Source organism: Moschus berezovskii, chromosome 1 (assembly GCF_049115385.1).
Source record: "Moschus berezovskii isolate FMDL1 chromosome 1, NW_MosBer_1.0, whole genome shotgun sequence".
NCBI classification, from domain to species: domain Eukaryota; kingdom Metazoa; phylum Chordata; class Mammalia; order Artiodactyla; family Moschidae; genus Moschus; species Moschus berezovskii.
The window spans coordinates 28272231-28416409 of NC_142460.1; the positions used below are offsets into that span (position 1 = coordinate 28272231).

The window sequence follows — 144179 nt, forward strand, 5'->3', positions numbered from 1 at the left end:
AGCTGAGTGGGGATTTTGGTGTACAATCAGTGGTACCTGGTTGTAGATTGGTTATTGGGGCTGACAGAAAAGGAGGCATTGACCAGGTTTTTTGGTGAAACTGGTGGATGATTAACTCTGCAATGATGCATAAAACACAGCATATTTATTTTGGAGATGATGTATCCTTGCATCCTCTAATACCCAGGTAGCGGTATATTTATAAATTCCTAGAGAAGGACTGACTAAAGAGTGTGTGCATTTGAATTTTGATACATATGGCTACAGTGCTCTCTTTTAAAACTGATTTGGGGGTGGCTGCTGCTGCTGCTGCTAAGTCACTTCGGTCGTGTCCAACTCTGTGTGACCCCATAGACGGCAGCCCACCAGGCTCCCCCGTCCCTGGGATTCTCCAGGCAAGAACACTGGAGTGGGTTGCCATTTCCTTCTCCAATGTGTGAAAGTGAAGATTTGGGGGTGGGGGTTACCTAATACATGAAAAATGATGTCTTGCTATCAGTTTGATTTTTAACTTTTTAAAAAATTTTTTGAGACTAAGAATGAACCTCTTCTAAATGTTTGGAAGACTAGAAGACAGTTATCCATTAATCTCCCTGCTCAATTTTCTATTGGTGGTTTTCTTTTCCTTATAATTTTTAAAAGCTTTTTATCTAGTGAGGAAATCAGGTCTCTGTAGCCTAAGCATTGCAAATATTTTTATCAGTTAGATACCTGGCTTGTTACCTATAGAATGCTTTAATTCTTATGTAATCAAATTGCTCAGTTTTTTCTTCTATGATTTCTGAGTTTTTAAATAATGTTTAGAAAATCTTTCTGTATCCCATAGTTATTTAAATGTCAGCCTTTCATTCTTTTAGCTAGTATTTTCATAACTGTATCTTTAAGCTTACATATTTAATTCATATAGAACTGATTTTGATTAAAGGAGATGAGACGTCCCGGATGCCTACTCATGACTCTAAAGCATTCACTGAATAACCCACAATTTCCTCCTTTATTATTTTAAAATAATAATTTTTTAAAGCCATGAATTAAATTTCTGCATGTACATCTCTATTTTTGAAATCTCCATTCTGATCCATTGAACCTGTCTATTTTAGTGTTGATCACCACTGTTTCAGTTATTGCAATGTTATATTTGTTATCTATTGAGGCTTATTCCATTCACCACCCTTTTTTCTTAATTAATAGTCTTACTTGGTTATTTTCTAAATAGACTATAATTAGACTGCTTTGGAAAAAAAATTGATATTTTTATTAAGTGAAAGTTGCTCAGTCCTGTCCGATTCCTTGCCCGCTATGGACTATACAGTCCATGGAATTTTTCAGGCCAGAATACTGGCGTGGGTAGCCAGTTTCCTTCTCCAGGGGATCTTCCCAACCCAGGGATCCGATCCAGATCTCCCACATTGTAGCTAGATTCTTTACCAGCTGAACCGCCAGCTTAATTTCCAGATTTATAGATTAATTTGGGGGGAAATTCTTACCTTTATTATGTTTAATTTTCTTAGTCAAGAGAATCTCTATTCACTTATTTGTGTCTTTTCTTCTCCTTTGTGTATAAAATTGATAACTTTCTGATTTTTATTTACATGAGAGAAAACTATTGATTGTTTAGTCATCTCTAGTTAAGAGCTTTATAGGTGACTGACTGTCTTTGACTTCCAACATATAAAAGCATATCATTTGCAAATCATAATTTTCCTTCCAATTTTTATGATTTTTTTTTCCTCTTTCTCTTATCTAATTGCATAGGCCAGTAACTCCAGGACAGTATCAAATAACAGTGATGACAGTATGCAATCTTGTTTTGTTTTCTCTGACTTTACTGGAAATGTTTTAGGTGTTTCAGTTCAGTTCAGTCACTAAGTCGTGTCCGACTCTCTGCGACCCCATGAATCACAGCACGCCAGGCCTCCCTGTCCATCACCAACTCCCGGAGTTCACCCAAACTCACGTCCATAGAGTCGGTGATGCCATCCAGCCATCTCATTCTCTGTCGTCCCCTTCTCCTCCCGCCCCCAACCCTTCCCAGCATCAGAGTCTTTTCCAGTGAGTCAACTCGTCGCATGAGGTGGCCAAAGTATTGCAGTTTCAGCTTTAGCATCAGTCCCTCCAATGAACACCCAGGATTGATCTCCTCTAGAATGGACTGGTTGGATCTCCTTGCAGTACAAGGGACTCTCAAGAGTCTTCTCTAGCACCACAGTTCAAAAGCATCTTTTCTTCGGCAATCAGCCTTCTTCACAGTCTAACTCTCACATCCATACATGACCACGGGAAAAACCATAGCCTTGACTAGACGGACCTTGGTTGGCAAAGTAATGTACTATCTAGGTTGGTCATTGGAGAAGGAAATGGCAACCCACTCCAGTGTTCTTGCCTGGAGAATCCCAGGGATGGGGGAGCCTGGTGGGCTTCCATCTATGGGGTCAGACAGAGTCGGACACGACTGAAGTGACCTAGCAGCAGCAGCAGGTTGGTCATAACTTTAGGTGTTTAACAAATAACAAAAGCTTTACCAGCTTTCGGCATTAAAAAAACCATACACTGTTTCTGTACTTTCCAGTTCTCCTAGGTTTTCTTCGTTGGCTTTCTTCGTCTAACATCTTCAACGTTGGAAACTCCGTCCATTTGTGTAAAGATAAATTACAAAGTTTTGGAGGCATCCATTACTCCAAAGGAAAAACTATGGAGTGGAGGGCAGGGTGATAAAGTAGCTTGCTGATCTTCGTGCCGACAGTCGCAGTAAAAGGTTAGAAAAAATTCCTTTAGGACAGGGCCAAGCTCTGCGCGACTGAACTGAACTGAACTGAAGCTCTGAGAGTCACTCTATGGAAGGAAGAACTGGAGCGTGGGGAGGAGTCGGGGCCACCCCCGCCCCCAGCCTCGCATAGGTGCCAGCCGCGGAGATGAAACGTGAGCCCGGGTGGCCGAGGGCGCTGGATCCGCTGCTCAGTCTGCCGCCAGACCGCCCCGGGGACAGACAAAGAGACCTCGGCCACAGCGCAGCCCCGCGCGGCCGCCCGGGCTCCCCACGAAAGCTCGCAGCGCGATGGCCGGGTCACCGCGCCACCCCGCTTTCCAGAGCGCTACCCGCTCCGTCTGATCGCCCTCGGCGCCCCCATCCCCTCCCGGTGCGGGGCTCGCCCTTGGCTCCCATCCTCCTCTACAGACCGCTTCTGTTTGTCCCTCTGTCCTGGCGCGCCACCTCCGGCCACCGGCTTGGATGGACGCGCGGAGGGAGCCCGGGTGTCCAGGGGTCTTGCTTCCGAAGCTGGTCCTGCTCTTTGTCTGCGCAGGTCGGTGACCTAGGGCGGCGGGAGCGGGCGGCTGGGGCTCCGGCGGCGCTGGGGTCACAGTCCGGGCCGCGCGGGTTGAGCGGGGCGCGGTGGGAGGTCGGAGGCCGGGTGGTCCCCGCCCGCAGGAGCGAACCCCGCGCGCGCCTGCCCGGGGCTCGACCTCCACGCGGTTCTGTTTTTTCCCTTTCCTTCCACGTGTCGTTTTCTCTCTCTCTCTTTTTTCCTTTCTCTCCGCGGAACAACTATTAATAACCCCAACCCCACATTTAAGGGATTTTCTTTTTATTTTCTGGATAGGGTGAGAGTGGAGACTGAGCGGTGGAAGGAAAGCTTTTTTTCTTTTTCTTTAAGCACCTGGAGTTCAGAGACTTAGATTTTCAGGTAAACTAAGATTTTCAGGTAACTAAGATTTTCAGGTAAACTCGCGACTTTTCAGTAAAGGCTACCGCTGCCTTATTCCACCTTCACGTACTGAATATTCCAGATTTGTCTTTTCAGAAACCAACCCCCAAAAACCATAGACTGGTGTTTTCACTCTTTAGAAGATGATTCTCAAGTGTGGTGAACAAGGCAACTGGAAGCTTTGAGTTGAAATATACGGTTTTCAAGAGGCATAAATTCACCCAGCGTCTAAATTTGTTTTTGCTGAGCTTGTTAAGCCCTTGTTTATAGATGAAGAGTATCTCATTTCCCTCATCCTAATTTTTCTTGGCTAGAATTGCTAGCTAATATTTGATGTAGCGAAGCGGTTTTCTTGTTTTGTGACTGATGTGAAGCCCAAAATGGTCTTTCATTAGTTATTCAAGTATAAAGCTAATTGCACATGCAGTTTTCCATCTGCTTCATATTTTTTAAAAACAGGATAAAAGCAGAGTTTTTGTAAAAATTTTTCATGTTTCTGACTTCCTATAATAAAAGCCACAGGCTTACCTATATGACCTTGCAATACTAAATTTATATATAGTACTGTGATTTACCTTTTGATATTTGCCAAAATAATGGCACCTGAAATGAAGATGGTCTTCAGTAATTTTACCTGAACATAAGAATTGAATTTCTCATTCAGCCTTGGGAGAAATGAGTCACGATGATAACTCCTATAGAAATTTACACTCTATTTTTTTATGTAAATTAGTGGCCATCCGTGGGTTGTTTCAAAGATATTTTATTGTAGGGAAAATGCTGGCCTTCGAATACGAAATGTATAAAATAGGGAAAGTATTTTCTATTTAATATGTTTCCAGCACTTCTTTTACTTAAGTCCTACAAAGTTTGCAGAATTTGAGAGTCTAACAGAATCAATTGCATTAATATCCATTTTATATTAAAATCTTTTCATTAGGTGATTCGGAGTGGTGGCAATTCTTTTCACTTCCACTGTTTACCAAAAGAAAACAAAAATTAGAAAATAGAATACAGCAAGTGAAATTTTAATACCTTCACTCATCTTCAACATCATTGAGCAACTTTTTCTTGTTCTTTTGTCTATTTTATTCTCTTTGGTGAGCTGAAGCTTCTGATTTTCCTTCCCTTCTTCCTGTTCCCCCAATGTTAAGTGCACACCCCACCCTCCTAACCCCCAGGATTCAGGGAACCCAAGCAGCTGACCAGCAGGGAGCTTGATCAATGTAGAAGTTTTTACTCCATTCATTCCTTCTCTCCATCTGCATCTCTCCTCAGTACATTACAAAGTCATAACTCACCAGTGCAAGGTCAGCTTATCACCTTTGATAAGAAATTATTAGTTAATGTATTTCTGATATTAATTCCTGAGCTCTTTATTTCAGAGGCTTCTTTATGCTTGCAGCATTTACTCAACTACTGTTTATTGAGAGAGGTACGCTGAGTGATGCCTAGGACAGAGGTCATACTTTGAGTCTTGTCTGGAAGATAAACTGTGCCCATTACTTGACGTTATAAAAAGTTGTATTATGGAAGAGAGACAATGGTGTACTTTAGGTATTCAAAGGAGGAGACTTTACTGCTGACTTAGGAGTATGTGTTCCGTAAAAATGATGTCTGTTTTGTTTAGCATAATATTCTCAGAGACTAACAAAATTCCTGGCCCATAAGAGGAGAGCAATAAATATTTGCTCAGAGAATTTGAATTGAGGAGGGTTTCTAAGACCTAAACCTTTGAAGTATAGGGAAGCCGTGGACATAAGAAGATGAAGTGTGTGAACAAAGGCAGAAATCATGAGAAGTGTAAAAGCAGACAATACAGTTGGGTTAGAACTAACAGATAAGGCTGGAATTGAGGATTGGGATGAGATGGGGGAACACTATAAAAATATAATTAATCCGGAAGTGAAGTGAAGTTGCTCAGTCGTGTCCGACTCTTTGGGACCCCATGGACTATACCCTACCAGGCTCCTCCGTCCATGGCATTTCCCAAGCAAGAATACTTGCGTGGGTTGCTATTTCCTTCTCCAGGAGATCTTACCGACCCAGGGATTGAACCCGGGTCTCCCGTATTGCAGGCAGACTCTTTACCGTCTGAGCCACCAGGGAAGTCCAGAATTAACCCTGACACCCTGTTAAATGAATTGCCAGCTTTAACAGGACAAAAACCTGTTGATGCACTGTCCGTGTGTGTGTGTGTGTGTGTGCGTGTGTGCGTGTGTGCGCACATGCCTGCGTGCACATAGTCATGTCCACCTCTTTGCAACTCCATGGACTGTAGCCCGCCAGGCTCCACTGTCCACAGAGTTTTCCAGATAAGAAATGGTTGCCATTTCCTTCTCCAGGGGATCTTCCCAACCCAGGAATCAGACCAATGTCTCTTAAGTCTCTGACATTGGCATGTGGGTTCTTTACCATTGAGCCACCTGGGAAGCGGTCCATTACCAGAATTATTTTCCGCAAAGAAAATATATTAAATACAGGATCCTTTTGTTAGTGAAATAAAAGCAAGGTTTCTATACCTGAAGCATTGTGTTTGACTTTGGAGTCACTTTTGGAAAGAAATCCAACGGAGTGTTTATATTATTATCTAACTCCCACTGCAGGCTACAAAGACAGGATTTGGCCAAGGTTTTAACCTTCCTGGCCTGTGCCAGTGATTTCTGTCCCCTCCCTTTCCTTCCTTTCTGATCCTTAGCTGTAGATTACAAGAGCCAATTCTGAGCAAGTGCTTGGAGCCAGATGCTTTCCTGTTCTACACATTCCTTGAGAAGGGAGTGGGGAGGCTTCTTCCAGATCCTGCCTTAAAGTCACTGAAGAAAATTGGAGCTGGCTAATTTTCAAGAATATTAACTTGAGTATTAGTAGCAATATTATTTATCTTCTGAGGGTGATTGGGATGTTCCATGCTTTCCCAAGTGAGACGTTTACTCCATATTGTCCAAATTGTGATCTTTGTAGGATTATTTTCAAATAAACCGGAGAAAGCAACTAACCTCTCAAAAGAAGTTTGAGGTGTGATTGACATCCAGGTTTGGAAATGTTGTGATTGTGAGTGTATTTGGCATGCTAGTAAAACTTCCCTTTTCGGTTATTTCAGATCCCTGGGTCGGGAGAATCCCCTGGAGAAGGAAATGGCATCCCATTCCAGTATTCTTGCCTGGAGAATTCCATGGAGAGGGGGGAGCCTGGCGGGCTACAGTCTTTGGGGTCGCAAAGAGTCTGACACGACTGAGCGATTAACACACACTTTCAGTTGTTTAATTCTGGAAGGCAGACGGAAGTGCTGGAAAATGCCATAAAAATAATGAACAGTGTGTGACAGGATCTAGATATTTGCTGTAGGTATAATCCGGCTTCTTGGCGACAGGACTTGGGGCTTGGTTTCCTGAAACACTGGCTCAAAATATTTTGATAACACTGTGCCCTTATAATAATAGTAATTGAATCTTTGATAATCGTGGAGAGCTTAATAAGATGTCACTGTCTTGGGTGTTGTTCAGAAAGGATCCCGTGAAGCTACTGACACATTACTTGTCCTGCTCCACCAGAGTAAGGCGGGGTGTCAGCTCTCCCACTATCTGAATGGCTTTTAAGTGCACAAAGCAGAACTTCCCAGCTCAGTGCTTGAGATAACTGAGCAGTCTAAATATTTGAATTAAACAGTACTTAAAATGAGAGCTATGGAAGTTCCCTGGGAAAATGGTAAAATAAATTGCAAAAAGCATACACAGCATATTAATGTAAAAAACATTAATGTCAATTAGTCATTAGATCATGTTTCTGTCTTCAAAATTTTAAAGTGGATTTAAATAGAGTTACTGAATCTTACAAAGGTAATTATTTTTCCCTTTCATGCCTTCGTACCACATCCTTGAAGAAAACATTAAGGTTTTTTCATTTATGAAGTAGAAATAAAATTGAGGGAAAGAAAACATGAACTTTTCACTTGTTCCACAAAGGTCATGCATTACTGATAGAGGTGAATGAACCTTGCTAGTTTTTGATCACATCAATTTGTAAAGAATCATTTTGCCAGGGAGGTGATTTAAAAGCCAAATCTATATTTTCCTCTCTAGACAAATAAATTACATGGACCTGCAGGCATAAATATAACATTTGCACTTTTATATTATGACTTTGACAGGAAAACAAAAGTCTTATATAATTTTGATAAGAACTATTGCCTTCAGAGATTGAGTTGGAAATGACCTATTTTGTGATTCTTGAATGTGTAACTCAAATTATCAGACTATACTTACACATGTTTTCTTACATGTACCTGAAACTCACATATTCATTATAATTTATACCACTGATTATAACTGATTGTAACTAAAAGATAGGGCTTCCCAGGTGGTGTTAGTGGTAAAGAACCCCCTTGCCAATGCAGGAGACATAAGAGACTCAATTTTGATTCCTGGATCGGGAAATCCCCTGGAGAAGGAAATGGCAACCCAATCCAGTATTCTTGTCTGGAGAATCCCATCGGCAGAGAAGCCTGGTGGGCTACAGTCCATGTAGTTGCAGAGTTGGACATGACTGAAGTGACTTAGCACACACATAACTAAAAGATAGCCTTCACTTCTTAAACACAAATCATTTAGATGAAATAAAGAATTTTTTTTTACAGGTAGGGTAACTTTTATTCAACATTTGGTATAATTTTCCTTGCCAAAAACATGGAAAAAATACAATAATTTGGTTTTTTCAGATCCGGTATGTCCTTTTTAATCAGAAAATACTTTCTCCCTTCACATAGTGCTGTTTCATAGCTTATTGATTCTTAAATCTGACATTAAATAAACTCTTAATTATTCACCAGTTAATTATCTATAGGAACTTTTTCCCACAGCTGACTCCAAATGGACTGACAGGATATGCAGACTCATGTGTTACCTTATATATGCACGCTGTAATTATGAAGACTAAAATGGTAGAGAAAAGCATATAATGCACTGTCATGTAAAGCATTCATTACTTTAAAATGATTTCCAGTTGTTATTATTCATATTTAGGATTAACACTCTGAAGTCGAAAGACTATCATTTAACATTTATTATAAGAACTCTGCTGACAAATTGAATGTCTGACTCTTTGGATCACTCATTCCTCCCTTCACTGTCTCTTTCAACCCACTCTGACTACAGAGTGATGCAGGAGGTTCCAAGAATGGTCTTTGCCTTTTCTAGATTTATGTTTGATAAAGAGGAAGGGAGTTTCCCAGGTGACTCAGTGGTAAAAAATCTACCCGCCAGTACAGGAGACTTGGGTTCGATCCCTGAGTCAGGAAGATCCTCTGGAGAAGGAAATGGCAACCTCCTCCAGTATTCTTGCCTGGGGGATCCCATGAACAGAGGAGCCTGGCGGGCTACAGTCCATGGGGTCACAAAAGACTCAGACATGACTTAGGAACTAAAGAACAACAATAAGGAAGCAAGATTAGTTTAAATGTTTACAAATATTTTAGAATTCTGAGCACTTTGAAAATCTAAATGCACTAAAGAGTGGGTCATTGATCGATTAAGATGTAAAATAATTTTTTTATAAAGCTGCAATTTTAGAATAGTAACTATGTGGATGTGGTTTTTATTTTGTAGAGGATTGCCTTGCTCAGTGTGGCAAAGACTGCAAATCTTACTGCTGTGATGGAACCACACCTTACTGTTGCTCCTACTATGCCTATATTGGGAATATTCTTTCGTGAGTATTTAGCAACATTTGGCAATATTGATACTCTTTCCTTTGCCCAGTTATGTTTTCAAAAAGCGCTAAGTTATAGTTTTGAGTAGGAAATTTTAAGATTGGTTGTTGACATAAAATCCTTACTGCAGATTCTCAACACTCATGACAGTCTAATGTGTCATATTTTTTTCACTAAATGTGTAAATTAATATACAACATAAATTGTTTTTATTAGAGGTTTAAAAGATATTCTTTTATGGCTTAGTTTGTATTTATGATAATAGTAATAATAATGTCTTAAGTAGATCATATTCATAATATCGATCCATTTTTTAACATTGTTAATGACATGTTTTTGTCTGCTTTGTTAAAAGATTAGAATTTGTCATTTAATGATAGCCAGTTTATTTTGCCACCCATGCATTTGTCAGACTCATCCAGTAGATATCAGGGGAAAGAAACTTTATAAATAAAAAACAATTGAGACATGAAAGGTAAGTTTTTACCTAAGCAACTTCAGGCAATAGAGCCTAAGAAAAGCTAGGTGGTCACAGTGTAACCTGATAACCAACTACAAAAATCAGCGAAACATAACACAGAGAATATGTTAAGCATCTGTCTATAACTAATTAAGAATTTATTTTGGAGATGCTTCTGGGTAAGGGAAATGGACAAGCAGAAGCTGCCTGTATGTCTGAGAACTCTGCAACTCTGTCTTACACACACCTTCAGGTTGAGAAATAGAAGTCAGAGAATTAACATATGAATTTCACCCATGGGTGACCATCACTCAAGGCTTTCAGGAGCCTGCTTCTGTCCTCCATACTTTGTATTTTTCAAGTGACGGTCAGGATGATTTGAAAACTGTTCTGTTGTGACTTAGTCTGTGTTCTATGAAGGCTTAAGTAGAGCCAGAAAAGATCTCTCACTGAGTGATACATGCCTGACCATTTTAGGCATCTGTCCATTGAGAAGATCTGTAAATCATCCTCTGTTTCCTGAGAGCAGAAAACCTGGCGTAGCATACACTTTCTAGATGCAAAGTGGGGTTGATCTTAGAGGTTATGTCTCACTGAATAAGGCCAGAAAGAATCAGAGTTCAGGATATTTTTTGAAGATTGTCATGGCGATGGAAGAAATGTCAGGTTGTCATAAATACTAATGAATAGAATTTAAACATTCTTTGAGATACATATAAATTCTAAGTAAAATGTTTGAATTTTTCCTCATTGATGACTTGGTAGAAAAACGTTAAGTCCCCTTATATTTAAAGAATGGTAAAAATCAGTTCAGAATACCTTAAGTAAAGACAAATAATGATGTTTCACATTTGCATATCATTTAGTGCTTTTTAAGTAAATTAAAGTACTTGATTACTAAATTCAAATTTGATTTTTGGGTGGTCTTCACACTCCAGAGACTGCTTGTTCCAAGTAGATGTGTGAGTGGGCCTCATAGGTGGTATAGGTTTGAGCAACCTGGAGTCCGAATGCCTCTGTGACTCTTTGGTCCTCTGGCACCTGGCCCAGGTCTCTGCCCACTAACAGCATCATGGCATGTATTATACTCCTATTTCTCACCTCGTAGATACCTCCACCCTGATCAATATATATAGAAGACATAAATACTTATTAATCAAAGTACTTAAATATTTTTAAATTTACCATTGGGCTTTACATGTTTTATATCTACAATCAGATTGTTCTCATTTTTTTTTTAATGGTACCTGTCTTTTGAACTAATTTCATCACATGGTAAAGAATTCATTGAGTTATATATTTATCTAGGTTTTTAGGGCCATGTACTTGTTATGTTTTAAAAACAGAATTGTATTCTGTGGATGGCGGAAATAAACACAGATGGCATAATATTTCAGGCAGTTAAACTGAATTTTCTCTTCAAAATAGAAGCCTCCAAGTAATTCCCTTGCTAAACAATTCTTAGAGAAAAAAAGAGCTTTAAAGTGTTTTCCCCACTGGATAAAGAATACATTTTCAGGATTTCCAGTTATTGTTTAAGATTTGAAAAGAGTTAACTCCACCCAAAGCTTTCCTTTTTTTATTTTTTGAATTAGGGTGGGGGAATAGAAAAAGAGGAAATAATTCCAAGAATGCTTACAAAAGTTCTTTCATGCACATGTTTTCAAATATTGCTATTTTGGAACTCATAAACTCTGCTTCCTCTCTTGCAAGCATCTAGGCACACTCTTAGTTAAATCATTTTAATTATCCTAACAGAAAATTTAATCTTCGTGGTCATCAGTAAGGTAATAGGGAAGAAAGCAGTAAATACACTGGAATGTTATGTATCCTAAATGAATAATTTTATAAATTGGTTTTAATTTGATTTCTAGTCTTATTTATTTTTAAAATAGAAAATGTCTTGGCTTTGGTTAAAATGAGCTAAAGAGACCATAAACTAAAATTTGGGTCATTGCAGACTGTATAAATTGATAAGGTAAGGCACACTTGATCCTTCTTGCTGAGACCTCTCTCCAAAATAATCAGAATAGAGATATTTAGCCCTTAATTCTGCTTATTTCAGCTACCCTTTCTAAACTTTTTAAAACTAACCACTAAGAATTGTTTTCAAAGAGATCCCAAAAGCTGGCATTCAATTTACCTTTTAGTTTGAAAGTATTATTTGACTCAGATCTCTCCCTTTTACATATTTTATATTCTAAATATGAGTTAATTTTGACAAATAAATTCAGATCTACCCCCTTTTTCAGTTAGAAATTTTTAAATTCATATTTTGTGAAAACAATTTAAAAATTAAACTTTAAAAAATACTTTTAACAATCAAGATATAATTGATGTATAACATTATATTGATTTCAGATGTACAACATAATGATTTAATATTTGTATATACTGCAAAATGATCAATAAGTCTATTTGACATAAATCTATTTAAAATGGCATGCCTACTCTTGCTCATTATGGTCATGGATATTCACTTCCATATAGAAAAGTAACAAATTAGTTTTTAGAATTTAAGGATAATTTTTGCAAAAGTCAACACATACTATGCAATCAATTATTTACAGATATTACCATGACAGCATAGGATCCAAAGATGAATAAATGATGTTCCCTGACCTTTATGATCTCTCAATCTAATAAGAGAAAAAGATGTAGACAAATAATTCTAATTCAGTGAATTAATCTACAAAGTGTTACTGAAGGGCCGAGGAGACAGCAATTAAGTGTGTGTATGTGTGTGTGTGTCTAGAAAGAAATGTTTAGAAAAAGCCTCATAAATACGAAATTTGAACAGTTTTAAAGAAAGCAGATATTTATATAAGTGAACAGTGAAGAAAAGGAAGTGGATTCCAGACAGTCTCCACTAAAAACGCAGAGTTTTAATAAAGGAAATGGTCAACTTGGGAAAACCCATGTTGGTCAGTTTTGCTAGAAAAGGAAGGTTAAACTTTAGGTAAAACAAAAGGTAGATACTTACTTTTATAGACTTTTATTGGTAGATTACATAATCTTATCTGTCATGTCTAACAAAACTAAAATAAAATAATTCAGTATTTTTCTGGAAATAAGATAGCTGGTTTCATGTAGAAAGGACCCATTCTTAGATCCTTAGATCTCACTAAGTGAAAGTGTTAGTTGCTCAGTTGTGTCTGACACTTTGTGACACCATGGACTGTAGCCCACAGGGCTCCTCTGTCCACAGACTTTTCCAGGCAAGAATACCGGAGTGGGTTGCCATTGCCTTCTCCAGGGGATCTTCATGACCCAGGGATTGAACCCGGGTTTCCAGCATTGCAGGCAGATTCTTTACCGTCTGAGCCATCAGAGAAGCCCCTTAGATACCACTAAGATGAGGGATAAAGGTGCTGCTGCTGCTGCTGCTAAGTCACTTCAGTCGTGTCCGACTCTGTGTGACCCCATAGACGGCAGCCCACCAGGCTCCCCCGTCCCTGGGATTCTCCAGGCAAGAACACTGGAGTGGGTTGCCATTTCCTTCTCCAGTGTGTGAAAATGAAAAGTGAAAGTGAAGTCGCTCAGTCATGTCTGACTCGTAGCAACCCCATGGACTGCAGCCTACCAGGATCCTCCGTCCATGGGATTTTCTAGGCAAGAGTACTGGAGTGGCTTGCCATTGCCTTCTCCGGGGACAAAGGCGAGAAGCCACCAAATGAAGATTATTTTTATTTATTCCATAGAGAAAAGATTTAGAGTGAACACTGAGATATTACACTTTTTAGTACCATTTATGATGGAATGTATGGCTTGGGAACTATTGGTCCATTTTTGGCATTTTTTAAAATTTTATTTATTTTTTATTGAAGAATAATTGCTTTAAAGAATTTTGCTGTTTTCTGTCAAACCTCAACATGAATCAGCCATAGGTATACAGATATCCCCTCCCTTTTGAACCTCCCTCTAATCTCCCTCCCCACCCCACCCGTCCAGGTTGATACAGAGCCCCTGTTTGAGTTTCCTGAGCCATACAGGAAATTCCCGTTGGCTATATATTTTACATATGACAATGTAAGTTTCCATGTTACTCTTTCCATGCATCTCAGCCTCTCTTTCCCTCTCTCCATGTCCATAAGTCTGTCCTTTATGTCTGTTTCTCCATTGTTGCCCTGCAAATAAATTCTTCAGTACCATTTCTCTAGATTCTGTATATGTGTGTTATAATACAATATTTATCTTTCTCTTTCTAATTTACTTCACTCGTATAATAGGCTCTAGGTTCATCCACCTCATTAGAACTGACTCAAATGTGTTCCTTTTTATGGCTGAGTAATATTCCGTTGTGCATATGTACCACACCTTCTTTATCCATTCATTTGTCGAAGGACATCTAGGTTGCTTCCATGTTCGAGCTATTGTTAATAGTGGTGAAATGAACATTGGGATACATGTGTCTCTTTCAATTTTCGTTTCCTCGGGGGATATGCCTAGGAGTCGGATTCCTGGGTCATATGGTGGTTTTATTCCTAGTTTTTTAAGGAATCACCATACCGTCTTCCATAGTGGCTGTGTCAATTTACATTGCCACAAACAGTGCAAAAGCATTCCCTTTTCTCCACACCCTCTCCAGCATTTATTGTTTGTAGAGTTTTTGATGATGGCCATTCTGACCTGTGTGAGGTGATGTCCCATGGTATTTTTGATCTACATTTCTCTAATAATGAGTGATATTGAGCATCTTTTCATGTGTTTGTTAGCCATCTGTATGTCTTCTTTGGAGAAATGTCTGTTTAGGTCTTTTTCCTACTTTTTGATTGGGTTGTTTGTTTTTATGGTATTCAGTTGTATGAGCTGCTTGTATATTTTGGAAATTAATCTTTGGTCAGTTGTTTCATTTGCTATTATTTTCTCCCATTCTGAGGATTGTCTTTTCACCTTGTTTATAGTGTCCTTTGCTGTGCAAAAGCCTTTAAGTTTAATCACGTCCCACTTGTTTACTTTTGTTTTTATTTCCATTACTTTAGGAGGTATGTCATAGAGGATCTTTCTTTGATTTATGTCATTGAGTGTTCTGCCTATGTTTTCCTCTAAGAGTTTTATAGTTTCTGGCCTTAGGTTTAGATCTTTAATCTATTTTGAGTTTATCTTTGTGTATGGTGTTAGGAAGTGTTCTAATTTCATCCTTTTACGTGTATCTGTCCAGTTTTCCCAGCACCATTTATTGAAGAGGCTATCTTTGCCCCAGTGTATATTCTTTCCTCCTTTGTCAAAAATAAGGTACCTGTAGGTGCATGGGTTTATTTCTGGGATTTCTATCTTGTTCCATTGGTCTATATTTCTGTTTTTGTGCCACTACCATACTGTATTGATGACTGTAGCTTTGTAGTATAGTCTGAAGTCAGGAAGGTTGGTTCTTCCAGTTCCATTCTTCTTTCTGAAGACTGCTGTGGCTATTCAGGGTCTTTTGTGTTTCCATATGAATTGTGAATTTTTTGTTCTGGTTCTGTGAAAAATGCCAGTGGTAATTTGATAGGGATCGCATTGAACCTATACATTGTAATTTGGTAATATAGTCATTTTCACAATATTGATTCTTCCTACCCAGGAACATAGAATATCTCTCCATCTGTTTACGTCGTTTTTGATTTCTTTCATTAGTGTCTTATAATTTTTTGTGTACAGTTCTTTTGCCTTCTTAGGTAAGTTTATTCCTAGATATTTAATTCTTTTTGTTGCAATGCTAAATGGGATTGATTCCTTAATTTCTTTCTGATTTTTCATTGTTAGTACATAGAAATGCAAGTGATTACTGTGTATTGATTTCGTATGCTGCAACTTTGCTAAATTCACTGATTAGCTCTAGTGACTTTCTAATACTATCTTTAGGGTTTTCTATGTACAGTATCATGTCATCTGCAAACAGTGAGAGCTTTATTTCTTCTTTTCTGATCTGGATTCTTTTTTCTTTCTTTCTTTTCTCTTATTGCTGTAGCTAGGACTTCCAGAACTATGTTGAATAATAGTGGTAAGAGTGGACATCCTTGTCTTGTTCCTGATCTTAGGGGGAATGCTTTCAGTTTTTCACCATTGAGAGTAATGTTTGCTGTAGGCTTATCATAGATGGCCTTTACTATGTCGAGGCAGGTTCCTTTGATGCCCATTTTCTGAAGTTTTAATCATAAATGGGTGCTGAATTTTGTCAAAGGCTTTTTCTGCATCTATTGAGATTATCATATGGTTTTAATCTTTCAGTTTGCTAATATGGTGTATCACATTGATTGATTTGTGTATATTGGAGAATCCTTGCATCCCTGGAATAAACCCAACTTGATCATGGTGTATGAGCTTATTGATGTGTTGCTAAATTCTGTTAGCAAATATTTTGTTGAGGATTTTTGCATCCATGTTCATCAGTGACGTTGGCCTGTAGTTTTCTTTTTTGTGTGTTGTCTTTGTCTGGTTTTGGTATCAGGGTTATGGTGGCTTTTTAGAATGAGTTTGGAAGTGTTCCTTCATCTGCAACTTTTTGAAGGAGTTTTAGAAGGATAGGCATTACCTCTTCTCTAAATGTTCGATAGAATTCTCCTGTGACGCCATCTGGTCCTGGGTTTTTGTTTTTTGGGAGAATTTTGATCATAGCTTCAATTTCAATGCTTGTAATTGGGTTGTTCATTATTTCTAGTTCTTCCTGGTTCAGTCTTGGAAGATTTAACTTTCCTAAGAATCTGACCATTTCTTTCAGATTATCTATTTTATTGCCATATAGTTGTTCATAATAGTCTCTTATAATCCTTTGTATTTCTGCATTGTCTATTATAACGTCTCCTTTTTCATTTCTGATTTTGTTGATTTGTTTCTTCTGTCATTTTTTCTTGATGAGTCTGGCTAAATGTTTGTCAATTTTGTTTATCTTCTCAAAGAACCAGCTTTTATTTTTATTAATCTTTACTATTGTTTCTTTCTTTTCCATTTATTTCTGCTTAGATCTTTATAATTTATTTCCTTCTACTAATTTTGTGGGTTTTTTTTTCCTTTTTCCAGGTGTTTTAGGTGTAAAGTTAGGTTGTCCATTCGATGTTTTTCTTTTTCTTGTTTCTTGATATATGATTGTATTGCTATAAACTTCCCTCTTAGGAGTCCTTTTGCTGTATCCCGTAGGTTCTGAGTTGTTGTGTTTTCATTGTTATTTGTTTCTAGAATTTTTTTGATTTTCCTTTTGATTTCTTCAGTAACCTGTTGGCAATTTGGAAAGGTGTTGTTTAATCTCCATGTGTTTGTGTTTCTTACAGTTTTTTTCTTGTAATTGGTATCTAGTCTCATAACATTGTGATTGGAGAGGATGTTTGAAACAATTTCAATTTTCTTAAATTTACTGAGGTTTGATTTGTGACCCAAGATGTGGTTTATCCTGGAGAATGTTCCAAGTGCACTCTAGAAGAAGGTGTATTATTCTTCATTTCGATGGAATGTCCTGAAGATATCGATGAGATCCATCTCATCTAATGTACCATTTAAGACTTGTGTTTCCTTATTAATTTTCTGTTTTGATGATCTGTCCATTGGTGCGAGTGGGGTGTTAAAGTTTCCTACTATTACTGTGTTACTGTCAATTTCTCCTTTTATATCTGTTAGTGTTTGTCTTATGTATTGAGGTGCTCCTATGTTGGGTGTCTAGATATTTACAATTGTTATGTCTTCCTCTTGGATTAATCCATTGATCATTATGTAATATGCTTCTTTATCTCTTGCAGTCTTCTTTATTTTAAGGTCTATTTTGTTTGATACTAGGATTGCTGCTACAGCTTTTTTTTGCTTCCCATTTGCATGGAATATATTTTTCCATCCTCTCACTTTCAGTCTATTTGTGTCTTTAGGTCTGAAGTGGGTTTCTTGTAAACAACACATATATGGGTCTTCTTTTTGTATCCATTCAGCTAATCTGTGTCTTTTGGTTGGAGCATTTAATCCATTTACATTTAAAGTAATTATTGATATATATATGTTCCCTTTGCCATTTTCTTAATTGTTTGTAGATCCTTCTTTTCTTGTATTTCTTGACTATATAAGTCCCTTTAACATTTGTTGTAAAGCTGGTTTTGTGGTACTGAATTATCTTAACTTTTGTTTGTCTGAAAAGCTTTTTATTTCTCCATCAATTTTGAATGAGATCCTTTCTGGGTACAGTAATCTTGGTTGTAGATTCTTCCCTTTCAGTACTTTAAATATATCCTGCCATTCCCTTCTGACCTGCAGAGTTCCTGCAGAAAGATCAGCTGTTAAGCATATGGGATTTCCCTTGTATTTGTGTTTAGTCTTTGTTAGTTTGATTAGTATGTTTCTTGGTGTGTTTCTTCTTGTGTTTATCCTGTATGGGACTCTCTGTGCCTCTTGGACTTGACTGACTATTTCCTTTTCCATGTTGGGGAAATTTTCAACTATAATCTCTTCAAAATTTTTCATACCCTTTCTTCTTCTTTTCTTCTTCTGGGACCCCTATAATTCAAATGTTGGTGCATTTAATATTGTCCCAGAGGTCTCTGAGACTGTCCTCAGTTCTTTTCATTCTTTTTACTTTATTCTGCTCTTCAGAAGTTATTTCCACCATTTTATCTTCCAGCCCACTGATTTGTTCTTCTGCTTCAGATATTCTGCTATTGATTCCTTCTAGAGTATTTTTAATTTCAGTAATTGTGTTGTCTCTGTGTATTTATACTTTAATTCTTCTAAGTCTTTGTTAATTGATTATTGCATTTTCTCCATTTTGTTTTCAAGGTTTTTGATCATCTTTACTATCATTATTCTGAATTCTGTTTTAAATAGTTTGCCTATTTCCTCTTCATTTATTTGGACTTCTGTGTTTCTAGTTTGTTCCTTCATTGTGTAATATTTCTCTGCTGTTTTTTTTTTTTTGACTTACTGTGTTTGAGGTCTCCTTTTCCCAGGCTTCAAGGAAAGTTGAATTATTTCCTTGAAGAAGGTTGAATTCTTTCTTCCTTTTGATTTCTGCCCTCATAAGGTTGGTCCAGTGGTTTGTGTAAGCTTCTTATAGGGTGAGATTTATGCTGAGTTTTTGTTTGTTTGTTTGTTTTTCCTCTGATGGGCAAGACCAAGTGAGGTGGTGATCCTGTCTGCTGATGATTGGGTTTGTATTTTTGCTTTGTTTGTTGTTTAGATGAGGTGTCCTGCACAGGGTGTTACTGGTGGTTGGGTGATGCCAGGTCTTGTATTCAGGTGGTTTCCTTTGTGTGAGTTCTCACTATTTAATATTCCTTAAGGATAGTTCTCTGGTAGTCCAGGGTCTTGGAGTCAGTGCCCCCACTCCAAAGACTCAGGGCTTGATCTTCTGGACAGGAATGTTGGTCCACTGGAAGGCGCAGTGGCTGGGAGCTGGAATTTGAGGATTGTGGGGCAATCACAGGGCAAGGGCTGCTGTTGACGATTTTTGCATGGTTCTATATATTCTTTTCCACTGGTCAGGTACTCCTGTCCACTCTCAGCTGGTGTTCTGCATGCACTTCTGTACCTGAAGGTGTATTCCTGATGTATCCATGGGGAGAGATGTACTCCATATCCACCTACTCCTCCACCATCTTGTTCTCCCATTCCTACCTCCATTTTTGACATTTTTGATCAGGGAGTGAAGTACTTGACAATTAGAAACCTCACTGTGTTTCAAAATGAGAACTGGGCCAATTTACAAAGTTAACAATTTCTCATCATATTTGACTCTCTAACATTTCATCCAGCCACTTTTCTCCATGGGAAATAAACATTCTGTGATGAATATGGAAAGCAGTGTTTCAATTTTGCTGCTGATGAAATTGGACTGACATTTCCTGGAGATAGAATCTATCTCCTGGAGATAGAATCCAACATAAAAATGTGGTTTATTGAGTGTTCCTTAGAATTTGAAGGATCAGAGGATGCAAGTGAGTAGCTAATTACTGTTAATAATGAGGCAGACTAAAAGCAGGACTGTACTGAAAATAAAGGAAAACTGCTATGTGAGTAAGAAGATAATTGTGTGATATTGAAAATAAACCAAATGACTGGGTTAGACAATGGGTTGGACATAGTGAGCCAGGGATAGAAGATGGAGGAAGAACTAATAATGGAGATCCTGGTGGGATTCGGTTTCTTTTCTTCTCAATGAAATGTGAAAGTGTATTGCCCCAAGTTTTGCAAAGATAGATAATAAATATCAAAGCTGTGGTGTTAGAACCATGTTATGCATGAAAGCAAAACTGAGTTAAAAGATAGAGGTTTCACATTTCCAAATGGCATTTGAGGTCCTATACTCATGAAGTAGCTGAGCATTCAGAATAAAACACGTGAGGCTGTTCAAATAAGGACAGAAACATAATACAGCTTGAAACCCGTTTGTCATTGGCAAGATCATCATTTGAATTAAATGAATTAAAATGTTCTGAGTGCTTAGATATGAAAAAAAAAACCTATGAAAGGTACATACTGAGCAAATCAAAGTCCGTAGGAGTCTTGTTTTTGTTTAATAATGATAGAAAGCTAAATAACTAATAAAATGTTAAAATAAATATGAACTTGATTTTAATGTTAACGAGGTGACTTCTGGAAAGCACCTGAGGATGGGGGCTGGTTGTCAGGGAAACCAACCCTATGATTAGGGAGTTGGAACTTTCAGTCCCAACCCCTGAATCTGTGAGGAGGGAAGAGGGAATGGAGACTGAGCTCAGTATCAATGACCAGTGATTTACTCAGTCATGCCTTTCTAATGAAATTTCCATGAAAATGCAAAAGAACAGGTTTTGGATAGCTGCCAGGTCAGTGAACACGTGGAGATTTGCAGAGAATACCATGCTCAGAGAATGTTGTTTTTTAGTTTAAGTAATTGCTGATTGCAGCCATGAAATTAAAAGACGCTTACTCCTTGGAAGGAAAGTTATGACCAACCTGCTGCTAAGTCACTTCAGTCGTGTCCGACTCTGTGTGACCCCATAGACAGAAGCCCACCAGGCTCCCCCTTCCCTGAGATTCTCCAGGCAAGAACACTGGAGTGGGTTGCCATTTCCTTCTTCAGTGTGTGAAAGTGAAAAGTGAAAGTGAAGTCGCTCAGTCGTGTCCGACCCTTAGCGACCCCACGGACTGCAGCCTACCAGGCTCCTCCATCCATGGGATTTTCCAGGCAAGAGTACTGGAGTGGCTTGCCATTGCCTTCTCCGATAACCAACCTAGATAGTATATTAAAAAGCAAAGACATTACTTTGCCAACAAAGGTCCGTCTAGTCAAGGCTATGGTTTTTCCAGTGGTCATGTATGGATGTGAGAATTGGACTGTAAAGAAACCTGATTGCCGAAGAATTGATGCTTTTGAACTGTGGTGCTGGAGAAGACTCTTGAGAGTCCCTTGGACTGCAAGGAGATCCAACCAGTCCATTCTGAAGGAGATCAATCCTGGGTGTTCATTGGAAGGACTGATGCTAAAGCTGAAACTCCAATACTTTGGCCACCTCATGCGATGAATTGACTCACTGGAAAAGACTCTGATGCTGGGAAGGATCGGGGTCGGGAGGAGAAGGGGACGACAGAGAATGAGATGGCTGGATGGCATCACCGACTCGATGGACATGAGTTTGAGTGAACACCGGGAGTTGGTGATGGACAGGGAGGCCTGGTATGCTGTGATTCATGGGGTTGCAAAGAGTTGGACATGACTGAACGACTGAACTGAACTGAACTGAATTGGATATATATATATATTTTAAATGTAGTAACAAATTATGTTTGGCCTTTCCAGGTGACACAGTAGTAAGGAATCTGCCTGCCAATGCAGGAAAACCAGGTTCAGTCCCTTGGTCAGGAAGATCCCCTGGGGGAAGAAATGACAACCCGCTCCAGAGTTCTTGCCTGGAAAATCCCTTGGACAGAAGAGCCTGGCGACGAGCTACAGTCCACATATTCTCAAAGAGTCAGACAAGATTGAGTACACACACAGAAAATAATGTTTGCTATAAGAAAGTAGCCATTGTTTCTCAGAAGACATGTATTATATGGATTACATAAGCATATTTTATATATTATTAAGAGTAAATATAAATATGCAGGTATCTAAAACTTTTTGAGTCATCTCTATTCAATCATAATTGCCTAAGTAAATTAAGCTTCATTGTGAAAAACATTGTTTTTATTAAGGGCTACATGAAGTTTCTAGAATATGTTCCCAGCAATTTATTTTTATAATATGTACAGAGACATTCTGTGTTCTATACCAGGTACTAGAGGACATAGCTGTGAATCAAACATAGTTCCTACTCCTGAATGGCTTATAAGTTACTGGGAAAAATATTTTTTACGCATATGCATGCTCATGTCTGACTCTTTGTGACCCCATGGACTGTAGTCCATCAGGCTCCTCTGCGCATAGAATTCTCCAGGCAAGAATACTGGAGTGGGTTGCCATTTCCTCCTTCAGGAGATCTTCCCAATCCAGAGATCAAACCCATGTCTTCTGGGGCTCCTGCACTGGCAGGCAAATTCTTTACCACTGTGCCACCTGGGAAGACCCTTGGGGAACATAGTTTTCAATGTGATAGGCTGTGGAAAGGACTCAACACAGTAAAATCAGAGAGGACGAGTTTTTAGTCCAAATTTAGGGTGCTAAGAAGACTTCTTGAAGGAGAGTAATTATAAGATGATCCTTGAAGGAAACAGCAATCAATGACATCCATCACTCAGAATTAAAAAAAAAAAAAACAACCTTAGACTAGAAATAGGAAAATTTCCTAACCGAATAAAGATCTCAGGAAAAAAACAAACAAAAAACCCCACCTCACACACCATATTCGATTCTATGATGTTATAACCCTTGCCTTTAAAGGCAACTGTAAGACAAGCTAGCATCTTGGCAATCCCATGGACTGTAGCCTCCCAGGTTCTTCTGTCCATGGGACTTTCCAGGCAGGAATTCTGGAGTGGGTTGCCATTTCCTCCTCCAGGGGCTATTCCAACCGATCGATCAAACTCCTGTCTCCGGCAGCTCCTGCACTGGCAGGCAGATTCTTTATCTCTGAGCTACTGGGAAAGCCCACGCTAGCATCTAACACCTCTCTATTCAGCATCCTGCTGTCTTGGTCAACAAGACAAATGAAAAAGAGATGATACAAACTGGAAAGGAAGGAACTAAATTGTTATTATTTACAAGTAATATGATTACCTATATTCTTAGACTATAAAAGTGAATGAGAAAATTCATTAAGATGGCAGGACGTAAGATCAATGTATGAAAATTAGTGCATCCCTGTACATCAGCAACACTCAGAATATGTGCTAAGTGTATGCGTGTACACAAATCTCATTTACAACACCAAAGACTGAGTACCTAGTAAGAAATCCACTAATTTATGCATGGTGCTTATGGAGTAATATAAATCTTATATAAAGTTTCTTTTAAAGAAATTTTATATAACGTTTCAAGAAATGAAAGACCTATAGAAATTGAGATCTACCAAATTGCAGATGGGACTATAAGGATGTCAATATTCGGATATGTCAATTCTTCCTGAACTATGTATAAATTCAGTGAAATTCTAATCAAAACTCACAAGACCATTTTTTTGTTGAGTTTGACAGTTCACCGATAAACTATATATAAATTCAGTGAAATTTTAATCAAGACCCACATGACCATTTTTTGTTGTTGAGTTTGACAGTTCACAGATAAACTGATAGGATATAGAGCTTAGAAATTGACTCATGTATCTGTGATTTGTTAGGTGACAGAGATGGCATTACAAACTAGTAGAGGTGAATGTATTGTTTAATAAATAATGCTGAGAAAGTAGCTATGTGGATAAACATCAAACTAGTCCATCACACTACACCCAAAATGGACTAATTACATAAATACAAGAAGCAAACATTAACAACATTTAAAAAAGAAGTAGAATGTCATGATCATATCAGGACAGGAAAGATTTATAAAATAAAAGATGAAATGCACAAACAGTGAAAGAAGAGATATACTAAATCACTGAACTCTGTACTTTAAAATGATGAATTTTATGGTATGTAAATTATATTTCAGTCTTAAAAAATGTCCTTTTGAATATGTGTGTACATGCTCAATTGCTCAGTCATGTCCGACTCCTTGAACCCCATGAACTGTAGTCCACCAGATTCCTCTGCCTATGGAATTTTCCCAGTAAGAATACGAGAGTGAGTAGCCATTTCCTACTCCAGGGGATCTTCCTGACCCAGGGATCGAACCTGCATCCCTTGTGTCTTCTGCATTGGCAGATGGATTATTTACCACTAGTGCCACCTGGGAAGCTGTTTTTTAATTATGCAAGGCAATAATTCCATAGGCAAATTTCCCACTTGGGAGAATTACTATTCATATGATTCACAAAAGATTAGTGTCCAGAATGCCTCACAAGGAGAATGGATAATGTGTCACTCAAAAGGAATAATAAAGCAGAAAACTGAAGGGTGATACACATATGGGAGATGCTGCCCCTAGCTAGCCAAAGCAGGGAAGTACAGTTTAAAACAGCACAAGACTGTCCAGAGCTATTAGGCTCTCAACACTCTGTAACTCTGATAGCACCGAGCATAGTGGACAGCGTGCAAGGGAGCTCACACTGCTGGTGGGGAAACACAAACCATTATCAGCCCTTGAGGAACAATCTGACCACATGCAGAAAAGATGAAGGTGGGCATCCGTTGTGAGGCAGCAATACCCCTCCTACACACCTCCCCTAGGAAACTCCCAAATACACCCAAATACATGCCAGGAGACATCTTAATACTGGTTGGCATATTACTTAAAATAACAAAACATTGGGAGCAACATAAATTCCTTTCAGAGGAGAATGGAAAAGTAAACTGGAGTATATTCATACAGTAGAATGGGATATAGCAATTAAATCCATGCACGTTAGTGTATCATTATAGTAAATCTCAAAATGGTAATGCTGTGTGAAAACCAGCAACCAGAAAAAGAATGTGCCAAACATGGTTCTGTTTATGTAAAGTCAAATGCAGAGAATACTTCTGTTTATTAAGAAAAATGCTTATGTGGTAAATGTGTAAATATGGGGAAGCCCAATAACACTGGTGTAGTTAGCCTACCCCTTCTCCAGGGGATCTTCCCTATCCAGGAATCAAACCAGGGTCTCCTGCATTGCAGGCAGATTCTTCACCAACTGAGCTATCAGGGAAGCCCTTGCAGAGGGTGTTGAGAAAAGTATTAAAAGATGCTTGCTCCTTGGAAGAAAAGCTATGACCAACCTGCTGCTGCTGCTGCTGCTGCTGCTAAGTCACTTCAGTCGTGTCCGACTCTGTGTGACCCCATAGACAGAAGCCCACCAGGCTCCCCCGTCCCTGGGATTCTCCAGGCAAGAACACTGGAGTGGGTTGCCATTTCCTTCTCCAATGTGTGAAAGTGAAAAGTGAAAGTGAAAGTGAAGTCGCTCAGTCATGTCCGACCCTTAGCGACCCCACGGACTGCAGCCTACCAGGCTCCTCTGTCCATGGGATTTTCCTAGACAGCATATTAAAAAGCAGAGACATTACTTTTTGAACAAAGGTCTGTCTAGTCAGAGCTATGGTTTTTCCAGTGGTCATGTATGGATGTGAGAGTTGGACTATAAAAAAAGATGAGAGCCAAAGAAGTGATGCTTTTGAACTGTGGTGTTGGAGAAGACTCTTGAGAGTCCCTTGGACTGCAAGATCAAACCAGTCAATTCTAAAGGAGATCAGTCCTGAATATTCAATGGAAGGACTGATGCGAAGGCTGAAGCTCCAATCGTTCATTGGGAAAGACACTGATGCTGGGAAAGATTGAGGGCAGGAGGAAAAGGGGATGACAGAGGATGCGATGGCTGGATGGCATCACTGACTTGATGGACATGAGTTTGAGCAAGCTCCGGGCGTTGGTGATGGACCATGCCAAGGAAGCCTGGCATGCTATAGTCCATGGGGTCACAAAGAGTCAGACATGACTGAGCAGCTGAACTGAACTGAACTGAGAGAAGCACAGATGAATGTTGGGATCGCCCAGACTGAGGGTTTCCTGGGGTGTGAGACTTTCAGTGCTACAGTTGGGAAAGTCCTGCAACAAGTTGGTCACCTAAGGCAGAAGAGTAGGATGGCCTTCAATGCTAATATTTTATCACTCTAAGAAAGTATGCAATTTATTAAAAATTACAAATTTCAAATGCATTATAAATTATTAACATGTAATAAGTATATATAGTGAGTATGTGGTTTTTTATATTAGTATCTGTAATTCTTTTATTTTTAAAAATCCTTATGATTAAAGGAAGGAAAGCAAGGACAAAGTTTGATGAAAACAATAAGAGATTACCTGTCCTTAGTTGCCCAGTTGTGTCCAACTCTTTGCAATCCCATGGACTAACACACTAGCCTCCTCTGTCCATGGGAATTCTCCAGAATCCTGGAAGAAAACTGAGGGGGTTGCCATGCCCTCCTCCAGAGGATCTTCCCAACCCAAGGATCAAACCCAGTTTCCCACATTGCAGGCGGACTCTTTACCACTTGAGGCACCAGGGAAGCCCAAGGATACTGGAGTGAGTTCAGTTCAGTTCAGTTGCTCACTCGTGTCCAACTCTTTGCGACCCCATGAATCACAGCACGCCAGGCCTCCCTTTCCATCACCAGCTCCCGGAGTTCACTCAAACCCATGTCCATCGAGTCGGTGATGCCATCCAGCCATCTCATTCTCTGTCGTCCCCTTCTCCTCCTTTCCCCAATCCCTCCCAGCATCAGAGTCTTTTCCAGTGAGTCAACTCGTCGCATGAGGTGGCCAAAGTATTGGAGTTTCAGCTTTAGCATCGGTCCTTCCAATGAACACCCAGGACTGATCTCCTTCAGAATGGACTGGTTGGATCTCCTTGCAGTCCAAGGAACTCTCAGGAGTCTTCTCCAACACCACAGTTCAAAAGCATCAATTCTTCAGCGATCAGCTTTCTTCATAGTCCAACTCTCACATCCATACATGACCACTGGAAAAACCATAGCTTTGACTAGATGGACCTTGGTTGGCAAAGTAGCTGCCTGTAATTTCAAGACCAATTCCATGGTGTGGGTTTTCGAACACCACAAGCAGTTAACTCAGTTCTGACACTGTTGACTTTGGGACAGCATCAGATCCACAGGTTAAGTGTCCAGTCCTACATGATTGTTCCCCCATTCCCCAATTTTAACCACCAATTGCAAGTCCAGGTTGTCACCTGAAGTTCTGAATTGTAGATTAGAGGTTCAATGACCCCTGGGTTTGATTAATTTTCTGGAGTACTCAGGGAACTCAGAGAAACATTTTACTTACTGGAATTAAACAATGTAACTCAGAAATGGGCTTCCCAGGTGACTTAGTAGTAAAGAATCTACTGTAATGCAGGAGACTCTGGTGCGATCCCTGTGTTAGGAAGATCCCTTGGATAAGGAAATGGCAACACAACCCTCTCCAGTATTCTTGCCTGGAAAATCTCATGGGCATAGGAGCCTGAGGGCTACAGTTCATGGGCTTGAAAAGAGTTGGACGTGACAACGCAATGAACACACACAACACAACTCAGGAACAGTCAGATGACAGAGCTACATAGGACAAGGTGCAGAGAAAGGGACAGAAGCCTCCATACCCTCTTCCGGTATGTCCCTCTCCCCAAATCTTCAACCCACATATCTCTCCGAGCCCTATCCTTTTGGGGTTTTATGAAGGCTTCATTAGACAGACGTGACTGATTAAATCACTGACCATAGACGATTGAACTCAACCTCCAGCTCCTGTCCCCTCCCTAGAGAAACAGAACAGCAAACCAACCCATGAAAATTCAGGAATACACTGTATTTCTCTCCTTTACATTCCATTAGCCTCCTGAAAAGCATTCTACATCTATTTCAGCTTCCCTAAAAGTGTTCTTCATCCCTTCAAAACTCCTTCACTACCAGAACTCATCTGTCCTTCATCAACCTGAATTCACCTTCCATCGTGGTGGGACAGTGAATACCTTAATTTATGTTCTTTTTGTGTTTTACATTATGTAAAAGATCGGATTTGTGATATCTCAGTTCATCCTGAATTGAATATATTGCCATAACAAAGCAGTTTATGTGAGGATGCATCTTTATTTTTTCATCCATGGGACTGTGCCAAAAACAAATCACAGCTGGTCATATATTCCAAGTAGAGGCCACTTTCATTAGATAGAAATCAAAGTTGTATTTTATAAGAGAAAGAGTGTTTTGTGGTGGGAGAAATTACTAGAGTGAAAGGAACTGTCATTTATTTAATGCAATCTCTGTCCCAGAAGCTTAAAATATATTAGTTTACTAATCTTCAGAATACTCTCATGACCTGGGTTCTTGTCTATACAGATGAGGGCGTTGAGACTCAGAGTTAAGTAATTTGTCTAATTTCACACAGCTAGTACTCTTGCCTGGAAAATCCCGTGGACGGAGGAGCCTGTTAGGCTGCAGTCCATGGGGTCGCTAAGAGTCAGACACGACTGAGCGACTTCACTTTCACTTTTCCTTTCATGCATTGGAGAAGGAAATGGCAACCCACTCCAGTGTTCTTGCCTGGGGAATTCCAGGGACGGGGGAGCCTGGTGGGCTGCCATCTATGGGGTCGCACAGAGTCAGACATGACTGAGGCTACTTAGCAGTAGCAGCAGCAGCTGGCATTTAAAACTACCTGTGAGAGCATTTAAGTCTTTAATCCATTTTGAGTTTATTTTTGTGTATGATGTTAGGAAGTGTTCTAGTTTCATTCTTTTACATGTAGTTGTCCAGTTTTCCCAGCACCACCTGTTGAAGAGTCTCTCTTTTCTTCATTGTATATTCTTGCCTCCTCTAAGTTCCCATAGGTGTGTGTTTATAATTGGACTTTCCTTCTTGTTCCTTTGGTCTATATTTATGTTTTTGTACCAGTACCATCTTGTCTTGATAACTGTAGCTTTGTAGTATAGTCTGAAGTCCGGAAGGTTGATTCCTCCAGCTCCAATGATATATTAACACATAAATATGGAATCTAGAAAAATGGTACTGATGAACATATTTGCAGGGAAGGAATGGAGAAGAAAATGTAGAGAGCAGACTTGGGGATACAGTAGGGGAAAGAGAGGGTGCAATGCATGCAGAAAGTAGCACTGACATATATGCACTATCATGTGCAAAATAGAGAGCTGGTGGGAAGTTACTGTAACACAGGGAGCCCAGCCTGGCACTCTGTGGTGACCTAGAGGGGTGAAATGGGGACAGGGAAAGGAGACTCAAGATGGGGGAACTTGACTGATTCACAAACCCCTTACGATTATGCAGGGGAAGTAACAAATAGATTCAAGGGATTAGATCTGATAGAGTTCCTGAAGAACTATGGACAGAGGTTCATGACATTGTATAGGAGGCAGGAATCAAGACCATCCCCAAGAAAAAGAAATGCAAAATAGCAAAATGGCTGTCTGAGGAGGCCTTACAAATAGCTGTGAATAGAAGGGAGGCGAAAAGGAAAGGAGAAAAGGAAAGATATACCCATTTGAGTTCCAATGAATAGCAAGGAAAGCTAAGAAAGCCTTCCTTAGATCAATGCAAAGAAATAGAGGAAAACAATAGAATGGGAAAGACTAGAGATCTCTTCAAGAAAATGAGAGATACCAAGGGAACATTTCATGCAAAGATGACCACAATAAAGGACAGAAATGGTATGGACCTAACAGAAGCAGAAGATATTAAAAAGCGGTGGCAAGAATACACAGAAGAACTATACAAAAAAGATCTTCAAGACCCAGATAATCACGATGGTGTGATCACTCACCTAGAGGCAAACATCCTGGAGTGTGAAGTCAAGTGGGCTTTAGGAAGCATCACTGTGAACAAAGCTAGTGGAGGAGATGGAATTCCAGTGGAGCTATTTCAATTCCTGAAAGTTGATGCTGTGAAAGTGCTGCACTCAATATGCTGGCAAATTTGGAAAACTCAGAAGTGGCCACAGGACTGGAAAAGGTCAGTTTTCATTCCAATCCCAAAGAAAGGCAATGCTAAAGAATGTTCAGACTACCACACAATTGACTCATCTCACACGCTAGCAAAGTAATGCTCAAAATTCTCCAAGCCAGGCTTCAGCAATACATGAACTGTGAACTTCCAGACGTTCGAGCTGGATTTAGAAAAGGCAGAGGAACCAGAGATCAAATTGCCAACATCCATTGCGTCATAGAAAAAGCAAGAGAGTTCCAGAAAAACATCTATTTCTGCTTTATTGACTATGCCAAAGCCTTTGACTTTGGGATCACAACAGACTGTGGAAAATTTCTTCAAGAGATGGCAATACCAGACCACCTGACCTGACTCCTGAGAAATCTGTGTGCAGGTCAAGAAGGAACAGTTAGAATCAGACGTGGAACAATGGACTGGTTCCAAATTGGGAAAGGAGTACATCAAAGCTGTATATTGTCACCCTGCTTATTTAACTAATATGCAGAGTACATCATGCAAAATGCTGGGCTGGATGAAGCACAAGCTGGAATCAAAATTTCCAGGAGAGATATCAATAACCTTGGATACACAGATGAGACCACCTTCATGGCAGAAAGCAAAGAGAAACTGAAGAGCTTCTTGATGAAATTGAAAGAGGAGAGTGAAAAAGCTGGCTTAAAACTCAACATTCAAGAAAACGAAGATCATGGCATCCAGTCCCATCACTTCATGGCAAATAGATGGGGAAACAATGGATACAGTGAGAGACTTTATTTCCTTGGGATCCAAAACTACTGCAGATGGTGACCGCAGCCATGAAATTAAAAGATGCTTGCTCCTTGTAAGAAAAGCTATGACAAACCTTGGGAGCAAATTAAAAAGCCAGAGACATTATTTTACCGACAAAGGTCCATCTAGTTAAAGCTATGGCTTTTCCAGTAGTCATGTATGGATGTGAGAGTTGGACCATAAAGAAAGCTGAGCACTGAAGAATTGGTGCTTTTGAACTGTGGTGTTGGAGAAGACTCTTGAGAGTCCCTTGGACTGCAAGGACATCAAGCCAGTCAAAGCTGAAGGAAATCAATCCTGAATATTCACTGAAAGGACTGATGCTGAAGCTGAAACTCCAATACTTTGGCCGCCTGATGCAAAGAACTGACTCATTAGAAAAGACTGTGATGCTGGGAAAGATTCAAGACAGGATGAGAAGGGGACGACAGAACATGAGTGGTTGGATGGTATCACAACTCAGTGGACTCCAGGAGTTAGTAATGGACAGGGAAGCCTGGCATGCTGAAGTCCACAGGGTCGCAAAGAGTCAGACTAGACTGAGCAACTGAACTGAACTGACGGAAGAAACCATCACAGCATTGTAAAGCAATTTTCCTCCAATTAAAAATATAGAAAAAGAACTACCTGTACCAGATATTTTTCAACTACTTCCCATTGGTTGGTGCAGAATTGAGGATTTCAAGATGGAATAAATTACTTATTACTAATAAATTACTTATTACTATGAGACCTAATGAAAATCTAAATATCAAATTTGGTGGGAGCCTTTTCCTACCCTCAATCTGGATTAAATTCCCTCCTATATGCTGCCATAATTGTATCCTTTCTTTACCCTGCTGTTATTTATCACTGCATTCAAGTTCCTAAATGAACTGTTTGCTCTTTCACACTTTAGACTCCAAGAGGACAGAAAGTTGGATAATTAATCACTGAAGGTACAGGGCCTGACCAACTGAATGATCTGGAGTGGATCATGTAGACACAAGTAATCCTCCACTGAAGCATGAAAAAGCTGATATTATGTGAATTCTAAATTAATACGTTTAGATAAATATTTTCTTAGAAAATCAGATCATAATTCAAATATGTTATTGATTTTAGAGAATTTCTTTCATGGAGAACAAATCAGCTATCATTACAAAATAAAAGGAGTGATTTCTAGGGAGTTGCCCATCACTCTCTTATCACATTGTTTATGATAAATTATAATCAGATGATAGGAATTAGAACTCAAAAGCCAATTTGATTAGAGTGATTTAACTTCTTGTCATGTTTCATTAGTCAGTTCAGTCAGTTCAGTTCAGTTGCTCAGCCATGTCCGACTCTTTGTGACGCCATGAACCGCAGCACGCCAGGGCTCCCTGTCCATCACCAACTCCCGGAGTCCACCCAAACCCATGTCCATTGAGTCAATGATGCCATCCAACCACCCCATCCTCTGTCATCCCCTTCTCCTCCTACCCTCAATCTTTCTCAGCATCACGGTCTTTTCCAAGGAGTCAGTTCTTTGCATGAGGTGGCCAAAGTATTGGAGTTTCAGCTTCATCATCAGTCCTTCCAATGAACACCCAGGACTGATCTCCTTTAGAATGGACTGTTTGGATCGCCTTGCAGTCCAAGGGACTCTCAAGAGTCTTCTCCAGCACCACAGCTCAAAAGCATCAGTTCTTCGGCGCTCAGCTTTCTTTATAGTCCACCTCTCATACCCATACATGACCACTGGTTTTCACTGTAGAGTGCATATTTTAATGTGCTCTATCAATGCTCAGTGCTTCGGTGGAAAAAAATTGAAAAATGGCTCCACTGCAGAATGTCTGGAACCCAAAGGTAGAAGGTGCTTTGCTCTAAATGCTGACTCGAGCATATAGTAGGAGGTCTATCTTTGGTGCTACCTACCTCCCGTCCAGATCTGCTTTTGCACAATTCACGTATTTGAATGTGTTCTATCTATCCATGAGATAGTATGATCTGTCAGTCTGTGACTTTAAAGGCGACAGACTCCTGTACAACTCTTCCCTTGCATAATTGTTGGAGACAGAATGTTTAATGATAAAATTGAGGAGGTAAGAATTATGCATACACAGTGATTTTTAGTCCCTTATATTGGAAGAATTCCAGCGGGAAGCTGCTGGCCTGAGCACACTATCTTTCAGCTGTCTCTCCACTGCCAAATGTTAGGATGAACACACCCATAACTAATGAAAATTTCAGAGGCAGATGATAACCTCATAAAGTGTAATAGAATTCCAGCAGAAAGTGCCATGGGTGAAAGCCTTGGCTATTTAACCTCCAGTAACTCAGGGATGAATAGAATTTGTAGTTTAGATATTCATTCTTAAGGAAAGAGAAAAAAGAAAGTCTTACAGGTAACAAGAAGAATGCTTTTCTATGCCTTTGCACAAATCTGACCGAAATAGAGAAAAACATGACAAATTACTTCAAATATACTCAGTAGGAATTCACACTGTCAAAAAGGTAAACAGACTTTTTGTGTTTCATTTTGCAAAAAATAAGTTCTACCCATGGTTGCAAATGACCAACCATACATGTGATACAACACTTTTCCTTTAAAAACACCAGGAATAATACAAGGTCAACTTCCAACACATTGCATGTAGGGAAATATTTGAATTTATATTATAAAATACATGGTGAAGACTCTTCTTTCCAGTTTCAATCTCAAGCTGTACCTAGCCTATATTAAGTAAATAGACTTTCTTGCCCCCTGTCAGGTGAAATTAAACAGGAAACAACTCTCTATGATTCTGTTCTTAATTAATAGTAGTTTTAAAAATAAGGGGTGTAGAAGAACAGCTGAGAAAGTTTGGATTCACCAAATTGGGTTTGAGCTCCTCTTGTTTCATGCTGTGTAAATTTTATTCTTCTAATATCATTGAACCTCTGTTAATTTGTAAAGAGGGAATAATAGTAACAACTTGCCTATCTCACAGAATTAGATGGGAGGATATATTTGCACATAAAAGTACTTAGAAGAGCTTTGAAATATGCTCCTGTCGTTAATGAAAACACTGTGCTTTGAAAACATTTGGTGTGTGGGAAAAGAGGGAGAAGATGGGAAACAAAATGACTTCTCCAAGGTCATTCAGTAAGGCCGTGGCTGAGTTGCAGAGGGACCCCTTAGGTGTGAGGCTGTCTTCCTGGTCCTCTCAGCTGAAACATGGGCATCTCTCCTCAGGAGAGCTTTCTCAGCCTTGAGTGAAATAAACAGCCTTCTTAATCAAATGTGATTGCAGTCTGATAACTGCAAAGGCAGCTAATTGAGTACTCTCTCCTGCTGCCCAGCAGTTGCTATAAGCAACAGATAGCCCCAAAGTCATGTGCGTTAAGTAGCGAATCTGCCATGTTGCCCTAGGCTGACCTGAGAACTAGAGAAGCTGACCCAAAACAGGGTAATCAGGTAAAAATAAAAATATATACATCAGGTTTATGAAAATGCCATATATGTAATGTCAAAATCAGAGGGCAATGATTTTGCTCTACAAAAGGATTCATTACAGAGTTCCAGTTAATTTCCTTTTCATAATTTATTTTATTGGGGTGGGTGAAAGTGTTAGTGCTCAGTCCTGTCCGACTCTTCACGACCCCATGGACTGTAGCCCACCAGACTCCTTTGCCCATGGGATTTCTCAGGTAAGACTACTAGAGTGGGTAGCCATTTCCTCCTCCAGGGGATCTTCCTGACCCAGGGCTTGAACCTGAGTCTCCTGCATTGCAGGAGGATTCTTTATTATCTGAACCACCAGGGAAGCCCCATTTTATTCATAACTTTTCAGAAGTATATATTGCACATGTGGCTGTCTCATCTCTGTTGTTGTTCAGTCTAAGTCACGTTCAACTCTGCAACCCATGCACTGCAGCACGCCACGATTCCGTGTCCTCCACTGTCTCCCTGAGTTTGCCCAAACTCATGTCCATTGAGTCAGTGATGCCACCCAACCATCTCATCCTCTGTCATCCCCTTCTCTTTCCCTCAGTCTTTCTCAACATCAGGGTCTTTCCCCATGATCTCTATTGATAACATGCCAATAATTAATGCACAAAACAGTATCCTAACAGCCATTTCAGTGGACTGATAACAGTAGTCTCTAGATTTGAGCATGCCTTTGCATGCTCGGAGAAGGCAATGGCAAGCCAATCCAGTACTCTTGCCTAGAAAATCCCATGGATGGAGGAGCCTGGTAGGCTGCAGTCCATGGGGTCGCTGAGGGTCGGACACGACTGAGCGACTTCACTTTTCACTTTTTCATGTAAAATGGAGAAGGAAATGGCAATCTGCTCCAGTAATCTTGCCTGGAAAATTTCATAGACAGGCAAGCCTGGTGGGCTACAGACCATAGCGTCACAAAGAGTCGAACATGACTGAGCGACTAACAACAATATTGCATGCAAAAGTTTATACTTCTCTGATTAGATATGTTTTTTTTGTTAATCAGCAACTCTGTCAATATGTCAGTGCTTATATAAGAATGAAAAGGGCAATAACTTACCTCTGATGGTATTGTACATAACCTACATTTTGCAAAAATTGCCAGACTGAAAGTATTTTCAGTGCTAGCAAATAAATGCCAGATGGCATGCTGAATACAAAGTCATTGATCATAGCAAGGATCAGCTGAGGTCTATGAGTTCTAAAATGAGTTCCCTTTTATTCAACTTGTTGGCTTTAAACAACTTAAGCTTATTATACATTTGCTCTGTGTTCATGGTAAAATTGTTTTTGTCTCATTACCTTTAACTGGGAACAATGGTTCCAGTTCTAGTCCACACAGAGAGCACACTCCACTCTCTGCCTCCCACTGAATGCAGCTTTAGAACTTGGATATAATGTATGGAAAAGGTCTTTCAGGTAGATGAAGAACCATAGCATATGCAGATTAAGGAACAAAACCGAAATTCAAAGTGATGCCAAACTAGCTATGAGTTTACCAGGTTGTTCCCCCGCACCCCCCATTTAGTCTGGCTTCCCTGGTGGCTCAGCAGTGAAGAATCCACCTGCCAATGCAGGCGACACAGGTTCATCCCCTGGGTCAGGAAGATCCCCTGGAGAAGGAAATGGTAACCCACTCCAATATTCTTGCCTGGGAAATCCCATAGACAGAGGGGCCTGGAGGGCTACAGTCTATGGGGTTGCAAAGAGCTGGACACGACTGAACAACTAAAGAACAGCGACAAACATAGCCCAGAGTACATAAGTAGGCTTCAAGACATGGACCGAGAGAGATACAAGGAGTCTCTCTAGTTCTAGCAAAAGAAGCTAGGTCTCTTTATGGTCACAGATGGTGGTGGAAGTCTCCCAGTGTTTTTCTTTTTCTCTTGAGCAGTTTCTAAGTGATCTTCTGGTTGCTGCAGGAATAGGCAGCAGCAGGACCTGACAGGAGCCTGCAACTCTAAGAATAGAAGGCTTCCTTCCTGATCAGAGTGATGTGATACCAGGAGGATAAGGTGAACCCCACTGGTTTTTTTTTTTCTTTCCCTTCCTACTGTTCAACCCTGGAAATGAGCCTATTTGTGTAAGTATGCCAAAAAGCAGAGTAAATAAAGTCCCTCTTTCTGACCAGAGAACCACAAAATATGGCCCCAGGGAACCAGATAGTACTAGGGAGCTCATCAAGATAGAAGAACTCAAGGACATGACCCCTAAAGTTGCTTGTGAACCCCTGGGCTCATCTCAGATTGCACATGAATGGAGCTGATCCTAAACAGTACACCACTGACCTTAAGAATCAAATACAGGATATACAGCCACCCAAGACCTAGATTGACAGTTGAATGGTATACACATGGGACAGGTCCAGACATGCCCACAGAGGCTTTGAAAATGAAATTTGCATTGAAACCACAACACACAGAAGGCATAAAAATCAAAAGGAGAGATTAAAAATTTTGATATTTGATTTTTATAAGTAGCAATAAAAAAATAACCTAATTTTCTTTGTTGAAACTAACCTCCAAAGGGAAAAATAACAATATGTGTACATTGATTTACATGGATGGTTAAGTGAAATTATTTACATTTTCTTTTTCTTCATTTTTCATTATGAGTCATGTCAGTGAATTACAGACAATAGCTTGGCAGCTTATATTTACTCTATACTAATTTTAAACCAATCTGGAACTTGACAGTTTGTGGCATTTTTATGTGTAAACACCTCAACTAGGAAATGAGATCTTTAAGGAAATGGCCCACACAAATGGCACCAAAAAGCCACTGCAGTGATGGTAGAAATATTAATTTACCTTGCAGGAAGGAAAGTGTGCCCTGTAGGTGACAGAAAATAAAGACAAAGTCAGGAGCAACAGAAAATTTGTAGATAATTAAATTTTGTGATGAAAATTACTAAAATAATTAATCTCAGCTATTAAAGCAAATATATTGTCTCATGAAATGTGGAAAAGAATTTGGAAAGGGAAAGGAATGTAATATTAAACTTGAGACCCTTTAATCACTGGCAGGCTTTCCCAACTATGTTCATACATTTTTAAAAATTCATTAAGGTTTTTAAAAGAATGATCCTGGCTTTTTTCTTCTAATCTAAATATTTATGAGAAGGGAGAGCTTATTCAGAATGCAAGACCCCAAAATTCGCTCCTTTCTGGGTGCAGACAGGAAGTCGTTCACAAGGGAAAAGAGCTTACCCTGAAATGATTAATCCAAAGCCAGTAAAATCTGTTCTGCTTTTCAGATTATGTTATTAAGAAGACTAACATCCCAGGTGTTTCAATTAATCGATAATCTGATTTAAAGATCTGCCAAATCTTGTGGTGTTTTTTTTCTTCCTGTACTGCATCATTTGTTTCAAATACCACTTTTAAGCCTATATTAGCATACAAGAAACAAAAACATATTTATTCATTTCTTAAATCACATTCAAACTTTTAAATATCTTGTGATTATAAATATCAGACATTAGTTATGTTTGTTCACTGGAAAGTAGAGATTTCACAGCATTTAAATTACTTTAAATTAGGGGTTTCCAAACTTTATATGCAGTGTAATCACCCAGGAGTGCTTGCCAAAAATCCATTTTCTCAGAATATAATGTATAAATTCAGGTACAGTTGGTCCAGATAGGGGAGTAAACATATTTTTTTAACCACCTCCCACTATGAAATTCTACAACTAATGGCCCATGGACCACACTAGTCTAAATAAACTATGCCAAAAAAAAATTTCATTTTTGAACTCTTATAATTCTATTTTTGTGTGTGCTAAGTGCTTCAGTCATGTCCAACACTTTGCAACGCTATGGACTGTAGCCCGCCAGGCTCCTCTGTCCATGAGATTCTCCGGGCAAGAATACTGGAGTGGGTTGCCATGCCCTCCTCCAGGGAATTTTTCTGACCCACAGATCGAACCCACCTCTGTTATGTCTCCTGCATTGGCAGGTGGGTTCTTTACAGCTAGCGCCACCTGGAAATCCTCACCTATTATCCTGTTTAGTAATCAAATTAAGAGATATAACTGTAATTTCATAAACTATAAATTTTTCACACCTGCATAGACATATAAAGGGTTATTTCATATGACTATGGTGAATATATTCAGGAGTCTTAAAGTCCTATAAAATTTATGTTTGATCAAAGTAATTGCATATGGGGGGAGATCAATGAGTTCTCAGTGATCCATGGATGGTCAAATTTACAAAGCTTTTAGCACAACCAAAAATAGAGTGGTAAAAGGATGAGACCATTAGAATCCGTTCCATAAGTGGCTGCTGCTGCTGCTGCTGCTGCGTCACTTCAGTCGTGTCCGACTCTGTGTGACCCCATAGACAGAAGCCCACCAGGCTCCCCCGTCCCCGGGATTCTCCAGGCAAGAACACTGGAGTGGGTTGCCATTTCCTTCTCCAATGTGTGAAAGTGGAAAGTGAAAAGTGAAAGTGAAGTCGCTCAGTCGCGTCCGACCCTTAGCGACCCCACGGACTGCAGCCTACCAGGCTCCTCGATCCATGGGATTTTCCAGGCAAGAGTACTGGAGTGGCTTGCCATTGCCTTCTCCCCATAAGTGGCTACAGAAAATAAATTAGTTCATACTTAGGAACTGCTTTAGAACAGTACCTGGTGCTCAGTAGTTACTGCACGTGTGTGTGTGCACACGAGCTCCTTCACTAAATTGTATCTGACTCTTTGCGGCCTTATGTAGCCCACCAGGCTCCTCTGGCCATGGGATTTTCCAGGCAAGAATACTGGAGTGGGTTGCCATGCCGTCCTCCAGGGGATCTTCCCCACCCACGGATCAAAATGGCATCTCCTGCGAGAAGGGCAGATTCTTTTCCACTGAGCCACCAGGGAAGCCCCAGTAGTTATTAGCTACCATCTACTCTTCTCCTTGTGTGCTTCCATTACATCAGTTATCTCATATGTGATGGGCAAATCAGGCATGGTGTTAGTGCAGCAGGAAAGCTACGTTGGTTGACACATGATTTTTTCACTGGCAGACGAAGTCCAAGAAAAGTCAGAATAGAATTACAGTCTTCAGCCAGAAAGGATAAGATCCTTAGTTTAAATGCGGCACAGGCTGGATCCTTTCTTGTGCTATTTTAAGAAAAATAAAAATGAGTGCTCACACTTGAGGCTCCTTAACCCCCAAAATTGCACCCTCAGCCTTAGCTTTGGACGCCTGACAGATTATCCTGCTCTCTGCCTTGTCTCCAAGCTGGGAAGCTGGCATTTCCACTAGACTGTGTTTGTGCCTTTTTAATATCCTCTGAGGCAGCCTCAGGCCACAATGAGCTTCTTCCTGGAGCTGAACAAGTTATTTCCTGAGTACTCATCCATAACTGTTGCAAGAATCTATTGTGATGTTAATGAAGCTTTTTCCTCTGGACTCTTATCTTGCAGGGGCTCCTACATTGTATCTAAGAGGTGCACTGACATGGTCCTGCATTTTTGTAACACAAAGTATGGTATTTTGACTGCCTCTTTTAAAACCACAATCTCTTCCCACTTCAGTTTCTTTACCCTTAGGGGCTTTGGAATAGCTGTACCATTTGGGGGGTTCCAGATTGGAGAAATGGAACTGAGGATGAATTTAGTCTAAGTTTAGTATGTATTTTAGGTGATTCTTAGTCATGTCCATGTGTAGCTAAATTATTGCAAACCGATGTCTTTCTCTCACTTATTTCTCTAAGCAGAATACCCTCTAAGTCCATCCATGTTGTTGCAAATGGCAAAATTCTTTTTTATGGCTGAATAATATTCCAGGATTTATAGTAGAGAAATTCTGTTATTTAACATGTTCTGGGACATTTAACCTGTTCCAAAATGGTTTTGGTGTTTAAATTATTTTTTATGTTATTTTAAAAGTAAAGTTTATCTTATTCTCTTAAGTATTCAAACTCAAAAGCATTCACATCTCTGTAAAAATGTAGATAGAATTTTGTTTTAATTATAAAAGTTTCCGTCAAATTTAATTAAATAAAAATTGTATTTAAATACTGTTAACAATTTTAATAAAAGTATCTTTCTGATATTATCATTAATCAGTGTGTCCTAAGCATCACCAGCGTACCTCACAATGTTTACTCACCAAAACTGTCACTAGAGAAGGACCATGGGCTTCCCTGGTGGCTCAGATGGTAAAGAATCTGCCTGCAAGGCAGGGAACCTAGGTTCGATCCCTGGCTTGGGAAGATTCCCTGGAGAAGGGAACGGCTACCCACTCCAGGATTCTGGCAGGCTGTAGTCCAGGAAATCGCAAAGAGTCAGACACAGCTGAGCAACTTTCACTTTGATGGCAAAAAAAGAGTTTATAAAATTCAGTTTTGTAAGTCAGGAAATAGATTTATAAACATGGCCTACTAACGATAGACATTTGCTAATAAATCCTAAATAAGTCTTGATTTATAAATTCTTTTATTGCCGTTAGGATTCAAGTGGCTGATTTATGAGTCAGTATGCTAAAATCTACTGTTTGATTAGGCACAAATCTTATTTCTGTTTTGACATGTAATTCATAAATCCTAGTCAGTGTAGGTTTTTAGTTTTCTAAGTGCTCTGCATTTAGCAATGGGTCTTGTAAGCATATATTTTTGGATTAATGATTGATAGTTTGTACATAACTCAGTTAAAAACTGCAGCTAAGGAGAACTTTCTCTGAACTCTAGTGGGTGCATTGGTAGAAGTGAGCTCTACACTTATTGGTGATTTCAAACTTTCCGTTCAGTTCAGTTCAGTCGCTCAGTCGTGTCCGACTCTCCGCGACCCCATGAATCACAGCACGCCAGGCCTCCCTGTCCATCACCAACTCCCGGAGTTCACTCAAACTCATGTCCATTGAGTCGGTGATGCCAAAACTTTAAGAACAGTAAAAAGAAGTTTTCCTCTGGTTTCTTGGACAAAAAGCAGCTTCTGAAGGAGGACTCACTCTTTTCTCAATTTGAAGCAACATCAGCTGTATAAAAAAGTGTGCTCACTGGCCAGATCAAGAGGGCACCTCCCAAGCTGGTTCTATGAACATCAGGAACTTTCAAACACGATACAGGTACCTCTGCTGACTGGGAGACTATACCAGCTGTGGGAAAACAGAAGCAGTGGATGGCAGCTTGACTAGCTGGGGCTAGTGGTAAGAGGAGATTTGAGTGGATGTGCTTTCATCAGGAAAGAAAAGAGGGAACAGAGATAGTTCAGAAGTTGAGCAAAGGGAACTTAATATGCCTCTTAAGACACCCTGGGTGGGGAGGTGGTGGCTTCCCTGGTGGCCCAGTGGTAAAGAATCCACCTGCCGATGCAGGGGACGTAGATTCAATCCCTGGCGGGGGAAGACCCCCCCATACCCCCGGCAGCTAATCCAGTGCAGCACAGCTTTGGTGCCTGTGTTCAGAGCCCTGGGAACCCCGGGAACCACAACCACGTGCTCTATAGCCTGCACTCCGCAACAAGAGACGTCACGGCAGTGGGGAGCCCACGTACCACAGGGAAGGGGAGCCCCCACTCCCCGCAAGTGGAGAAAGCCAGTGCCCAGCAACGAAGACCAAGTGTGACCAAATAAATACATAAATAAATAATTTTTAAAAAAAGAAAAAGACATCCTGTGAACCAACGAATGAGCTGGTTATAAATCTAATGCAGAGTGAAGCAAGTCAGAGAAAAACAAATATCGCGTATTAACACGTACGTGTGGAATCTGAAAAAAAATTGGCATGGATGATCTTATTTAGAACGCAGAAAGAGAGACACGGACTTAGAGAACAAATGTATGGATACCAAGGTGGAAAGGGGGTGATGATGGGATGAATGGGGAGACGGGGTTGACTTTATACACTACTGATACGGCGTGTAAAACAGGTTTCAGATAGGTAACTAGTGAGAACTGACTGCATAGCACAGGGAGCCCTATTCAATGCTCTGTGGTGACCTAAATGGGAAGGCAGTCCAAAGGAGAGAATATATATGTGTGTCTGTACAGCTGATCCACTGTGCTGTACAGTAGAAACTGACACAACATTGTAAAGCAACTCTCCTCCAATAAAAATCTTTTAAAAATACGAATGCTTCTCTTTTTAATAAAAGTTCAATCTGTCTTGAAAAAAAAGGAGTAAAATATTGTAATTGCAGTGATTCTTGACTGTTGCTGCCAGCTTGGGACTGGGCACATCAAAACCCACTAACTGTCTTCTAATATCCAGTCTGTCTTTTGCTATAATACTAAAAATTATCATTTAATTTTCATGGAGCACCGTGTCTGCCCAAGATAAACAGTACATTTGGCAGCCTCCCTTGCAGCTGTGTGACCATGTGACTAACACAACTCATGGTGTGTGAGCGCAGGCTAGAAGCATGACCTCAGTACATATGCTCTGGCTGCGATGCATAAGCAGCTTAGTTCCAGAGGGGGAAGGAAGGAGTGTGGCCTTTGACATGAGGGTACCATCTTTTGATCTCTGATGAACTTATACCACGACAAATAGATGAGGGAGAAAACAACTTCTCATATTTAAGATGTCAATTTAAATCTCTGTTATAGCAGACAAACGTTCTCTCACTTTTCAACAAATTTTATTAAATGTGTTCCTTGGCAGGAACTCTGCTAGTTGCTGAGGAAACAGAGGTAAAGGTGATTCAGTTCTTGCCTTTGTTAAATGTATTCTTAAGTAGTCATTTGTTTCTTAACGCTTGAATACATAAGAATTGTTTTTAATTTTGTTTTCTGTTTGCACCTAGTATATAAATATAATTGGTATTGTGTATAAATCCTTGTGCAATCTTGCTAATTCACTTAGTACACCCATTAATTATTTCATACATTAGTTAGTATTATTTCATACATTAGTTAGTATTTTCTGGGTAAAAAATTGCCATATTCAAATAAAGTTATACTTCTTCCTTTCTGATCTGTATGCCTTTTATTTCTTTTTCTTTATTTCCCTGTAAATATTGAATATGAGTAATTAAAGTAGACATCTTTGCCTCATTCTGGAACTTAAGAGTAAAAATATTCCATTAAGTTATCATAAACGTGATTTTTTTGTTGTTGATCCTCTTTGTCAGAATGAGAAAGTTCTGCACCATTCCTAATGATTGGGGATTGAATTTCATCAAACACCTTTTTTTTTACATCTATTAAAATGATCATATGTTTAATTCTCTTGTAACATTAATTACATTGACAGATTTTTAAATTTTATGCTACCCTTGAAGTCCTGGAAGAATTCCTACTTAGTAAATGATGTTTTAATTTCTAAAATATATTTCTGAATTTAATTTGGTAAGATTTTATTATGGATTTTTATATTTATGTTCATGAAGGATCTTGGTCTGTAATTTTACTTCTTTGTAAATAAATGTTTTTAATTTTCTTCTCAGTTAACTAATTTCGTACAACAGCCAATGAAGTGCTCTTTTTTCCTCTCTTTTCTGAAAGAAAATGTGAAACTCATTTATTTCTTCCTTAAATGCTGATTGGAATTCATCAATGAAGTCTTCTGGGTTTGGAGTCCTTTTGAAGGAAATATGTTTGATAATGATTTTAATTTTAAATAGGTATGAAACTTTAGATTTTCTGTTCCCACTTCTATATTTTTCAAAAAAATTTTTCATTCCACCTATGTCTTCAAACTTAATTTTACTAAGTTCATAATATTCCCTTATTATTCTTTAATATCCTAGGACCTATAGTGATGAATCCTCTTTTAGTCCCAATATTGCTAATTTGTATTCTTGTTCATTCATCCTCTCTTTCTTTTTTAATGTCTCCCTTATCTGGAGGTTTCTTGATTTTATTAATAGTTTCAAAGAAGCAACTTCAGGCTTTGTTGATGTTATCTATTGTTTGTTTTCTAAGTCACTGATACCTATCTGTTCTTTGTTATTTCCTCCTATTTATTTTATATTTGCACTGTTCTTCTTTTCCTCTTCTTAAAATAGAAGCTTAGATCATTTAAAGTCAGATCTTCTCTAATGTAATCATTTAAAGGTGTAAGTTTTCCTGTAAGCCGTGTATAGTTACATCCCACAAATACTGCTGTGAACTTTCATAATCATTGATGTGAAAATCTGCTCTGATTTCCTTTATGATTCCTTTTTTGATCCATCATTTCATTTATTTAGAAATATATTTCTTAAATTTCAACTATTTGGAGTTTTACTCAGTATCTTATTATTATTGATTTCTAATTTAGTTATGTTTTGGTAGAAGAACATACTCCAGAATATTTCAAATTTTGGACTTTAATGAGATTCGTGTTTGGCCTAACCTATGGCCTGTTCAGTGAATATATGGGTGCACTTGAAAAGAATGTGCCTCCTGTGTTCCTTCAGTGTAGTGTTCGATATATGTCAGGTGGTCAAGGTGGTTGACAGTGTTGTTCAGATGGTCTTTATCCTGACTTTATATGTAGTTGCTATATTAATTGCCAAGAGAGGTTGTTAAAATTCCAACCATAACTGTGGATTTGTTTCTTCATCTCTTTAATTCTACCAATTTTTGTCTCATGGATTTTGAAACTTTTTTTGTTCCTAAATACAGACGCACTTGTGACTGTTAAGTCTTCCTGTCGAATTGATCTTTAACATTATGGAAATACTTACGTATTTTCTTTACAACCTTTCAGTGAGTCTTTGAATTCAGAATGAATCTACCTGAATTTTTGTATTTAAAGTATCTCCCATGTAGACAGCATATATTTCATGCCTTTTAAGCTCTCTGACTGTCCCTGCGTTTTTATTGGAGTGTTTACTCTCCATTTGAGTTTAAGTATTGATGTAGTTGAATTTAGGTTTATCAGCTTTCTCTTTGTTTTCTATTTGTCCATCTTTTTTGTGTGTGAAAAAATTCTGAAAGAGATGGGAATACCAGACCACCTGACCTGCCTCTTGAGAAACCTGTATGCAGGTCAGGAAGCAACAGTCAGAACTGGACATGGAACAACAGACTGGTTCCAAATAGGAAAAGGAGTACCTCAAGGCTGTATATTGTCACCCTGATTATTTAACTTATATGCAGAGTACATCATGAGGAACGCTGGACTGGAAGAAGCACAAGCTGGAATCAAGATTGCCGGGAGAAATATCAATAACCTCAGATATGCAGATGACATCACCCTTATGGCAGAAAGTGAAGAGGAACTAAAAAGACTCTTGATGAAGGTGAAAGAGGAGAGTGAAAAGGTTGGCTTGAAGCTCAACATTCAGAAAACAAAGATCATGGCATCTGGTCCCATCACTTCATGGGAAATAGATGGAAAAACAGTGGAAACAGTGTTAGACTTTATTTTTTGGGCTCCAAAATCACTGTGGATGCTGATTGCAGCCATGAAATTAAAAGATGCTTGCTCCTTGGAAGGAAAGTTATGACCAACCTAGATAGCATATTAAAAAGCAGAGACATTACTTTGCCAACAAAGGTCCGTCTAGTCAGGGCTATGGTTTTCCCATGGTCATGTATGGATGTGAGAATTTGACTGTGAAGAAAGCTGATTGCCGAAGAATTGATGCTTTTGAACTGTGGTGCTGGAGAAAACTCTTGAGAGTCCCTTGGACTGCAAGGAGATCCACCCAGTCCATTATAAAGGAGATCAATCCTGGGTGTTCATTGGAAGGACTGATGCTAAAGCTGAAACTCCAATACTTTGGCCATCTCATGTGACGAGCTGACTCACTGGAAAATAGTCTGATGCTGGGAGGGATTGGGGGCAGGAGGAGATGGGGACAACAGAGAATGAGATGGCTGGATGGGATCACGACTCAATGAGTTTGAGTGAACTCCGGGAGTTGGTGATGGACAGGGAGGCCTGGTGTGCTGTGATTCATGGGGTCGCAAAGAGTTGGACATGACTGAGCGACTGAACTGAACTGAACTATAGGTTTTTCACTGTCTATAATTTGTGCTATAGATTTCATATTTGTTACATAAGATGCAATGCATGCATCATTTCACTTTAAAAGATCATAAATAGTTTAGAGAAGTTAAAATCTGAATTTTTACGTGAAATCATTTCCCTTTGACTTAATGAACTTCCTTTAGTTTTCCTTTAAGGAAGGTCTGCTGGAGAATTATCTTTGTTTTATTCATTTGAAAATGCCTTTATTTCACCTTCATCCCTCAGAGTTATTTTTGCTACAGAGAGAATTCTGGGTTGACAATTTGTTTTCATTTGGCACTTTAAAGATGCTATATCATTTTATTCTGGCCTCCAACCTTTCTGCTGAGATGTCACCGGTAACTTGTATTTTGTTTTTGTGTATATAGTGTGTTTTTTTTTTTCTCTGTATGCTTTTAAGATTGTTTTTCACATTTCCAAGGTGGATTTTTTTTTCTAGTTATACTATGCAGAATTCCCTGAATTTTTTTAATCTGTAAAATTTTGCCCATTCTCTCTTCAGATGTTGGGTTTACTCTGTTCTGTCTCTCATTTTCTAAAACTCTGTCTATATTTGACCTTTTGATATAGCCTTGCAGATCACTGAGAATCTATTTTTTCCCTGACTTTCTTTTTCTCTGTTCCCCACATTGTATAGTTTCGACTGGGTTATCTTCAAGTCACTGACTTTTCTTTCACTTGCAATACACTATTAAGCTCATCCAGTGAATTTTTTGTTTTGGATATTGTAGTTTTTTGTTTGTTTGTTTCTAGAATTTCTATTTGGTTCTTTTTTTATAAAAAGATCTCTCTCTGATGAGATTTTCTGTTTATCCATTCATTACAAATATATTTTCCATTGTATCCTCCTTGGTCATAGTTAACATTAAAATCCTTGTTAGCTGATTCTAGCATCTGGGTCATCTGAGGATTATTGTCTTTAATTGTCTTTCTTCTTGATTTATGTAATCTGAGATGTATCTGGAACATTGTGAAAAATACATGGTGGAAACTGGATAAATACATGGTGGAAATTGGATTATGTTATTTCCTTGTGTTGATTTTTGTTTGTTTTGTTTATTTGTTTTATCAGATAGTTAATGTGGCAAGATTTAAGTCTCAGTCTTTGCCACCAATGCACTGGGTAGCTGCTATCATCTCTGCTTAGTTCTTTTAGCTGTGGCTGGACTGCTGTTAGTTTGAACCATGCATGCGTGATTCAGGTATGATCCTGAGATCTTCTCACAACTTATGTGCAAAATTCAATGTCTTTGTTACCCCCGTAGTTTCCCCTTTCCCTGATTTCTCCCTCACGTTCCATCTACTTTGATAGTACCAAACTCTTGTCTTCCGGTTCTTCAAATCAGTACACTACAAGGGTTTATATCTAAAAATTAGCTAATTTTCTTAATCTGATTGGGGCATGTCCTTGAACAAAAGGTCTTATCCACAGGAAACACCCAACCCCATTTCCTTCTTGCAAGTTTTGACTGTCTTCCAACTTATGCCTGTGTTTGGTTTCTCTCTAGTGACTTCAGGAAGTTGCTTTTTGTATTTTGTTAAGAATTCATAGCTGTTATCTGTGGTAAGGTTGGAGCCATAGAAACTATCCACTCCCTGGTTGTTGACTTTGAGGAACTCATATTCTAGTGTCCTAAACAGAAAGGCTAAGAGCATCTGGAGAGAGTCTAAGAAAATGTCTTTAAAGAAATTATTTTCTTAAAACACACAGGAGATATCTTCTTAAAGTGGCATTGCATATCAACCTTGTTTTCTCACTTTCTTTTATATTAAATCAGAAAGAAGGAGATACGTTCTTATGAGAGGAAAAAAAAAAAAAAAAAAAAGATGTGGATCCCAGACATAATAAAATGCTATTTATGAATGCATCAAAGGTTCTGATAATACAGCATTGAATGCAAATGTCTCTTTTCTCCTGAAGCCTCACAAAGCAATGACAGTAAAGAAATTAAGAAGGAAAAAAAAAACCTCACAAGGACAAAAAAAGGCAGCAGACAACAAAGTAACATGTCTGAAATCTGGGGACTTGTCTAACCACTGATAACTGCTGATACTAGAGAAAGCAGTGATCTGCATCTGTTGAGGCAGAAAGCCCAAAGCCAGTCATTTCCACACAAAACTACAGAAATCCTCAGGGGTTGGAAACAACTGGTGCTTGAAAGGCAGGTGCTAAAAAGAGAGAGAGACAGAAGACTGGAGAGTGGGCTGAATATCTTTAAAAGAGAAGGTTGATCCCCATATCCCCTCTCCACCCCTGCTTCAACAGGAGAAAACCTGGAGTCAGTTTTTGGAGAGGTTTCATCTACTGCCTCTGCATTTGGAGACAGCCAGTATAGTTGAGATTGGAGGGTGAGTTACTGTGCTGCAGCAGAGGGATTATGGGAAAATCTTCCCACTGCAGAGAGATTTGCTCTTCACCTGGCTCGTGAAAAGCATACAACCAGGTCTACATACTCGAGGTTGGAGATTGGTGAACTGTCTTCTTCTTCTTCTTAAAAAAAAAAAAAAAAGATACCAAAATAAAAGCCTCCTGTAAGAATTTTTAACCAGAGGGTCTATGAACATGAATGAGAACAGTAATTTATTTTTGCTTTCCAGAGCCTCTGAGAGTTAGCATTTCTGTCATTTCTGAGTGTGGCCAAGAAACCCTTGGAGTATTAGCAGCACCTGTGACGTCATCACAAACAGGAATCACAGTTATTTTCTTATCACATAATTCACTGCATACATCTTGAAAGAGTATTTACACCCATCATTATTTCAACAGTTACTAGACATAACTCTAAAGCGTTTTGCATGATGCATTAATAAAGAAGCACATAGTACTGTATCAAGTACATGCCATTCTTTCTATCTGATGAACTCTCCCTAGACCTTTTCCTGTACTCCTCACTTAACTAATTAACTGTGTTCACCCATCCCAATTCTCTCCAACATCATTTCCCATGAAAGCATGTCCAAATCCAGATACCACGTAAGATCCCCAAGCTTTATGCTCCTACACTTGTATTTTTCCCTCACAATATTTACAATGAATCTGAGCTTATACTTACAATTTTTTTCTTTTTTGTAGTTTTGCCACGCTGGGTGTTAATTGCAGCATGTGGGATCTTCATTGCACCCTGTGGGATCTTTGGTTGCATCATGTGGAATCTAGTTCCCTTCCTAGGAATCGAACCCAGGCCCCCTGCATTGGGAATGCACAATCTTAACCATTGGACCCTCAGGGAAGTCCCTGCTGTTGCAAATTCTTGGCTTTTTTGCTTGACTTCAGGAACGCAGTGTCTCTGTCTGGGTCTAGCACATAATAGGTGCTTAGTAGAATGAGGAAGCACATTTAAGTAGCATCCAGAAATCTGGGAATAAGTCTGCAGAATACAGAGATTGTGTGGTGTGGGGAAAATGCAGAAATAAAGATCAAGGCGCAGATGAAAATAGAACCAATTCAAGGCCTGCAATTTAGTGGTGCCCTGGTGACATCAAGAAGAAGATCCATTTCCATTCTGGTGTCTCAGGGCTGCTGGTGTTATAAAAATAGTGGCAAAAAATCAAAGGGAAAAAGTTATCATTTTCTTTCTACCTAAGTATTGAATTTTAAAAGCAAAGCTTCAGGCCCTTTCTAGTCACATTAGAGTGACTCCTGCCATGCTTTTCTGAAATGAAAACCTCTGAAGTATGGAGAAAATGGTGCTTAAAATGTACTAAGGTGACTTAACACTTCCCAAGAAACGTCTTAAGTTCCTGTAATACCTGATTTTGAAATGTTATAATTTGACATTGCCTTCCTTTGATAATGTACATGATTTCTTAATTCACAAAGACCCATTTGTTAAAAGCATAATAGCCAAGCAAGGCTAAATACCCACAGTGCTTTCAGGAATATATCACTTCTGCCTGTTTCTTCATGTTTCTCTGGTAACTGAAGTCTTGTGTGGCAAAGGAGATATACCAAGCCACCAGTGGTCTATTGGGTAAGCAAGTTACAAATATCCTCCAGTGAAGGTGCCTCAGAGTTCACTCGACTCTTGAGCCTGATGGAAAAACTGAGGCAGCCCTTGGAGAGCAGGATCTGAGAGTGGCTACTGACTCACCATGGCAGCACATGCAGAGAAAAGAACGCTCACAAGACAGCCATTGTGAACAAAACAAATGAAATTATTAGAGTCTCCTGGATTTTAGAGACAGCTGTAATGAAACCTAGTTGGAAACTCACTGACCTCACTCCACAGCCATCGAGCGAGGTAATAGTGGGAGTTTCACAAGTCTGTCCCCTCTCCATCCAAATGAATAGAAGGAACAAAACTTCAACAGGACTGATCCTTATTATAGCAAAATTATTCCGACCTGAAATACCTCCTTTCCTCTCAGCTTCCCTCCTCCCTCTTTTTGTCCCCACTCAGCAAAGAGCCCCTTTCAACTGTCTTACTCTTTTATCCAGCAGAGACACCCACTCTGGGCCAGGCTGTCTCTGGGCTCCCCTGCTCTGACAGGCGCTACACCTCAGCCTTGTCAGCAGACAAACTTCCCATAATTTATTGGGAACCTAAAAAGGAATGGATGAAAGTAATAAAAGTTACAGGTAGGATGTGTTTCTATTACAGCTATTTTGTAAAATGGGAATAGTCTCAGTTTCTTTGCAAGTGTGTGGAATAAAATTAATTACATAAGACCTATATGGTTTTTCCAGTAATCATGTATGGATGTGAGAGTTGGACTATATAAAGAAAGCTGAGCGTCGAAGAATTTCTGCTTTTGAACTGTGGTGTTGGAAAAGACTCTTGAGAGTCCCTTGGACTGCAAGGAGATCCAACCAGTCCATCCTAAAGGAGATCAGTCCTGGGTTATCATTGGAAGGACTGATGCTAAAGCTGAAACTCCAATACTTTGGCCACCTTATGCGAAGAGCTGACTTATTTGAAAAGACCCTGATGCTGGGAAAGATTGAGGGCAGGAGGAGAAGGGGACAACAGAGGATGAGATGGTTGGATGGCATCACCGACTCAATGGACATGAGTTTGGGTAGACTCCGGGAGTTGGTGATAGACAGGGAGGCCTGGCATGCTACAGTCCTTGGGGTCGCAAAGAGTTGGACACAACTGAGTGACTGAACTGAACTGAACTGATGCAAGCAGCTGGTACCAGACAAGTTCCCAGAAGAAGACAAACAGCACATTCAAACTGGAAACTGAAGAGAGTTTAATAGAAATATCTTCTATAAAGGTGCAGGCAAGGACTGGAGAAGCCAAGAAAATTTGGTTCAGGATTCTGGACTGTCAACAGCAGACAGCCTGTACCATCCCTAAGCAGAAAGGGGCAGAGGAGGGAGCAGTTACCAAAATCCAGAGAGGGTAGCTCCCACCAGAACTATGGCTGTCTATGGAAGGCAACCAACTGGTAACTGACTGGATGAGAAGCCAGAACATCGTGGCTCTTATCCTCACTCTCCTCTCAGCCTCCAGGCTCCTGCATCCGGCTTCCATTGGCCAAACCCAAACAGAATGCAGAGGGCATGTTGATCGCCTATGCAGTCACTGTGGGTTCACCTTCCTGGCTACTGAGCAGGGTGGGGGGATGGCTCAGAGGCACACGAAGATAGTATCTGGCACATTGACACATGGTAAAGACTCATCAGCCACTGATGCTGAGGCTGAGAAGTGAGAGTCGATTCACGCATATAACATTATCCTTTTATGAAGACCTTATGTAAAGGAATGCCTCTAATTCCTGTGAATACAAAGAAATAAGATAGCGCTTCCGCCTTGAACGAGTGTAATGGAGAGATCAGATACGTAAATGGGCAAATGACAGTATATCATGGTGATATTGGTGAAACTATTGGCAAAGTCTTCTTCAAATGTCATTATTTTGAGATTCTGGTTGACTAGTTGGTTAAACTGATTTGAAATAAACACTGACACAGTGCCAGAAATACTGGTGAAGGGCATGCCATGTGTGTTTGTATTGATCCTGAGATTGAGATTGATCCTGAATTTTATATGGGTTGTTTCTTTCTGTGTGTGGTTCTCCATTAATTAATTTATTTTAGAATGAAACAAAGATGAATATTTTTAATGATAAAATGTATAATTCACAAAGAAGATAGACATTGTAAACGATTTAGATACCTAACAAAAAAGATATAAAGATACATAAAGCAAAACTCAGAAGAAATATAAGGGAAAAGAAAAAAACATATAATCATAGTGAGACATAGTAACATTTCTCTGAGAATATTTTATCAAGTGCAGAAACTAAGAATAGGAGCATCTTGAATGATGTCATTAATAATTTATTTATATTAATTTATATTTATCCTTATACAAATATATTTAAAAGTTTGTATCTGTTATTAGGTTTCCATAGGACATTTAGAGAAACTGGCAAAAAGATAAACATTACTACATTTCAAAAAGAATTCTTTTTTTTGTGATCCAGTTATACATATACACCAGAGAAGGCAATGGCAAGCCACTCCAGTACTCTTGCCTAGAAAATCCCATGGATGGAGGAGCCTGGTAGGCTGCAGTCCGTGGGGTCCCTAAGGGTTGGACACGACTGAGTGACTTCACTTTCACTTTTCACTTTCCACTTTCACACATTGGAGAAGGAAATGGCAACCCACTCCAGTGTTCTTGCCTGGAGAATCTCAGGGACGGGGGAGCCTGGTGGGCTTCCGTCTATGGGGTCACACAGAGTCAGACACGACTGAAGTGACTTAGCGGCAGCAGCAGAATCGACCTTAAAGCACATACATCTTAACAAAAACTTCTAGGCCGTTTGCCATGAAAGAATAAGTGGTCTTGGCTGGCTATGTTATGTACACCAGGGTTTGCTGACATTCACTTTTACAAGCCTTTTCACTCTCAGAACCACAACCAAGCACTGAACACAAACACACACACACACACACAGCCCACCACCACGAACAACAACAATGGTAATAGCAACAGTCTAGTCAATACTTTGTGATGAATGTGCTGCCTACAGTGTGGCCAAAATAAGAGGCTTTTGTGTGCCCAGTGCATGTTCAATCACTCAGTTGTATCTGACTCTTTGTGATCCCATGGACTTCAGTCTGCCAGGAATATAATAGTGTGTTATTGTATATGTAGCATATATATATAATATGTATATTATATATCTATTTTATAGCATTATTTTATAATGTTTTATTATGTATGTATTTCTATTATCCATTTTAAGCTATTCTGTAAAATGAGACTAGCCTTATTTTCTTTGCGAGTGTGTGGAATAAAATTAATTACGTAAGATCTATGCAAGCAGCTGGTACCTGACAAGTTCCCAGAAGGAGACAGACACACTTTCAAATTGGAAATTGAAGAGAGTTTACTAGAAGGACCTCCTTCTGTCCATGGAATTTTCCGGGCAAGAATACCGGAGTGGGTAACCATTCCATTCTCCAGGGGATCTTCTCAATCTAGGGGTCAAACCAATGTTTCTTGCATTGGCAGCTGGATTCTTTACCACTGTGCAACCTGGGAAGCCCACTCAACTTTTAGACACCAGTAAAATTTCTCCATTAAGAAAACATAATTTTATTATTATGAAATAAGCATGCAGACTGCTGTGACCTGCTGGATTCCAAAAGCAGTTTTCCAACTACAGTGACTTCCATAACACACATATAGAGGCAAACTGACTAACACATCTGAGCATCACAGCCCATCCCAAATCCTAGAGTTTGGGTTTGCTCTAGTCTCTGATGGAAGAACTGATTATTTACTTACCACAGCTATGGCCTTGCTCACTGACATTAACAGATCAGCATTCCTATTGATAAATATTAGTGTTGCATGAAAATGTGAACACAATAATATAAAATTGTTAGCAAGCTTTCAAAGATCCTTTGTTTCCCTCATTTTAATGATCTGCGGTTAGCAAATGTCTAACAGCTAACTCCTTAGCTACTCCAGATACAACTTTGCCCCTCAATCATTTGAGCAAACATTTAAATGCTTAGTAAGATAAAATCCAATACTGTTGAACCACAGTGATCTCTATCAAAAACAAGCTACCTACAGCTGAGAATTTTAAATTCAGTGAAACAGAGACTAATGATATTGTTTATGACTGTGCAACCCACATTCCCCTGTGCCGTCAGGATCTGTGTATGGATGTGCGGTACTATTGATCTTTCCATCCTCCAAGTCTGCAATACTGTGCCCTTATTCCAAAATCATGCTAACAGCTGCTGTTAGCTCTAGCAAAACTATGTTGTATATAAATTTAGTCCATTTTAGGCAAAGCCAAGAGAGACTATGTGTATTTAAAATATATGTTTTGCTGTGATTTTGTTCAGTCGCACACTTGTGTCATGTCCATCTGCGATCCAAGGGACTGAAGCATGCCAGGCTTCCCTGTCCTTTACTATCTCCCAGAGCTTGCTCAAACTCATGTCCATTGAGTCAGTGATGCCATACAACCATTTCATCCTCTGTCGTCCCCTTCTCCTCCTATCTTTCTCTTCTCCTCCTATCTTCAATATTTCCCAACATCAGGGTCTCTTCCAATGAGTCAGCTCGTCACAGCAGGTGGCCAAAGGATTGGAGCTTCAGCTTCAGTCTCAGTCCTTCCAATGAATATTCAGGACTGATTTCCTTTAGTTTGATCTCCTTGCAGTCCAAGGGACGCTCAGGCATCTTTTCCAATGCCACAGTTCAAAAGCATCAATTCTTCGGCACTCAGCTTTCTTCTCAGTCCAACTCTCACATCCATACATGACCATGGGAAAAACCATAGCCTTAACTAGATGGATCTTTGTTGGCAAAGTAACATCTCTGCTTTTTAATATGCTGTCTAGGTTGGTCATAACTTTCCTTCCAAGGAGCAAGTGTCTTTTAATTTCGTGGCTGCAATCACCATCTGCAGTGATTTTGGAGCCCCCAAAAATAAAGTCAGCCACTGTTTCCACTGTTTCCCCATCTATTTACCATGAAGTGATGAGACCAGATGCCATGATCTTAGTTTTCTGAATGTGGAGCTTTAAGCCAACTTTTTCACTCTTCTCTTTCACTTTCATCAAGAGGCTCTTTAGTTCTTCTTCACTTTCTGCCATAAGGGTGGTGTCATCTGCATATCTGAGGTTATTGATATTTCTCCCAGCAATCTTGATTCCAGCTTGTGCTTCATCCAGCCCAGCATTTTGCATGTTGTATTCTGCATATAAGTTAAATAAGCTGAGTGGCAATATACACAGCCTTGTTGTACTCCTTTCCCAATTTGGAACCAGTCCATTGTTCCATGTCCGGTTCTAACTTTTGCTTCTTGACCTGCAGACAGATTTTTCAGGACGCAGGTAAAGTGGTCTGGTACTCCCATCCTTTGAAGAAATTTTCCACAATTTGTTGTGATCCTCAGAGTCAAAGGCTTTGGCATAGTCAATGAAGCAGAAGTAGATGTTTTTTTTGGAATTCTCTTGCTTTTTTCGATGATCCAGTGGATGTTGGCAGTTTGATCTCTGCCTTTTCTAAATACAGCTGGAACATCTGGGAGTTCTCAGTGCATGTACTGTTGAAGCCTAACTTGGAGAATTGTTAAATACATATTTTAAACACAAATAATATTTAACCTATATAAGTTTCATCAAACTTATATATATTATATATAATTATATATATAACTTATTATATATAATTAATATATATAATTATATATATGTTTCATGAATTATATAATTCATCAAACTTATATATTTCATCAAACTCAGTATATAATATATGGGTTACCCCAGTGACTCAGCAGGTAAAGAGTCCACCTCTAATGTAAGAGACACAGGACATGCAGGTTCAGCCCTGGGGTCAAAAAGATACCCTGGAGAAGGAAATGGCAACCCACTCCTGTTTTCTTACCTGGGAAATTCCATAACAGAGGAGCCTGGTTGGCCACAGTCCATGGGATCACAAAAGAGTAGGACATGACTGAGCACACACACACACTTGTTAACATATGGCTCAATCTGTATAAGGTAATTAATATTCAGTTTACTAGAAACTCAATTATTTCATCAAACTCAGTGTATCTTGTTAAAAATATGCAAAGGTAAGCATGTGTAAGAAAATTTCATATGATAAACACATGATCAGTTTTGGATTTCAGTTCAGTTCAGTCGCTCAGTCGTGTCCGACTCTCCGCGACCCCATGAATCACAGCACGCCAGGCCTCCCTGTCCATCACCAACTCCCAGAGTTCACTCAAACTCATGTCCATAGAGTCGGTGATGCCATCCAGCCATCTCATTCTCTGTCGTCCCCTTCTCTCCACCCCCCTCCAATCCTTCCCAGCATCAGAGTCTTTTCCAGTGAGTCAACTCTTCGCATGAGGTGGCCAAAGTATTGGAGTTTCAGCTTTAGCATCAGTCCTTCCAATGAACACCCAGGACTGATCTCCTTTAGAATGGACTGACTGGATCTCCTTGCAGTCCAAGGGACTCTCAAGAGTCTTCTCCAGCACCACAGTTTTGGATTAAGCCAATATAATTTGAATATTTCCATTCAAATTGGCAGAAATATTATTGCCACCTCTGCCACTTATTAGCTGGATGACTTTGGGCAAGTTAATAAGCCCCTCTGAGCCTTACTTTTAGGTTAAGTGACAATTACAATACACATCTATTGGATTTTTGTGAGAAATATGTAGTATACATGAATGTCTTTGTAAAGTGTCTTTGAGAAAGACTTAATAATTGATCATTATACCTATGCTCCTGTGTTTGCTCTTAATGACAAAGAAGGTGTGTGTGAAATAGATACTAAACCAGTGAAACTCTAGAGTGTTATCCTGCCTGCTCCAGAAATCCTTTGCTGAAAAAGCTCATCAGAGACTCATTTGAATGTTCCTTTTTCTCTTGCACATTTCCTCCTCCGATGGCCACATGTAATCAGTAACCAAGCGCCTCAATTACCGTAGGTCAAATTGTTTTCCTATCAGGAAATTACTTTTCTCTGAGTATATAAATAATGATTCCATCCCAACAGATTGAACTGAATCTTAAGATTTTACTTTCACTTTTTCCATCATTTTAAGTTCTTTGCAAAATTGCATCAATAAACTTTTGGAAAATATTATTTGACAAGAACGTCTGAAAAAAAAAAAGGTTTTTAAATGTCAGCCTTTTACTCTAAAAGCAGAAATTTAGCTATTAATCACAATGATAGTATTTTGGCATAAAATATTCCTATTTCTATTATATCAAAATGTTTTTTCTGTAATGATATTTTTCTTTTTGATAGTTAACTGTATTTCTAACACAGCATTTCTAGATTTTTACTCACTTTATAAGTGTTGCTGAATTTTTTCCTTTATCCTTTCTTTATAGAATTGCTAGAGTTTATTTCTTGAACATTCTATGTGCTGTTTTTATAAAACAGTTCAGTCTTTAATTTGAGCTTTATTTAAAAAAAAAAAAGATAATAATGCCTTAACCTTCATTACTTCTGGTTTTGTTGAGTATCATATTTCTGGAGGCCCAGCAGGTGAACAGAACTTCTGATCACTGGGCTATTATATTATTTGACCAAAATATTCTCCTGGGACCTATAAAAGATTCTGATACCTCAAACCTGAATTTAGCTTTGAAGTTGACAGCAGAACTCTTTGTAAAATAGCAGTGTTCTGAAGGAGCTGAACTTTCTTTGTATATGATTCATCTGGCCATATTCATGCAAAATAAAAGAAATGTACAGAATCAGTAATCAAACAGAGTATACTCATTCCACCATTTTTACTGGATGATGAAAACATCTATTCAACAATCCAGCAATTATTATAGAATGAAAGATTTCTAAATTTAGGGAGAATATAAAAAGCTACTTATTAGATCTTCTTTTGCAGTTGGCTTTCTAAACTTCGAGGTTTATACACCACTGAGAAAAGGTAAAAATGATTTGACTTTAACCAGTCCATTCTAAAGGAGATCAATCCTGGATGTTCATTGGAGGGACTGATGCTAAAGCTGAAACTGCAATACTTTGGCCACCTCATGCGACGAGTTGACTCACTGGAAAAGACTCTGATGCTGGGAAAGGTTGGGGGAGGGAGGAGAAGGGGACGACGGAGAATGAGATGGCTGGATGGCATCACCGACTCTGTGGACATGAGTTTGAGTGTACTCCGGGAGTTGGTGATGGACAGGGAGGCCTGGCGTGCTGTGATTCATGGGGTCGCGGAGAGTCGGACACGACTGAGCGACTGAACTGAACTGAACTGAACTGAAGTTGGATTATTTTACATAATTAAAATATGCTGAGTTTATGCAATTTCATGCCTGCAAAATCAAAGCAAAAGAGAAAGCCATAATATTTCAGAAATTTGGTTAATTCTAAATTCTAAACCCTGGTTTGATGACAGGACTAGCATGGTAGCATTTTGGCCTATGCAGAAGGAAAAGAGAAAAACCAGCAGTGTTTCTTGCCTTTACTCTGGTTCTAATTTGCTCCACATATCCACATGTCCTATGGTACGTTTCCTAGACAGAAGATAGTTGAGAGCAGCCATGCCCTGACATTGATCTTTCATGTTATGAACACCCTAGTATATTTGCAAGGAAAAAACTAGAAGAGTCCAAAGCCTCTTCACCATTAGGATCCATTTAGTTTATTGTCTAATTCATTATGAGTGATTGACCTGAACCCTTGGTTTCTTTTATATACGTCTAAGTTCTTGCCTGGAGAATCCCAGGGAGAGGGGAGCCTGGTGGGCTGCCGTCTATGGGGTCACACAGAGTCAGACATGACTTAGCAGCAGCAGCAGCAAGAATGCTTTATCTCAAGCAGATTTTGAGAATTAGTAAAGCTATAGTGTTTGGAGAACATATGATATATTCTTAAGTGGGGTTCCTGGATTTTAAAATGTGTTCACCTTTCTTATTTCCTTTAATACCTAGAACTCTGAAGTAAGAACTGGAAGTATTCTACTACATCAAATATAAAAACAAATAAAAACCAAAAATTGAAGAGGTAAAGAGCCTCACATAGGATTTACATAGTCCCTTAGCTAATAGAAAGTTATGAAAGTGAAAGTCGCTCAGTCATGACCGACTTTTTGTGACGCCATGGAATATACAATCCAAGGGATTCTCCAGGCCAGAATACTGGAGTGGGTAGCTGTTTCTTTCTCTAGGGGAATCTTCCCAACCCAGGGATCGAACTCAGGTCTCCTGCATTGAAGGCGGATTCTTTACCAGCTGAGCCACAAGGGAAGCCCAAGAATATTGGAGTGAGTAACCTATCCCTTCTCTAGCAGATCTTCCTGACCCAGGAATCGAACTCGGATCTCCTGCATTTCTGGCAGATTCTTTACTAGCTGAGCTACATGGGAAGCCCAGTAGGAGGTTATAGTAGTGTTCAAAAATAAAATAAATATCTCTGTGGACAAAAAAAGGGGTACATGCTTATAGGTATTAGTCAGGGCTGAAGCCACTGGAAAGGGAGGAGACAAGGATAGCTAGATTGCTGATCTCAGATGGAAACTTAGTTTTCTGAACCTTACACTAGGAATCCAAGGTGGAATATATGTTTATGGAATTCTGAAGTTGGAACTGGAATTTTTTTTAAATTTGATATATTTGTAAATTATTTCAAATATAATCAGAATTATCATATTCATCAAATAAATTATAAATTAAAAATGGCTGTCCTAATCTTAACGTGGAGGTAGCTTCTACATTACAATAACAGATTCAAATGTAACTTTTGTAAAACAGTTTACCAATAAACTAGATACTGCCTATACTTAACTTTCAGCAAGCTAAAAAATACCTATAAAGTTAGCAGAGTAAAGTGGTTTTAAACTTTAGGCAACGATTATAGAGATTAATGGGCGTCAGACCGCCTAGAATAGCTTTAATGAATAAGTAGATCTCTTTAAGAAAAAATGTTTCCATTTAATATATTGCTATAAACTCACTCATTAAATGGTTCATATACACATTAGAATAATATTTTTTTAATTTAAATGTTATAGGGCTCAGAAACAGAATAAATAGCTCCATGGATAAAAAATGAATAAAAACACACAGATGTTAGTCAGGGCTGGAAACTTTCAGAAGAGAAGCAGGCAAGGATGTCTGGGAATTTCTTTTCTCCAAATTCTGCACTCATTGTGGAGGTTACAGGACTGGGGCCTGAAACCACTCACTGCTTAAACCTGCAGGCGCTTATGGGGTTGAAATAAGCTTACCCACCTTTCAGAGAGGCTAAAATAGTTGCAATAAAATAACATGACAGAGCCATTGAAAATAGTTCAGAGTAAATGTTTCTTAGAGTCTCAGTAATATAAAGGAAGAAGGCCATTAAAAATTTTGGAAGAGGAACAAAGAAAAACAAACAAAGAGAAAAAAAAATATGAGGAGGGTGAAAAAGGAGGAGAAAGAGGAAGAGAGCCTGGTGGGTAGGCGAAAGAAGAGATAACAGAAATCCTGCAAGTGAACAATGTGGCATTGAGATAAAGGAAAAATTTCACAGAGTAAGATCTGTGCGTGGTTGAAGAGAGATTTAGTTAACTGGAAGATTGTTTTGAGAAAGTTATAAGGGACACCAGAAAGGAGATGACAGATGGAATATTCTAAAATGTTCCCATGTCAGTTATCAATTTATTGCCTCTCAACTGCAGATTCACCCTTCAGCATATTCTCTGAGAAGACAGATGGAATTCCATTAAACTTTGCTCTTATATAATGAGAACGATGCTAAGCTTTCTCAGTAGAGGGCACTGAAGTACAAGGAAGTACAAGGGAGTGGGAGAAGGTCAGCAGTGTGGATGTGAAGACATCAGGTGGAGCTCTGCTCCAGCCACCCACCGAGAACACAAGATCTCAATAACTTTGCAGCTTTGGCCTGACAATAACCTTTCTCTGGGACACTTTAACCATGGAATCCAGAGCCCTGAGAGCTTTCTGCCTCACCAAGGGAAACCCCAACTTGAAAATGGAGTACAAATGTGTGTGCTTTTACTTGTCTTCCTGTCAAATCTGGACCTTAGACCTAAGATCAGTTCAGTTCAGTTCAGTTCAGTCGCTCAGTCGTGTCCAACTCTCCGCGACCCCATGAATCACAGCACGCCAGGCCTCCCTGTCCATCACCAACTCCCAGAGTTCACTCAAACTCATGTCCACAGAGTCGGTGACGCCATCCAGCCATCTCATTCTCCGTTGTCCCCTTCTCCTCCCGCCCCCAATCCTTCCCAGCATCAGAGTCTTTTCCAGTGAGTCAACTCATCGCATGAGGTGGCCAAAGTATTGCAGTTTCAGCTTTAGCATCTGTCCCTCCAATGAACACCCAGGATTGATCTCCTTCAGAATGGACTGGTTGGATCTCCTTGCAGTATAAGGGACTCTCAAGAGTCTTCTCCAACACCACAGTTCAAAAGCATCGATTCTTCGGTGATCAGCTTTCTTCACAGTCCAACTCTCACATCCATACATGACCACGGGAAAAACCATTGCCTTGACTAGACGGACCTTGGTTGGCAAAGTAATGTCTCTGCTTTTCAATATACTATCAAGGTTGGTCATAACTTTCCTTCCAAGGAGCAAGCGTCTTTTAATTTCATGGCTGCAATCAGCATCTGCAGTGATTTTGGAGCCCAAAATAATAAAGTCTGACACTGTTTCCACTGTTTTTCCATCTATTTCCCATGAAGTGATGGGACCAGATGCCATGATCTTTGTTTTCTGAATGTTGAGCTTCAAGCCAACCTTTTCACTCTCCTCTTTCACTTTCATCAAGAGGCTTTTGAGTTCCTCTTCACTTTCTGCCATAAGGGTGGTGTCATCTGCATATCTGAGGTTATTGATATTTCTCCCAGCAATCTTGATTCCAGGTTGTGCTTCTTCCAGCCCAGCGTTCCTCATGATGTACTCTGTATATAAGTTAAATTAGCAAGGTGACAATATACAACCTTGATGTACACCTTTTCCTATTTGGAACCAGTCTGTTGTTCCATGTCCAGTTCTAACTGTTGCTTCCTGACCTGCATACAGGTTTCTCAAGAGGCAGGTCAGGTGGTCTGGGATTCCCATCTCTTTCAGAATGTTCCACAGTTTATTGTGATCCACACAGTCAAAGGCTTTGGCATAGTCAATGAAGCAGAAATAGATGTTTTTCTGAAACTCTCTTGCTTTCTCCATGATCCAGCGGATGCTGGCAATTTGATCTCTGGTGCCTCTGCCTTTTCTAAAACCTGCTTGAACATCTGGGAGTTCACGGTTTACATACTGCTGAAGCCTGGCTTGGAGAATTTTGAGCATGACTTTACTAGCGTGTGAGATGAGTGCAATTGTGCGGTAGTTTGAGCATTCTTTGGCATTGCCAAAGATCTCAGGTGGTTGCAGTCACTTAGGTGCTGATTTCTGCTTTCATGACCCAGAGCCTGTCTTGGCATTGCCCTCCCAACATTTGAACTCAACCCTTCCTTTTTAAGGATCAGTGTCTTCATCACGGCTGTGCAGGTACTGAGACACAAAGATTCAGTGATATTGTTGGCCAAAACCTCAAAGCCATGTGAGAGGAGCACTGATGCACCTTCAGGTCACGGTCTGTTCAGGCTAGAGCAGCCGTAGACTGGGTGGCTAAAGCAACCATTTATTTCACACATTTCTAGAAACTGGGAACTCAAAGACCAGTCAGCATGGTTGGGCACTTAGTGAGGACGCTTCCCGGCTTACAGACAGCTGCTTTCTTGCTGGCATGATGAAGGGGGAGGCAGAGAGCAAACCAGTGCTCTGGTCTCTTTTTGAAAAGGGTACTAATCCCATCTTCACCCTCCTGACCTCATCTAAACCTGATTACTTACCAAAGGGCCCAACTCCACATAGCATCACACTGGGATTAGGGGTTCAACATCTGAATCTTAAGGGGACACAAATATTTGTCCACACGCAGTCCCCAAGGAATACCTGTGTGTACTGTTTGGAAATCTTCTGTGGCCTCTTAGATGTTTAATGAAGAATTGCCTGGACTCCCCCTGCCCCAGACCCCTGACCTTCTACCTCTGCCAATATACCCTATTCCTCATCTGGATCTTCTCATTTTAGACAAAAAGAATAAAGAGAAAAATATTTTATATAAACTAAATATACTTTATGGATGAATACATTTTCTGCTGCAGTTTTCTTCCAGTTGCAAGCCACTTCTGGAGAATAATTAAGTTTATCTGACAGCAGTACTTGAAAGATTAGAACTAATACCCTATTAAAGCTGCATATAATAACATGAAAAGTTAAAAAAAAAGATTCTAGAAGAAATAGGTTCAGATAATCCTAGTACAGGGTATTCTATTTCTTCCTTATAATTCGCTTTATTGATAGGTACATATTTTTAGCCTTGATCATAGTCAAAATTATAATTAGATGGATTTTCCTAGTGAATTCTTAAATCTTGGCTAAACATTTCTTTTATTATTCCCTAAAATCCTTTCATTACTTACTTGTTGAATAATTTTAACAATAAGTTAAGCAAAAAATTTTGAAGCAAATATTCCCTTGAATATATAACATATTCTAGAGGCCAGTAAGTGGCTTTATAGTTAACCATTATCATACATAATATACATAGCTTCTATTGTCTATTTGCAGAGATAATTAAAACTAATTATACTTAAGGAAGCCTCTGTAAACCTACCAAAGACTAGAGAACTTATCATCCAGCAGTATATTAGTTTGGTATTCAGTATTTTTAAGGTGCAGTTTTCAGAAGAATGTATTACATGCTCTTGGCCTCAATAATGGTGAATTTTCTTGTAGTCAGTGTAAATTCAAGATTATTTCTTCATGACTGAGCACCCTTTGGTTATCCATTAATAAATGCACTGTGCGTGCTTAGTCGCTCAGTCGTCTCTGACTCTTTGCAACCCCTTGGACTATAGCCTGCCGGGCTCCTCGGTCCATGGGCCTGTTTCAGCAAGAATGCTGGAGTGGGTTGCCATTTCATCCTCCAGGGGATCTTCCCGACCCAAGGATCGAAGTCAGAGTCTTTTACATTGCAGGCAGTTTCTTTACTACTGAGTCATTGGAGAAGCCCTAAAATAAATGCACCAATATTTATCAAATGAGATGAATATGTCCTAAGTATAAGTTTTGCCCTCTAATCCAACTGGCTGTCAAAAGGCCCTTGTGAGCTATCAGTATGTCACAATGATGTAAATTATGTAATAAAAGAAATTATGCATTTATGTAGAATTTCTTGGAAGAATATGTGATTGTAAGATACAAATCAATCTATTTCATTAAAGACTTTGAAAAACAGATTATATACCAATAAGCCTGCACATACTACTGGTAGTAGAAAGTATTTTTAGACTCATATCCTCATGCTGACTTTGCAAGTGGTATAAAACAAAGTCTACTATAAAGCCATAGCTTACTTTCAATACTAACTTTTATGTCCATTTCATACAACTGCTCATTGTACAGAATTCCAGTGACCAGAAAGATTGTATTAGCTGGAAAGAACCAAGTCACAAGTAAGAGGGCAAAGGAAAGTTCTGAGAGGAATATCACTGACACAGAGGAGCCTAAGAATGTGAAGTTTCATTTCCACATTATTCTTTAGTACTTATATATTTTTAAACACCTCTTTTGTATAACTGACACTATCAGGCAATGCGGGGGATAAAGATTTTATCAACTCTGAAGTGCATAGAATTTATAGTAGGCACCCAAGTATTATTTCAGATCAAATATAGAACGATGCAAATAGTATAGATGGAAGTGCTGAAGAGTAGGGGAGAGAGTGTGAGAGACCATTTCTAAATAAAGAGATCAAGGCAGGTTTTATTGGGGAGATAACATTTAACACAGAGGGCACAAGGTGTGCAGTGGTTGACTGGAAGACAGCAGGTAGCCCAGGAGGATTGAGCAAAATATAATAATCTTGGAAAGGAAATTTATACTAGTCTGTGAAAGGCTTGGAAGGCCAGAAATCCAGAGCAACCAGAAACCTTGAACAATCAATATGTTCTTAAATTCGTTTATGTGCCTCTTGGTACATGGGACACAGAATCCATGAGTTGTGAGTTCAATGAGCTAGCAATAAAAGAGACAAAAGCTGCCTAAGTTACCAGGAAAAAAAAACTAGAGAAAACATGGGGAAAAAGATTAGTACTATCACACTTACTTACTACAGCAAATTGTAAAAAAGACTGTCCTTTCATAATTTTTCTTTCTTCATTGTACATTTAGTAAATATTTATTTGAGAGGCATGATGTAGTGGTGGGGACCAAGGGGAACTGATTTGGTTTCATTTAGACCTGCCTTCAAATCTCAGGAGCACTAATTACTTATTGTCTTTCTGAACCACAGTTTCCTCATCTGTAAAATGGGGATAATACTGCTTCCTTGCAGAGCTCCTGTGTATGTCAAATGAGGTATTATAAGTAAAAGACTTATTGTCACAGGATCAGGGGTGTACTTAATGCTCAAGAGAAGTTCTCTTCAACTGGGTCTTTTCCAGGGCTCTGTTCCTTCTCTTTCTCTGTTTCTTGTCTTCCCCCATAGCTAGGGCCACTTAATCTTTCTGTATAGGCTTTTCTGCCCTCTAAACCTAAGCAAGAATCATGGAAAGAACCCCAACCAAATATCTGGGACTCCTGCCATCCTCTTGGTAGGAGTCCAGCTCTGATCTTGAGTGTTATGTCTTTGACTTTTGGCCCAGTCCCCTCTTCAGAACCTCAGTCTTTCTAAGACCTGATCTCTATTTTCTTGCCAAATTCCACAGCCCCCACTGTATCTCCTTTTCTCTTGGCTCTCTTGTCCTGGGCCCTGTTCTGGTTAATTGAATCTTGTTACTTACAACGTTTACCACCCATGTTTAGGGCCTGACTGGTCTTCAGCTTGAGATCATCTGGTTCTGCATTGAGTCCTAGGCTTGTGCCCTTCAAAGCGCTTGTTTGTTTTTTATGGAGCTGAGCAGCCCCTCCCTACAGAAGCTTTATTAGAGCACTGATCTGGGTGTTTTGCCACACCACTGGAATTTCCCTGGGACCCTGCCATCGTGAGGAAGCATGTGATTGCTTGTGTACTCAGTCCTGGTGTGGTTCCTGGCACTAGTCCCTCGGTCTACAGGGATCTGTACCAGGCCTGTTAACTTCCGCGCTGTTCTTCAGGGTACAAGGATGAGTACAACAAGTCCTATACTTAAGGTTAACATAACAGAGTAGAGGAAATGAGGCAAGTGCATGACTAAGCACATGGTACTTAGAACAGGGTAAGTGTGTCAGAGAAGCAAGAACTCTTAGAAGAAATCACACTAGACCACATTTCTGAACTGCCTTGTTGAAAATTACATTTGAGGTGGGCTCTGAGTGTTGGGCTTCCCAAGTGGCTCAGCAGTAAAGAACCTGCCTGCCAATGCAGGGGATATGGGTTTGAAGGCTGGGTCAGGAAGATCCCCTGGAGAAGGAAATGGCAACCTACTCCAATATTCTTTCTTGGGAAATCCCATGAACAGAGGAGTCTGGTGGGCTAAAGTCCATGAGGTCGCAAAGAGTCAGACCAGACTTAGTGACGGAAAAGCAGAACAAAACAAAAAAATTGAGTGTTAGATATCAATTGACAGACAAAGAGGAACACACAGCCAGAACAAAGAAGTCACATAGACAGAAACAGGTACCAAGGAAAGAGTAATTAATGATGTAAATGTGAGAGGGAGTCTAGCTTAGGCAACATTATGGAAACTCTTGAGTGCCTGGTCAGGGGAAAAGCACTTAATATGAGGAGTAATAGAAATCAGGGCTGTAGTATACAGTCACATCAGCTATTCACTGCTCAACTCCAGGAGATCCAATTCTTAAATGTGGCGGGTTGACAAAGATTTTAGCCTTTGCAGGCCATGGAGTCTTTGTTGTAACTGCTCAACTCTGCCTTCATAACTCAAGAAGTCACAGACGGTATGTAAACAAATGAGCATGGATGTGTCTTTATAAACATTCATTTATAGACATTGAAATTTGAGTTTCACAAGATTATTCTTTTGATTTTTTTAAACCATTTCAAAATGTAAAAAAAAAAGAAGTTCTTAGTTAATAGTCTATACAGACAGCAGACCAGATTTGGCCCTCAGCATATAGTTTGCCAACTCTGAGATTCAATGTGAAAGATACTCCTGGGACTGTAAGACACAGTGACCATGGTGGTAAACCATTGCTGGTGTTTGTTAAAGACAAATGTTTTTCTGGATTCCATGTATATGTGTTAATATACCATATTTATTTTTCTTTTTCTGACTTACTTTGCTCTGTACCAGGGTTTCCCTGGTGGCTCAGATGGCAAAGCATCTGCCTGCAATGTGGGAGACCCGGGTTCAATCCCTGGGTTGGAAAGATCCCCTGGAGAAGGAAATGGCAACCCACTCCGGTACTCTTGCCTGGAAAATTCCATGGATGGAGAACCCTGGTAGGCTACAGTCCAGGGGGTCGCAAAGAGTCGGACACAACTGAACGACTTCACTTCACTTTGCTCTGTATGACCGACTCTAGGTCCATCTACATCACTACAGATGATCCAATTTTGTTTCTTTTTATGGCTGAGTAATTAATATTCTATTATATATATATACACACACACACACACACAAATATATATTCGTATCTCTATCCATTCGTCTAACAACGGACATTTAGATTGCTTCTATTTGCAGATAGTTGTCAATAGTTCTAGAAAAGTGGTACAGAAAACCTATTTGCAGGTCAAGAATAGAGACCCACATTTAGAGAACAGACATGTGAACCCAGAGGGGAAGAGGGAGTGAGATGAATTGGGAGGGTAGGACTGACATATATACACTGCCATGTGTAAAATAGATAACTGGTGGGAAGCTGCCGTAGAGCACAGGGCGCTTAGCCTGGTGCTCTGTGACAACTGAGAGGGCTGGAATGTAGAGTGGGAGGGACTCTCTAGGGGCAGGGGATATATGTATACATTCAGAAAATAGGGGAAAGCAGTGACAGACTTTATTTTCTTGGGCTCCAAAATCATTGCAGGCAGTGACTGCAGCCATGAAATTAAAAGATGCTTGTTCCTTGGAAGGAAAGCTATGACAAATCTAGAGAGCATCACTAGAAGAGACATCACTTTGCAACATAGCTATAGTCAAAGCTATGGTTTTTCCAACAGTAGTGTACAAATGTGAGAACTGGACCATAAAGAAGGCTGAGCACCAAAGAATGGAGGCTTTTGAACTGCGGTGCTGGAGAAGACTCTTGAGAGTCACTTGAACTTCAAGGTGATCAAGTCAGTCCCTCCTAAAGGAAATCAACCCTGAATATTCAGTGGAAGGACTGATGCTGAAGCCCCAATACTTTGGCCACCTGATGTGAAGAGCCAGTTCATTGGAAAAGACCCTGATGCTGGGAAAGACTGAAGGCAAGAGGAACAGGGGACGACAGAGGATGAGGTGGTTAGATAGCATCACTGACCCAATGGACGTGAATTTGAGCAAACTCCAGGAGGTAGTGGAAGATAGAGGAGCCTTGTGTGCTATAGTCCATGGGGTCTCAAAGAGTCAGACGTGACATAGTGACTGAACAGCAACAACAATAGCTGATTCACTTCGTTGTACAGCAGAAACTAACACAACACGGTAAAGCAATTATGCTCCACCCCTAAAAAAGACACGGGTGATATTGTCAAAGCTAGATAAGAAATAGAATCGTGGCAAAGAGATGCGAGACTGGAGGCCAATTCTTTCTTTTCTTCTTTTCTTTTTTTTTTTTTTGAGAAGGCCAGTTCTGAGGCTCCTGTCATAATTCCAGCCGTGTGTATGTGTGTGTGTATGCACGGACTATTTTTGACACATTTTTGAACTGCCATGTAGAAATTGACATTTGACCTAGACTTTCTTTTTCTGCACTCTCTATTCCAAAACGACTATACGGTGTGTGACCATCAACCTGACACTGCGATGAACTCTCTGAATGTCTTTTATAAAAGAGAATAGCAGAAGTGTCTAAAGAAAATAAGAAAAGCAGTCATTCTCAAGGTTGTAACAGTAGGGGAGGAGGGCACCCAAACCCTTGAGTCAAAACTGTCAGCCAGAAGAAACAAAGGAGCATTCAGCTTTAACGATAACCTGGTTCTGTTTTATCATGACATCACAAAAAGCATGTTACAAAATTCACTGCTTTCTGTTGCTCTCCATTTGAAAAGCCGATACTTGGGCAGATGTCGGAAATCTTGGTTCAGTGACCTTCTGCTTCAGAAAGCTTTATCTCATTGTGGATGTGCTGTCGGCATTCTAGCACGTAGCTGTTGATATCTATTTGTGGCCGGCCTTATTGGATCCATCTTCTGTTGTTTATCACAGCAGAGTTATGTGGGCCAGTCACTAGGGCAGGAAAGCTCCATGACGAGGTTGAATTAGGAAATTGTCCTAGGGATGGTTTTTAATGTTAGTTACAAAAATCACTGCAGATAGTGATTGCAGCCATGAAATTAAAAGACACTCCTTGGAAGGAAAGTTATGACCAATCTAGGTAGCATATTAAAAAGCAGAGACATTACTTTGTCAACAAAGGTCTGTCTAGTCAAGGCTATGGTTTTTCCAGTAGTCATGTATAGATGTGAGAGTTGGACTATAAAGAAAGCTGAGTGCAGAAGAACTGATGCTTCTGAACTGTGCTGTTAGAAAAGACTCTTGAGAGTCCCTTGGACTGCAAGGAGATCCAACCAGTCCATCCTAAAGGAGATCAGTCCTAGGTGTTCTTTGGAAGGACTGATGTTGAAGCTGAAAATCCAATACTTTGGCCACCTGATGAGAAGAGCTGACTCATTTGAAAAGACCCTAGTGCTAGGAAAGATTGGGGGCTGAAGGAAAAGGGGACAACAGAAGATGACATGGTTGAATGGCATCACTGACTCAATGGACATGAGTTTGGGTGGCCTCTGGGAGTTGGTGATGGACAGGGAGGCCTGGTGTGCTGCAGTTCATTGGGTCACAAAGAGTCAGACATAATTGAACGACTGAATTGAATTGAACCCTAATACTGACTGGATTATGGTCCTTAATATTTCAGACTAGCAGTCTATGATAATCAAAAACTAGTAAAGATGTTCCTAATGTTTAGCATCTGTGTGTACACTCCTGTTACTAACAGCAGTAATGGATGGAGGTCAAACCTAAGCAAATATTTGATTAATATGGGACATACTTTTCTATCAGAGATATATACAAACGGAATGAACCTTCTTGTAGAAAGTGAATAAGATGCTAAGTTAGTAAGAAGTTCTCCTTACAGACAATTTGGTAGGATACTGAAATACTTGACTTAGACTCCTCCTATCCTAATGTTGTAGGATTCCTCTATGTTTTCCAGAGAACCCAAAGCATATTTTAATAGTAGAACCCACATCTTTGAGTATTTTGCATTTAATGTGTTTAAAAGATGACAGTTATTATTTACAACATTTCTTTGAATATAAGAAATGGACAAATAGAATATCATGATTAACATTACGAACATTTTATCATCATCAACAATCTTGAGGTACTAGCAAAATAATTGTGTATAAATTCAGTATCATTTTCAAGTCTGAGAATACATGTACTCATTAAGTGCCCAAATCTATAAAAATCTGCTAAAAGATTTTGATAAATCCTTAAATACATTCCAGGGAGATTTGTCAACTAGCTAATAGTCAGTCAGTATTTCACCTTCTCCTAAATATGCATCAACCCTTAGAGCCTAGACTTGATGTTGTCACCCTGTAACTGAACCAGGAGAATACCCTCTGGGAACAGAGCATAAGATACCACACAAGCTGCCAATTTGGATTAATTCACTCTTGATGACACAAAGGTGATAACACAAAGGCATCTTCAGGCTCCAATAACTCATGCTTTTGTAGTCTTTAATATTTGGTATATATCTGAATTTCCTTGGCATTTTCTTCATACCCCTTCAATGCTAATATATAAACAGCTCCTTACTTCACTGCTTAGATGTCACAGCTGTTAAACCAGAAGGTCTGGAAATGATACCATTCTCTATGGCTTTAACAGTGGGATAACTTTATCAATGTTGATGTGAAATAGGAGCATAATTCATTTTATCTCACCCAGGCAGGTTTTCTGTGTTTCATACTGCATTATTTATGCACACTACTTGCATTTGAATGGTAACCTAAATTTGGCAAGTCTCTTTGCAGACGTTTATGTCAGTGACTCACAAACCCCTCTGAAATAAGCAGAATATGTATTATTTACCTCACTTTGCGGATCTGAAAACAGGTGATGATATCGGACTTAGTCCAAATGGTTGAACCACGTCTTCTGCTCAGCCCTGATGAATCCTACTCCTATGTTCTCTCCATCACATCACCCTGCATCTTACATATATTCCAAAGTCAGCTACTGTGGTAACTCTAAGGAGTGCCCACCAATATCCTGGTTATCTGTCCTTGCAGAGCCCTTAGAAGACTACGCTCCCCTGCCAGCCCTCTTGTAGTCAGTGGACTTTGGAATGGCTCTGATCACTGGACCATGAATAGAAATGTGTGTCGCTTTTGTATGGTTTTATTAAAGCTTCGATAGGACCTTCCAGCTGTCTCTCTTCCCCTTTGGCAGCAAGTATGGAGGCCACACGTGGAGCCAGTGGTGCCATAAGATACTGAGAGCCTGAATTACTTAGTCACTGCATAGAGGAGAGCTCTCCTGCTGAGTCATCTGACTTAAGCAGACTTCCACTGAGGAACAGATAAACTTTGCCATTTAAGCCACTGAAATTGGGGGCTTGTTTGTCACAATAGCATAAGCTCAGCATATCCTAACATAAGTCATCTAGATCTTTTCTGCAGCTACTAGCAACACTTTACCATTCCATCCTAATATGCCATGATCTCCAATTAAGATGTTTAAAGAAGGTACAAAAACTCCTCTTGGTTGCTATGGAGACAATAAGGCAAGAGAAGGGGACAGGGATTGTTTCAGGCCCTGGTGCCTTTAGATGTTACAATGAGTTGGTCAAGGAAGGACTCACTTAAGGGATAAAATTTGACCAATGATTTGAAGCCATGTAGAAATCGTCTGAAAATTGCACTCTCAGCAAAAAGAGAATATTCAGTCATCTGATGTTTTAAGACAATAGTCCCCAACCTTTCTGGCATCAGGGACTGGTTTCATGGACTACAGTTTTTCCCTAGGCTGGGCAAGGATGGGGGTTTGTAATGGTGCAGATGGTAATGCAAGCAGTGGGAAGTGATGTGAGGCAGCCGAGAAGCTTCACTCACTCACCCTCTGCTCATCTCCTGCTGATCTGCAGCCCCAGGGATTGAGGACCCCTGTTCTAGGAGAAGCAAAGAGACCAATGTAGCTGAAATACAGTGACCAGAGGAGGAGAGTAATAAGAAGTGAAATTAGAGGGGGAAAGAGAGAAAAACACATTATACAGGACATAGTGGGCTGTTATAAAGACTTTGGTTCTTCCTCTTAGTGAAACTGGAAGCTATTGGAAACTGTGGTGCAGTGTAGTGACATGATTTGGTTTATATTTATCAAGAATTGTCTTCTAAAAGCGTGTTTATGACGCTAAAAAGTTTTTTACAATGGATGCTATTGTTGCAATATAATCCTGGCTTCACTCATGGGTCGTTATGATCCTGGAGTAATTCTCACCAATCCAATAATGACTGTGTTCACATACAGTGCAAACTACATCAATGACGATCAGACTTCCATCTTAGGTTCCCAATAATACACTAGGCTGCAGCACCCCGATTTGAATCACTGCCATAAAACTATCAAAGAAATCTTTGCAAGAGTCTTTACTCTCCTGAATCTTCACTGTAACTTGTCAAAAAGAGTTGGAAACCAGCACAGGAAGATCCTAGATAGTGAATATGTTGACCCACAAACTATTTTGTCAGTTCCACCTGGATCTCCAAAAGAAATCTTTGGCTCGGTATATATGAAACAAACAACCCCAAAAAACAAAAACCTATTGCCACATAGCTCAAGTTAGAAACTCTAAAGATTGATAACTGTTTCTAAAGTGCTTTCTCCCACACACCTTTCAAATCCACCCTTTTACCTTTCTTCCTCAGTTCAGTTCAGTTCAGTCCCTCAGTCATGTCCGACTCTTTGTGACCCCATGGACTGCAGCACGCCAGGCTTCCCTGTCCATCTCCAGCTCCTGGAGCTTGCTCAAACTCTTGTCCATCGAGTCAGTGATGCCATCCAACCATCTTCTTCTTCGTTGTTCCCTTCTCCCGCCTTCGATCTTTCCCAGCGTCAGGGTCTTTTCCAGTGAGTCGGTTCTTGGCATCAAGTGGCCAGAGGATTCTTCCTCAGACACACCTTCACATCCAGCCCTCAGTCCTTCTCATGTGAACTGCTGGATCAGCCCCTAATGCAGCTCTCAGGCTCCATTCTCTCATCACACATTGCTAAGCATCTTTCTAAAACAGAAATCCGCTTGTGGCACCGTTCTCCATGTAAAGAATGAGCTAAACTGGGATTTCCCTGGCAGTCCAGTGGTTGGGATTTTACCTTCCAATTCAGGAGGTGCAGGTTTGATCCCTGGTTAGGGAGCTGAGATTCCACATGCTTTGAGGCCAAAAAGCAAAACATAAAATAGAAGCAATATTCTAACAAATTCAATTAAAGAGTTAAAATTGTCCACATCAAAAAAAAAAAAGAATGAGCTAAACCCTTTGGACTTAAAACATTCCTGACCATCAAGTTTCTGCCTGCATTTTTAGCTACATCTCTTGTCATATCTAGATTGCAGTTTTTTCAGCAGCCACACAAACCTGCTTGTTGTTTTCCAAACATCTGTGGCTTAGCATATGCCCTCTGTTGGAATATTTCTTCACCTTGTCTAACTGCAAAATTGCTCCTGCTTTCAGCCTCTGCTTATATGCTATACCGTTTGTGAAATCTTCCCTGATCTCCCCTCCAGGGCCCCTCATATGTAACTTTATCTCAGTGGTGACTTTGAGCTTACATCTGTCATGCCCACAAGACAACTCTGTGCCTGCCAAGTCCCTAAGACAGAGGCCGAGTAGATACACAGTAGGTGCTCAGTGCAAACTGAGTGAATTAATACTCCAAAGTGCCAGTCCAACTCTACTGCCTGGCATCAGCATAATGAAGAGGATGTCATGTCTTTATCCCAATATCCTATGATGTTCAGTGGGTAGAAGGGCTTCCCTGGTGGCTCAGATGGTAAAGAATCCACCTGCAATGCAAGAGACCCAGATTCCATCCCTGCGTCAGGAAGATCCCCTGGAGAAAGAAATGGGCTACCCACTCCAAAATTCTTGCCTGGAGAATTCCATGGACCGAGGAGCCTGGTGGGCTGCAGTGCATGGGTCACAGAGTCAGACACTTCAATGGGTAGAAAGTGACGTTATATTGTCACATTCTTTGAGGAAAATATGGCAATTTCTTTCAGCAGTTTGTTGGGCAAGTTGAACACAAATGACATTTTAAAATTGAGCCTGCCCTTACTTAGGGTTTTTTTTTTTCCCCTTGGCATTTTATTGTTTCAGACTGATTTGTCTTTGTAAATTTCTGGCTTATAGCCGCTGTTATTAAATGATTACCATTCTTCTTAGGGCTGACCTCATTTTCTTGTTCACTGGATACTTTGAAAGGGAAACCTGTTGAGAAAAATCAGCCTCTGGTTTCTTGCAGATCTGAATTCTGAAATTTGTGTTAAAATAGATTTTATTTAAGAGCAACTATTCTAAAATTAATCAAATAATGGAAAATTTAAAGATGCCTGATTTTTTAAGAAAGTACATTTCAGTGACACGGTATTGTTTAGTATTTGTATTTGGCTCTTATTTTTTCTTATTACAGAGCAGCATATGTTCTGAGTTGGGACATTGCTGCTTTTCCCTCTTCAACTTGAAACCCCTCTCTAGTCAGCATAAGGCATGTTTGGTTGAATACCGCAATAATATGCCATTATAACTGGTGGCTGAGTCATCGGTTTTTATCGGATTGGTACTGTAAAGAGCTGAGTCATATGTCTTGTGTCAAAATTGAGTGTGAGTTTTAAAGCTTAAAGTAAAATGAACCCTTGAACATACTCAAGTGAAAAATCACAGCAACCTGTGGGCTGAAGGCTTTCATAGCTACCATTTGATTTTTTTTTCCCAAGCTGAATTGTTATACTCTGTATTTTCATGCAGCAAGTGGAAAAATCCAAGCTCAGAGCTCACTATTCCTGTTAAGAAAAGGATGATATTGGAAATGACGCTAGTTTCTCTGTGATCAGCTCTAAATCTTGACCATCGGCTTATCACGAGCTTCATTTGCTTGAAGTTTCCAGTGGCCAAGTGCTCAGATGAGGAACCAGGGTCATTTCAGCACGCAGGCAACCACTGAGTTTGGGTAGTGAGCCCTAGAGGTCTCAGAACTTTTTTTTTTTTTTCACATAAATATCCAGAAGTGGAATTGCTGGATCAATGGTAGTTCTAGGGCTTCCCAGGTGATCTTGTGATAAAAAACCCATCTGCCAGTGCAGGAGACATAAGAGATGTGGATTCAATCCCTAGGTTGGGAAAATACCCTGGAGGAGGGCATGGCAACCTACTCCAGTATTCTTGCCTGGAGAATCCCATGGACAGAGGAGCCTGGCTACAGTCCATAGAGATCACAGAGAGTCGGACATGACTGAAGTGACTTAACACACACACACACAGTAGTTCTATTTTTAATTTTTTGAGATGCTTCATACTATTTTCTATAGTGGCTGCACCAATTTATAATCCTACCAATCACACACAAGTGTTCCCCTTCCTCTATATTTTCATCAGCTTTTGTTATCTCCACTTTTTGATGCCAGCCATTCTAACAGGCATGAGGTGATATGTCATTATATTTTTGATTTGTGTTTCCTTGATGATTTGGGGTGTTGCACACCTTTTCTTGTGGTGGTGATGGTGGTGGTTTAGTCATTAAGTCCTGTTCAACTCTTGTGACTCCATGGACTATAGCCCACCAGGCTTTTGTGTCCACGGGCTTTGGAGAAGCCTATATATATATATGCTGTGCTATGCTTAGCCGCTCAGTTGTGTTTGATTTTTTGTGACCCCATGGACTGCAGCCTGCCAAGCTCCTCGGTCCGTGGGGATTCTCCAGACAAGAATACTGGAGTGGGTTGCCATGCCCTTCTCCAAGGTATCTTCCCAACCCAGGTATCAAACCCAGGTCTCCCGCATTGCAGGTGGATTCTTTATAAACAGCCACCAGGGAAGCCCAAGAATACTGCAGAGGGTGGCCTATCCCTTCTCCAAGGGATCTTCCCAACCCAGGAATCGAACCGGGGTCTCCTGCATTGCAGGTGGATTCTTTACCAGCTGAGTTCCCAGGGAAGGCCATATATATATATACATATATATAGCTATTAAGTTGTTTGAGTACTTTATATATTTTGGACATTAACCTGTTATCAGATAGATGATTTGCAGATATTTTGGTCTGATTCCATAGGTTTCCTTTTCATTTTGTTGATATGGAATTCTTACAGCTACATTTAGTGTTTCCATTATTGTTAACTTTTTCTGCAGTTGTCCTTATGCCATTTCATTGAACTTGCCATTTAAAAGACCTTTGGGCTAAAGAGAATATTACTAGACAAACAAAGCTTAAAATACAAATATTAGAGCCTTTTAGAATAATTTTGAAAATTAAAATGGATAAGCAATGATGAGGGGCCCTGAAACGCTCTCTTTAAAAAAAAAAATTGAAGATTTATTTTTTTGTCCCACCTGCCTTTGGCATGGATTTGTAAAATTTAGAATTTTCCCAAGTATTTTTTTTCCCCTACTTTACACCCTATACTTTTTTATGACCGCGTGAATGGGTAATACCCAGACAAATGTTTATTGTGACCTTAAAAAAAATGTCAGTTGATGGGGAGCAAGCTAAAGACTTCTGTCAGCTCCTCATTAAAAGTCTTAAATCTCCAAGAGGCCACAGCAGTGACTATTCTTCAAGAGCGGTCTCCAGGCAACAGGATTCCAGGCAGATTCTTCAGAGGACACAAAAGTGAACGGAAGTAAGAGGAGACACTTAGTTTGGAAAGAGGAAGAATTCACAAAAAAATGCAGATGCATTTGAGAGACACATGTCAGAGCATTCTAGTGTCTTGGAGAGAGGAGTTAAAAGGTGGCATTTTAACCCATAATTAATTTCTTAGAATATGGGATTTTTAAATTATTTATTCAGGACTTTAATAACATTTGAATTTTTGTCAACAGAATGGAAATCTTATTGCTGTTGTTGTTCAGTTGCTCAGTTGTGTCTGACTTTTTGTGACCCCATGGACCGCAGCACGCCAGGCTTCCCCATCCTTCACTATCTCTCAGAATTTGCTCAAACTCATGTTCATTGAGGTGGTGATGCCATCCAACCATCTCATCCTCTGTCACCTCCTTCTCCTCCTGCCCCCAGTCTTTGCCAGCGTCAGGGCCTATTCCAAAGTCAGCTCTTTGCATCAGGTGGCCAAAGTGAAAGCTTATTAACATACTCTTAAATAATTTTGGCTCAGTTTTGATCACAGACCTCAAATTACTGTTTTCTTTTTTAAAGAATGAAATCAGTGTTTAGGAAAGCAGGACTTAAATATTTAAAGTGTATCTCACCACTCAGGAAGAACTCTAAATTATCTCACTAACATCCTAAATAAATGAGGCCCCTGAATATTCTTTTCATTATAATAGTACCTCTCAGTACTTTCAATGGTGATGAAATTACCCTACTGAAATTAGAATTAATATCATAGAAACTGTTTTTTGTGGACTCCAGTCTAGCTCTAAAATTGAACTTTGTGAAAAAAAGAAAAAGTAAAGTCTATTATGTGTTCCACCTACTCTCATTTTCCTTGTTCCACCTGCCTCCAGAATCAAGTATAAAATAGACACTGTTGACTACGGCATATACACTCAGACCATATCACTAGGGAAGAGTATCAACATTTGGGAGAAAATAAACAAGCCCGTGGGAATAAGGAATAAAAAGAAAAAAGTCGTCATCAGGAATATTCATCTACAGGAACAGAGCACCACCTGTTTCACACATGTTTTTAAAGACAAGAAATTAAATAAAATTTCTTAGCTTTAACATTAACAACAGCTCACTGGTGTATTACAAAATAACAATATGAAATAGAAAATTAATTTGGAGTTAAATATATTATAAATAGGCTTCAGTTCAGTTCAGTTCAGTCGCTCAGTCGTGTCCAACTCTTTGCCACCTCATGAATCACAGCACGCCAGGCCTCCCTGTCTATCACCAACTCCCGGAGTTCACCTGTTTTATGTATACAGGGAATCAAAAGAGCCTTCTAAAAAGAAAAAACAGACACTAATATAATACCTTGTCCTATAATACTTACAAAGACCAAGAGAAAGTGAAAGGGCCAAGATAATGTAACTATTCTCTATATGCTGGAAGACTTACAGCCTGAAATAATTAGTATACAGGAAGGAAACAGCGACTTTAACTTTCTTTTAAAATGTCTAAATTCATAAATAACTTGTTCTCTTATTGCTTTACAAATGTTTCTTACCTTTCTTGTCAAACTTGCTATGCATTTTCATCGGCTCCCTGAATATCCTCCAAAGCAAGCCACATTCATATATCCTTTTCATCTCTTTTTGCAAGACCGGAAAAAAATGCAGTTATCAAATTTATACACAGCAAATGAATTCTGCCCATGCTGCATTTTGAATTGGGGAGGAACGTGTTCTTGATCGCATTGCCTTGGCTTGATTTCTGAACATTTCTGTCCTTTGTCCTTTGACTCTCTGTACAGATTATTCTGAATTTCCAAGACATGTTGCTTGATTTCATTATATCCTGGATGCATTCATCATTGCTTTATTTTAAAAACCCAGCTGGACTTCTTAGGATGCAAAGCACATGTTATTGTGAATGGGTTTATGGTCTTGGAATGTCAGGTTTTGTTATTGCTTTTATTTTTCTACTCAGAAGTTATGCATATTCCTTTCCACCCTAAGGCATTGAAGTATTAGGGCAGGTAAGCCAAGATCCTTTGATGGGTGTTTTTTTTTTTCACATTCATTAAAATATACTTATCGGTTGACACTTTTAATAGTACTCATCAGCCTTCTCTCAGGATGTGCTGTTCGTCTTCAATACATTTTCCCAGCCATCATTAATTCTTACAGCACTTCAGAGAGGCACATAGGTGAGCATCACTCGTGGGATTTTCATTCAGTCTAACTGTGGGAAACCTTCCATCAAGATAACAAAATGACATTGGGACCCATTATCTCCACTGTGCAGATGAAGAAAATGAGCACAGAAGATGAAGTGGTGGAACAAGGAAACAGAGGCTGTGTGAAAAGTGCAAACACTTTTCCAATCCCAGCTCTCAAACCCTGGCTCGTTTGCATTTGATCTTGTTACAGATCTCTTTCTCGACTGCAGAAAAAGAGACAGAACTGGATGGCATGCTTTAGAAACTCCTATATAAAACTTTCCCTAAGAATTATTAAGTGATACCATTAAAGAAAGGCTTTCCAGGTGGCACTAACAGTAAAGAACCCGCCTGCCAATGCAGTTAGATGGAAGAGATACAGGTTCGATCCCTGGGTAGGGAAGATCCCCTGCAAGAGGGCATGGCAACCCACTCCAGTATTCTTGCCTGGAGAATCGCTTAGACAGAGGAACCTGGCCGGCTGCATTCCATAAGGTCACAAAGATTCAGACACAACTGAAGCGACTTAGCATGCACTCATGCAGCACATAGTTAAAGAAAAAACAATAATCACAGCATGGTTTGTGATCCTCAGTTGAGCACCAGGCAATTGGGTAGCATCTATTCACAATGGGGCTTTGCCACCTGACTGATTTGGTTCTGAGGGAAAAATCATTTACTAGGATTTCTCTGGAGAAGGCAATGGCAACCCACTCCAGTACTCTTGCCTGGAAAATCCCATGGACGGAGGAGCCTGGTAGGCTGCAGTCCGTGGGGTCACTAAGAGTCAGACACGACTGAAGCGACTTAGCAGCAGCAGCAGCAGCAGGATTTCTCTGGGGCTTCCCAGGTGGCTCTGTGGTAAAGGATCCACCTGCCTAGCAGGAGACTTGGGTTTAATCCCTTGGTCAGAAAGATCCCCTGGAGGAGGGCGTGGTGGCCCACTCCAGTATTCTTGCCTGGGAAATCCCATGGACAGAGGACTTGGTGGGCTACAGTCCATCGGGTTGCAAAGAGTCAGACACGACTTAGCGACAAAAACTAGAGGTATAGTCAATACAGCTTTCTCTCTCTGCCATGTGAAAAGGTAGTCATCTGGAAGACAGGAAGAGGGCACCTTGGTCTTGGACTTCCCAGCCTCCAGAGTTGTTTGCTGTGTTAAGTCATCCAGTCTATGGTATTTCTTACAGCAGCCTGAGCTGACTAAGACACTGCCTTATGTTTGGCTGGGGTATAAGTTCCCCAGACCCATCCCTTTAACGTTCCTTCCCTGTATTGCCATAGACCTCTCCTCTGGCCAGAAAATATTGCTTTCTGTTCATTTTTCCTCTCTTTCCAATTTTCCTTCAAATTACTCAAAACCATAATTCTTCCCCTTCAGCCACGCTGGTACATTTACTGATATTTGGCATTCTGAGTGCATCCAGACCCAGCAGTTTATCACTAATACAACCTCCTGCCTGTCTGCCCAACTTCATTTCCAGTTTCACTCATGATTGCCCTTAGTTCCTGCTCCCAAATGCCCTGTGTTCTCTCCCTCCTCCCGTATCTGTTTCTTGCTTTGCTATATTCGTTTTTAGTAGCTGCCATAACAAATTACCAAAAACTGTAGTTTAAACAACAGAAATTTGTTCCATAGTTCTGGTGGTCAGAAGTCCCAAATCAAGGTGTCAGCAGGGCTATGTTCCCTCTGGAGGCCCTAGAGAAGAAATTTTTCTCACCTTGTCCAGTGCCCAGTGTTTGCTGACATTCTTTGGCTTGTGCTCAAACTTCTGCCTCCGTTTCATTGCATTCTGCTCTTCTGTCAAACTCTCCAGTGTGACTTTCATAAGATACTTAACACTGGAGTTAGAGTCTACCCAGGTAATCTAACCCAGTTAGAGTCCACCAGGGGCTTCCTTGGTGGCTCAGATGGTAATGAGCACTCCTGGAATGCAGAAGACCCAAGTTCGATCCCTGGGTCAGGAACATCCCCTGGAGAAAAGAATGGCAACCCACTCCAATATTCTTGCCTGGAGAATCCCCTGGACAGACAAAGCTAGCAGGCTACAGTCCATGGGGTTGCAAAGATTCAGACATGACTGAGCAACTAATACTTTCACTTTCACACTTTCCTGGGTAATCTAGGATGACCTCTTGATCTCAAGATCAAAGAGATCTTTTTGAGATCATTTACAAATGAAATGTAAATTTCATTACATTACATATGCAAAGGTCCTTTCCAAATAAGGTAATGTCCACAGGATCCAGGAATTAGAACATACACATGTCTGTTGGAGGAATGCCACTGAACCCACTATGCTTGGCAGTGCCTTTTCTTACCTCCCAGTTGGTATCCCTGTCTACACTCTTGGCTTGGGCAATCTCTTTTGTCATTATATCCACATCTGCCTGAAACACAAATTTCTCCTTGTTACTTACACCCTTACTTTATGCTTTCCCTTTTACCAGGGTTTTCAGGGCATGAAAACCTTTCATTTATTTCATTCATTTCAACCTTATTGCTAGTTAGCTCCTCAAGCCCATCTGCAACTATTAGTCAAACACCTTCCTGCCATCAAAGCTGTATACAGTACTTGCTTTACTGATCTTTCTCTTTTAAAATATTCCTTCTCTCTTCCGATTTCCCATAGGTTGTTTTCTCTTCCTGAATCCTTTTTTTCCTTCCTTGACTAATTCACCTTTCAAATCTCATTTTAATCACCACTTTTTAATATTTCTAAATATTATCTATTATGTTCTAACTTATCATCTGTCTTTCATCCATGGTAGAGGTCAAGGCAGATGCTTTCTGGATCGCTGTTGTGTCCTTATCTCCTAAGCAAACACCTGAATAGGTATTTCATCACAACTGATCAATATATGGAGACATGTGTTCTTCACTCTCTTTTCAATATCTTATTAAGTACAAGAAATGGAAATCTTCTCAAACTGATGCCAAATTTAGCTGCTTGGAGCTTAAAGCCAAATGAAAATATACGATATGGATGAAATGGGAGCTCAACTTGAGATCCAGTTTTTGTGTGTGTGCGCTTATTCGCTTGGTTGTGTCTGACTCTTTGGGACCCCATGGACTGTAGACCACTAGGCTTCTCTGTCCGTGGGGATTCTCCAGGCAAGAAAGCTGGAGTGGGTTGCCATGCCCTCCTCCACGGGATCTTCCCAACCCAGGGATAGAACCCAGGTCTCCCGCATTGCAGGTGGGTTCTTTACCAATTGAGCCAACCAAGGAAGCCCAAGATCCAGTTTAGATATTTTAATTCAGGGTGTGTGTGCTCCGTCGCTCAGTCGTGTCTGACTCTTTGTGACCCTTTGGATTGAGCCTGACAGGCTTTTCTGTCAATGGGATTTTTCAGGCAAGAATACTGGAGTGGGTTGCCATTTCCTCCTCCCAGGGATCTTCCTGACCCAAGAATCTAACCCACGTCTCTTATATCTCCTGAATTACAGGTGGATTCTTTACCACTGAGCTACCAGAGAAGCCCTTTTAATTCAGTGGATAACATAAAATCCGTATTTACATGTGGGTTTCCTAAAAGACTCATGTGTTGATTGTCTTTCAGTGTAGAAAAAAAAAAAAAGTGTGTTTCTAAGGTATTTTGAAGCATAACATTTAGGAGCCTTGATTTTAAATTGATTTCCCCCAAAGCAATTAGTTTCATGTTATCACAGTATTGTCAGAGTCAGGATATATGATGCTTTCTGAGGTTGGACACTTCACTGAGTTCATGGCATTTTAATAACTTGAGCTTAAAATAGTAAAAGACCAAATTGTATTTCTTAGCCCCATGTGATGCTAGAACTTCCTTTAGGGAATATTATAAGAAGCAAATCAGTAGCCAAAGGGAAAAATAAAAGTCAAGATTTATAGAATAGAACCCAAAGGTTCTGTGACCATTTTCTTTATAGGTATGCTTCTCATAGCCCTGTTGCTAGCTGATTTTCTTTTAAAAAATGACCTTGTCTTTCCTATAAAATCAAATCTGAATTCTTGTTAAAGGGTCTATTTTATGTTCTTTGACCTGAGTAATACAAGATTGATGAAGCAATCTTTGAAATCATGAACTGCTGAATTGATGGACATAATCCCAAACTGTGTACATAAAATGTTATTGGTGTTATTCACTGGAATTTTTATGATTTAGATTTCCTGATAAGGGTAGATTGGTGGCAAAGGGCTCATTTGCAAAGTGTGGTTGATATTGTTCAGTCCCTAAGTCACATCTGACTCTTTTCGACCCCATGGACACCAGGCTCCCCTGTCCTCCACTGTCTCCCAGATTGATGCTCAAATTCATGTTCACTGAGTCAATGATGCTATCTAACCATCTAATCTTCTGCCACCCCTTCTCCTTTTGCCTTCAATCTTTCATGATTTTCAAATTAAATCTGAGCAAATGTGAGAATGTTTTAAGGACCAGTCAAAATTATTAAGATTGTTTGCTTTGATTTTAAGTAAAGAAGAAAAAAAAAAAAAAAACCTTGATGCCAGTGACACTTAGTGGACCTAAATTGAGTACTTTTAGTAACCTTCTTATATCATCAAAACCAAGTAATTAATATGTTAGTGTCCAATAAATGCCTTTCATTACTAGTATAGATGCTTTCAAGTTTGTCATTCCACTGGACCTTAACAGTCGAAAATCAGTTAAGAGAAATTTGAAGAATATTTTTAAATGACTAAAGGAGATTAACGTGCACATTTCCATTAAGAGTCACTCACATCCACTAGGTAATTGATCTATCTTGCTGAATGTTGGTTTGGTCAGCAATAGAATAGTACATCGGATGAATAGGGATCTGTACAAATTGGCAATTTCTGAACGAATAGTTGTTGAACTAAATTTCCTCCCTATTTCGGAAACACTGATATGCCTATTTTCATGGAACCAAACATATCAATTATTCAGTTTCTTTATGTCTCTAACATTTTGTTAATGTTTGCTAGTTTTTATATTACGCCTCAGAAATATTTTTCTATGTTGAATATTCACTGTGTACACCATGGTATCTTCCCATATCTTAAATGCATTTAGTAGTTTAAGAATATGAAATAGGATGAGGACTGAACAGAAAATAGCAGTAATATTCATAATGATATATATCCATGTAATTTCTGTAAATGGAAATGTTTTGACTTAAATCGTTATCTCTTTTTTGTTGAGCAATTGCTTCCATATATCTGAGTCCACTTGGTGTTTCCTTTCTCCAAGCCCCATCCTTCACCTCCTGAACCAATTTCAACTGAGACTGAAAGCTTTCGAGCAGCTTTCGATCTCTTTGTTACTCCAACTCATTGATTTCTAACTCTCACTCTGTATTAGTACCATCAGGGTAATTTTAAAAATATAATAATATCTGCATATCATCCCCAGAGGTTCTAGTTTCACTGAGCTGTATTTTGGACCCAGGTATCAATATTTGTAACCACAGTTAGTGCAACTTGAGTGAAATGCCTGTCCTCAGATCTGTTCCATGTAACCAAAGCAGAAACACATGGGGGAAATATCACTTTTCTTATTTAGTTGCTTAGTCATGTCCGACTCTGCAACCCCATGGACTGTATCCTGCCAGGCTCCTGGGTCCATTGGATTCTCTGGGCAAGAATACTGGAGTGGGTTGCCATTTCCTTCTTCATGTAATCTTTCCAACCCAGAGATCAACTTGAGTCTCCTGCATTGGCAGGTGGATTCTTTACCACTGCGCCACCTGGGTGTGACTGAATTTAAATCTAAGATGAAGACAGATCTGAAGACCAGTCTTCACTCTGAGGCAAAATGGGATTGGGTCTCATATTCTTTACCAAATCAGGCACCCTATGGGGCCCATTCAGCTCTGTACCTCGAGAAGTCTGAGATCCACACCTGATTCCTTAGAAGTTTTCTTGGAAGCTTTCTCAAGTTTTAGGATGTAATATTTCCAGGGGCCCACTCCACTGCTGGATTTAAATTGTTTCCTGAGTTGAAACCACTTATGACATCTCATCCTGATAACAGAATTCTTGCCCCAAACTGAAGCTCAGAGACATGAAGTCACAGAGCTCATTAGTGGTGCAAACCAGATTTACACACTGGTGTGTTTAATCCACATCCTGTGCTCTGAGTCATAGCACTGATGCATTAGACAAGACAGCTAGGCTGTGCTGCAGAAACAGATAAACCCTGAAATCTCAGTGGCTCAACCCAATGCCATGTTACTTCTTGATCATATCAGCAGCTCACTTGTGTGGCTCTCCTTGAAGCCATGATCAGGGACTTCGCCTCCTTCCATATTGTGGGCTCACCATTCCAGAATCCTTTGCTTCCATCCACCTAGGCTGGGCTAGTGTTATGAAGTTCATGTTCCTGGGCACAGGGAGGCCAAACAAACTGAAACTTCAAGGAGTTTGGAGCAGAGGAAGGTTTATGACAAGGCCTTGCAAGGAAACAATGTGACTAAAGCCTTAAAATGCCTCGAGCTCCCTTAAGTTTCAGCATTTTTAAAATCCATGTGAGGGAGGGGGATGTCGTAGGGCACCTAATCAGACCTGCACAATTTTTATATTGATAGGAGGGAACAGGGTGGTGTCCAAGAGGTTAACATTATCTGTCCTTTGGCTCCAAGATGCCCAGGGCTATGTGCTTATTGTCATCAAGTACTTATATTTCATGCATTGGAGAAGGAAATGGCAACCCACTCCAGTATTCTTGCCTGAAGAATCCCAGGGACAGAGCAGCCTGGTGGGCTTTCATCTATGGGGTCGCACAGAGTCGGACACGACTGACGCGACTTAGCAGCAGCAGCAGCACTTACATTGCATTTGGTAGGGGATTTTCACGTCTGGAAAACAATGCAGGCGGTTTGCATCCAATACTGTTATTGGTCCATCTAGTCAATATGGTTTTTCCAGTAGACATGTACGGATGTGAGAATTGGACTATAAAGAAAGCTGAGCACCAAAGAATTGATGCTTTTGAAATGTGGCATTGGAGACTCTTGAGAGTCCCTTGGACTGCAAGGAGAACTAACCAGTCCATCCTAAAGGAAATCAGTCCTGAATAATCACTGGAAAGACTGATGCTGAAGCTGAAACTCCAGTACTTTAGCCACCTGATGCAAAGAACTGACTCATTTGAGAAGACCCTGATGCTGGGAAAGATTGAAGGCGGGAGGAGAAAGGGACGACAGAGGATGAAATGGTTGGATGGCATCACCGACTCGATGGACATGAGAGTGAGCTCCAGGAGTTGGTGATGGACAGGGAGGCCTGGCATGCTGCTGGTCATGAGGTTGCAAAGAGTCGGACACGACTGAGCAACTAAACTGACCAACTGACTGTTATCTAGGTGCTTCAGTTCAGTTCAGTTCAGTCGCTCAGTCGTGTCTGACTCTTTGCGACCCCATGAATCACAGCACGCCAGGCCTCCCTGTCCATCACCAACTCCCGGAGTTCACTCAAACTCTAGGTGCTTCAGAGAGGCACTAAAGCAGAGGATATGGGGGAAGGCCTGACCCCAGATGGCCCAATAGGGTCCAGCTTGGTTACAGTAGTGAAAGGTGGTAAGGAAAGAACACCAGCTATCAGCTGATCTTGACAAGAAGCAACACCTCTTTTCCTTTAATATTCTGTTGGGGAGAATCAGCCACACAGCCCCTCCCCTCCCAGATGCAAGGAAAGCTGGGAAATCTAGAGGAGGAGCAAGGAAAGCTGGGAAATCTAGAGGAGGAGCAAGGAAAGCTGGGAAATCTAGAGGAGGAGCAAGGAAAGCTGGGAAATCTAGAGGAGGAGCAGGTGACTCTTACTGTTGCCATAGCACCCTGCCACCAGCATTCATCTGCCCTAGATGGAGCTGCAGGACTAAAGACTGGTGTGGTGGGTTAGTCGCTAAGTCGTGTCTGGCTCTTAGACCCCCATGGACTGTAGCCCTCTAGGCTTCTCTGTCCATGGAATTTTCCAGGCAAGAATTCTGGAGCAGGTTGCTGTCTCCTCCTCCAGAGGATCCTCCCAACCCAGGGGGAGCCCACGCCTCCTGCACTGCAGGCAGCCTCTGCATTGGCAGGCGGATTCTTTACTGCTGAGCCACCAGGGCCTCTCTGTGCTGTGTTTCTTCTTGTTGAACCCACCCCTCTGCTCACCCTGCACTGAACTGATCAGAAGAATCTTGGTGTTTTGTTGATGACTCATGACTTACTTAAATAACCTACTGTTTGCCTCATCTTGCTAGACTACATAGCTTCTGTTGGCAGACTGTTTTCTCCCCAGTAAAAGAGCTGTCATTTTGGGGGGCCACTCTTCCATTTTGACTGTGCTGCTAGGTGGAAAAGGGTGAAATCTGCCTGGTTTAAGAGACATACAAATAAGAGACAAAGCTGATGTTATACCACTCTGGTGGTTCAAATCAGACAAAATGCCCTCCCTGTATGTTGTGTGGCTGTCAGAGTAGAACCCTAGCCCATTGGAATGTCAAAGAATACAGTGAGACATCCAAGCACTTTATAATAGCTGCTCCTAAAATTGCACTGAATCCATCTGATTTTTAAATCTTTTATTCTATTTTAAAAAGCATGTAAAATATCTTCCACACCAACTGTTGTATTATAGTATGGCTATTTTTGACAAGATCTTTGAGGCAAAACTATGACTTTCCAAAGCAGAAATAATAAAAAGCTGCCTTGATACTATGCATGAGTACATACAGTTATAATTACTTATGTAAAATATTGAATACTACCTTGATGATTTTTACATCTTCACAGACTTTGAGACTGTTGCTCATATTGACAATAAATAAGATTACTGAGAAGAGATGTTCTCTTTCCATCTTAGAAATGGAGGTGGTGTTGTGGAAGAGATTTGTGTGCCTAAATAGAGCTTAAATGACAATAAGCCAATATTCATTTTCTTGGACTGTGATTAACTATCACACTGAAGTTCAACTCTCTCCTCCTCTTTCTTCCGTGCTCATTAGGTTGCGATTTCCACCTCTGTTCTGCTTTCCTTTCTTGACCTGCAGCAGCTGTATAATTAAAGTGGAATTTCTGCTAATTAGTTGTGGTACTGGGGAGCTAGAGGGGACCTGGGGCATCATCTGATCCAATTAGATTCTAACTGCACAAAGACTTGGATCAGAAGATTAGACTGCAGAAACAATCTAAGAAGAACTCAAAGACTACTATTTTTAATTTACATTTTACAGAGCTTTAAAGACATTGGTTTCAGAGAAGGGCAATTAAGAGTTCACTGATTATAAAAATAAAGTAATCTTCCTATCTATGCATGCTCATTATGCTAAAAGTGTACGTAATACAATATTAAAGGGTACATATGCTTTTTCATAAACATACACATCTCTGGAAAACACACTTGGTTGAAATGAGACCAGTGGGCAACAAGGGTGAGCAAAGTTTATCTCCTGCTCTCTGACATCTTCTGATCCTGACACTTCTCTTCTTTCCTATGAAAACTCCGAGCTTTCTCTCTGCAGAGGTCCCTTCTGTGAGAGAGATAAGAGATCCAGTGAACTAAATCTACTGAAGTGTCACATACTTACAAGGAATGAAAAAGATGCCTCTGGATATTGTGGCTTTTAAGTGCTGGGAGTGTCCAAAGGCTTTGTGTGCCTAGGGATAACACAGAGTTATAACAATCCTTTAGGAGTTAGAATTTGATGACCTGAAGACGCTATTAACTTCACTTTCTACGTTCTGTGCTCTGTGTTTTTGAGCTCCCTCCTCCCCACCTTCTTCTCTGCCCCATTTTCATGGTCTAGTTCAGTCTTTCCCCATGTTTTGCCCAGAGAATGACAATGGCCTTTCATTAGGACTGCTTGGGTCCAGCCTGGTCAAATCCACTCTTCACATTACTCTTAGATTGATCCATGCTGTAGCTTTTCACTTGTTTTTCCGTTATCCTCAATACAAAAGGTCAAGTTCTTTACAGTGTCATTGAAGACCCTTTAATATCCCCCCCAAACCCCTGCTTATTCTTCTGTCTCATCTCCCTCTTTCTTGTTTCAGCAGCTCTCAACTTTTCATGGTCCCTTAACCACATCGCAGCATCCTACATCCCTATGACATTTATATTTTGCTCTTCTGATCTCAAATGTGCTTCTGCTCAATCCCCTCAATCCTCTTTCAGTAATTCCTCATCTTCCTTTAAGATTCAGGAGGGGTTACCTCCTTCAGGAATCTATCCATCCACAAGGACCGCCCTCCGAAAACATGCATATGCACCTCCATCGTCCTTCAGTGATAAAGCTGCTCTCACACACCCCATCTCCACTCACCCACACACACTCACACATTTGCTGTCCTCTGCTGTCAGAAAACTTCTCCATGCTTATCCTGTTTGCAGTCAGTGCTGTGGGCTGTAATTTCATGCGTGCGAATGTGTCTTCCTTAGGTTCTGTCTTCCTTGAAATTCCCAACATATGTTGGGAATGCACAAATATGATTAGAGTTATATAATTTAAGATTCTTTAGGGACCTCCCTGGTGACCCAGTGGCTAAGACTCCATGCTCCCAATGCAGGACGCCTGGGTTTGATCCCTGATTGGGGAACTAGTCCCACATGCCACAAAAAAAAGAAAAAAATCCCATGTGCTGCAAGTAAGACCCAATCCAGACAAATAAATAAATAAATAACTTTAAAAATATTCTTTGAAATATGGTCAAAACAGATGGCCACTAGAAAGCCTTGTAGTCTCACACCTCTGTATTTGTCTGAAGTTATCTTTCTCATTTTGTGGTACCACATATATATTTAGATGAAGGATGAACAGAACTGAGATTTGGAGGCATTTGCCTCTGTCTGTCCTTCAATTTTTTAATAATCCTAGCTTACATCCATGAACTTGGGCTTGGAATCATAATGTCAACTATGTAAAGTTTTTGTGCCTGTGAATTGTCTCTGTTATTGTTTGCCAAACTCTTGTCACTGCTTCGGAATTAATCACCTCTGTAAAGAATCTGCCTGCAATGCATTCATTCCCTGGGTCGGAAAGATCCCCTGGAGAAGGAAATGGCAACCGACTCTAGTATTCTCGTCTGGAGAATCCCATGGACAGAGAAGCCTGGTGGGCTACAGTCCATGGGGTTACAAAGAGTTGGACGCGACTGACAGACTAAACAAGAACAGTGATGTTTCCCCAGTGTGTTTCTGCACTGGTTACATGGAATAGATCTGAGGACAGGCAGTTCCCTCAAGTAGGCCTAACTGTGGTATTCCAGGCCTTGGACCACCTGAGCCAATCACATTCCTCCTCTGGGACTGAATCTACTATACAGTAAGTCCCCCACCTATGAATGAGTTCCATTCTGAGAGTAAGTCCAGTTTGTTCGTAAGTCCAACAAAGTTAGCCTGGGTATCCAATTAACACAACCGGCTATGAAGTACTATACTAAGCTTATAATACTTTTCACACAAATAATATGTAAAAACAAACACACAAAATAAAGAAAACCTTGCACTACAGTTCCTTGAAAATTACAGTAGAACAGTACAACAGGGCTTCCAATGCGGGAGATGCAGGTTCAATCCCTGTGTAGGGAAGATTCCCCTGGAGAAGGGAATGGCAACCGACTCCAGTATTCTTGCCTGGAAAGTCCCATGGACAGAGGAGCCTGGTGGGCTACAGACCATGGGGTTGCAAAGAGTCAGACACGAGTGAGCAACTAACACAACACAACAGCTCACATACAGGGCTGGCATCGAATGAACAAGGCAGGAAGCGTCACACGTCTAGTCATCTCATCGGCCATCCGCATCTTTGAAAGCTCACAACTTGAAGGTTCTTATGTACTGGATTTACCGTGATGAGATATGGTTGAAATCAGTTTTCCTCTCATGGCATAAGACTCAGAAACTGTATGGAGCAGTGTAGAAACAGCCGTCTACATGGAGAGAGAATGACACTGGTGCTGTGACGCAGATGTATTGTTTGTGCATGATCTTAAGAATCATTTAAGTGAGTATGAGGCTAGATCCTATAAAGAAGCTAGTATGAGGCTAGATTGGAGAAGGCACCGGCTACCCACTCCAGTACTCTTGCTGGAAAATCCCATGGGCAGAGGAGCCTGGTGGGCTGCAGTCCATGGGGTTGCTAAGAGTCGGCCACGACTGAGCGACTTCACTTTCACTTTTCACTTTCATGCATTGGAGAAGGAAATGGCAACCCACTCCAGTGTTCTTGCCTGGAGAATCCCAGGGACAGGGGAGCCTGGTGGGCTGCCATCTATGGGGTCGCACAGAGTCGGACACGACTGACGTGACTTAGCAGCAGCAGCAGCATGAGGCTAGATCTTATAAAGTGGGACAGCTCTGATCTACCACATTGGCTGGTGCAGTTGAGATTGTGAACGAGACTTCCAGAGAGGTGAGAGCAGGCAGCCTGTCTTGGGGCCTGGGCAGCTCTGAGCTGCGGGAGCTGTGTGCAGATGATAAATGTCAGAACAGAGTAAATCCCTGACAGGAGTAGAACGGAGACCACCCCAGCAGATGGTGCGCAGTCACAAGTTTGTCTCAGCCGAGGATGGGGACTTGTTAGGGTCCTCAAAGAGGACCGCAGGTGTTTGAGTGGGCTGGGTGCCTTGTAATGTGTATAGTCTAGCAGTTGACAGAACCACCTGTGAAAATACTGCATTTGGTGGTACATGGGCTCATGGCCCAGTGGTCCATTGCATCATCAAGGTCTGTTAGGTTTAGAAGGCAGAAGGCAAGGAAACCTGTGTGCAGTGGCTGTGTCTACTTAAATCTGGTTTATGACTGCATGTCATATTATTCATTTCAAGACATCTTTATGAACTGTATATGGTACAGCAAGGGGCAGTCATCTGCATGGGAAGTGCTCCACACTCTTGTCTCTCATGTACTACCCAATTCAGTCCGTCATTGGGCTTCCCTGGTGGCTCAGACAGTAAAGAATCTGCCTGCAATGCAAGAGACCCAGGTTCGATCCCCGGGTCAGGAAGATCTCCTGGAAAAGGAAATGGCAACCCACTCCAGTATTCTTGCCTGGGGACAGAGGAGCCTGGCGGGTCCCCAAGGGTCACAAAGAGTCAGACATGACTGAGCGACTAGTGCTCAATCAGTCATCAGGTCTCAGGGCTTCCATTTCCCAGATAGTCCATGAATCTCTTCTCCCCGTTTCTTTGCTTCCAAAGGAGACTTTGCTCCTCTTTATCTGTCCATTGTTCATGCGAGTATCTGGCACAACAGAGAGACTCCATAAACGTGTGGGGAGTGGTTGAAAGAATAAGAGCAAGGCAGTCCAGTACCATATAAACAGCTCTGGGATGAAAATTAGGACTGGTTAGCTTTGTTCCTTACAGCAAAACTAGCTAGAAGGTAGTTACTTTGACTCTTAAGGATTTGATTTTTTCATCTGCAAAAAGTGAGTTGGCTTTTATTCCACAAAAGCATCCTCTGGGTCAAAAAAACTCTTACATGCAACTAAGAAGTAGTAAGAAATCATTACTATTCTCTTGAGTTGATTGTAGTCATTTAAAAAAAAAACCAAAATGGTTCTCTTTTGCTGAGTGTGATCAAATTCTTTGATTATTTTATTGTCTTTAGTCTTCTATGCCCAGAGATAGTTGACCTTCAAAATCTCTCTTTTTTAAATTAATTTTGATTGGAGTATCATTGATTTACAATTTTGTGTGAGTTTCTGCTGTATAGCAAGGTGAACCAGCTATATGTGTACACACATCCCCTCATTTTTTGGATTTCCTTCTCATTTAGATCACCGCAGAGCACTGAGTTGAGTTCCCTTAGCTGTACAGCAGGTTTCCATCGAAATCTCACTTTTTGTTTACTAGCCCACAGTGCTTCTAAAATCCCTGGAGGCCGATACCACGTATCACTCGATTTTGCATCCTGGCACTCAGAATAGTGCCCAGCACGTGGTGATAGCCTCTCTATATATTTCATGAATAAAGCAATGACTGTTCATTATGTAGCAATTGCACTTTAAAATCACATAGGGACTTCACCTGGTGCCAGAGTGGATAATAATCGCTTGCCAGTACAGGGGACAGGGGTTTGATCCCTAGTCTGGGAAGATTCCACATGCCAGGGAAGCAACTAAGCCCTCGTGCCACAGCTACTGAGCTCCAGAGCCTAAAAGCCGCAAGTACTAAAACCTGTGCACCTAGAGCCTGTGAGCGCAGCAAGAGAAGCCACCGAAACGAGAAACCTGCACAGTGCCACGAGGAGTAGCCCACCCACTGCAACTAGAGGAAGCCCAGGCAAACCAATTAAGAGCCAGTGCAGCCAGAATAAATGAATAAACATTCAAAAGTAATGCATTAGTTGATTTGAGAGAACAGCATCGAAACATGTATATTACCACAGGTTAAACAGATGACCAGTCCGAGTTCGGTGCATGAAACAGGGCACTCAAAGCTGGTGCACTGGGATGACCCTGAGGGATGGGCTGAGCTGGGGAGGGAGGTGGGTGGGGATTTCAGGATGGGGAACACATGTACACCCATGGCTGATTCATGTCAATGAATGGCAAAAACCACTACAGTATTGTAAAGTAATTAGCCTCCAATTAAAATAAATTAATCAATTTTTTTAAAGTAATACATTAAAGAAAACATTTCTTATCTATAAATAAAATAAAATTGCAGGCATAATGACTGAGAAGCAAATCAAACATTTCAAGTTTGGGAATTTAAAGCAACTTGAGTGTGGGTCAGTTATATTTTTCCAAGTATTACTGCTAAATAAACAATGAAATGAATCACATTTGTGGATACTGCACAAAAATGTTCTGGAAATGCCTGTAATTATGAATGACTGTGTTTAAATTTTGACTTACAGTGTGTTATGCTGTGCTGTCTCAGGGCTAGACTGGCAATGAGTCAGAGTATGGCATTTGGAATGCACACGGTATACAGAATTTGTCAAGTAATGTAGTTCTTCGCTCAGATTCCTATTTTTCTAAATTAAAGTTAAATATGTTCATGTGTTCATATGCTCAGTCATGTCTGACTCTTTTGCAATCCCATGGACTCTAGTCCACCAGGCTCCTCTGTCCTTGGGATTCTCCTGGCGAGAATACTGAAGAGGCTTGCCATTTCCTCCTCCGGGAATCTTTCCAACCTAGGGATCGAACCTCAGTCTCCTGCATTGGCAGGCAGATTCTTTACCACTAGCGCCACCTGGGAAGCCCAATATGTTCATATATAATCATATATATGCGGTCAAACAATTAATTGATATTATTAATATTATTTTATTATATGGATTTGGTCTTCACTGAACTCACTTTACAAATCTAACATAGGAATTGGGCACTTGTTCAGAAAATTTGATCAGTGGAGATAAATGCAAACCAAACAATTCTCAAAGGGTACTTTTTGACTTGAGTTATTCTTGCTTTGCTCATCAATCAAGTCAGTTAGTACTGATTTCTAGTGATAAAGAGATCATGCAGGTCACCCTACCATTCACAACACATCCAAGACCATTTTTTATTCTCATTTTGTATATATCTTTGATGTGTAGTCAGTGAAGAGATTCTTTCAAACGTCTCTCACTGAATCATAAAAGTTTAATTCTACACAAGAAGGAAGATGAATAATCTCACTTTAGTAGAAGGGAATGCAGGCTCATGTGTTCTTGGTTCTGGCATGGTTTTATGGAACATTTTCTCAGCGATCTCAGAGTACCTGTGTACTCCTAGGAACTGCTATTTGCACTTTAGGTATTTCTTTTTGTTTACCCAGTGAGCTTATTGTGGCAGAGGAGCAGTATGAGGTAAGATTAGGTCAAGTAGTATCTCTCTCTCTCTCTCTCACACACACACACACACTTTAAAATAAGAGAGGTTTTAATAATTTTTTAAAAATAGTTTGTTTCTGTCTCATGTAAAGGAAATCTAGAGATAGGCAATTAGGAGTGATATAACATCTTCATGTAATTATTAGAGATGCCTACTTCATCAAATTCATACCTCCCCCATCTCTAGGTGAACTAGCCTCATGGTCCTACCTGGAGACTAGAACTCAGCCATCACACCCACATTACAGAAAGCAAGATGGTGGGAAAGATAAGGAAGAAGGGGCAAAAAACACAACCTAGCCATCTTTAAGGAGGTCTCTTGTGTGATTTCACAAAACATTTTACTTACGTTTTTCCAGAACTTTACCACATAAAAAGACTATTTTTAAGAGTATATAGGGGAAAAAAAGTATTTATTTCAGCATGTACCCAGTTAACTTACATCAAGAGTTCTTTTATCAAGGAAAATGTAGAGAATAGATGCTGAAGTAGACAGTTGTCTGCCATAGGGGCTGAGACAGTAAATGAAGCAAATTTAAACATTTAGGGGAAAAAATTAGTTTCTAATCTTATTATTCTGAGGACAACAGAGAAGTTACCTGTAAAACCCCAAGAAAGAGGATAAGTTGAATGATGTTATTAGAGAGAGGGATTAAAATGAAAACAAAAAAGCGCAACATAAACATCTTTCAGTTCAGTTTAGTTCAGTCGCTCAGTCGTGTCTGACTCTTTGCGACTCCATGAATCACAGCACGCCAGGCCTCCCTGTCCATCACCAACGCCCGGAGTTCACTCAAACTCATGTCCATCAAGTCGGTGATGCCATCCAGCCATCTCATTCTCTGTTGTCCCCTTCTCCTCCCGCCCCCAATCCTTCCCAGCATCAGACTCTTTTCCAGTGAGTCAGCTCGTCACATGAGGTGGCCAAAGTATTGGAGTTTCAGCTTTAGCATCAGTCCTTCCAATGAACACCCAGGATTGATCTCCTTTAGAATGGACTGGTTGGATCTCCTTGCAGTCCAAAGGACTCTCAAGAGTCTTCTCTAGCACCACAGTTCAAAAGCATCAATTCTTCGGCGATCATCTTTCTTCACAGTCCAACTCTCACATTCATGACCACTGGAAAAACCATAGCCTTGACTAGACGGACCTTTGTTGGCAAAGTAATGTCTCTGCTTTTCAGTATACTATCAAGGTTGGTCATAACTTTCCTTCCAAGGAGTAAGTGTCTTTTAATTTCATGGCTGCAATCAGCATCCGCAGTGATTTTGGAGCCCAAAAAAATATGGCATATCTGAATTTTACAAGGCTTTTATTTTTGCAAGTAATATGGACTTGTTGGGAAAATCATATGAACTGGTGTTTCTACTCTTCATAAACATTTTATACATGGAATTGTAACAATATTTAGCAATAACTTACTGGAAAGTATAGTCATCTTATTTTACATGTATATGTAGATAAATAGATACAGATATAGATATATTTAGTTTGGAGACCTATTGCTTTTAATAAAAGGGGCAAAACTAAATACTCTTCATATTGAAAACCATACTCCATCGAGCTCGTTTCTCTATTCTTACTCTTCTATATTGATTTATCAAAGTATCAAGGAGGAAATGTACATTTTTAAGTTAAGCAAGTTTTGTTGAAGTTATATGCCTTACAAACTACAGATAGGTGTAAAATAAAACTTGAGTTTTGAAGATTTTGAGCATGAAACTGTTGTATTACATATTTTAATGCACTGGCCAAAAGAGTCATTATCAAGCAAATAAATGAGTCAGAGGAAAAATTTCACCAAGGTTTATCCTTCTCGTGTGTGCTCTTTACTTTCAGCCCGGGAGTTGGAATGATATTTTTTTCATAATTTAATTAATCACTTTGTGCTTTAGTTCCCTGGTGGCTCAGTGGTAAAGAATTCACCTGCCAATGCAGGAGATGCTGGTTTGACCCTTGGGTCAAGAAGATCTCCCAGAGAAGGGAATGGCAACCTGCTCCAATATTCTTGCCTGGGAAATCCCATGGACAGAGAAGCCTTGTGGGCTACAGTCTATATGGTTGCAAAGAGTCAGACATGACTTAGTAGCTAAAAAAAAGCAAAATTAATCACTTATGGATTATTATAAGTAAATAGGATTATTTAATATTTCCTTCTTTAATAGAAAGATAAAATGCTTTTGCTGCATTTATGACTTATTTTTCATTATAATAGGAAATTAACTCATCTTGTTTATTCTTTTGAAGTTGTAATTATTCCAGAAAAGTCTCTTCTAAAAGTTTTCTCTCACTTAATGTACTTCTTAAAATCTCTTATGTTCATTTGAAAAGTTTCTTAAAGTTTCTCCTAATAGAAATATTCTATAATTCTACCTGCATCTTTTATAGGTATCAAATATCTCTGTGGCCTTGTTTTCTTTTTTTTTCTATTTAATAGGATGTGGCACAAGTTAGTTGGTTTCCCTGGTGGCTCAGACAATGAAGAATCTGCCTGCAATGCAAGAGACCTGGATTTGATCCCTTGTTTGGAAAAACCTGTGGAGACGGGAATGGCAACCCACGCCAATATTCTTGCCTGGAGAATTCCATGGTCAGGGGAGTCTGGTGGGCTACAGTCAATAGGATCGCAAAGAGTGGACACGACTGAGCAACCACTCAGTCCTATAGCCCGCATTGCATCAAACCCAGGTCTCCTGCACTGCACTGCAGGCAGATTCTTTACTGTCTGAGCCACCAGCAAAAGTGAGAGTCGCTCAGTACTGTCCGACTCTTTGCAACCCTATGAACCATACAGTCCATGGAATTCTCCAGGCCAGAATACTGGAGTGGGTAGCCTTTCCCTTCTCCAGGGGATCTTCCCAACCCAGGGATTGAATCTAGGTTTCCTGCATTGCAGGCAGATTCTTTATCAGCTGAGCCACCAGGGAAACCCAAGAATACTGGAGTGGGTAGCCTATCCCTTCTCCAGTGGATCTTCCCGACCCAGGAATCAAACCAGGGTCTCCTGCATTTCAGGCCGATTCTTTACCAACTGAGCTATCAGGAAAGCCCTGAGTAACCAGAGAAGTCCCTATTTAATAGGGACTGATGTAATTAAATTATTGTGTGGAATATTCATAAGTCTTTTATATTATGCTATTTTATGAAATGAATTTGTAAATTGGTCATGTCAGAGAAAGAAGAGAAATAATCTAATGGCATTATTTTCATATTTACTATTTATCTTAAACATTAATTAATAGTAAAGTCACGTCAAGGTGTATGTATTTTTAAGTTGCTTATAGCAGTACTGAGGTTAAAATGTGTTGTAAATATTATTCTAACAATCGCAACATTATCAGTATCCTTTTTACTTATGAAAAGCTATTTGTGGAATAAAATATATTAACTCTGAGCCCTGTTATAAACCCCCATCTCCCAGTACATTAGAGCCACTACAAGTACACTTAATATCTTGATTATAAAGTCTCATTTTGGTACACATTTCAATCAATAATTTTCTTCAAAAATTTTTCATTATCAGCAAAGGGTCAAAAATCATCCCTGGAGCTAAACAATACAAACTGATATGTATATGCATCTGCAAAGATTTTTGGAGAACAAAAAAGAAAGCTTGTGGGATGTCTTTCCTCCAGACACCAACCAATTCTCATATTAACTGGGGGGTCCCACAATTCTGTTTAATTCTGACACAGACAACCCAGCAGTCTCATCAGATTGCCCTCCTTGAAGATGTCAGTCGCAAGTGTTGAGTCCCCCAGGTTACTCACACTTCTACCCAACTTGACTACAAAGTCAGGGATCGCCACAGCCCTCTCCTTCAGGTTTGACTGTTAGAACAACTCATAGGACTTAGGAAGATGCTTTACTTGCCATTTATTACCAGTTGATTATAAAGGATGCAACTCATGAACAGTCAAAGGAGAGGGATGTGATGCGTAGAGCAAAGCATTGGGGAGGGGAAGTGGACTTGCAGAGCTGCTGTGTCCTCTCCAGGCCCACCACCATCCCAGCACCATGATGTGTTTACCAACCTGGAAGCTCTCTGAACCCCCATAAAAAGGGGGATTTTAATGGAGGTTTCCTTTGTGGGCAAAATTGATGAAATTATTATTGTTCAGTCATTCAGTCATGTCGGACTCTTTGTAATCCCATGGACTGTATGCAGCATGCCAAGCTTCCCTGTCCTTCAGTATCTCCTGGAGTTTGCTCAAACTCATTTCCACTGAGTCGATGATGCCATCCAACCATCTCATCCTCTGTCGTCCCCTTCTCCTCTTGCCCTCAGTCTTTCCCAGCATCAGGGTCTTTTCCAATGAGTCAGCTCTTCGAATCAGGTGGCCAAAGTATTGGAGCTTCAGCTTGAGCATCAGTCCTTCCAATGAATATTCAGGGTTGCTTTCCTTTAGGATGGACTGGTTTGATCTCCTTGCAGTCCAAGGGACTCTCAAGGGTCTTCTCCAGTCATTTGTAGAGACATGGATGGACCTAGAGACTATCATACAGAGTGAAATAAGTCAGAAAAACAAATGTTGGGTACTAATGCATATATGTGGAATGGTATAGATGATCCTATTTGCAAAGGAGAAATAGAGACACAAACGTGGAGAACAAGCATATAGGTACCAAGAGGGAAAGGGAGGGTGGGAGGAGTTGAGAGACTGGGATCAACACATACACACTATTGATACTATTTTTCAAATAGATAACTGATGAGAACATGCCGTATAGCACAGGGAACTCAACTTAGTTCACTGTGGTGACCTGGACTGTAAGTCCAAAGGGGAGGGCATATATGTATATGTGTTTCGTTTCGTTCCGTCGCTTAGTCGTGTCCGACTCTTTGCGACCCCATGGACTGTAGCCTACCAGGCTTCTCCGTCCATGGGATTCTCCAGGTAAGAATACAGGAGTGGGTTACCGTTTCCTTCTCCAGGGGATCTTCCTGACCCAGGGACCCAACCCGGGTCTCCCGCATTGGAGGCAGACGCTTTAACCTCTGAGCCACCGTAGCTGACTAATTTTGCTTTATAGAAGAAATTAACACAACATTGTAAAGCAACTATTCTCCAATAAAAATTAATTCAAAAAGAAAAAAAAAAAAACATTATTTGCCACTGGTGATTAACTCAATCTCTTTCTCATCCCTTCTCTGGAAGTCAGAAGTGGGACTGAAAGTTCCAACCCTCTAATTATGCTTTGGTCTTTCTGGAGACCAGACCCCCTGTTTAACATATCTAGGGGCCACCAGGAATCTCTTTAGCATACAAAAGACACTTTAGTCACTTCGGAGATTTAAAGGTTTTAAAACTGTGTGTCAAGAGCCTAGGACAAAGAACAAATGTTTATTTTTTATTTATTACACCACAGTGTTAGTCGATACCACTCATGCTCTGTGCGTATCGAGGCTTCCCTGGTGGCTCAGACAGTAAAGAATCCGCCTGTAATGGGAAAGACTCGGGTTAAATCCCTGAGTTGGCAAGCTCCCCTGGAGAAAGGAATGATGACCCACTCCAATGTTCTTGCCTGGAGAATGCCATGGACAGAGGAGCCTGGTAGGACCAGTACATGGGGTCGCAAAGAGTCCAACACTTTCACTTTTCAGTACTAATTGTCTTGCCTATGCTAGTGCTTGCTTTGCTACCATTTTGTTACTGGCGTGTTTCAGAAAACATCATCTAGGGAAAGGCAGCATTAATTTATTCACAAGTGAATTAAATCAGAGCTCAGTACTCTTATTCTATAAAGCACAAGATGGTAAATATTTTAGGCTTTGTGACCATGTGGTCACAGCTGCTCTGCTTTGCCATTCTAGCATCAAAACAGTCAAACAAAAGGTCAGCAAATGATTTGGCTTTGTTCCAATCAAACTTTATTTACTGAAACAACTAGTGGGCCCCATTTGGTCCATGGCCATAGTTCACCTTCCCTTAGACTAAATTGAGCAAAAAAAGTCATTCACTATAATAAATAACTATAATGGATAGTTTAAAAGAAGAATTTGTTTACAAACCTTTGATTTTTTTGCCTGGTGATTCTTATAACCAATTAACTAAATGCTTTTGTTTAGTACCAAGCTCGTGTGAAATTATGAAAAGCATGAAAGCATAATTACTTATGAAATTGTAGAATTCATAAAAGGTGTTGCAGTAGTCCCCTGAAAATAGAAATTTCTCTTTGTATATATAAATATTTACATGAATTATCCTTTATAATCCAAAAAGTCATCAATTAAAATTAAAAAGAACTACACCAAAAAGAAGTTATCTTTCTTTTCCCAAGAAAAAAATGCCCTTTCAGGTTTGATCTGAATAAGGGATTAACAGGTGTCTTTAAGAAATACTTTCATTACAGAGAAAGAATTTTGTGGATTAGTCCCTAATAGTTTAATAAATGTGGGTAAGGTTAGGGGCTCCCCTTATGGCTTAGTGGGTAAAGAATCTGCCTCAATACAAGACACACAGGAGACAAGGGTTTGATCCCTGCGTCAGGAAGATCCCCTGGAGGAGGAAATGGCAACCCATTCCAGTATTCTTGCGTGGAGAATCCCATGGACAGAGGAGACTTGGAATGCTACAATCAAAGGGTCGAAAAGAGTCAAACACAACTGAGTGACCAAGCGCAAAAGTTTAGCTTAATTTGTGTATTAAAGATTTTGGAACAGTTTTAATATATATAGGAAAAGCTCAAAATCATAGGATATATATTATATATAAATTGCACAGTTTTTTCCCTAAAAACCCAAGTAATATTAAAAACTATGTTTTTAAGGATATTCATCCATTTTTAATCTCTTCCATAAGGATGTTTTTATATTGTAATTTAAAAAAATCACTATACAGTTTTAAACAATACCATATATTGCAGTATTTTGGGTTTTTTAGAGTAGATGCACATTTCCTTATTTCTCCCTCTGAGTACTTTAAAACCCTTGATATCACATATAAAACAAAAAGAAAATCCTGAAAGGTGAAGAAAAGAAGGCAGAGCAGCCAGGAACCCCATGGGCTGAAGACCAACACAATAGTGAGCTCTCTGGGTTTTCTTTTCACCTCATTTCTCCCAGGTTTATAGGTAAAGAAACTGACAGCCCATAGATACCAATGGAAGCAGATAATAAAAAAACCCAAACAAAAACTTGATCTCTTCAGTCAAAGGACCCAGAAAGAAACAGTCTAGCAAAACAAAATTCTTAGACAGTAACAACTGGACTAATTTAACTAGAGCCAAACACCATAAGGGAAAAAAAAAAAAACTCCACCCAAGTGCCTATCAGGAAAGGTCAAGTGTGAGTGAAGTCTAGACAGAACAGAGAAGCTGCAAAATGTATGGAGCAAAACACAGAAACCTAAAATTATAGTTGGAAGCTTCAACATCCTTCACCAACAATTAGTAGAACTAGACAGAAACAAGGGTATAGAATTGATTAACAAGGATACAGAAGAACTGAACAATATCATCAACCAACAAAATCTAATCAGCATTTATAAAACACCCTATCCAGCAATAAGAAAATATCCAGAGGCCCAGAACACTCCCAAAGAACAAGGCCAACTGATTTACATCAAACATAAAACTATAATGAAACATAAGAGAAAATCTTCAGAAACTAGGGCTTGGCAAAGAGTTCTTAGACATGACAATAAAAGCACAATTCATAAAAGAAAATAAATGATAAATTGGACTTCATTAAAATAAAAAACTTTCACTTTTGCCAAAGACTCTAAAGAGGTTGAAAAGGCAAGCTGAAATCTGGGAGAAAATACTTATAATTTACTTTTATGAGAAGGGACTCATATCCAAAATTTACAAAGAACCCTCAAAAATTCAACAGTAAAAACACAAACAATCCAATAAGAACATGAGCAAAAGATAGGAAACATTTCACTGAAGAAGATATAGAAAGGGCAAATCTATTCATCAAAAAATGTTCAGCTTCACTAACTAAAGGGAAATGTAAATTAAGGTCACAATGAGATATCACTGCACACCTGTTAAAATAGCTAAAATAAAAAATAATGGCAATGTCAAATGCTGGCAAGGATGTATAGAAACTGGATCTCTCCTCCACTGCTAGTGGGAATGTAAAATAATACTGTCACTCTGGAAAAGAGTTTGGCAGTTTCTTTTAAAATAGCAGTCCACTTGTGAACATTTATTCTGGAGAAATGAATACTTGTGTCCACATAAAAACCAGTACATAATTGTTCTAGCAGTTTTATAAATGGAAAAGGCAAAGCTAGAAAATAACCAAAATGTCATATAATAAGTAATGGCTTAATAAACTGGGTTATAGCCATACTATGGAATATTACACAGTAATAAAAAGGAATGTATTGCTATACATGAAAGTCAAGATGGCTTCCAAGTACATCATGCTGAGTGAAGAAAAGACCATTTTAGAAAGTCACATGCTATGTGATTCCATTTGTATAACACTCTGAAATGGCAAAATTATTGAAATAGAGAACAGATTAGTGGTAGAGGTTATTGATGGTGGTAGGTGTGTGTATGACTATAAAGAAGGAGCACAAGGAAATATTTTGTGGTAATGGAAGAGTACCTTGCTTACTGAATTGGTTGCATAAATCTATGCATGTGTTAAAATGACAACCAACCATGAAAGTGAAAGTCACTCAGTCGTATTCAACTCTTTGTGACCCCATGGATTATACAGTCCATAGAATTCTCCAGGCCAGAATTCTGGAGTGGGTAGCTGTTCCCTTCCCCAGGGGATCTTTCCAACCCAGGGATCTAATCCAGGTCTCCCACATTGCAGGCAGCTTCTTTTCCAGCTGAGCCACCAGGGAAGCCCAAGAGTACTGGAGTGGGTATCCTATCCCTTCTCCAGGGGATATTCCCGAACCAGAAATTGAACCGGGATCTCCTGTATTGCAGGTGGATTCTTTGCCCGCTGAGCTACCAGGGAAGCCCTACACACACTTTATACCAATTGCAATTTTCTAGTTTTAATGTTGTACTTTGGCTATCCAGGGCTTCCCTGGTGGCTCAGGGGGGAAAGAATCCACCTGCAATGCCAGAGACTTGGGTTCGATCCCTGGGTTGGGAAGATCCCCTGGAGAGGGGAATGGCTACCCACTCCAGTATTCTGTCCTGGAGAATTCCATGGATAGAAAAGCCTGGCGGGCTATAGTCCACGGGGTCAGAGAGTTGGACACGACTAAGCAACTTGCACTTTTCACTTTGACTACCTAAGATGTAACCTTTGGGGAAAACTAGGTAAAGGATACACATGACTTCTCTGCGTGACTTTTGCAACTTCCTGGGAATCTATAATTATTTCAAATTAGAAGTTTAGAAAAGAGAAAATATGCAAACCTTGTAATGCTTTCTTTCAAAAAAATACATTCCCTAAATTTTTTCAAGAATTTTATGGTGTCAAATTTCTCAACTTAGTAGATTCTCTCTTTCCAACAGATGACTAAACCAAATATTTTATATACTGGAAGGTTACTGCTTACTTTTTAAATTAATAACTGAGTAAATAATTCTATAAATTTTATACTTTCCATGTTTTAAATAACTAATTTATAATTGCTAATGGGTATCAAAGTATCAAGGACATGAAAATCATGATTTAATCAAAAAACCTCTTAACACATTAATTGCAACCTCATTATTGACCTCAAGAGCAGACACTTTTGCTGGAGCTGCTGACAAGAAAATAAAATGTGACTGATTTTCTACTTTTTTCTATTTAAAGAGGAATTAATGAATATAAATATGCCTCAGTTTGATGTCTTAGCTTCCATAGCACACACTTTGGAAACTCTACACCTAAATAATTGGGCCATTGATTATTTCTGGGACATGAATTAAGCCTTCCAATCTAATCTTATTTAGACCTAAAAATCACAATGAAAAAGAGGTTTTACAGATCACTTTTTTTTTTAATTTCATGTTATCTCCTTTGATAAATCTTTTTCCTTGAAAGGATTTATTTACTGAACTGCTAGACTCTGTCATTCTTTAATTGCTAATAACCCATCCAAATATCTCATGTTCTACTTTCATAATTTACTAACAAAGTTAAAATTATGTAAGAATACTATTAAGGGGTCTATTGGAATGCATAATGGAATATTATGTTTTTTTTTTTAAGTGAGTGGGGGAAAGTCATAAAGAGAAGATTTCTACTGCAAAGCGTACATACAGATAGGTCCACAGTTCCTTATCTGCAATTCTGAAATCCTTAAAAAAAAAAAAACCTGAAAGGTAAAGTTTTTATGCAATACAGTTGGTGGCAAGCCTGGACCTGAATGAACCTGGGATTTTTTTATAGCATCCAACTACTAATATTCAGAAATGTTCATGTGTTATGCTCCAGATGCTGGCTGTGGGAGTATCATACAATATACAGTATATGTATATTCCCTTTCCAAAATCTGAACATTCCTTATGAACATATCTAGTCCCAAGGACTTGGGATGGGAGATCATGGACCTGCCCTAGAAAAGTACAGGATAGCTGTTTATATAGCACTTGAGAATAGGACCTTATTGACGTGACCAGTGAATCCAGGAGCAGTTATTTCATGACATTGAATTCGAGAGGAGGGTCAGAAAAGCACCAAGTTGACCTTTATTTCATTAGTAAGCAAACTGGGGCATTGAGCAGCTTGCCCAAGGTTACCCAAGGCTACAGTTGGAACCATGGCAGTCTGGCTTTAGAAGTCATGCTATTAAAGCACAAGATTTTGTTACTGAAGACTTATCCTGAAAGCCTCCCGTATCACAGCAGAGCGAGACCAAGTCTCTCAGATGAAAGCCCGAGGACTTTTTTAAAGTTCATACTCTTATGGATAAAACTCTAGGCTCCAGAAAACTGGCAGCCAGCCCAGTTCATGTTCCCCAAGTATGAAACTGGAGGATCCTTTTAGAGTAAAATATACAATCCAAAAGAAAAACAAAACATGAAAACTGACCTCAATTGATCCCCTGCTGTGGGGTTCATCTGCCCAGTACTGACTTTGCACGCTGAACTTCCAAGACACAAATTTTAACACAGGAGTAGATTCGGGAATCATTGAGCAAGCTCTGGCAGATATTGGAGGACAGAAGAGCCTGGCGTGCTGCAGTCCATGGGGTTCCAAAAAGTCAGACACAACTTAGTGACTGAACAAGAACCACAGTAGACTTGGAAAACGTCAAACACAAACAGATCAAAGTAAACAATCAATAAAAAGGAGCCTAGACAGGAGAGAGGATAGGAAAAAATAGTCTCAAAGAAAATATTATCATGAGTACGTTGGAGATTAATAGAAGAAATTGCATCCATAAAAGCAAAAAGGGACACTATGAAAAAAAGGAAGTGAATTAAAGAGCACCTGGAAATGAAAAATATGATCGCTGAAATTCTGGAATTCAGTAACATTTTAGAAGATAAAGTCAATGAAATTCCCCACAAAGTAGTTCAAGAAAATGGGGATAAGAAAAATTAGAGAAGTTATCCAGGAGACTGAGAGGCTTATTTCAGGATAGGTTTCCAGAAAGAGAAGCAGAGAAAATGCTAGAAAGGAAATTATTAATTTATGGAATGGTTTCAAGAACTGAAAAACTTGAGTCTTTTTTTTTTTTTTAACATTATTCTTAAGAACGTTTCTAAAAGCGCACTGGTCATATAGTCATGGAACTGTATTTGAAAGGCTGAGGAATCCCTTATGAGTCTTTTAAATAAATGTACTTTTGCTTTTCTGTTTTAGGGGCACAGCAATCGCTGGCATAGTATTTGGAATCGTGTTCATCATGGGGGTCATTGCTGGAATTGCCATATGTATCTGCATGTGCATGAAAAACAACCGTGGGGCCCGAGTGGGTGTCATTAGGACCACCCACATCAACGCCATCTCCTCCTACCCTGGTAAGCGATGCTGCTCACTCCTCTGAAGGAGGAGTCAGATTTGTCAGTATGCTCTGGCTCTGGGAGAGAAGAGTCATTAAAGATTCTCACTGGAATAATCCCCAAGTATGTAGGATGTTTCTTAGTTAATGTAGATGAAGCTCTAACTTTCAGTGGAGGTTACTTAGATCTGCATTATACTATCTACCTCCTATTTGAAGATATTCATATATTCAGTGGTTGTCTTATTGACTGCAATTGCCAACCTGCCGTAGTTAAGAAAAATAGACAATTCACACCTACTGTGTCTACCTGCCAGTGAGTTTTGACAAATAATTATAGAGAAAGAACAAGTTACATGTCTGACTAAACTGGCATCTGATTCAACAGGTATGTATGTCTAGAGAAAAAGTATTGAAAGTTTTTATGTTCTTCTTTATGAAAGAAAACGGTTTTAACACAACACTAAAATTATCAGCAAAAAGAAAACATAATTTTTAGTAATTTGACAAGTATTTGTTGAGAATCTTCCAGAAATTGTACACATATGAATCCATAAACAAAGTGCTGTGTTTCACTTTAAGTCAATATAGTATTTTTAAGTCTATATGTAGATAGCTCAGCTGGTAAAGAATCTGCCTACAATGTAGGAGACTCCAGTTTGATCCCTGAGTTGGGAAGATCCCCTGGAGAAGGGATGGGCTACCCACTCCAGTGCTCTTGCCTGGAAAATCCCATGGACAGAGGAGCCTGGTGAGCTACAGTCCATGAGGTCTGAAAGAGTCTGACACGACTGAGCAAGTTCACTTTCACTTTTCATACACTCCTGTCCTCTCTCTCACCTGTTACAGCAAAGGAAGAAGGTAGTTTCCACACTGGCCTGCCCTGTGTATCAATTCCCTAATAGCGTCTCTCCTTTCTTAATCTTTTACCTATCACAGTCACCTTGAGGGAGCAAATTTCAGATGAATGTCAGCATGATCATCTCCTCTGTCATCTTTTGTTAGTTCTCCCTCTTCTCCAATATCTCTGTGTTAGGGTGCCTCAAGTCTCACTCTTGTATCTTCTGTCCTGTATCCAGGCTTACTTCTTTAGTTGTATCAATTGGCCTCATGGTATTAAGGACCATTTATATGTTAAATGCCTCCCAGAGTTCTATATCTGCATTCTAAACCTCCTTCCTGAATTTCACACTCATTTGATCCCACTGCCTGTTGAACCTATCCACTTGGATGTCTAACAGATAGATCTCAAAGGTAACATGTCTGAATCTGTACTTCTGATCATCCCCCCAGAGACTCCTCCACTTACCCTTTACCATCTTAACTGATGGCATCACCAGCCGTCCAGCGGTTCAGGCCAAAAACTTTGGCGTCATCCTGGAGTCCTCTCTTTCCCTGACATCTGCATGCAGTCTACCAGGAAAACTTCTCGGCTCCACCTTCAGAATGTAAACAGTATCTGACTACTTCTCACCATTTCTTCTCTGGTGGGAGCCACCATCAACTCTCATTGCCATGACTGTGATATCCTAGCTGCTCTGCCAGCATCCACTCGTGCCTCCTAGGGGTCTATTCTAAACACAGGAGCAGACTGAACCCATTTAAGATGATTAAATGTCAGATCATATCACTTCTCTGCTCAGAATTGTTCAGTGGCTCCCCATGTCCCCTGAGGAAGAGTCAAAGTCAGCGGTTCCTCATTTTATCCAAAAAGTTGATTCTTTACCAGGGCCCTCAAGGAAGTGCTTGAACTGGCTCCTCTTTTTTATTTCTCTGACTTCACTTCCTTCTCCCTCTCACCACCTGGCTCCACTCACACTTTTTCTTGCTGTTCTGTGAATACACGGGGCACACTCTTATCCTAAGGTTTGCCTAGAACACGGACTCTCTTACTTAAGTCAGTTCAGTTCATGTCTAACTCTGTGATCCCATGGACCTCAGCACGCCAGGCCTCCCTGTCCATCACCAACTCCCGGAGTTCACTCAAACTCATGTCTGTTGAGTCGGTGACGCCATCCAACCACGTCATCCTCGGTCACCCCCTTCTCCTCCCGCCTTCAATCTTTCCCAGCATCAGGTCTTTTCAAATGAGTCAGTTCCTCACATCAGGTGGCCAAAGTATTGGACCTTCAGCATCAGTCCTTCCAATGAACACCCAGGACTGATCTCCTTTAGGATGGACTGGTTGGATCTCCTTGCAGTCCAAGGGACTCTCAAGAGTCTTCTCCAACATCGCAGCTCAAAAGCGTCAATGCTTTACCTAATTCAAGTCTTTGCTAAAGGTCACTTTGTGAATGGGGTCTTCCTCAGTCGCCCTCCCTAAGATTGTAAGGTGTCTCGCCTCCCACGTGAACCCATCCCTTCACTCTCCTCCCTGTCCAGAGGGCTTCATTTAACCTTCTAAGATGTCTTATAGTTCACCCAATGGTTATGTTTATTATTTACTGTTCATCCCCTCTTTCTAGAACATTAATTCCATGAGGCAGGCATTGTTGTCAATTTTATTTATGTCTCAATCCCAAGCATACAAGAACAGAACTGGCATGTAACAGGCACTCAGTAGATGTGGCTGAATGAATGAATATCATGACAAAATCTGATTTAATTGTATTAATACCTAGACAATTAACTTTAAATTCCACCCTGGAAAATACTATACCTTTTACTCACTACAAAAGCAATTCGCAATTCTGAAACTTCCCAATTTACTAAGATTATGGTTAGGGTTAATATGACAATGTTAAGACTATGGTATAAGGAAAAAATAGGGGGGGGGGTTTTTTTATTCTTCAAGTCTCCCCATTTTTAATGGTCAACCCATAGCCCAAGAGAAGAGGAGAGTCTGAAAGAGAGATTAAACCAAGAGAAGATGAGGAAAAACACCCTGTAAATAATATTCCGGATTCGCTTTCCTTGATAAAAAAAGTGTCATTAAAATTAATTTTTAAAACATTTAAAAATATTCTTTATAAAATTAGACTAGAAAAAGTAAAATATTTTAATGTGATGTTTTGCATTCTTGGGTCTGAGATTTCTCTTCTACCCTTGGAAATGTGTTTTTAAACACTTTATTCTACTGGCATTATTTATACTGGCAGATCACAGCTCCATGTTGCCTTTTCAGTAAATGTGTTGTTCTGGGACCTGAATAATGCAGAAAACATAATAAGCCTTATGGTGGACGCATTTTCACTGTAAAAAGACTAGGCCTTCAAAAACATAATTTGCTTGATTACTTCTCATTTCCTTCATAAAGTCACTAATTAAGCTTTCACTTAAAGGATCAGGAAACAACACAGAGTAGTATTGAATGCTTTTCAAAAATCTGTCACTCAGTGGATATATAAAATGATTTCACCCACATTAATTAATTAACCCTGTGATGATTGAATAACCACTCAAGTTATTACATAGTCCTACAGCCGGGAAGCCCCATAAATGAGTAGAAAATAATTTAGTCAAGGTTAGTGTATCTCTTGTTGAAAGTAATTATTGGGGAACCCTACAGTGAACATTATTACTCTGCACTGGGAGGAGATTACCAAGGAAAGGTGATCTGCCACATCCAACCCTTTGTTGCACAGTACCTTTTGAAATAGTTTGTATTCCTGCCACTTTGTGTATCCTGAGCCATGTCTTGTTTAATTACAACTATTTAAAAATCCATCAGTGTGAAAATAAGAATTATTTATCAAATCTTAAATTTCCATGACTTTTCCGAACCTCAGTATAAACAAAAGAAAGTGATTATGTTAACCTCCTTTTAAAAAATGGGTTTGAATGATACATATATGAAAGGAAATAATATGGATAAAGCATAAGAAAAAGGCTTGTCAAAGATATAAAAATTAAATGCCAACGAAAGGAAAACTAGGGATTATAATGCTTTCAAGAAAATGGAGATTTGTATCTAAAATGGAGATACATTTTAGAGTCCCTAATGGTAGTTCGATAGGTAGATTATTGATACATGAGATAGAGAGATCGATGATGCTGCTGCTGCTGAAGTTAGATAGGCAGAAAGATAGATAAAATTTTTTTCATTGTGACTCATGTACTCAACAAAGGATTTGGTGATATGAGGATGGTCTCTTCCAATTGTATCTATTGTATCTTCCAGTTGTATCTATCTACCCACTCCAGTACTCTTGCCTGGAAAATCCCATGGACTGAGGAGCCTGGTAGGCTGCAATCCATGGGGTCGCTAAGAGTTGGACACGACTGAGCGACTTCACTTTCACTTTTCACTTTCTTGCATTGGAGAAGGAAATGGCAACCCACTCCAGTATTCTTGCCTGGAGAATCCCAGGGACGGGGGAACCTGGTGGGCTGCCGTCTATGGGGTCGCACAGAGTCAGACACGACTGAAGCGACTTAGCAGCAGCAGCAGCAGTGAAATAAGAAGTAAGTTTTATGCTGAAAGTGAATTTGAGGAGTTTGTAATTAAGGAGAAAGAAAAAAAATTATGAAACAGTCGTCTCAGAGAACGGAGGGGTAGTGAGATGCCTAATGCACAATTTCAAAGCAATGCCTCCACACTTAAGAATATAGTCATGCATTTAAAGTGAGATAAGTTGGCACAATTGTGCATTTTTCTGTAAGCATATTAAGCTCCTGGATACAGATCTAGGCTAGCCAAAATGTTGGGTTGGAGTTTTGTCAGGCAGTGAGGAAAGAAGGAGATAAATTTGATGACAGATGCACAGAGATAATTTTATTGATGGACCATAAATCTAAGCTGAATGAAGAAAGACATGAAGACAGAAAAGTAGTGATGTCAGTTTAAATTAATCTGCTTAAGGCCATCAGTAAATCAGAAATCCAGGTGAAAGTAAAAGTTGCTCAGTCGTGTCCGACTTTTTGCAACCTCATGGACTGTACAGTCCATGGAATTCTCCAGGCCAGAATACTGGAGTGGGTAACCTTTCCCTTCTCCAAGTGATCTTCGCAACCCAGGGATCGAACCCAGGTCTCCCACATTGCAGGCATATTCTTTACCAGCTGAGCCACAAGGGGAGTCCAAAATACACTGGGATGTATATTCTAGAAAGATAAGAAGTGTTGGTTATATTACAATATGGTATCATCATTGGTTACAATGAAAATGAGAAAAAAACCTTTGAAGACAAAAGACCCAAAGGACTGAGAGGTAGGATTGCTGTTGTTCAGTGGCCAAGTCATGTCAGACTCTTTGTGACCCCATGGACTGCCGTGCACCAGGCTTTCCTGCCCATCACCATCTCCCAGAGTTTGCCCGAGTTCGTTTCCATTGAATTGGTGATGCCATGCGTATATTAAAAACGGATTAAAGAAGACTATTACGTGATAACTTTATTTAACACTTCGTGAACTGGAAGGTTTTCATGGGGAGAACAGTAAAATGGAAGAAAGGTAAGAAGCTTCTGTAGGATGAAGAATGAAGAACAAAGGAAAGTAGAAACAATCTGATTGGTTGGGGCCACACAGTCAACCTTGTTTGGGTGAAAAGGAAGCAGGAATGTTGAGTGTAGAGCCCAGAATGGGCTTGGTGTTTAGGGGATTTTATGACTGGCGTGCTGTGATTCATGGGGTCGCAGAGAGTCGGACACGACTGAGTGACTGAACTGAACTGAACTGAACTGATACTGAGTTTCTGATACACCGAGGTTTACTAGGACATGGATGTAAGTTTCAGTTTGCTGATATGGGAGCTCGAGTTGGAGTGGTTAGAAACCCAGTGGTTTCTGGGGCTAGAGATTTATTTCAACAAAGGGGTGTTGAAATCGCCAAGAGAATGATACTACTAATAGAAGCTGTGATGCAAAGAAAGGCAATGAGCCTGACACTAAATCTTCAATAGATGAGATTTTGGAGTAGAGAGGACCTCTGATATGGATGACAAGGAGGAGCAGAAAGCAGTATAATCTCTTAGAATGTGCTACAGAAGAGCTCAGGTTTTTAAAGACAGTTGTTTAAAAATGGCTCTGAGAGGAATGGATTAAGATGTGGTACATATCCACAGTGAAATAATTACTCAGCCGTATAAAGGAACGAAATAGTGGCATTTGCAGAGACCTGGAGGGACCTAGAGGCTGTCATATGGAGTGAAGCAACCCAAAAAGAGAAAAACAAATGTAGTATTGCTTATATGTGGAGTCTAGAAAAATAGTACAGATGAACTTCTTTGCAAAGCAGAAGTAGAGTCCCAGACATAGAGAACAAATGGACGGTTAGCAACGGGGGAAGGTGGGTGGGATGAACTGGGAGGTTGGGATTGACATAGATATACTGCGTGCGTGCGTGTTCAGTCGCTCAGTTCTGTCCAACTCTGTGATCCCATGGACTGTAGCCCACCAGGCTCCTCTGTTCACGGAATTCTCCAGGCAAGAATACTGTAGTGGGTTGCCACACTCTCCTCCAGGGGATCTTCCCAAGCCAGGGATTGAACCCAAGTCTTCTGCATTGACAGGCAGATTCTTTACCAGTGAGCCACCAGGGAAGCCCATATCAATCTTTTCAACAACCTTCTTTTTAAATTAATTTAACAGGTGATAATCATATTATAATATATAAATTTATCAAATCAACACATTGTATACCTTGAACTTACACAATGTTGTCAATTATATCTCAATTGAAAATATTAATTTTAAAAAAATAAACAATGAAACTTCATCTATCCTACCAGATACTAAAACCGTTCAGAATCAATAATAACTAAAATTGGGTATTTGTGATTTAAAAAAATGATATGCTTTGGTCATTGAGACAGAATAAGTAGATTAAAATGTCTATGTGAAATTGCTATTAAAATTTCTGCATGAAAGCCTCTCAGTCGTGTCTGACTGTACAGTCCACGGAATTTTCCAGGCCAGAATACAGAGTGGGTAGCCTTTCCCTTCTCCAGGGGATCTTCCCAACCCAGGGATCAAATCCAGGTCTCCCACATTACAGGCAGATTCTTTACCAGCTGAGCCACACAAGGGAAGCCCAAGAATACTCAAGTGGGTATTCTGTCCCTTCTCCGGCAGTTCTTCCTGACTGAGGAATTGAACCAAGGTCTCTTGAATTGCAGGTGGATTCTTTACCAACTGAGCTACCAGGGAAGCCCACAAACTGTATAGAAAAGATAAAAAAACAATGTGAAAGGCAAGGATTAAGAAGCCACTTTTCAATGACTTGATTTAATCAAAATTTTAAATAGAAAAAATGAGCACTGATGCAAACTACAGGAAATAATGGAAGTAAGGAAGCCTCAAATATATTAATTAACATGGAAAAATTCAGAAGTAGATTGGTTATGAATAAGATATCTGAAAAGACAAATTTTTAAGCTTGGAAACAATATAAAAGAAAGATGAAGAACCATATATTTCGTTAGATAGATTTTAAATTTCAGTAAGTCAATAAAGTAAAACTAACATAACTTACCATTTTGACAAACACTTATTTTAAGAAAGGTACAGAAAAGATAAATAACTTTGTACACTTATTTATATCTTGTTATCATTGAATTGGTGATATTTGGATGGTATCACCAACTCAATGGACTTGAGTTCTAGCAAACTCTGGGAGATGGTGAAGGACAGGGAAGCCTGCTGTGCTGCAGTCCATTGGGTCACAAAGAGTCGGACATGACTGAGCAACTGAGCAACAACAATCTTAATTATATCTTAATTCTATTAAAGATCCCAGTGTGTAAATTATCAGTCCAAAAATATCACACAATATGAATTATAAATAATAAATAAGATGTAAAACTATCAAATAAATATAAAATTAGAGGGTATTTTAATAATGAAATTTTTTCACTATTAAATTGTTAAAATATTAAATCATAGCCAGTTAGTTGATTCCTGGAATTTCATTCTAAAATGTGAATTTAAAGTAACAAAAAGTCTATGTGTGAGAAGATGTTTTCACTCCATTATTTATAATAATCAAAAATTGCTAATAAAAAAATAAGTAAATGGTCGGTGGAACACTATTTTTATATCAATATGTAGATGACTAAAAGAAAGGATATAAAGACACATGCTCAGTTGCTCAGTCCTATCCAATTCTTTGCTTTCGACTCCATGGACTGGACCCTACAGGCTCCTCTGCCCATGGGATTTTCTAGGCAAGAATATTGGAGTGGATTGCCATTTCCTTCTCCAGGGAATCGTCCCAACCCAGGGATCAAACCTGTGTCTCCTACATCTTTTGCATTAGCAGGTGGATTATTTATTAAATTTTGGTGACAAAATCATGGATGATTTCACTCTGTTTCCAATTGTCTAAAATAATGTACAATTTTGATAACACCATGTATGTTTCATTACATTTGCTTTAGAGATGTTGTCCTGGGTGGATAAAAAAAAGAAAAGAAAAACTAACTTTCTGCTATGAATTTCTTAGCATCCCCTGAATTTTGCAAAATTCTAGACAACTATACTGACATACATGCTAAGTGGCATATTTTCACTGTTTAGAGAATTGGAATTATTGGTTATGAAAGAATTTCAAAAGTGCATTTCCAGCTACATCCATGTATCTTTTAAAGATGATTTGACTTTAAGAGAAAGGAAAAAAAAAACTGTTAGAGTTAATCAGGAATTCTAAAATTGATATCCTTAAAAGTTTATTTCCTGGTGAAACTTTTTTATCTGTAAGAAAGAAGGATAGCACAGGTCACAGTTACACCAGTATTATTTCACAATGCCTTCCCATAGGCAGTACTGTAAAAGATGTGCCATGTTTATTTCATGATGGATATGGTCTTAAAAATCCTCAAAATACCATTCTTCAGCATTATATTATCACTTTATCAAATTCAAAACCTATACGAATGAAAGAATATGGCTTCAGATCTTAGATTTTCATGTTCAACATGAAGCTGTATAACCCAGAGGGAGTCTCACTGAAATGTCCTCCAGCAGTGTCTATGCAGATGGCAAAATATAAATGCTTTGTTACCGAAGCATAAAGGCACACGACAGCTTCATGACCAAGAAGGATGCAGAGTCAATCTGTAGATTCACCTGGTGTGTGCCCCTCAAGTGGGAGGCAGGGAAAAGCTTCAACATACAAACAACTTAGAACCACATACTTACATGAAACAGTTCAGTGGGACACCAGCTGCAACTTTCTGTTTTAAGTGGAGGGTGCATTGCTTGGCTTGGAGGAATTTTATTATACATCTCTCTCCCTCAGTCCTCCTGGATACAATGAAGCAAAGGAGTGGGTGTATGCAGAGGGAAGGTGTGTTTAAACTCAATGGGAGTTACTCCATTTTGTTGTAGAAAACAAAGCTTGGAATAGCCCAGCCTCTGAGGGCCTAAAGCAGCCTTCTCCACAGAACTGTGTCCTCTGCTGTGACCTCTGGCCTGCTCACCCACAGGAGAGTTTCAGAGTCTTTCCTCACCAGGGTGTCTCTCAGAGGACGGCCCGCTCAGTTCTGCGTCTCCATCTTTTTCTGTGTCAGGTGACTCAATTCTTTCCTAAGCATAGATAGATCAGTAAATGGTTCGAATCACCAAGCTCCTGGTAAAGCAAGCCAAGTTAAAGAGATGTAGATGGGAAAAGAATCTTTAAAAGAAGTGAGTATATGGATAACTGGGGCTTTCCCAGATGGCTCAGTGGTAAAGAATCTGCCTGCCAATGCAGGAGACACAAGAGACGCAGGTTCAATCCTTGGATCAGGAAGATCCCCTGGAAGAGGAAATGGCAACCCACTCCAGGCTTCTTGCACGGAAAACCTCATGGACAGAAGAGTCTGGTGGGCTACAGTTCATTCAGAAGCAAAGAATCGGACTTGACTGAGCCACTGAACCCAAGATATGTATAACTGATTCACTTTGCCGTACAGCAGAAACTAACACAACATTGTAAAACAACTATACTCCAATAGAAACTAATTTAAAATTTTTAAAATACAAATTAAAGAGATGCTGAAAAAACAGTTTGTGTTTGCATATAGGGTGAAGTCTTATGCTTATTAATACATGCATATTGATCAGAATACTATCATAGTCTTATCAGTAAGAGTACAACTGAGAAGACCTGTTGAGGTTTGTTGAAATGTTGCTTGTTCTTCGCTGCCATTCTAAAAGTGAAAGCTTGGCTGTTTATTCACATTATTATAGCACTAGTCTGTGGTTTAGGTTACATTCACAGGAAGCAATTAAGGCATGTCAATTTCCAACTAAAATCGTGATCTTGATGATAAATCAAAACTGGCAAATCACCAGAAGGGTTGCTCGGATGTTTCCAAGTGATTTGGTTCTTGAAGACATGGAGTACTCAAGGAGTACCTCTTTTCCAACCCTGTAGATGGGATGGAGGGCACTACAAAATAGATGCCCATACATAATCATAACAAATGTAATTCTGTTATAGTAAACGTGATTTTAAAACACACTGACATATATCACAGTAAGTAAATTAAAGAAACTTTTTCTGATGAGATTTGAAAAAGTTTCTCCATCCTCATTTGCAAACCTGTTTGTCTTCCCTTTCGTTTGTTTCTGATTTCTATAATGACTCCATGACCCGATGCCCTTCTCATTTTGTTTTTGGTTTTTTTCAGTGGCACCACCCCCCTATAATTATGACCATGAGATGGAATACTGTGCAGACTTGCCTCCTCCATACTCCCCGACCCCAGCACAGCGTTCTCCACCCCCTCCGTATCCTGGAAATTTGAGGAAGTAATCCTTCTCCTGGAACAGAGTATGTGCCAATCAGCAATCTTGCCTAGAATAAAATGCCTCTACTCAGAAACATACAGGAAAGGATTGTCCTAAGGAAAACCCTTTTGGGTTGGACAATATGTCAAGTGGAATGTCCAGGCTAAGAGAAGAGACACAGGATTTCTGCCCCACTCAGAGCTGATCCCATCCAGGATATTATGTCGGGTTCACAGGGACCACATTTGAAGAGGTCTACTGATCGATCAACAGAAGCACACTCAGAAAAGAGTTGTTCAGTTCAGTTCAGTCGCTCAGTCTTGTCTGACTCTTTGCGACTCCATGAACCGCGACACACCAGGCCTCCCTGTCCATCACCAACTCCCAGAGCTCAGCCAAACCCATGTCCATGGAGTCGGTTATGCCATCCATCTCATCCTCTGTCGTCCCCTTCTCCTCCTGCCCTCAATCTTTCCCAGCATCAGGGTCTTTTCTAATGAGTCAGCTCTTCGCATCAGAAAAGAGTAATGCATAGACAAAACATCAGAAATTCATTTCACTTAAGGAACAGATGAAGGAAATTGCAATATTCACCCTGAAAAAGAGATTTATGTGAGATACGAGGATACCCTGGACTCCATAAGGAAAGGACTATCTTCTGTAGCTTTACGAGTCAGAACTAGAACTCTTCTGTCTTTTTGTTCATCCGCATATGCAGATCAAGTGCCTGAAAGCCTACTCTGTGCCTTACACTGTTGGAAACACTGGATGGAAGTTGTAGGAAGAGAACTCGGGTTTCAGTATCAGAAAGGGCAGTTGGGGTTTCCTTATCGACTAGAAATTTTGAGGAAGCTCCCTGTCGCCAAGACTCCTAACAGACCCTGGCTGACTACCCTGGAGAGACATGCTCGAGAAGGGAGAGCTAAGTCGAATGGTAGATGGGTTCAGTGGGCCCCCAAAGCTCTGCTCATGTTTTAGATAGAAGTGAGGTGAATTTCTACATCACCAAGAATGAAAACAACAGGGGTAGTTGAATCTATATAATTTGAGACTTAAAACATAATGCAAAGGACTCAACAGCTGCTTGAAGCCAAGAACTCTTCACTGCTAGCTATCGCCACCTAAAAATCATCTGACTTTATGTAGTATATGATGATAACGGCAATTCCAACTGTGAAAATAAATTCGTGCCAAGTTCCACAAGCAACAAATACTTCACTTCAGATTAAAAGATGAGAAGCCAGAATCCCATGGGATTTTATATCAGGGAGTAAAATTTAGAACTTGACCAGGAAACGATATAGCAAAATGGAGAGGGAAAAATGAAGCTTGGATTCTGTTTTGTGTCACTCCACTCATATGCAACTTGGACAAATTTCTGTGTCTCTTGTAATGTTTTAATAATCTAGTCTCTTGAAAAGTTATACAGTTAATGGAAAAGTAAGATATTGATGTCAAACTGTTGCCTTTTGCCAAAACCCAAATTTTATAAAGTGCCTACCTTTAGATGTAAAAGTTTTTAATAAATAACTCTAATATGCCATATTCATTCCTGCAGGTGATCTTAACATTTCTATTTTCGTGTATTTAAAGTTGTATGTTGAGAAAATATTGAGAATTGATCATGAAATTTGTGTGTCACTTTGCAATTAAATCTAAAATGTTTAATCCAACATTATCAGCATAATTCAGTGAAATCCCAAAATGATGCTAAAAGTTTTGCTGAATAAAACAATCAAAAGAAATGTCTTAAAGTAAAAATCATAGTTAAGAAACTCAGTAACTCATATAAGTAGCATATTTTACTTTCAAAGACATTGACTGAACTGAAATACAGTCTAACTGCCAGTGAGATCTGAAAGCTAGATTTGTTTTGAATGACTAGCTTGATTTTCCGGCACTGTGATTTTCTTGCTTATGAAGATGGAAACCATTCAAGCATTCCAGCCTGTCCTACCTAGTAACTGAGATTTTAGCACAATTTTAACAGTACATATGCTTTAATTTATCTCTCTTCTGCAAGTGTGATCAGACCCAATTACACAGTAGCTACACAATTCAAAGTGTCAGAGCCTCTGTGACATTCAGAGTGATGTTTCCCAATGCACCATATATTCCTTAAGAAATAATGGAGAGGGCAAGTCCAGCAGTAATTGAATTCTCATCATCTTTGCTGTCAGTAACTGTTTACTGCATACCTCCTATGTTCTGCCAACATTACTCGCATAAGAGCTATTACAATCCACACCATCTCTCTTCTCTGAGTTGTTTTAGGGCCTCCCTTAAGGCATATCACAAACCCATAGACCTCCAATAGACGAGCGTTTTTATTATTTGTATTTAGTGTCACAATAGCATAAATGTGCACATGTCAGTATAGACTTCTGGAGTTCACTGATTATTTTCATATATGACACATCTTGGGGGGAAATAGTATACGATGTGAAAGCTTTGAATTATAGTTATTTAAAAACTAATGTATTTGCTGTGGCCAAAGTGTTTACAATAAGCAATAAAATGAAATAACCCATTATAACAAGAGTTACATTTTAAATAATCTTGTGTCTATTCTGCTTCATCCTCCATTTCTGCAGATTTAGCCTCATTCATCTATACAGGAGACACAGGACTAGAGACAGATAAACTTTATTTTTAATTCTGTCTCTTGCCTGAATGATTTGAGGCATGCGTGCGTGCTAAGTCGCTTCAACTACATCCGACTCTTTGTGACCCTATGGACTAGAGCCAGTCAGGCTCTTCTGTCCCTGGGATTCTCCAGGAAAGAATACCAGAGTGGGTTGTCAATCCCTTCTCCAAGGGATCTTCCCGATCCAGGGATCAAACCCATGTCTCTTATGTCTCCCTGCATTGGCAGGCAGGTTCTTTACCAGTAGCGGCACCTGGGCAGGCCACTTCATCTCTCTAAAATTCCAGTTTCTGCTCTGGAAAATGTATAATAAGTCGACTTTATCAGGTTTTGTGAAAATTGAATGCACACAACATTCTATATATTGTGCCTGGCACATCAAAAATGTTCTAGAAATACTACCCAAATTAACAAAAGAATGATATAAGGACAACAGCTTTTACAGCTGTGCGACCAACACATTAGCCACCAGCTACATATGATTATTTCAGTTTAAATGAATGTTTCAGTTCAGTTCAGTTCAGTCGCTCAGTCGTGTCCAACTCTTTGCGACCCCATGAATCACAGCACACCAGGCCTCCCTGTCCATCACCAACTCCCGGAGTCCACTCAAACTCGTGTCGATCCAGTCGGTGATGCCATCCAGCCATCTCATTCTCTGTCGTCCCCTTCTCCTCCCGCCCCCAATCCCTCCCAGCATCAGAGTCTTTTCCAGTGAGTCAACTCGTCGCATGAGGTGGCCAAAGTATTGGAGTTTGAGCTTTAGCATCAGTCCTTCCAATGAACACCCAGGACTGATCTCCTTTAGAATGGACTGGTTGGATACATTAAACTAAATGGGGGTCTTCCTTGATGGCCGAGTGGTTAGGATTCGCCTTCCAGTGCAGGGGGTGTAGCTTTGACCCCTTGTCGAGGAGCTAGGACCTTACATGCCTCCCAGCCAATGAATGAAAACATAAAACAGAAGCAATATTGTAATACATTCAGTAAAGACTTAAATCCTAAATGAAAAATGGAATCTCTCAGCCTCACCAGCCACATTTCAAATGCTACAGAGTCTCATGTGACCCGTGGCTGCCTTACTGGGCAGTGCTGCTCTAAAAAATCCGTTTTGCAAAATGCAAAGAGGCAGCAGGAAGGAGCTGAAGTAAGAAAAAGCTGCTACAATCATCTTGTCCAGGAGAAAGTGTAGTCTTTGCCAGTTAATTGTACTGTCCTTCACAACTGTGTCAGGCTGTTGCTATGGAAGTAAGGCTCTGATCTACAGGGGACCCAGGAACAATGATGCTTTCATCAGGACCAGGGCTGAAGGTGGAGGAGACCCCCTGGACCTGGTCCAGGAGTTGATGACCCAGGGCCACTGCCTGTTGGAGTCTAATCAATTCTGCAGCTGCCTTGCCTAGCTCTAGAAGCCATTACAGGGACCTCCAGGGCCACACACATACTAAGATGCAGCACTGAAGTGGGTTCCTTCATTACTACATCATCTTGTTCTCACCACCGAAGGAAAGCAGCACTCTCCACGCATCCACTTCTTCCGAACTTGTCTTTGCTTAGCCAAACCCATTTTGCCAATTTGGGGCTGTAGGTGAGAGAGGATCTGCCATATCAGACAAGCTTGAGCCCATCAAATAATGGAATTCTGGGTGCTGTTCTTTTATTTTCTAACTTAATTTAAACCATCCAATACCAGCATGCTAAAACCACGTGATCACCTTACTCATCACCACAGGAGCGTCTAAGGACTACTGGATCCTCGATCAGAACCTAGGTGAAAGGTACAAGTTTTATTTTCTACTTATTAGTCCAAGTCACAAAGAATATGGTTGCACTTGTGTAAGTTCAGTGCTCTTCTGGTACAGCCCCGCAGTGTGGTATCCGTTCCGTTCCGTCGCTCAGTCGTGTCCAACTCTATGTGACCCCGTGGACTCTAGCCTACCAGGCTTTTCCGTCCATGGGATTCTCCAGGCAACAATACTGGAATGGGTTACCGTTTCCTTCTCCAGGGGATCTTCCCGACCCAGGGATCGAACCCGGGTCTCCCGCATTGGAGGGCAGACGCTTTAACCTCTGAGCCACCAGGGAAGCCCACAGTGTGGTATAGCCTGGCCCAAACTGTATCGGAAAGGAAAGTAACGTAATCAGCTTGAAAAAAGATCCAGAGGTGATTCTGATTTCCACCTTAATCCCAACCCTGCCACTGCCTCTTATGATTGGCTAATGTGAAAGATCTGAGACTTCAGAGTAAGGTTCTCGTTTCTCTCCTGTCTGTTACCTTCTAAGCTATGTGCCTGAGCCAAATAATTGAGTTTCCATAACCTAAGTTTTGTCCAAAACATGCCCACACCACCCTTGCCAGGATGTTGTTTTTATATACTGTCTATATAAAAACATGATATAAAATATGTCTTATAAAGTTTTGATCTGGTTGGTGACTCAGAAAGACACAAATATATGTACCTATTCTCTTTCCAATCTTTGTCCCCACTTCCAAACCTTACCACTTCTATGTATGGGTGTTAAGTCACTTCAGTTGTGCCCAGCTCTTTGCAGCTCCAAGGACTGTAGCCCGCCAGGCTCCTCTGTCCATGGGATTCTCCAGGCAAAGATACTGGAATAAGTGGCCATCCCCTCCTCCAGGGGGTCTTCCCAAACCAGGGATCGAGGTCACATCTCTCATGTCTCTGTTGGCAAGCAGGTTGTTTACCACTGGTGCCACCTTCTATAAGCAGGTGAAATAGTTATCCATCTCTGTGTAACAAGTTACGTCAAAATTTGGTGCCTTGAAACAGCATCACTTATTATCTCAGTTTCTACAGGTCCAGAATCTGGGTGTAGTTTAGCTGGTCCTCCAGCTTGGGGATTCTCACAGGCTACAGTCATCTAAATGTGCAACAGACAAGAAGATCTGCCTCCAAGCTCAGTCATTCACATGGTCACTGACAGGAGTTCTGTTCCTTGCAGGCTTTTGGACTGAGGGCTTCATTCACTCACTGGTTGTTGGTTATCCCAGTTCCTTAACATATGGGCCTCTCCATAGGGCAACTCAACATATGTCAGCTTTCTTCCCCAGTGCAAGCCAGCAAGAAGAGCCATGGAGTGAAAGAACCTGCTAGCAAATCATAGTGCTAGCCAGAGGGAAGTCACACACTTAAAACCTAATCTCAGAAGTGACATCCCATCCCTCTTGAAATGTCCTGTTTCTTAGAATCCATTCCCTAGGTCCACTCTGCACAAAAGGGGAGGAGGGGATTACAGGAAGATAAGGCCATTTGAGCCGTCTTGGTAATCGGCCTACTAGAACAGGGATATTTCAGCTCATTCCCTTTCAATTCATTATTTGCAGTTTAGGCAATCTTCCCTCTAACAGGAACATGCCAACTCAATAGGCAAAAGAATACCAGGGCCATGCTTGGCTGTGATCAAGTTGCTTTTAGGGACCTGGCAGGGGTAGAATGGAGCCAGCAGCATTCAGAGGCCCAGGCTAACTGGACAAGTGCTGCATTCCTGAGGAGTACTGGAAGCAGACACTACGCTTGCGTTTCCATGAACTTCATTTATGAGCTGCACTAAAGCCCATCACATCTGACAGGGAATGATGTAAACACATACCATGTACCTTATGAACAAGTCTTAACACGGTCCCAGTTCTAACCTCTATTTTAACTTTGTTCCAAAATAATTGATCTTCATCAAGAAAACACTTCCAAGACAAGTTTCCAGATGAGTGTACAGTGGATCAAGTTGCTACCTAACCTAATCCTGAATACCTTCACTAAAATGGAAAACAAACCCGAAGAATGTTTGGAACTGTAGAAACATGTGTTGGGAATGTTTGCCTTCTCTGGGTACATTCAGGAATCACTGGTTTAAAGAAATCAACAATGAAGCACAGACTGTTTTCCAACTCTTGTTTCAGCTCTGCACCCCCTGTTTTTTTGGCCACACTGTGCAGCTTGTGGGGTCTTTGTTCCCTGCCCGTGTGCACTTAGTCACTTCAGTCGTGTCCGACTCTTTGCAACCCCATGGATGGTAGCCCACCAGGCTCCTCTGTCTATGGGATTCTCCAGGCAAGAATACTGGAGTGGGTTGCCATTTCCTCTTCTAGAAGATCTTCCTGACTCAGGGATCAAACCTGTGTCTCCTGCACCTCCTACATTGCAGGCAGATTCTTTACCCGCTGAGCCACCTGGGAAGCCTGCTTTGTTCCCCGACCAAGGTTCAAACCGGGGCCACGGCAGTGAAAGTGTGGAGTCCTAAGCACTGAACCACCAGGGAATTCCCTCTGCTCCCCCTCCGCTGCCCAAGTCATGAGCAGCTTTTCAGTATGGACCACCAGCCACTCCTTAGTGAAGAAGAGGCAGAGAAGTAACTTTCTGAATGAAATCTGGTAGTAAGTAGTAGGTGAATAGGCGATCTCATACTGTTTCCATGCCCTGAAAGATGGATAATTAATTTTCTTCTGATTAAAGTCCACAGAGAACCAAGTGATTTGATTTTCCTATTTTTACCTCTTCTAAGTCAGTGTCTTCAGTATCACATATCTTCCATATTATTTTCTCTGTTGACTGGGAACAGCTTGAAAGCAGTTCAGTTGAAATAGTTGAGTTCAATTCCTTGTGTTTCACATGTGAAAACACATTTGGGGACCCATCACCTGAACATACAAACTCTCTCACCTCCTTGCCTGGTAAAACCCCTGCTCATCTGTCCAGATGTAACCAAAGGGCGTATACTTTGAGGTGAGGTCGGCTCTTTTCTCCAAGTCAGAATTAATTGATTCCCACCTCTGCCTCGTTTTGTACCTATCTTCATACTCCAAGAACTGTTTCTTGGACATCTGTAGTCCCCCGGTGGTGACTTTATGATATTTGAAATAAATGACTGAACTATTTTTAAGTCAGCACATAACACATGGCAACAAAGAAAGTTCAGATAATGTTAAGAATGAAAGGAAGAGTTTATATTGAGCAACATGTTCTAAAGGGTTTCCCAGGTGGCGCTGGTGGTAAAGAAACTGCCTGCAATGCAGGAGACATAGAGGTGTGGGTTCGATCCTTAGGTCAGGAAGATCCCCTGGACAAGGAAATGGCAACTCACTCTAGTATTCCTGCCTGGAGAATCTCATGGACAGAGGAGCCTGGGGGGCTACAGTCCATAAGATTTCACAGAGTCGGACACAACTGAAGCAACTTTAGCAGAGCATATTCTAAAAGGGGTCCATAACTCAAGATATGGCTCAGAGAACTGGACAAAAGGCTACAGTTCTGTGGTTTTTAATTGATGGTTCAAGCCAGTCCAGAAACAGCTGGATTGTGTTTTTAAGCACAAGTGAACACATGTTGGCTCAAGTAATTGCACAGGCTCATCTTCACTGACTCAAAACAAGACAACATGCCGACACGGGAGAGGCACTTTCATAACACTTCACACTAAAATTGAGCTCATTTTTTTTTTTTACATAAAAAGAATACCAATAAAATATCAGAAAAGAATGGTCTCATAAGTCACATTTTTACAGAATGCATCCTAATATAATGTTGACTTCAGAAGCAGTGTCCCAAGGATTCACTAAAGGCAAGATGCCATAGTTTTGACATTACCATTCCTTCAAGGTATGTTGAAAAACCACTGAATATTCTGAAATGAAACAAAAAAGGCCGAAACTGCTGGAAATGGGTAATACAATGGCCATCAGCTTTTCTGCTCTTCAGTTCAGTTCAGTTCAGTTGCTCAGTCGTGTCCAACTCTTTGCAACCCCATGAATCACAGCACGCCAGGCCTCCCTGTCTATCACCAACTCCTGGATTTCATTCAAACTCATGTCCATCGAGTCAGTGATGCCATCCAGCCATCTCATTCTCTGTCGTCCCCTTCTCTTCCTGCCCTCAACCTTTCCTAGCATCAGAGTCTTTTCCAGTGAGTCAACTCTTCGCATGAGGTGGCCAAAGTATTGCAGTTTCAGCTTTAGCATCAGTCCTTCCAGTGAACACCCAGGGCTGATCTCCTTTAGAATGGACTGGTTGGATTTCCTTGCAGTCCAAGGGACTCTCAAGAGCTCTTACTATTTAATATAGAGAGAGAGCAATAGAGTGTTTATCCAGATAATACCATTATGAAAAAAAGACTGTTTCTCAAAGGAATCTTTCCTAGAAATACCTTACCTTAAATCATAATAATAATGATAGTTTGGGGTGAGTATAGGTGCCAACCACTGTGGTAAGCACTTTATATTTAATTACACTTAATCTTCCAGTCCCACAATGTAGGTATTATTATTATTATCCCCATTTTACATAAACTGTAGATAGAGCAATTCTTTCAATAATATCTTTCAATGAGGATAAACTTTTAATGCTGCAACAAAATATATCCATATCTATTCTTTGCTTGTAAGAACTACCTGGCTATCTTGGAGCTGATTGTAGAAACTGCCTTTTCATGAGTTCCAAGTGGATGACTGTACATGTTTGAGCAATATTGATGACTCATATCCTTCACTTTGTCCTTCTCTTGCAATTCATCACTTAGTCTCCATCGGTTCCAGCCCTTACAGTACACCGTGGCTGAGGTGGAGAGAGACAGGACTCTTTCGTTTCTGACAGGGCACCTGGTCTCAGCAGACATCTTCACTCATTTCTCTCTTAAGTCATGACTCTTCACCTGTACAGAAACCACTATGAATTTTCTGGGGATGCTCTGTATTTCCTTTTGACCAGGACAAAGGAGTGAGTCAATGAGGCATTGAGGGAGGTTGTTATTATTGCTGTTGTTTAGTCACGAAGTCTTGTCCAACTCTTTTGAGACCCCATAGACTGTGGCCCACCAGGCTCCATTGTTTATAGGACTCCCCAGGCAAGAATACTGGAGTGGGTTGCCATTTCCTTCTCCAGGGGAGGTTTCAGACCCAGAGATCAAACTCACATCTACTGCATTGGTTGGTGGGTTCTTTACCACTGAAACCCAGGGAAGCCCATTAAGGGAGGGGACACCTGCAAACTGATGTGAACTTTTACTTAATTTTAAGGGGATAGTCATAAAAATTGGTAACAATGAATAAAAAACTGTAAAAGTTGGTGTCTACATTGTACAGATCTAATGTTCCTATGGAATTGCTTCTTGATTTTTTGTTGCAGAAACTCAGGATCTCTGTAGAATTTTAAGAGAAAAAAATACATATGAGCAAGAAAATATTGAATGACATTAATAATATGTTAGCATAGTTAGGGAAGGATTGTTAAATGAGAAAAAAGCAGTAATAATAACCTTCCAGATAATTCTGTATAAACAGTTCTAGATTAATCAAGAAATAAAATAAGTTTTGCCCAGCACACTGCTATCTATGCCTGAATGTCAAAATTAAAATATTTATGAAGTCTATGTTTCTCCAGGCCATAGTAATCTAATAAACTGTATTTCTGCATTTTGGGTCTCATTTGCTACTGTAGGACTTTCATACTCCTACAAAGAACAGCCCATAATTATATTTGGGAGTCCCCAGAGGATATGCCTTACGGCCTTTAAGTTACCAAGCTGTATCTTCCAGTTTCCTTTTCTCTGGATTCCCTTTACTGCTGTTATTAGCTAGACATTTGCCAACCACTAGAGTGCATGAGGTCACGTGGCCCTACCACACTGTTCAAGACCTCTGTGAAGATCTGTGCTTGGTTTGCTGTGCCCAGACCCCAGGATTCCTATTATTTCAGGAGCTGCCATGTTAGAGTGTCATCACCCACTATAGCAGTGACTGAGCTATCATGAAGAATAACCCATGGGCTATATCTGCCTCCAGATGCTGTTGAAGGTTGTTGGCTCCAGGGACCATTAGAGTTTGGACAGACACACACCCTGAGGTCCAGGCCACTGAAAGGACTGATGCTGAAGCTGAAACTCCAATACTTTGGCCACCTGATGCGAAGGAAAAGACACTGATGCTGGGAAAGATTGAAGGCAGGAGGAGAAGGGGATGACAGAGGATGAGATGGTTGGATGGCTTCACCAACTAGATGGACATGAGTTTGAGCAAGCTCCGGGAACTGGCGATGAACAGGGAAGCCTGGTGTGCTGCAGTCCATGGGGTTGGACACGACTGAGTGACTGAACTGAACTGAATAAGAGAATAATGTGTCTTATAAGGGACTGATAAATTGCTTTGTGGCAGCTTTTAAGATGAACAAGCTAATAAAAAGAATTGCATAAACTCAGACCTATAAGGCACCATAAGAAGATTTTTATGTAATATCTTTATTTCTAAAGTGAGGAAATAGACATAGAAAAGAGAAGGAAAAAAAAGAAAAGAGAAGAGACCTGTTCAAAGTCACTGGTAATGAGCCAACTTGGTGGTGGCAACTCATAGAATCCCAAAGTCTTCGCCCTTACCCAGTGTACCATGCCGCTTCTCTGCACAGCTGTTGGTTCTGGTTGTTATTACCATTCTCTTTCCAACTTCAGGGCCTTTGCACCTGCTGATCCTGTTTTTCTCATGTTCAGATCTCAGTTTAAATTTCAAACCATAATCCTAAGGCTTACCTGACAACCTGATCTGAGTAAGTCTCCGACTATCCCTTACCATTACTGTGAGTCACTATTTCCTGTGTGTTACCTTCTCTACTCTCTTTCCGTACTCTCTGCCTTCAAGGGCAGGATCCACAATGAGGGGCAGTAGAAGAGGAAGCGACAGGCCTGAGGTTAACACAGATGAAGTAGATGAGGTCTTTATCTACACATATCACAGGACCACTAAAGGGCAAAATATAGCTGTGTTCGCACTTTATCTAAGGCCAGGCTCACAGCTGACATCATTATCACCACCACCCAGGACCAGGGGTCTCTGGAACAACATGCAGATGCAATGCCTGCAATTGCATCAGTTGATGCAATGCCTACAGAGATGCTACTAGCATTTAGTGTAGCACAAAGGACAATCCTGAGAGGAACTAAACTGGGTCATTTGCAGAGAAGTGGACGGACCTAGAGACTGTCGCATAGAGTGGAGTGAGCCAGAAAGACAAACCCTGTGTATTGATGCATGTGTGTGGACTTTGAAAAAGAGACACGGACATAGAGGACAAATATACTGATACCAAGGGGGAAAGAGGGATGGGATGAACTGGGAGACTAGAACTGACCTATTTACACCACTGATACTACAAAGTCCGGAGGAGGCCATGGCAACCCACTCCAGTGTTCCTGCCTGGGGAAGCCCCTGGACGAGGGAAGCCTGGTGGGCTGCAAGTCAGCAGGGTCACAGGGACTCAGACACAGCTGAAGCGACTTAGCACGCAGGTATGATACCAGGTATAAAATAGATAGGGGGCTTCTCCGGTAGCTCAGCTGTAAAAAGTCTGCCTGCCAATGCAGGAGTCCCAGGTTCAAGCCCTTGGATGGGAAGATCCCCTGGAAGAGGGCATGGCAACCCACTTCAGTATTCTTGCTGGAATAATCCCATAGACAGAGCAGCCTAGTGGGCTACGGTCCTTGGGGTCACAGACTCGAAGTAATGGATGTGACTATGCATGCATGCATAAAATAGGTAACTAGTGAGGACCCACTGTGTACCACAATAAACACTACTTAATGCTCTGTGGTAACCTAAATGGGGAGGAAATCCAAAAAGGGGGATATATGTATACATATAACTGATTCATTTTGCTATACAATAGAAACTAACATCACATTGTAAAGCAAAACAAAGAACTGACCTCCCCAACAGCAACAGGTGCCAATGCTTTACCCCAGATTTTCTTTCCTCAAGCACTTCAGAATCAACCCAAAAGGTAAAAATCCACAATTACATATTGCATCATTAATTTTGAAATGTTTCCAAGAATTAATGACCCCAAGACATGCCATTAGCAGTGAATTGCTCCACTGACTGTGCTGGTCTGAGGAACAAGGGAGTATTAATAAATCTTCTACCTCCATTCTCTACTTCAAACTTCAAAGATACGTGGTAAACACCAAGAATATTTCAAGTAGCTTTCTGGTCTCTCTGAGTGCAGTTTTGTCTTGACAGCTGTGTTTCACTCAGGTCAAGGACACATGTTGCTGCCTCCCAGCAATGGATGCAAATATCCACTGTTCAAGGCAGGATATATTTCTACCTGACAGCAAACTGCATTCTATTCAGAGCGAAGTTGCTGTGTTTTATTGTTGAAGAGGTGAGTGGGAACTTGTGGAAGTGGAAGTTGTTGGAGTATGAATAATTGATGTTGGAAATAAGTCCTTTTTATGGACTCCATTCATTAGGGGAAATTCAATCAAGAAGCCCTCTTTTTATGATACCAAGCTTAAGGTAATGTCTTTGGATGCAAAAACATTGGCTTCTTACATATCCTGGGCTCGGGTTTAAGTAAATCAGGTCCTGTAACCATGAGATATGATGAAAATTAAAATGTTAAAGGCCACTTTTCTACTTATATAAGGAGAACAAAACAAAATTATTAAAATGGGTCCAATGATCTAATGATATCTCCAGGTCTAGGTTTAAAATAAAACAAAGTTGGTAGATTTCACAGGAAGGAGATGCTATTTTTCCAGGAAGTTACCAAAAATCATGGACCTGTAGTGCTGGAGACTCTTGAGAGTCCCTTGGACAGCAAGAAGATCAAACCAGACAACTCTAAAGGAAATCAACCCTGAATACTCATTGGAAGGACTGATTCTAAAGCTCCAGTACTTTGGCCACCTGATGCGAAGAGCCAACTCATTGGAAAAGACCCTGATACTGGGAAAGATTGAAAACAGGAGGAGAAAGGGATGACAGAGGATGAGATCATTGGATGGCATCACTGACTCAGTGGCTATGAGTTTGAGCAAACTCGGGGAGATAGTGAAGGGCGGGGAAGCCTGGCATGCTACAGTCCTTGGGGTGGCAAAGAGTTGGACACAACTTAGCAACTGAAGAACAGCAAAAGCCTGGAACATCTGTGGACAGTTTCCTTAAAAATCACTTTTATTCACTCATTCATTCATGAATTTGGGTATTTTCCTCTTTCTTTTTTTTATAATTACTTGTTTATTTGGCTGGGCCTACTCTTAGTTGCAGCATGTGAGATCTTTAGTTGTGGCATGTAAAGTCCTAGTTGCCATATGGGAGATTGAACCCAGGCCCACTGCATTGAATCTATATGCAAAGTACATCATGAGAAACACTGGGCTAGATGAAGCACAAGCTGGAATCAAGATTGCCAGGAGATATATCAATACCCTCAGATATGCAGATGACTCCACCCTTATGGCAGAAAGTGAAGAAGAACTAAAGAGCCTCTTGATGAAAATGAAAGAGCAGAGTGAAAAGTTGGCTTAAAACTCAACATTCAGAAAACTAAGATCATAGCATCGGGTCCCATCACTTCATGGCAAATAGATCGGGAAACAGTGGAAACAGTGTCAAACTTTATTTTTTTGTGCTCCAAAATCACTGCAGATGCTGATTGCAGCCATGAAATTAAAAGACGCTTACTCCTTGGAAGAAAAGTTATGACCAGCCTAGACAGCATAAAAAGCAGAGACACTATTTTGCCAACCAAGGTCCATCTAGTCAAAGCTATGGTTTTTCCCGTGGTCATGTATGGATGTGAGAGTTGGACTATAAAGAAAGCTGAGCACCAAAGAATTGATGCTTTTGAACTGTGGTGTTGGAGAAGACTCTTGAGAATCCCTTGGACTGCAAGGAGATCCAACCAGTCCATCCTAAAGGAAATCAGTCCTGAATATTCATTGGAAGGACTGATGCTGAAGCTGAAACTGCAATACTTTGGCCATCTGATGCAGAGAACTGACTCATTTGAAAAGACTTTGATATCAATCCTGGGTGTTCATTGGAAGGACTGATGCTAAAGCTGAGACTCCAATACTTTGGCCACCTCATGAGACGAGTTGACTCACTGGAAAAGAGTCTGATGCTGGGAGGGATTGGGGGTGGGAGGAGAAGGGGATGACAGAGAATGAGATGGCTGGATGGCATCACCGACTCGATGGACATGAGTTTGAGTGAAATCCGGGAGTTGGTGATGGACAGGGAGGCCTGGTGTGCTGTGATTCATGGGGTCGCAAAGAGTCAGACACGACTGAGCGACTGAACTGAACTGAACTGAACTGATGCTGGGAAAGAATGAGGGCAGGAGGAGAAGGGGACGACAGAGGATGAGATGGTTGGATGGCATCACTGACTCAATGGACCTGAGTTTGGGTAAACTCTGGGAGTTGGTGATGGACAGGGAGGCCTGGCATGCTACAACCCATGGGGTCGCAAAGAGTCAGACATGACTGAGCGACTGAACCGAACTAAACCGAACCACTGCTTTTGGCAGCTCGGAGTCTTAGCCACTGGACCACCAAGGAAGTCCTTTTGGGCATTTTTTTTTCAATCAATAGAATTTTTTTTTATAGCAAACCTATTTTGTGTCAGACACTAAATTCTGGCTTGATAGCAATAAAGAAAATGGAAAAGGTCTCTTGACTCACAGAGATTACAGCAGTCTCCTTTTGCCATACAGGAAAAATACCAGTCATGACAAAATCCATTTATCCATTCCAATTGTAGGAAGTTCTGTGAAGACAAACCAGTCCAAGATGCAGCCTTAGAAGTGATTAAGTTTGACTCTATTATCTCAATGATGGGAAGGATGAAGTGGAGGGGAAGTGATTTAGGTGAGCCTAGACAGAGGAAGAGGCATGCCTGAGGATCACACCAGTTAACACAGAAGAAGTAGAAGTGATTTTCATCTATGTAGAAGGTTAACAAGACCACCAATAGGCAAAATATAGCTGTGTATGCACTTTAGCTCTAGTCAGGCTCATAACTCATCATCTAAAGTCTTCCTTAAGAACATTTGTCTTCTAAACCTAAGAGTTCTTTGTGTTTTTTTTTTTTTTATTGTTTTTAATGTGACCAACACTGACTGCTTTTATTTAGTTTTGCTTAATAAACCTAGATTTGTTTGATTGTCAGTTGATTGATTGGTTGGCTAGCTTTAGCAAGGCTTAACTACTTTACAGATATAAATAGCTTTTTGTATCCTCCTAAGGAGTCTGGGGACATGAGTTTGAGTGAACTCCGGGAGTTGGTGATGGACAGGGAGGCCTGGCGTGCTGTGATTCATGGGGTCGCAAAGAGTCGGACACGACTGAGCGACTGAACTGAACTGAAGGAGTCTGGGCTTCCCTGGTGGCTCAGCAGTAAAGAATTTGCCTGCCAAAGCAGGAAATGTGAGTTCGATTACTGGGTAGGGAGGATCCCCTGGAGAAGGAAACAGCAACCCATTCCAGTGTTCTTGCTGGGAAATCCCACGGACAGAAGAACCTGGTGGGCTACAGTCCATGGAGTCACAAAGAGTCAGACATGACTTAATGACTAAACAACAGCAACAAGATAAATAAAATTTTGAGAATTGGATGACTGCTTTGGATCTTGAGTGGGCAGGGAGCAGAGTCGGGTTGTTGGGTAGCAGTTGGGAGTAGCTCACAGAGAGATGGTACTGGAATAAAATTAGGATCACTTCAAAGTGGGGAGCAATGGTTCCCTGAAGTTTCTTTGATCCCTAAAATGTCCCCTAATGCTTGGAGAATACTGGTCGAGCTCTACTCAGCCCTTCCTAGCCTACGCACCCGAGGCACATCCAGAAATAAAACTTCCAAGTACAAGATTAGGTGTCAAAGTTTCATTTTCATTTGAAGAAGCCCTTAGGTCTTCAGTCTGAGATGTTCTATCGCCCAATTTACAGTTCCCTGGACTGGAAAATCTGGTTGTTTGTGTGGTTCTGTCTATGCTTCTCACTGCTTACTATCTCTATGATACTACACTAAAATACACAGCCAGTTTCATTCTTTTTATGGGCAGTGAGTATGTACAAGAAAGGTTGTGTCAGATAATTAGAAATATAAGAAGCTGTAAGCTCTTGATTATTTATAAAATCTTATTTATTTATTGACTGTGCTGGGTCTTTGTAGGCTTTGCTCTAGCTGCAACAAGCAGGAGCTACTCTCTAGTTGTGGCGTGTGGGTTTCACATTGTGGTGGCTTCTCTTATTGCTGACCACTGGGTTCTAGGGCTCATGGGCTTCAGTCATTGAGGCACGAGGGCTCAATAGTTGTGGCACTTGGGCTTAGGTGTTCCGCGGCATGTGGGATCTTCCCAGACCTAGGATCGAACTTGTTTCTCATGCATTGGCAGGCAGATTCTTTACCACTGAGCCACCAGGGAAGCCCAGACTTTGGTTTTTATGAATGTTCTTTTGCTTTACCATTTTTTTTTGCCAGAACCGCCATGTAACATGGGGCCTTTTACTTCCTAAAGGTATTGTAATTTACAAAATACATTTAACATCTTTTGTTCATGTTTTGGGCAGATAGGAAGCAAAAATGAGAAATATGATTTGACCATAAGTTCCCTCTAAAATGAATTTAAGGAGGCTGTACACTTCTGAAAGTAGAACCTTTTAGTTTATTGCTATGAATATTTAAGTCTTTACATTTTCAATGATGAGTAACTCAGTGTGTGGCTCATGTTCACTTAAGCATTCATAATAGCAGATAGATATGGAGGTGATGTCCAGAGAATCCATCATATATTTATGAATATGAAACATTTTTCATCCCCAAATTAGTCCATTACAAAATAAAATTTACAAACCATTTAAATGTTTTCTATGTCAATTACCAGATTTTAATCCCTTACCTGCATAAAACATCCAAAGGACAACTTCAAATTTGAAAATAACCACAGTGGTTCTCAATGTAAGATTAGCATTTCCCTTGAGTCAATAATTCATAGCATTTTCCAGTTTTCTTTGAAAGCTATCCTTATAAGATGAGTCAAATGAAAGAACATAAATATGGGCACTTAAAGAAAACTGCTGTCTCTGCCATCAAAACTCTTTTTTTCTGAAACAGTGATGCTGCTTCCTAACTCAGAGCCAAAACATGATGATTTAGGGGTTGAATGATTATATTCTAATGAAGTAATGCCATTTGATTTCTGACTTTTTTAATTTCCCATTTTATATCTCTGAGTGGGCATGAAGGAATGCACAAGCTCCTCGGTACATACAGAATAAAAATGAATCGACATGCATAGTGAAATTGCCAAAGCACTCAATGTCTTAAGAGGTAGCCAATCAAAAGCAGAATATTCTAATTTCTTTGAAAAGAGGAAAGAGGGTGAGGAATTTATAAAGCTCTAAAATGCTTTAATATGTGTGTGTATGTATCCTTTATGTATGTATATATACCTATATATATATATTGGGCTTCCCTGGTGGCTCAGTGGTAAAGAATCTGCCTGCCAATGCAGAAGACATGGGTTAAATCCCTGGGTTCGGAAGACCCCTTGAAGAAGGAAATGACAACCCACTCCAGTATTCTTGCCTGGGAAGTCCCAAGGACAGAGGAGCCTGGTGGGCTACAGTCCATGGGGTCGTAAAAGAATCGGACTCAACTTATCGACTAAACAATAGTGAAATACACATACATATATATCCTATGGTTCTGTTTTCTGGAGAACAGGGACCAATATACTACCTCACAGTGTTGTTATAAAGATGCAAGGAGAAGTTCCATATGGTGCCAGAATACTGTAGGTGTTTAATAAATCTTGGTTTCTTGCCCCATTACTCCCCCACCCCTCGCCTCAAAAAAGTTACAGGAAGTCCACACATAAGACAAGTTCGAAAGCAACTTGACTTTGTCCTCTGGGCTTTACAGGAGAACTGGGGAAGGGGGCAGGGGGAGAAAGTCAAGAAGGATGGTCTCTCCCACAAGGGGTGGAACTTCCCAGGACCCAAAAATTCAAGTCCAGTGTGTCATTAGCTGTCTCCTGGCCCAGATCCCAGATCCATCCCTGGCCTGGGTGTCATTCCGCTGGAGGAGAATGTTGTGTGCCCAGCTGGAGTCACTTTAAATGAGAGCTGTGGGCCTCATTTCTGGAAACCCTCTCACTTCAAACCCAGAACCAAACTGCGCTTCACCTGGGCTCTGGCATCTCAAAAGCAGATGGAGAAAAAGAATTCAAAAATAACTCCATCAGAAGAAGCACTATGAAATGAGGCTATGTTTTCTCTGTCGCCGAATGTGATAAAAATAACGTAATACCTTAAATATCGTCACTGTTCTTTATCAGAATTTCTAAGGCAGAAACTTAAACCAAAGTCAGGTAAGTTACAAAGTTGGTACCAGTCTCACATGGTAAACTCATAGAGTCATTTCTCTCAACAACCAGACATATGATTCACTCTCTGGACTCTCAGACTAACTTCTATGTGGGACTGAACCGATTTCTTCTGGGAAGATGTTGAATTTTATGGTTGTTGCTCAAGTAGACAGAATCACAAACTTTCACAGTCAAGCTAAGCCAGTTCAAGACTTTAAACTTTGGGTGGTCTTCAAAATGCATTGAAAAAAACTGTTTCCAAAGATACGTGTCGAATAAGGTGTGGGGTACAGGTAAACTCGTACCCTATTAGAATGTAAATTGGACAGATCTTCCCAAAAAGCAGTCTGGCAACATATATCAAAAAGCAAAATGTGCATATGGTTTGATTTCATGTTTTCACTCTGAGGAAATAATCTAAAAGAAATAATAAGATAAACACGCAAAGATGTATACATGAAAATTATAATTACAACTTTGATTATAAAGATAATATAATATCAATATAATTATGATCCAAGAAGGTTAAATACATAATGATCATTCATATGGAAATATTCCACAACTACCACAAGTGAGTCATGCAGAACTAATTTACATCTACATTATATTAGGCAGAAAAAGGAAGACTTTTAGAGTGTGCTGCCATGTTGTTTTTAACAAAAATACTATCTGTATATAAAGTCTAAAATATTCTATACAAAAAATTAAAAATTGTTGTCTCTGGATTCCTGGGTGAAAGGGTAGTACTATTTTTCTTTCCTTTTACTTTCAAGAGAAAAAGCCCCATGAGTTTTATAATTAAAAAAGATAGTTATTTAAAATTTTAACTATTGAAGGTGGGAGAAGGGGACAACAGAGGATGAGATGGTTGGATGGCATCACCGACTCAATGGACATGAGTTTGAGTAAGCTCTGGGAGTTGGGTGATGGACAGGGAGGCCTGGCGCGGTTCAATCCTTCAGGTCGCAAAGAGTCGGACACTACTGAGCCACTGAACTGAACTGAACTGATAGATAGTACAAAATTCTGCTTTCACATATTTTAAGGAAGGTTTTTAATTTTTGAAGTTTCAGAAAACTTATCAATAATTCTTAAGGTAAGGCAGGAGCAGAAATGAATTTTTTCAGATTCAAACAAAACAATTCTTTGAAAGCCAAGGAAAACACAAGAAAATATTTGAATGCTCAGTAATCCTGCAATTAAGAATGTAGGCTGAGATCCATGGTAATTATTGAAAAAATATGTTTGTCATTGTCTCTAAATCTGCAGAGAGGCAGAAGCAGTTTGTCAATAAATGACTCAGGTATCATGAGGATGAATTCCAAGCACTGTCTATCAGTGATTCTATTATGAACAAGTTGACAAAGCTTTTGTTATCTTCTCATTTGAAGCGAGTTTTACATTGTAAGTTTATGTAGCAATTTCTCTTTGGGTATCTCTCCATTGATTCTCAAAACAAGCTCATCTGAAAACAAAACTTGAGCCAGAATAAGGTTAAACACATGTTCAGTGATAAAGGGAGCTCAATCATTTTTGAGAAGGGATGATATGCAGAACAGGAAAATATATAGCTTTTGTCTATCAAAACAACAAAATAAAGGGAGTAAACTGACCTTCTGTCCAAGGACTCTGAATACAGAGGTGTGATGAGCCCAGTTTCCTCTAAGTGCAAAAGAGGGTGACAATAAAATAAATAATAACATTAATAAGTAATCATAGCTAATACAACTTAATAATAGAAAAGACAGGTCCTGGAGTAGAGGGGAGGTGGGAAGTATGTCCTGCAGAGGAGAAAGCACAGGGTGGGAGAAGAATTTGGAGATCTAAAACAACACATATTTGTTGTTGTTCAGTCGCTGTGTCAGGTTCAGCTCTATGTGACCCCGTGAACTGTAAGATGCCAGACTCCTCAGTCCTCCATTATCCTCCAGAGTTTGCTTAAATTAATATCCACTGAGTCAGTGCATGTGTGCATGCCTGCTAAGTCGCTTTAGTCATGTCCAACTCTTTGCAACCCTATGGACTCTAGCCTGCCAGGCTCCGTTTGTCCATGGGATTCTCCAGGCAATAATACTGGAATGAACTGCCATGCCCTTCTCCAGATCTTCCTGACCCAGGGATCAAACCTGTGTCTCTTAAGTCTCCTGCAACGGCAGGCAGATTCTTTACTACAAGGGCCACCTGGGAAGACCCGTTGAGTTGGTGATGCCATCTAACTGTCTCATCCTCTGCCACCCCCTTCTCCATTTGCCTTCAATCTTTTCCAGCATCATGGTCTTTACCTATGAGTCAGCTCTCTGCATCAGGTGACCAAAATATTGGAGCCTCAGTCCTTCAAATGAATTTTCAGGGTTGATTTCCTTTAGGACTGACTTGTTTGAGCTCTTTGCAATCCAAGAGACTCTCAAGAGTCTTCTCCAGCACCACAACCCTAAAGCCTCAATTCTTCTGCACCCAGCCTTCTTTTTGGTCCAACTCTCACATCCGTACGTGACTACTGGAAAAACCATAGTTTTGACTATACAGACCTTTGTGGGCAAAGTGATGTCTTTGTTTTTTAATATGCTGTATAGATTTGTCATAGCTTTTCTTTCAAGGACCTAGGGTAGGGGCTTTACAAATAGCTGAGGAAGGAAGAAAAGCCAAAGGCAAGGGAGAAAAAGAAAGATATATGCCTATTTAGCAACTAGTATAAAATTATTTCCATATTTCAATCATGTTGCATCCCCTTGTAATCTTTGGATGAAGCTGGCACTGGGATTAGTTCTAGACATGACGCACTAAATCAGGGTTTCCCTATGTGCACTCTCTTCAGCTAGCAGTTCTAAAAGATGGGCATTTTTGCTGTCCTCTCCCAGGACATTTGCTTATTTCTGGGGACATTTTTAATTGTCGCACCTGGGGGGAGGAGCTACCAGCATTTAGCAGGTAGAGACTAGGAACAGTGCTAACCATTCTACAGCCCCATGGTAAACAATTATCTGATCTGAAATGTCGATAGTGCCAAAATCAAGAAACACTGCCTTAAGCACTGTATACAAAAGCTATAATAAAATTTTCTATAATATTCCTTGAATGGGTTAATTTGATACTTCCAAAATTTGGCACTTCTCAAAATGATGAGTAAAATGATGACCATTTCAAATTATTTTTGCTCCTGGAAATTTTCAGCCATTTCTGGAATTCTATAATTCCAGACATGACATCATCTTTTAGTGATTTTCATTCTCTAGATCTGCAGAAGGAAAATTCATGGAAAGACGTCAAAGTCTTTTAATGAAGCAGGGGTCTAAGTGAAAAATAAGGCATGAAACAGCAACTTTCAACATGAGCAAAAATTTGAAACTGCCTACCATGCATTTCTTCTACAAAAGCTTACGAGGTCGCACAACAATGTGAATGTACTTAATGCTATTGAATTGTACACTTAAAAATGGTTAAAGTGGTAAATAGAAATTGTAGAAAACAAACTTATGATTACCAAAGGGGAAAAAGGAGGATACATTAGGTGTTTGGGATTAACATATTCACACTACTATATATATAATAACTAACCAACAAGGACTAAGCTATACACCTGAAGTGGTAACACAACATTGTAAATCAGCTATACTTAATTGTTTTTCTCAAAAAGGGCTCTTTCTCTCACCTTCTGAGATGGCCCACACTCTATCTGTAAAGTGTGTTTCTAAGTAAATCCAATTCTTACCTATCAAAAAAGAAAAAGATAACAAGAACCTACATTTCCTTTCTTCTTCTCTCTCAGGAAATCTTATTCTTGGGATTTTTTTGTATTACCACAACTATTACAGGGCCCACAGAATATCTCTTCTGAATTTCTGAGACATATTTACACAAATTATTCACTAATCATCTGTGATTATACATGTGTATGTGTGTGTCTTCAATTTTTTTAATTTTTTAAATTTTAGAGAATTCCCTAGAAGTCCAGTGGTTAAGATTCTGTACTTCTGATGCAGTGGGCACCAAGTTTGATCCCTGGTCTAGGAACTACGGGCTTCCCAGAAAACTCAGTTGATAAAGAATCTGCCTTCAGTGCAGGAGACTCAGGTTCAATCCCTGGGTCTGTAAGATCCCCTGGAGAAGGAAACGGCAACCCATTCTAATATTCTTGCCTGGAAAATCCCATGGACTGAGGAACCTGGTGACCTGCAGCCCATGGGGTCGCAAGAGTTGGACACAACTAGCAACTAAACCACCACCATCTGGGAACTAAGATCCCACAAGCTGCACAGTATGGCCAAAAAAAAAAGTTAAATTTTAAGTTGTGTATATTTTACCACACACAAACACAAACGCCTACAAGGAAAGTCTAGTAGACAATAAGTCCATGGAATTAAAATTCTCAAGATGAGTCTCTTTCTAGAATTATGCAAATGTATTAAAATCTGAATCCATGCTAGAATCTCAGCACCACCACCCCTCCTAAAGTCTGATGGACTGTGCATACTCATGCCAAAATGGTCAGTGTGTTGGACGTCTCTAGAGCCTTTTTTCCTATCCCTTTGGCTCTACTGTTTCACTGTGAGTTATTGCTCAGGAACCACTTCGGGTAGCCCCTCAGCCCCTCTAGTAGCCATGCCACCCACTTATCACTTTCTGCCCTAGGGCTTCTCTGCTGCTGCTGCTACTGCCCGGGACACCATTCTGCCTCAGCCATTCTGACACACGCGGACGTATGAGGGCATTAATATCACCTGGGACATCGGGTAACTTTAAGGCACATTCTACATGACTGATTAGAAGGTCCCAGCATACAGTCGATTTATATCTATGTTGTTGTTTAGTCACTAAGTCATGTCCAACACTTTTGCGACCTCATGAACTGTAACCCACCAGGCTTTTCTGTCCATGGGATTTCCCAGGCAAGAATACTGGAGTGGGTTGCCATTTCCTTCTCCAGGGGATCTTCCCAGCCCAGGGATCGAACCCACGTCTGCTGCGTTGGTAAGTGCATTCTTTACCACTGAGCCACCTTGTATATGCAGCATAAAGTCTCTCTGGAAAAATCCCCAAAGAGCTACTGACAGGGATTTTCCTACAGCAGTTAGGACTTCCCACTGTCACTGCTGAGGGCTTGGGTTTGATCCCTGGTCGGGCAACTAAGATCTCACAAGCCACGTGGTACAACCAAAAATAAAAATGAATGAGTAGCATTGTTGTTTTCAGGAAATGAAACTGGGTGGCTGAAGAAGGATGGGGTGAAGGGAGAATTTTTCAGTGAACATTCTTTTACGCCTTTTGAATTTTGAATCATGTAAACATAGTGGCTATTTAAGAATAAAACCAAATCTAAATTTAAATAAAATCATGAATGTGAGAACATCTTATTTGATGTAAGAATAAGAAGACCTAAATATCCAGATTGATTCCAGTCCTATAGATTGGGGGAAAACCTAGATTAGTTGTGGCAAGTTTGTCACATTAAGAAATTACCTTATAAAGTCAAGCTTGTCATAGATTATCTGCTCATAAATGGGGCTTTTTTAGAGGAAATAGCACTTTTAGTTCAGAAAGCAATCATCATATTATGTTGGTCACATTTTAGACAGTACATGTCAGAAATGTTGGAATGAAAGTTCTGGTTAGAAGATACTTCTGGTGACTTCAAATTGATTATATGTCAAAAGTAATGGAAAGGTGTGTACCATACATCAGACTACTAAACTAACTGACAAAGGCATTTTACTTTTCTCTGATATTTGAGCAATAACCTTGATCTAGAAGCACATTCAGGTGAATCCAGACAAATTCTGTGAGATCATTTCAGAGGAAGAATTCCTTGATTTTGTCAGATTTCTCAAAATGGCCCCACCTGCTTCTAGTTATATCAAACTTGGGCTACAAAACAGATTTTCACATCAGAAAATCTGGAAACCCTGTGTACCCTCACTAAGTCTATTATAAACACAGTTGCTTCCTTTAGTGATGGTTTTTGCTACATTTTAAACAAGCATGATAGATTAAAAAAAACCTGTTCTATAGGAAAATTAATCCATGACATTTCCTATAGTCAGTTCACCTAGTGAATTTAATTTTCTATTCACATAATCTGGATTTACAATGAAATCTTTTAGGAATATTTTTGTGCATAATACATAGTTATGATACCAACCAGGGTTCTTGGTCTTCCCCAAGCAATAGACATTGACTACAGTCCAGACAAGAAATTCAAGTCAGACATTATTGGGGCTACTGCACCGGCTGCAGGAGGGAGCAAAAACAACTAACAGGGTCCCTTCTCACTCCCTCTTGTTGTTTAATCACTTTGTGTAACTCCATGGATTGCAGCACACAAGGTTAACTCGTCCTTAACTGTCTCCCAAAGATTGCTCAAATTCATGTCCACTGAGTCGGTGATGCTATCTAATCGTCTCATCCTCTGTCTCCTTCTGCTTTTGCCGTCAATCTTTCCCAGCATCAGGGTCTTTTCCAATGAGTCAGCTCTCCGCATCAGGTGGCCAAAGTACTGGAGATTCAGCTTCAGCATCAGTCCTTCCAATGAACATCCAGGACTGATTTCCTTGAGGATTGAGTGGTGTGATCTCCTTGCAGTGCAAGGGACTCTCAAGAAACTTCTCCTGCACCACAGTTTAAAAGCACCACATCTTTGGCACTCAGCCTTCTTTATGGTCTAACTGTCACATCAGTACATGACTACTTTCCCCTCTTGCTGTTTCTTGTATGAGGTGAGGAGAGGGGTGTCCAAAAGGTCAGGCTGGAGGGGTGGTGTGGGTAGTTTGCCCACACCTTTGTGGTGCTGAGTGCGGGGCGCAACCATAGTACCTGCTTTGGCTCCTGCATTCAGTTTTTGTTCCTGGCTCTTCAGAAATGGCAGCTGGATTTTATATATATATACCTTTTGGTCCAGAATCTGCCCCACCTGTGCTTGTACGCAGTTATTTTTAGTCCCACACAGCTTCTTTGTATTTTGCTGCTGTATTTTGCTGTCCAGATGCAAGCGTTGCAGCACTGCAGTAAAGTGTCCCAGGTCCCAGCCTGTCTCAGTTACAGCAGCATTTTATGTTACTTTAGATGATCTTGCTAACTCCAATTCTTCCATTCTCACACATGGGAAAACTGAGGCTAGGAGATGGATTTGGCTTGCCTTCCTCACACAGCGTGACAGCACAAGAAAATACGTGCAGGTCCTCAACCTCTACTCTGTCTGTGCAGAAATGGTGCTTCTCATCTGCACGGGGAAAAACTATGAGCTGTGTTCTCCCTACTTTCTTTCTGTACTTCATTGACTAGAGAGGGATTTATTCTTGAAAAGATTACAAAATCAAATATGAGTTGGATCAAACTAAGGAAAATGATAAAACTAGGTATTTTTAAGCATAACAGCAAAGCAGAAGAACTACTACGCAATGTGACTACATTAAAAATTATTCTGTTGGTTGCCATCCCAATGTTTACTCACAATAATTCATGGGAATTCCTATCACATGCTAGGAGAAAGTATAATTAAGGTTGCCTGCTAGCACTGCACTACATAATATAATCTGTTTATTCAGAAGCTCCACTTTCTCTTCCAAAGGTTGATTCAGGAGCTTCTTAATCTGACAGGATATGTTTTATTACACTTTCCTTTGTAATGAATATTGTAATAGTTAATGCAGCGACTGATTCTTTATTGAAAACAATATATTACAGAGAAAAACTTTTACTCCCTCTGAGAAAGCCATCTCCCAGTTCCAGTGTGGGCATATTAACCATCTAAATTTGATCTTCTCATGAAACTAACTTTGAATTGTCTTTAAAAATACATGCTAGGTCTTATACTAGAGAAAAAAATAAGGTGACTATTTTAAGCTAAATACTTATTAAGTAGCAAAAGCAATGAACTTCACTTAGTTTGCATTTAACAGGCCTTATGTTTACTGAAGCCTGAAACTCTGGTCATTACTATATATAACACTGAACTTGGTGCTTGCGTAAAAGCATAACAGAGGTAATATTAAC

The 144179-nt window shown here is 40.1% G+C and overlaps 1 protein-coding gene across 1 annotated transcript; it reads left to right on the plus strand.

The window, feature by feature from the left end:
• The first annotated feature begins 2900 nt into the window (after nucleotides 1-2900).
• On the plus strand, nucleotides 2901-119934 carry CYYR1 (cysteine and tyrosine rich 1). Its single transcript, XM_055421724.2, has 4 exons — nucleotides 2901-3302; nucleotides 9305-9407; nucleotides 106606-106763; nucleotides 117294-119934. The coding sequence occupies exons 1-4, from the start codon at nucleotides 3230-3232 to the stop codon at nucleotides 117416-117418; spliced, it is 459 nt and encodes a 152-aa protein (XP_055277699.1). The 5' UTR covers nucleotides 2901-3229; the 3' UTR covers nucleotides 117419-119934.
• The last annotated feature ends 24245 nt before the right edge of the window (nucleotides 119935-144179 follow it).

What these genes read in the sequence shown, in the direction of transcription:
- CYYR1 (XM_055421724.2), top strand. Translation starts at nt 3,230, where the DNA reads ATGGACGCGCGGAGGGAGCCCGGGTGTCCAGGGGTCTTGCTTCCGAAG. An exon ending in TATATTGGGAATATTCTTTC is followed by an intron (nt 9,408 to 106,605) that starts GTGAGTATTTAG and finishes TTTCTGTTTTAG; the next exon opens with GGGCACAGCAATCGCTGGCA. An exon ending in CGCCATCTCCTCCTACCCTG is followed by an intron (nt 106,764 to 117,293) that starts GTAAGCGATGCT and finishes GGTTTTTTTCAG; the next exon opens with TGGCACCACCCCCCTATAAT.